General features: G+C 38.7%; 4 protein-coding genes, 1 long non-coding RNA gene, 2 other non-coding genes and 1 pseudogene across 15 annotated transcripts in view; 4 read left to right on the forward strand and 4 right to left on the reverse strand.

Annotated features, from left to right (window-relative positions):
* Window positions 1–1,697: 1,697 nt before the first annotated feature.
* Window positions 1,698–90,339, reverse strand: Fut10 (fucosyltransferase 10). Of its 7 annotated transcripts, none has more exons than XM_048792799.1 (5): window positions 90,320–90,339; window positions 78,769–79,120; window positions 76,592–76,886; window positions 23,902–24,737; window positions 1,698–3,206 (listed from the first exon to the last, which is right to left on the reverse strand). In XM_048792799.1, the coding sequence occupies exons 2-5, from the start codon at window positions 78,847–78,849 to the stop codon at window positions 2,973–2,975; spliced, it is 1,446 nt and encodes a 481-aa protein (XP_048648756.1). In that variant the 5' UTR covers window positions 78,850–79,120; window positions 90,320–90,339; the 3' UTR covers window positions 1,698–2,972. The 7 variants fall into 7 exon arrangements, with proteins under 7 accessions (XP_048648756.1, XP_015356733.1, XP_048648755.1 ...); XM_015501247.2 differs by lacking the exon at window positions 90,320–90,339 and adding an exon at window positions 87,358–87,503; XM_048792798.1 differs by lacking the exon at window positions 90,320–90,339 and adding an exon at window positions 87,050–87,332.
* LOC107155319 lies at window positions 32,897–35,730 on the forward strand (annotated as a pseudogene).
* Window positions 90,340–104,000: 13,661 nt separating the features above from the next.
* On the forward strand, window positions 104,001–111,925 carry Mak16 (MAK16 homolog). Of its 2 annotated transcripts, none has more exons than XM_048792810.1 (10): window positions 104,001–104,117; window positions 106,319–106,368; window positions 106,460–106,569; window positions 106,672–106,736; window positions 106,929–107,080; window positions 107,782–107,836; window positions 109,226–109,300; window positions 110,297–110,410; window positions 111,227–111,292; window positions 111,426–111,925. In XM_048792810.1, exons 1-10 carry the CDS (start codon window positions 104,103–104,105, stop codon window positions 111,621–111,623), a joined length of 900 nt encoding a protein of 299 aa, XP_048648767.1. In that variant the 5' UTR covers window positions 104,001–104,102; the 3' UTR covers window positions 111,624–111,925. The 2 variants fall into 2 exon arrangements, with proteins under 2 accessions (XP_048648767.1, XP_015356737.1); XM_015501251.2 differs by having other exon boundaries at window positions 104,003–104,117; window positions 110,297–110,413.
* A 113-nt stretch (window positions 111,926–112,038) lies between these two features.
* Tti2 (TELO2 interacting protein 2) lies at window positions 112,039–119,191 on the reverse strand. Of its 2 annotated transcripts, XM_015501249.2 has the most exons (8): window positions 119,067–119,191; window positions 118,076–118,787; window positions 116,307–116,493; window positions 115,624–115,716; window positions 114,036–114,223; window positions 113,816–113,959; window positions 113,465–113,627; window positions 112,039–112,238 (listed from the first exon to the last, which is right to left on the reverse strand). In XM_015501249.2, the coding sequence occupies exons 2-8, from the start codon at window positions 118,717–118,719 to the stop codon at window positions 112,134–112,136; spliced, it is 1,524 nt and encodes a 507-aa protein (XP_015356735.1). In that variant the 5' UTR covers window positions 118,720–118,787; window positions 119,067–119,191; the 3' UTR covers window positions 112,039–112,133. The 2 variants fall into 2 exon arrangements, with proteins under 2 accessions (XP_015356735.1, XP_015356736.1); XM_015501250.2 differs by having other exon boundaries at window positions 113,465–113,615; window positions 118,076–119,137.
* Window positions 119,192–119,461: 270 nt separating this feature from the next.
* Window positions 119,462–119,563, forward strand: LOC125613228. The gene has a single exon (XR_007343733.1). It is a non-coding gene; the product is annotated as a small nucleolar RNA U13 (small nucleolar RNA).
* Window positions 119,564–124,902: 5,339 nt separating this feature from the next.
* On the forward strand, window positions 124,903–125,034 carry LOC125613226. The gene has a single exon (XR_007343731.1). It is a non-coding gene; the product is annotated as a small nucleolar RNA SNORA70 (small nucleolar RNA).
* Window positions 125,035–131,593: 6,559 nt separating this feature from the next.
* On the reverse strand, window positions 131,594–133,592 carry LOC125613193. Its single transcript, XR_007343679.1, has 2 exons — window positions 133,259–133,592; window positions 131,594–133,047 (listed from the first exon to the last, which is right to left on the reverse strand). It is a non-coding gene; the product is annotated as an uncharacterized LOC125613193 (long non-coding RNA).
* A 3,493-nt stretch (window positions 133,593–137,085) lies between these two features.
* Window positions 137,086–144,179, reverse strand: part of Rnf122 (ring finger protein 122) — a 14,402-nt gene continuing 7,308 nt past the window's right edge. The window contains exons 3-6 of the mRNA XM_015501254.2: window positions 140,616–140,661; window positions 140,303–140,344; window positions 138,456–138,538; window positions 137,086–138,197 (exon numbers count right to left, since the gene is read on the reverse strand). Coding sequence (XP_015356740.1) covers window positions 138,083–138,197; window positions 138,456–138,538; window positions 140,303–140,344; window positions 140,616–140,661 — 286 coding nt within the window. The 3' untranslated portion in view covers window positions 137,086–138,082. The remainder of the gene's footprint in view (window positions 138,198–138,455; window positions 138,539–140,302; window positions 140,345–140,615; window positions 140,662–144,179) is intronic.

The following is a 144,179-nucleotide window of genomic DNA, read 5'->3' on the forward strand; positions in this document are numbered from 1 at the left end:
GTGTGACTGAAAAAATGATACTCATTTTTTTCTTGTGTCTTTTATTTCTGAAGAGTGCATAGCATACTTATGTGTTCAATCTATTACCATAATGCTAATGACCCCAACTAATATTCTAGATACTATAAATTAGTCTTTCTAGTTACTATAAACTAGTCCTTAATAGCAACAAATAAGCCAGTCACAGCCTTTGGGGTCTGAAATATCTGTACATGATTGAAGGTCAGAGTTGCCTCCATTTTCAGGTGGAGACCAGGAGGCTATTAACTAGCGTTAGGGATCACTGTCACACTAGGTTACGTCTGTATTCCCCAACATTTCTGGAAAGGTTTCTGTCCACCTTGTCATATCACTTTGAAAATTTGTCTTTGAGAACAATCCAAGTGAAATATAATGAAACACTAAACAGAATGCTGTATTGAACAAAGTTTTCAGAGCCATGAGGCATTCCTCACAACAGTGCTATAAGTCAGACCCCTTTCTTAATCATGTTTCACAAATGAAGACAGTAAGGTGAAGATAAAGGTGTGGCATGATGGAATGCACACAGACAATTGTATAAGAATTGTGTAAGATAAGAATCCTGTTACCATGGGGACCACTTTTCACTCCCTAACAGTGATTATCAGATAAGACAGTGTTGTCTCATGAATGAAAATCCTGTTGAAGCAGCACATGCTAAGCAAAAAAATAAAGTCTCAAATCTGTGGGTAGGGACTCAAAGAATCTCAAAGAACCCCTGAGTTATTTTCTTTGAAATACATCCTCTTTTCAAGCCTGTGGATTTCTCTCTTCACCATCCTCTTCCCCAACAAAATCTTTAGACTGCATTGCACAATTTCATTTCACTAAATTTGTTTGGGGATACATAATTCAGAAAACTTTAGGGAGGATTTCATCTAGGAACTCTTCATAAAGAACTAGGATACGACAAGAGTACATGGATTACTGAGGTTTCAGACATGCTAGATATAAGCACTGGATATTTGTTAAGGCATTTGTGGAGAGAACACAAGCTATCATAATATCTTACCGGAGGCATAAGTCAATTCTCAGTCTTCTCTTTCAAAAAAGAACATTACTTCACTCAGTATATAATTTAAAACCTGATCTTTTAACAAATTCTTCCTTTCCAATGTATACTACTTTGATATCATCAGATAAAAAGAGAAATAAAGCTCCCCTATTCCCAATACCACCCAAGAAGTATGCTCCTTCCTGCAAAAAAGGGCACACTTCCTTTGACAGTCACTCTGACCTACTGACTTAGTAAAAGCACTTACTAAATTAAACTTCTTAAATTTTAGTAAATTAAAGAATATTACATAAAAAAAAATTTCAAAGACTAACCCTATCACTTCTTTGTAGATGCAAAACTAAGGCCCTACTATGCTGGGGGTATAGCTCAGTGGTAAAGTGCTTACCTAGCAGATACAAGGCCATCTCCAGCATCATTAAAAAAAATTTTTAAAAAAAAAAACAGCAGTTCAGGGGTTAAGACAAAAGGATTTCAAGTTCAAGGCAACTTAATGAGACCCTAAACAACTTAGTGAGACCCTGACTCAAAACTAAAAATATAATAATAATAAAAAGTACTAGGGATAGAGTTCAGTGGTAAAGAGCCCCTGGTACTGAATGTAATCTCCAGTACCAAAAACAAACAACAACAACAAAAAAAAACACCCCGGAAGCTCACGTAAGTTAACAGATTTGTACAAGATCACATTTAATTATGGCAGACTTGGGTCTGGGAAGAAATTAGTCATAGACACCTTCTCCCACCCAGCAAAGTGACCTTCACCTGCTGGTGCCACAAGCAGAGAGAACACTGTATAAGAATGACACAGCTCACTGCTGGGCACATCAAGGGCACTGGCCACCAACTCACAGAATAAAAGTCAGTGTTGTTCTCCTTGTCTCTCATGGAACTACAGGAGACACCCCAGATAAGACAGCTGACCCTTAACAGGATAGGAAACCAGGAAATGCTCATGAACTGAACGCCTGTGGCTGCCCACCATGACAGGTTGTATATCATCCTAAAGACAAATCAGCTTCAACACAACTAGAGTGCCTGGGGCATTCAGTTCTACTCTCACGTTGATCAAAACATATAGGCTGTCCAGGCAAACCAGACAAATCTTATTATTCTGCTCAGAAGTATAAGGAACAACTGGTTAATCTCCCTGATCAAAATACACAGGAAGAAATTACTCCTTTATGAGACATTCCACTTGGGAGGGAAGACAGGAGGCAGCCTGGGGCAAGGTGAACATAAGAAAGGTCAGAGAGGCAGCTGACAGCACAGAGAATGGAGCCATATAAATAAAGGTGTGTCGTGATGGTATGCACACAGACAATTGTATAAGAATATTATATATATATATATATATATATATATATATATATATATATATATATATATAATCTTTTGACATAAAAAGCAGATAGTGCATTAGTTTGACACAGTTTTTTCTACTCCCTTGCATGCCTGGAAACAAACAGATGGAATCTTTTATTGCCAAATTCTAATGCATTTCATGTTCATGCTCAGCATAGAAATATTTGGCTTGCCAAAAGCCAGTAAGTTGCTGATCGTTTAAGATATACATGGAGGAGTGACTATCAAAAGTCCCAGCTAGATACTGTGGCCCCACTGCAGCAAGGAAAACACTCTATTTAGGTGAATTTTTACAAAAAGCAGCAAGTATGTGGGTCCAAACATGTAAACTAAAGATGATCAATGTCCATAAAAAAATATTTACTTTTTCACTATAAAAAATACAGAAGCAAACCCCTAAGGGTAATAATTCATATCTGTTACTTGATAGGGCTCATTATGAGAACTGTAGCAATTAATGTTTATCCTAAAGGATAGTCAACAGAATAGCTATTATAGTCAGACATTAAGGCAACCTAGAAAATAAACCTCATAAAGGCTTTAGTCTATGTTATTCTGATACTTTTGGAAATTACTCCTTAAACACTAGAGCCCAAAACTCTTGAGTTGAAAAATTTTGATTCCTATCCACCAGCCACCTCAGTGCCTGGGCTTCTTTCTTGGACTGCTGGAAGCTTGGTATCCACATCTCTCGCAGGGAGTTCCTACGCGGAGCCAGAGGAACTGGAGATGAGAAAGCAAACGTGGTAGGTTCCGGGCAACTCAGGTGTGTAACTTCAGCCTTCCATTTTTTGGGGGGTACACCCTGCAAGAGACAAGAGAAAAAGAACTTAAGACAGAATAAGGAAGCCCAATTTCCATGTTTCCATCTCATAATAATAGAACACAACACATACTCTCCCTAAAGCAAATATCTTCCCTAATGATGTCTCAATAGTTATACTGTTCAACAGTTGAAGGGGAAAGAAGGTATCTAATCCTTATGGAGACTACTCTGGGTACCACACACACAACTAGACAGCTGCATAGATTGTCTCATTTAATTCTTATGACAAGCAAATTAAATAAGTACCACTACCTTATTTTAGAGAGGTGGGAACTAGGGTTCCAAGAGTTGTAAAAACTGTCCCAAACAAATCTTGATATAATTAAAATGTAACCTAGTTCTCTCTAGATTCTAAAGAATTCTCCTTGCTTTTGTTATTATTTGTTACCTCAGTTATGTATTTAGTTCCCTTTACCTGAATGTCACTGCCACTATGATCCTCCCTGCTGCTATGAGCTTGGTCCGTGCCCTTTCCTGGTTTATTTCCATGGTCTCCTGACTAGTGATCCTCATTTTTCTTGATTCAGTGCTAGCCTATACTCAGCAGCTCTTTGCATTCCAAGTTTAAGACCAAGTTTTTTGATGCCCTACAAATTTAAGATTCGGTCCTCTAATAATTTTCTAAGAGAAAAGAAAGAAAGGAGAAAGAGAAAAAAAAGAAAAAAGAAGAAGGAGGAGGAGGAGGAGGAGGAAAGAGGGAGGAAGAAGGAAGAAGAAAGAAGGAAGAAGGGAGAAGGAGAAGAAGAAAGTGAAAGAGAGAGACTCCAGAATGTCAGCCTGAACGTACACACCTAATTTCATTTGCTTATTAAACACCATTAAAACAGGAGTAAAATGATTGTCTTTGGAAATTAAGAACCTGTAAGAATTGAGAGACGAGAAGATGGCAGAATTGTAGTAAAGTGTTGGGCACTAGAATAAACAGGTGGGACAGCAGTAAACAGTGCAGCAGCCGAAGTGTGAGATGCAAAGCAGCCTATTTTACACTGCAGAACCCCAAAGAATAAGAGGCAACAGATACCCCTGGAAGTGGAAGAGGGGCAACAAATTTAAAAGAATTAATAGAAAGTCTGATAAAGGTTTGAAAGACAAAGCTGGAAAATATTCAAAAACTAGAAGAAAAAGTATTTGAAGATTGGACCTCTGGGATCAGTTCAACACCAGACCACCAATCCATGAGATCCACTATGCAAATATCAAAAGTTCCAGCAAAGAGAGAGGAAAGGGAAGAAATGCCCAAGGAAATAATTCAAAGAAATTTCCCAAAAGTGGAAATCCTCACTTCCAGATATAAAAGTCCCAGTGAGGGCCCAGCATGACCATCACAAGAATCTCTTGCCAAAGTGCATTTTTATGAAATTTCCAAAGAAAAAGATTCTATTGTTGTAGGGACAGATGAAGCAAGGCACCGAAGATAGCAGGACACTGTTTTATTTGGCCGCAGCCAGGTTCAGAGGGCACAGCTTTTGCTGTAATCAATCAATCCCCTGAACCCCGAGTTCAGGTAGTTTCAGAGTTTCATACCCAACATGTAAGGGGAGGGGCTCAGAAGTTCACATTGTGCAGAAGTTCACATAAAAGCAGTTTTTTCTTTCACTGTTCTGGGCAAGTTAACCCTTCAAGGACAATACCTGAGAAGGGGAGAGCTTTTTCTCCCCCTTTCTTTCCTCCCCCTGCCAGCTGTTACCATGGAGCCCAAATGGCAACTTCTCTTCTCTTAGGAATGTAGACATCTCTGTGAAGCCCCAGCTCAAGGCCAAAGGCCTTGTTTGCACATTTCTACAAACTACTATACTGGATACATGTTTGTGAGAAACTAGTAAGGGGGTGTCCAGCACCTGGAGTGCTGATTTCTTCCTGGCCAGTGGCCAAGTAAAACAGGACAACACGAAAATAGGAAGTTTATCTACATTGGACTCTTTTGCTGACAGTCCTAAAATCAGCCATGGTGAAGATTTCCGGAGAGGCCCAGTTAAGTCTTTTCTGTGGAGAAAAGGGATGCCACTACACTACACCTCTCTGGTAGGACAAGCCTAATTCAAGGACCAGAAGTTAGGATGGTTTTGGATTTCCTGGTAGCAATACGGGAAGTTAAGAATCAATGGTGAGATTCACTGATGAATGCAAAGTTTAGTGAATAAAACTAAAACTATGGAGAAAAAGGATAGCTGCATATCTTCAAAATATTTCACCAAAAGTACTTTTAATTACTCTGGTGGTCTGGTACTTTTTACACATGCCCACTAATTATTTGTATTTCTCTCTTAAGGAGATAAAAGTTTAATTCCTCTCCCTTTGAATCTGGGCTGGACCTAGTGATTCATTAAGTGAAAAAAATGAAAGTCAGTTTTTCATAGTAGAAAAAACCAGTAGACACCAGCCTTAATAAAGTTAATACTACCAGTAATGTCATGTGGCTATCATGCAACCCCCTGAGATGAGACACAATGAGGATGTTTTCTCTTCTTTAGTATTATTTCCCAAAATCTATAACCCAAGTGTGAACTTGAGAAAGAAAACATTAGACAAACCACATGAAGGGCTATTTTATAGAATTATGACCAACACTGTTCAAAAGTCATTAAAAATAAGGAACGTAGAGATCACAGATTGAAGGAGACTAAGGACAGATGATGGCTAAATACAACCTAGAACCGGGATATGGTCCTGGAAGAGACAAAGTCTATTAGGAAAATATGATGAACAATGACTAAAGTTTATAGCTTAACCAAAATTAATTGTTGTTGAAAAATGTACTATGATTATGTAAAACATTAACATTAGAAGCCAGGTGAAGTGTACACAGAACTTGGAGCTTTCTTTTTAATCTTCTGTAAACAAATTATTTTTAAAAAAGCTTTTGAAAGGCACTGCAAAATGCCTTCAAAATTCTTAGAAAATTGATGTCTATTTTCATAGTTTACGCTCAAATTATTGCTTAAATGTTATAGTGGAATGAAGACATTTTTATATACTCTCCCAAATATCTCTTCATTGGAAGCTAGTAGAGCAGAACAGAATCGAGTAAGGAGATCCCAAGGTGATTACCAAAAACAACTTTGAGAAGACATTGTTCATCTTTATTGACTGGTAAGTACAAAGGCAGTCAGGCAGTATCCTGCTAAACTGAAGAATCAGGTGCAAGCAGCTAAGAACTATGAAAGGGGAAGCTGAGGTTCAAAATAAAGAACCATGTAACTGTCCAAGCTGGCAAATGATAAAATAAGCTGTCTTAAAAATAATGAAATCACAAGGTGTGGTGGTGCATGCCTATACTCCCAGTGGCTCCAACAGCTGAGGCAGGAGGATAGTGAGTTCAAAGCCAGCCTCAGCAAAAGGTGCTAAGCAACTCAGTGAGACAGTCTCTAAATAAAATACAAAATAGGGCTGGGGATGTGGCTCAGTGGTCAAGTGTCCCCTAGTTCAATAACCAGTATCCCCAAAATAATAATAATAATAAAATCATCAGCACTAGAAATTTTTTAGCACAAATTAGGGCACAACTTGTTCACAATATTTGAATCATCAGTTAGCAGGCAGCTGTACTCATCACATAACCTTCAATGGCCTTCTCAATATGGACCCTGTCTAACTGTTTACATGAGACCATTGGAAATGAGTCTATTTCATTTCCAGCCACTTGAGAAGACTCCACTCAACAGTGCAGGATAAGGTTCCGTCTGAAGGTGACATAACAGAGGAAAGAATCCTATAAAAAGGACTATTTCACTCCAACATTCTGCCAAAAATATTTCACAATATGACCTGAAGGAAGTGTGTTTGATGAAATCATTATGGCACTTTTAGAAATAACCAAGTTTGGGTATTCCTTTCTAGCTGAGATCTTGGGAAGAAAAACAAGCTATTTCTAAAATATGATTTTAAAAGATTTTCTTTCCAAAAAGAATATGGCTCCTTCTTCAACAATGAGGAAAGAAATCAGATAATCCTCAAATTCTGAACTTTTATTGAGTCTACTGGAGAACTGAATCCCAGAGCGAGAAACCCTTCCATGGAGAGTTGGATACATGATCTGCTTCACCTTTGGCAGAACACAGGAGAAAGCTGTGGTCACCATACAAACAGGTAATAAGAAATCAGGTAAAATTCTAACCCTTCCTTAAGTGTGAAGTATCGGCTACCCTGTCAGTTTGGCATAGCTGGGAGGGCCAGTTGCAAAAGAAAAGTTCTAACTCACTGAAGAGCTCGTTGCCATGCCTCTCATTCAATGCCAAGAAGGAAGATGAGGGTGGGGAGAAGACTGGAAAGGGCTCCCCACCTTGGCACAGTGCAGTGGCAGGAGGAAATCAACTTCTGCTTGGAAACATTCAATAAGTCTTCCCAACCTCCCCAGACCCTTCTTTGATAAAGTGAAAAAAGCCTTATGCCACTGAAGGAGTAGTAAGAAATCCTTCTGCCCCCAGATACAAGAGAAAAATCTATTATTTGCAGGGAATGGGGGGCGGGTCAAAGCAAAACTCCTCTCTCCTGGTTGGGAAAAAGTTCGAAACTATGTTGGGCCTAGGATCCTACAGTGATACCAGAGGTGACCTACACTGATGAGGGACAAAAAACTCTCTCCCACCCAATCCAACCAAAAACACAAGACACTGTTTAGCTGCCATGGGAAGGAGAGGCTGGAACACTAGAAAGCTTCACCACTGAGACCTAGGGGTTGAGGGCCTGCCTAGACCTGGGGCTACCAACAAAAACCTGCCATACTGCCAATATGAACCTACCATGAAGTAACAGGAAACGGCAGTTACACAGCAAGAGGAGCGATGCAGGAATCAATAAAAGTTGAGAGTGGAGGATAAACACTGAGAAAAAAACTCTTTACCACTCCAGACCCCACTCTAAGCATGGGTAATAGCAAGGCTTAGTTACTAGATAAATGTTATTACTGAACAAATTTGAAGCCTGTGGAGTACTAAAGGTAATAACACAAATCCCAAATCTAGCTCAACTCCCTTACCCACTAACAGCCTGACAAAAAAGAAAACCTGCCCATTTCTACACACAAATGCTATTTACCTCAGTCTCTACACTCATGTGCATGATATTGAGCAATCTGTTAAAAAAAAAAAAAAAGAAGAAGAAGAAGAAGACACATTTTTTTAAAATGGTCAAGAGCTAAAACAATCAACAGACTCAGATAATGGCACTATCAGGCAGGAACTTTAAAAATACCTAATGTTAAAAATTATAGTGGAGGGGTTGGGGTGATGGTTCAGTGGTAGAGCACTTACCTCACATATGTGAGGCACTGGGTTTGATTCTCAGCACTGTATACAAATAAATGAATAAATGAATAAAAATATAATGGAGAAGGTGAAAAAATATGCATGAACTTAAGAGTTAAATCAGTCAAGAGATGTAATACAAAGCAAGGATCAAATATTCTGAGATCAAATATTGTGAGGTCATCACATTAAAAAGATAAGAGAAAAAAATAAAAATAAGGAACTGCCGAAATTCAATCAGGAGGATACAAAATTTAAACAGATCAATTTCAAGCAATAAAAGATGCCATCAAAAACCTACCAAGAAAGAAAAGGCCAGGACCAGATTCTCAGCCAAGTTCTATCGGACCTTCAAGGAAGAACTCACACCAATCCTCCTCAAATCATTCCATGAATTAGAAAAGAAGGAAATCCTTCCAAACTCATTCTAAGAAGCTAGTATCACCCTGATACCAAAACCAGACAAAGATACATCAAGGAAAGAAAACTTCAGACCAATATCCCTGATGAATATAGATGCAAAAATTCTTAATAAAATACTAGCAAATCACATACAAAAACATGTTAAAAACATAGTGTACCATGATCAAATGGGGTTCATCCCAGTGATGCAAGGTTGGCTGAACATATGAAAATCAATAAATGTAATTCATCACATCAATAGACTTAAAGACAAGAATCACATGATTATTTCAATAGAAGCAGAAAAAACATCTGAGAAAACACAGCATCCACTCAAGTTCAAAACACTAGAAAACTAGGAATAGTAGGAACATACCTAAACATTGTAAGAGTTATACATACTAAACCCAAGGCCAACATAATTCTAAATGGAGAAAAACTGAAAGCATTCCCTCTAAAAACTGGAAAAAGACAGGGATGCCCTCTGTTACCACTTCTGTTCAACGTAGTCCTTGAAACTCTAACCAGAAAAATTAGGAAAGAGAAAGAAATTAAAGGGATACAAATAAGAAAAGAAGAGCTGAAACTATCCCCATTTGCTGATGACATTCTATGTTTAGAAGACCCAAAGAACTCCACCGGAAAACTTCTAGAACTCATAAATTAATTCAGCAAAGTAGCAGGATACAAAATTAACACCCATAAATCAATTGCATTCCTATGTAACAGTGATAAATCAACTGAAAGAGAAATTAGGAAAATTATTCCATTCACCATAGCCTCAAAAAAAAAATATTTTGAGAGTCATTATAACAAAAGAGGTAAAAGATATCTACAATGAAAACTACAGAACACTAAAGAAAGAAATTGAAGAAGACCTCAGAAAATGGCAAAATCTCCCACGTTCTTGGATAGGCAGAATTAACATTGTCAAATGGCCACACTACCAAAAGCGCTACACAGATTTAATGCAATTCCTATTAAAATTTCAATGACAACTATTCATAGAAATAGAAAACACAGTCATGAAATTCATTTGGAAAAATAAGAGACCCAGAATAGCCAAAGCAATCCTTAGCAAGAAAAGCTAAGCAGGAGACATCACAATACCAGACCTTAAATTATACTACAGAGCTACTATAAGAAAAACAGCATGGTACTGGCACCAAAACAGACATGAAGACCAATGGAACAGAAGAGAAGACACAGAAAAAACCCACACAAATGCAATTATCTCATACTAGACAAAGGTGCCGTAAACATAAAATAGAGGAAAGATAGCCTCCTCAACAAATGGTGCTAGGAAAACTGGAAATCCACATGTAGCCAAATGAAATTGAATCCCTGATCTCTTACCCTGCACAAAACTCAAAGTAGATCAAGGACCTAGGCATTAGACCAGAGATGTTGCACCTACCAAAAGAAAAAGTAGGCCCCCAACTTTCTCATCATGTCGACTTAGGAACTGACTTCCTCCACAAGACTCCTAAAGTGCAAGAAGTAAAATCAAGAATCAATAAACAGAATAATATCAAACAAAAAAGCTTCTTCACAGCAAAGGAAACAAACAAGGATATGAAGAAAGAGCATACAGAAAAGGAGAAAATCTTTGCCACCTGCACCTCAGAGCATTAATCTCCAGGATATATAAAAAAACTCAGAAAACTTAACACAAAAAAAAAAAAAAAACAAATAACCCAATCAATAAATGAACAAAGGAACTGAACAAGTACTTCACAGAAAAAGAAATAGAACGGTCAACAAATATATGAAAAGACTGTTCAACATCTCTAGCAATTAGAGATATACAAATTAAAACCACACTGAGATTCCATCTCACTCCAGTCAAAATGGTAATTATCAAGAATACAACTAATGATAACTTTTAGTGAGGATGTGGGGAAAAGGTACACTCACACATTGCTGGTAGAACTGCAAATTGGTGCTACCACTATGGAAAGCAGTATGGAGATTCCTCAGAAAACTGGGAATGGAAGCAATATTCTCCCAAAGCAAAGTTATCCCACTCCTCAGCATATACCCAAAGGACTTAAAATCAGTATACTATGGTGACACAGCCACATCAATGTTTGTAGCAGCTCAATTCACAATAGCTAAGCTACTGGAACCAACCAACCTAAGTGCCCTTCAACAGATGAATGGATAAAGAAAATGTGGTATATATATACACAATGGAATATTATTCAGCCATAAAAAAATGGCTTTGTGACTTTTGCCAGTAAATGGGTGGAGCTGCAGACTATCATGCTAAGTGAAATGAGCCAATCCTAAAAAAATCAAAGGGTGAATGTTCTGATACGTAGATGCTAACACACAATAAGGTGGGGGAGGGAAGAACAGAAGTTTATTGGGTTAGACAAACAGGAATGAAGTGAAGGGGGGTGATGAGATAGGACAGAAATCAGACATAACTTCCCTATTTCACCACCAGTGAAACTCCACATCATGTACAACCACAAGAATGGGATCCTAATTAGAGTAAGTTGTATTCCGTATTTGTAGAATGTGGCATAATGCACTCTACTGTCATGTATATCTAAGAATAACAAAAATAAAGAACTGGATTGTTAATATGTAGAAAACATGATGTAACTGACAATTTCCCACTTGGAACTGTTCCTTCACATATTTCGTCTAAAATATAAAAAGCAGTGAAAAATTACTTCAGGAAACTCCAGTTAGAAAGTAAGTTCTGTTAACCCTAAGAGAGACTTTCTGCTTTGTTCTGTTTAAATATAAATAGGAAACCTCTAAATTATCCATCTTTTAGAGTCATGTCACACTAAATCCACTTTTCCCAGAAATCCTCCCCATTTCATACCTCATTTATCCTTCTAACTTCACAAAATCATCCCATCTACTTAAAACATTAATACTTAAGAAGAAAAGTTTTGACCCAAGGAGTTTATTGGATGACTTTTAATAAATGACATCTATGATATAAGCATAAATTTTTACTCTGTGAGTAGATATTGGATAAAAGTTTGCTCAAAGAAAAGAAAATGTAAAGAAGCTCATTCTCTCCCAGCAAGTGTCCACTTAAGGTTGTTACTCCTAGTGGTGATTTAGTACTAGGGATACATGATGCTAAAAGCTTTAACATGAGAATACAACTAAATGCATCTTTTGTTTCTAGGGTTCATCATCTTTGGTCAGAAGTTAACAGAATCGCTGTTAATGCAGAGTCGGAGCACTGGGGCAATAGGACTAACAACTAACAACCGGCTGACAGTAATTAGGATGGTCCTTTGGTAGATTCTTGTAGAATCTCTACCAGAAGTGTTCACGCCTATCAGAAAACCTTTCCCTCCCATCAAAGATCATTTCTATTGCTATTTAATAATATCTGTCTAAACTGTAAGACCTATCTATGACAGGGACCATGTATTTTATTGTCTACCCAAATAATGTCAGAAAAAGAGCATATCCTCAATGAAAATGTTTCTCAATAGTCTATTCAATAAATGAGTGGAGACTTCCAGATTTAAAAAAAAAAAAAAAAGATTGACTAAACATACATTTTAATAATGAGAGTAAGGAGTTTTCTAATATGACATAATCTCACAAGGAAAGACAAAATGGTGGAGAAAGAGTAACAAAATTTTGGAAATGGCAAAATCAATGACTTAGTTGATCGGAGAAAGTTCTAAGAAGCAGAAAAGCAACTCTGAACACTACAATGGGCCCAAGAAATTCTAGAATTTAGTGACATAAGAAAACTCTGGAAGTGAGTAAAAAGCAGGGGCTAAAACCAGAAAAGGCACTTGTTTTGGCAAGAAGCAATAGAAGTCATGAATCACTCTGCACAAACAAGAAACTGATGCTCCCCTATCCCACCAAGTCAGGTATCTCTAAGAATCTTGTATGGTGGGTCGTTAGGTTTAGGGAGAGTGGGGCATAGTTGAAGGTGAGGGCACTCTACTCTAGCAGACACCTCTTAGGTGCCTGAACCATCTCAGCCAGAACAGTTTGGGCTATTCATGGCCCTGGACAATTGCACACCTCAGCTTCTTCCATGTGACTCCTTTCCTGCCCTAAGATTTAACTGCCGATGTCACTATGAACTCTTCTCAGCAACTGATCACCCAAGTGCAAGCCAAAAGTAAGTGGGATTTAAGCCCAGTTGGAAAAATTTTTACTTACAGAAGATTAGAGTCAATGGATAAATTCACCCCCCTCCCTTACCCTGATCTTGAGATGCTCTACGTGCTTCTCATTGGAAGGTTGAAATAATTAACCATTCGTCCCATTTAAAAGCACTCATCTCAGTCACATCCTTATATTTGCCCCTCCTCCTTCACTGCTTCACTCACCTCTTCCTCCCTCCATCTCTACAGGATTACACTTCATAATATAATCACAGCACATATGCCGCTGCTTCCCTTTGTCTTTTGTGGAACCCAGGTTAAAAGTGTTGGTGCTAGGAGTGGCCCTAAAAGGTATTATTCAACTGATGACAATAAAAGCCCCACTACTGGTGGTAAATAACCACTAAAACCAATAAGGATATCACCTTTCACTTTGCACATGAGTGAAAAATGCAGGGCCTGCTCTAAGGAGAAATAACTCATAAACCCAAAAAGCCCCTGGAAGCTCTGGCTAGAACACACTGCCAAGAACTGGGGAAGCATATGCAGGGTATATCTTGAGGCATTTGGATCAGAGTGAGAGAAATATGAGGATAAATAGGAAAAACTTTATGGACCTAGAGAGACACACTTATGATATGAAATACAATACTCTGGCAAGAAGTAGGACCTGAAGCTGGTCCTAATGATTTGTTGAATGTCTCCTTGAAACTGGGACATGATGAGGGTGTACTGTAAATGAGACCGAAATGGCAAAGCTTGCTCAGCATAATATCAGGAAGATGGTAAGAAAGCTCAGGAGCTGGAAAAGTTAGGATGGATTTACTACGTAAGACTGAGAACCAACCCAAAGGACACTGAGAACTCAAGAGGACACTTTACAACTTCAGTATGGGAAGAATGACTGACATGAGAGAAGAGAGAAGGACTGACACTTTTTATCAGTGTGCCTCTAGAAACAGAGTCTCTAAAAATAAAAATTATATATATATATATATATATATATATAAATATTTTTTTAAAGCAAGCTCCAAAATCAGGTATCAGCACTTGACCATCAGGGAAAGTACCATAATGATTAGGAATGCCACACTAGAGTTGCCTCACTCACAGGATTTGTAGCATTTCTGCAGGTGAGATAGATGGTGGTCAAAGTAACTAAGTTACTCAGATTGTATAACCAAAAGGGATAAATCATGAAGAGAAAATGAATGGTAGTTACCACAATGGAACTCACTGTTTCAAAAACTAAAATTAGGTCACAGAGCAGAGCCACTGGCTGAAAGGTCCATTGCTGCAGTTCATTATTCATTTGAGAAGAAAAGCAGAATATTGAGATTTTCAAAGACTGCTGGATACAGGGTCTGAAGCTGACAGTTGCCAGAGGCTCAAAACTGCACCATGACCCTCTGTTTAGAGTAGGAGCACATCGTGACCTGATGATAAATGAAGTTGTTGCCTACGCCTAGTAGCTCCAATGCTTCTACAAATACACCTTGTGTTTATTTCCTTGGTTCCTGAGTGAGTATGTGGGGAAGTTGTACTTAGCAGCTGGAGGAAACTTCATATAAATTCCTTAATCTGAGGGTCTAAGAAAAAAATCATGACAAAAACCTTCAAACTGCCCCCTTTAGTCAGGACGCTGACTGAAGCTATACCATATCCTTGGGGAAAACTTCAGAGATCAACACCTGTATCAAACTGAGGGCTTGTCCTCATGATCCCCACTCACCCCCTTTTAATTTACTTTTCTTACTCTTGACAAAAACAAGTTAAATCATGGCTGAAGATGGCATATATTATGACCTTAACCTAATAGTGAACCAACTACCACTGCCCTACTGAATGTGCTATCTATGTAAGACCAACACTACTCCAACCAATATCTGATATTAATGACCACAAATAAGTGTCCACTGACAAGAAGCTCTTAACAAGCAGGTTGATAATATGGTTTGTCTTGGATGTCACCCAGCTTCCATGCTGTTACCCATTACTGTTCTTTGGCCCACGAACCAAGAAGACATGATTGCAATGATGCAGGTTATGCATGAACCAAAAAGCTTCAGCTCCCAAACATGAAGGCAGAATTCATTACTGCCATTTTTTTAATACCTTGCCTACCAGCAACAACGATCAATGCTATGAACTTTAGATATGGCACCATTCTTTGAAGGAGACCATCTAGCCTCTTACTGACTAAAATCCTTTCACCCAGAAGGAGCAGAAATTTGTCTTTGCTGAAATTGACACCTACTTTAGATACATATTTGACTTAATTTCCACCCCCTGCCCAAATTCTGCCAACACTGACCATCCGGGGGTTACAGAATAGCTTCTTTAGCAACATGGTAACTTGTAAATACTAAGACGACCCAAGAACCCACTGTATATTGAAGGAGATATCAATGGACAACTGACAGCTAACAACATGCAGTATGACCCTGAGCACAGGATTTATTTCTTTCACGTTAGTGACCCCATCACTAAGAAGAAGTCAGAATAGTCTTTTAGTAACTCAGCATAAGTAACAGTGCAAGGATAATACTTTATGGGTTTATTAAACCAGTAGTTGATATCTGGTATTGTATTCCAAGCAGCTAGACAAAATAGTTCTAGGAAACCCCCAGTTGAAGTAGGATTGACCAACCTCACCATAATTCTTTGACCCATTTGCTTATTTTGTGTTTTTTATTCCTGCAACTTGAGTCTTTTCTGGGTTCCCAGGTAGAGTGGGAAATGGGAATCTTTTCCACTAGGAGCATAGGAAGGTTTCCACTGAACTTGAATCTACAGAACTACAACTACTCCCTGGTCACTTTGAGTCCTTAATAGCAATGGATTAGCAGGAAAAATAAAGAAATTTCTGTGGTGGTGGTAATAATGGACTAATAATTAGCTAATGTTGCAGCTATACAATGGAAGTAAACTGGGCATATCCAGGACTGGGCAGTGTCCATACACAAATGAATTTCATATCCAATGTGAAAGTGTAATTGCAGTAATCACTGCCTAAGAGGGGCAAGGCAACTACAGATTCCTATGGGAAGAAAGTCTGGTCACCAAAGGCAAGCAATCCAAACGATTCAAAGTTACTGGCCAATAGTGAAGGAAATAAAGAATGGGTTGTGAAACAGGAAAAGGATGCATATCGGTTATTGACTTTGGGTCACCTGCAGCAATGAGGTCTAAACCTTATTTCATTAACCCTCTTGTCCAAAGTCTTTCAGAGAGCTGGGCTGACCAACTGGACTTATACTTCCTTACTCAGGGAAAAAAATGATAATCTCCCCTCCTATCATTATTAAATACTATAGTATGAGACCTGGACACAGAGGAAAGATAAGGGAATCTGGGTGATATCAAGAATGGATGATATTAAATACTTTTCATTTCATCATTTCAGATCCCCTCAGCATAAATGGACTCTCATTCCATTTCTACATATGCTTGACAGATTTCACATAGACATGACCTGAAAGAACACTGGCTATTACCTGCACCAATGCCTTTCATTTCCTACCCCAAGACTTCCACGCTGATATTGCTTTGAGATCACATAGGAAGCTGACATGCATACATGTACATCCAGAGCGTAGGGAAGTTAACATACCATGGGACAAACCTATGACCAAGGGGTCATAGAACCAGTGGATCAATTCTCTCTACAGTCTTCCTACAAGCATTAAGAAAGTATTTAGATTTGGGGAAGCACATTTCTATAGATAAAGCAATCAGTCACACTTAGTAGTGGCTAGGACAATTAAGGTATCTTTGTGTTAACTCCTTCCCTGCTTTACCCTCCTTGGCCTTTACTCTGGCTTACTGGGATTATACTCATTAATAAAATAATAGTACATAAGCCTCCTGCTCAGGCTATATCTGGGTATGTATGGAGAAAATCTAAGCTATTAACATATACTCAAGATACAAGGTGTAATGCACAACTTTCAGTTCTGAATGCTGGCAGACATAGCTTTCTTTTTCCACTCAGCAAACAGAACACTTGCAACCAAGCCAGCACCTCCCTTGAAGGAGATTAAAAGAGCAAAATGATAAATAAGTCAATTCATGTAGAAGACACAAAATTACTAAATATTTATTTACCTAATAACAGAGCTTGAAGACACTTGAAGCAAATATTAACAGAACTGAAAAAAGAAATCAACTCAAAATGGATTAAAGACCTGAGAATTAAACCAGAAACTATACAACTCCTAGAAGTTTTCTTCTAGGGTCAACATTTCAACATATTTTCACAGGCAATGACTTTTCCAATAGGACTCCTAAAGCTCAGGAAATAATGCCAAGAGTTAATAAATGGGACAGCATCAAATTAAAAAGTTTCTGCACAGCAAAAGAAACATTAGGAATGTGAAGACAGAACCTACCTAATTGGAGAAAATTTTTTGCTAGCTACTCTTCTGACAGAGTATTAATATCCAGAATATATAAAGAACTCAAAATACTTAACACCTGGGGCTGGGGTTGTGGCTCAGTGGTAGAGAACTTGCCTAGTATATGTGAGGCACTGGGTTCAACCCTCAGCACCACATAAAAATAAATAAATAAAATAAAGGTAAAAAAAACACAGCAAAAAAACAAGCAACCAATTATGAATTGGGCAAATGAACTAAACAAACACATCTCAAAAACAGAAATACAAATGGCCAACGGCTATATGAAAAAAAAGTTCCACATCATTAGCAAGTAGGGAAATGCATATCAAAATTTCCCTAAGACCTCAGTCAGAATGGCAGTCAGCAAGAATACTATCAATAATAAATGCTGAGGAGAATGTGGAGAAAAAGGAACACTTTTATACTGTTGGTGGCATTGTGAATTAGTACAACCATTATGGAAATCAGTAAGGAGGTTCCTCAATGACTAGGAATGGACTCACCATATAATCCAGCCACATCACTCCTCAATATTTATCATAAAAAATTAAAGTTATCTTACTCTAGTGATACATGCACACCCATGTTTATAGCAGCACAATTCACAATAGCCATACTATGAAACTAGCCTATATGTCCATCAATGGCTAAACAGATAAAGAAAATGTGAGATAGATAGATAGATAGATAGATATATATATATATATATATATATATATACACAAAAAAATGGAGTTTTAGTCAATCAAAATTAAATAAAATTATGTCATCTGCAAGAAAAAGATGGAACTTGGGAACATTATGTTAAGTGAAATAAGTCAAATTGAAAGGTCAACGGTTATGTGTTTTCTCTCATATGTGAAAGCTAGACAGGAAAAAGGAAAAGAAAGGTGAGGGGTCAAGAATCTCATGAAAGGAAAGGGAGATCAACAGAATAGAAGAAAGGGACCAGAGGAAGGGAATAGGGGAGGGAAAGGAGAAACACTGGAGAATCTTATTGGCCAAATTATATTGTTATATTGTGTGCATGTACAAATACGTAACAAGAGATCCCGTTGTTGTGTACAAGTATAATGCACCAATAAAAATATGGAAAAAAGAGATTTGTTTGTGTTTTAACAAAAATAAACATATATACATACATGAGTTACTTAGGGTAACTCATGAGTTACAAAATATGTATACCAGACACAATAAAATACTGTCCAGAGAAATTAGAGACCTAAATACTTTGATAGATTTACATGTGTATGGATTAACTGTCTCATTGTCAATTCTCCCCAAACTGATATATAGATTCAACATAATGGCAATAAAAATGCCACCAAGATTTTTGTAGAAATTGACAAAATGTATCTAAAATTTTTGTGGAAATCAAAAGACCCAAAATTGTGAAAATAATTTTTAGAAAGAACAAAGTTGGAAGACTTTTCAAAAGGATCTTTCAAAAAGCTTTTCATAAAGACTTTTCGTCAAGCTACAGTAATTAAGATAGGTGGTCCTGGCATAAATACAGACATATTGATAAGCCCAGAAATTAACACAAAAATATATGGACAATTGATTACTGAAAAAGAAGCCAAGGCCATTCAATCAGTAAAGTATAACATTTCCAGCAAATTATTCTGCTACAAATGGATATCCAAATAAATGAATCTCAACTCTTGCCTCATTCTGCATTATAAAAATTTATTCTAAGTGGGTCATAGCATAAATGAAAAAGTTAAAACTATAAAATTTCTAGAAAAAACAGAAACAATTCTTAGTGAATCTGGGCTAAACAAAGATTTTTCTACGCAGAACACAAAATGAATGAAAAAAGAAGCATAGGTTGGGCTTCATCAAAATTTAAAACTTCACACTTCAAAAGACACTATAAGAAAAGAAAAAGATGGACTGGGGTTGTGGCTCAGTGGTGGACTGCTCGCCTAGCATGCATGAGGCACTGGGTTCGATCCTCAGCACCACGTAAATATAAAATAAAGATATTGTATCCACCTAAAACTAAAAAATAAATATTCTTTTTAAAAAAGAAAAAAATGAAAAGGCAATCTACAGGCTGGAATAAAACACAGCACTTGTAACCTTATAATTAAAAATCATTCTGTATTAGAAACATGTAAAGACTTCTTAAAATTCAATAATAACAACACACACAACCAAATGTTTTAAAAGCAAGGATAAGTCTTAGGATACCCCGTCAAAGATCTCCATAGCAAACAAGCAATTGAAAATGTTCAATAAAGCCAAGCACAGTGGTGCACCCCTGTAATCCCAGTGGCTCAGGAGGCTGAGGCAGAAAAATCACAATTTCAAAGTCAGTTTCAGCAACTTAGTGAGGCACTTAGCAACTCAGCGAGACTCTGTCTCTAATAAAATATTTTAAAAGGGCTGGGGTTGTGGCTCAGTGGTTAAGCACACCGGGTTCAAACCCCAATACCAAAAAAAAAAAAAAATCGTCAATATCATCAGTCATTAAAGACATATAAATTAACCCCAGTGAGATACCATTATGTACCCACTAAAAAGTCAGAAATTGAAAGTCTGACTGAACCAGGTGGAACTCTCAAAAAATGCTGGTGAGAATGTGGGACAAAAAGAAAGTGGAAACCAATCTGGGAGTTTCTCTAAATGTTAAATATACATCTACCATACAGCCTAGCCATTATAGTCCTAGATATTTACAGAAAAGAACTGAAAACATATGTCTTAAACATCCACGCTGTTAGAGCATATGTACGAATGTTCATAGCACCTTTATTTATACAGCTAAAAACTAGAAACAACTCAAATGTCTACCAACAGGTAAACAAATAAGTAAATGTTGGTAGGTCCTTACTTCAGAAATTGAGTATGGTCCCCCATGATCCCTGTGTCCTGGTATTAACACCTGTGTAATCTCCTATCCTTGGCTCTTACTCTATTTAGCTGCTGTAACAAAACAGGGTGGCTGGGAAGTATAAGACCAAGGCACCAGAAATTTTGTTGTCTAGGATGGGCCTTCTTCCTGGTTCACAGATGGCCATCTGTGTATCTTTGCTGTATCCTTCAAGGCAAGAGACCCACTCATGAGGGCTCCACATTCATGCTCTAATTATTTCCTGAAGGCCCCACCTACAAACGTAATCACATTTTGAGGGTCAGGGTCTCAACATATGAATTTGGGGTAGATATGATCACGCAACATACAGCATCTTAAGTGATTCCTTCTTACTTGTTTCTACTCTATAAAATATAGCAAAGGTAATGTTATTACAAATAATGATTATGTACATGAGAGTACACTGGTCTTTCTGGAGTCTCTGGCTTCCTTGCTGGCTTTGAGGAATACGCAGCCATGTTGCAGAAGCTCACATGGCAAGGAACTGTGGGTGGCCTCTAGGAGCTGAGAGCAGCCTCCAACTTTCTATCAGCAAGAAACCAAGGTCTCAAACTAAGTCTCAAGAAACTGAATCTGCTGCCAGGTGCAGTGGCGCATGCCTGTAATCCCAGTGGCTTGGGAGGCTGAGATAGGAGAATCGTGAGTTCAAAGGCAGCCTCAGCAACTGTGAAGCGCTAAGCAACTCAGTGAGACCCTGTCTCTAAATAAAATACAAAATAGGGCTGGGGATGTGGCACAGTGGTCAAGTGCCCTTGAGTTCAATCCCCAGTGCCAGAAAAAGAAATTTTTTTTAATTAAAAAAAAAAAAAACTGAATTTGCTAAAAGGCACAAGAAACAAATACCCAGATGAGAATACAGCCCTGAATGACACCTTGATTGGAGACTTGTACAGAACCCAGCTATGCCATGACCAGAATCCTGATCCACAGAAACTGAGATGACATATGTTGTTTTACACCACAAGATTTGTTATACTACAAGATTCTGTATATGGGAGGTTAAGAAGAGGAGAAGCAAAGTAAAGGAATGGGAAATGCATATGATATTGTAACAGTACTTTATACCTCTAAACATAACAATTCAAACTATTATCTACTGCAAGATAAAAATCATCAAGAAAGGAAATCAAACTGTCTTTTAGCTCTTCTTTGGCTGAAAGACAAAAAAAAAATGAAGAAACTTACACTTAAGTAGTTTGAGTCATGCCACATGTAAACTATAACAAATATTATAAAATAAAGGCAAATGAAAACAACTGGTCTAGTATCCTTTAATGTACTTTAATGGCATGTTTGTTCCACTTTTCACTAATGAGGATAATTGCTTTTTAGAAATGTAACTAATTCATTGAAATGTAAAGCAAAGGCTTCTAAGCACCTTTGCTGACCACCTCTCTGGAATAAGAGCTATCTCTTCTGTTCGTCCTCAGTAAATCCAAAGCGAAGGATATTCAATTGTGCCACCTTGGGCAATCTGAAATACCACAATCAGCTGTTTTTCCATTAGAAAGGCACGAATGTATGTAATCTCCTATAACTTTTTATTTACCAGTATCATCATATCCCCTCTCCTGGTGCCCAATAATCATTCCTAGAAGGCTTCTCTGAGGCAGGGAAACAGTCAGGATTTGCACAGTTCTTGCAGTTTTCTGTGAATGTAATCCACAAGATAGTCTAAGCAAATCTTCACCTTCCGAAATTTCATTATCTGACTTTATATTTTGAGAATTACATAATTGGTATAGCATGGGACAATTAATGTGTGACTACTCTGGTGTACTTATGTAGCTGTGTGTGTGTGTGTGTGTGTGTGTCTGTGTCTGTGTGTCTGTGTGTGTGTGTGTGTGTGTGTGTGTGGTGTATCTTATTTTTTCCTGTGCTGTAACCCTATAAATTACACATAAAGAAAATCATCAGGGGCTGGGATGTGGCTCAAGCGGTAGCGCGCTCGCCTGGCATGTGTGCGGCCCGGGTTCGATTCTCAGCACCACATACAAACAAAGATGTTGTGTCCGCTGAAAACTAAAAAATAAATATTAAAAAAAAAAGAAAAGAAAAGAAAATCATCAGAAAGCAGGATACAATACTTAATTCTTAGTGTTCCTGTTACTGACCAAGATACATAACATAAAATAAATGATTTTATGAGTTAAAATGTATTTCATAAGGCCAGACAAAAGAATGTGTTTTATCACACACACACACACACACACACACACATACAACAATACACAGATTTAGTATGTGAAATTCCCTGTATAGTATACACACAATACAGAAAAATAATCTTACACACTGTTCAGGTTTTGTCTCACCTGAAATTAATATGATGGTCAAAATAAACATTTAAATATTTAACAAAAATTGTTTGCCTTCAGAGAATTTAGATAAGACATTATGTATAGATGGGAATCAGGCAAGAGGATGATGGATGATAAGCAACTGGTATGTGTGAGCCATCTCATTTCTTCGAAGTTTCATGAGAAGTTAAATCTCATCCTTCTATTTCTTTCAACAAACTTCATTTTAACAAATACAGTTATGTATAACCATTCACATTGTAAATAAGTAAACAAATGGCAAGAAACTTAAATACATTACTAAGAACTTTACAATAATTTTTAAAAAACGAAGACTTTCAAGAATTATCTCCATCACTATTTGAATAGTCTCTCTACATATGGGTTGAGCATCCCTAACCCAAAAATCTAAAATCTGAAATACTCCAAAATCTAAAGTGTTTTTTTTTTAACACCAACACAATGTTCACAACTTTTCATATTTTGGAATATTTCAGATTTTGGATTTTTAGATTAAAGATGTTCAACTGGTAAAGTCTATGTAAACATTTCAAAACCTGAAAAACTCCAAAATCTGAAATACTTCTGGTCCCAAGCACTTCAGATAAAAGATACTCAATCTGTATTAAGATATATGTGTGCCCAAAAGAAAAAAAGCAAGAATGGGGTTCAGGAAATGAAAATGAGTTTCAGGATGGCAGACTGGGGACCGTGAATTAAAGGGTCTGGCAGAAATCACCATAATCCTTCGTCATAGTATCAATGAAAAGGTGAAAGGATCAATATGTGGCTGATATGCAGAACTTATTTTTTCATTTTTACACTGGAATTAAACCCAGGGATACTTTACCACTGAGCTAAATCCTCACCTCTTTTTTAGTATGAGAAAAGGTCTCTCTAAGTTGCTGAGGCTGGCCTCAAACTTGTAATTCTCCTGCCTCACTTCCCAAGTCACTGGGATTATAGGTGTGTGACACTGTACTTGCCATTTTTTTTTTAAGGCTTTTTCCCTCCTTCTGGAGGCCCCAGCATCTGCAATACAGGGGTCTTCCAGAAGAAAATTGAAGGACTTCAGGAAAAAAGACATGACTTGTTTGTTTTTGTTTCATTTTGTTTTGCTTCATTTGAGTTGGTTTCTAAGGACATGACTTGTAAACTTCATACCAATCCCAAAGATATTAATGAAATATTCAACCTTTTTAAAGATCTCAGCCTCCTGCTAGGAATGAAGAACAGTGATGGGCAGCAGCCACAGAAAGAAGGGCAGCACATTGAGAAATGGCAGAGATCCTAGAAATGACCAGCCTAGCACCCCTTTGCCAGATCTTGATGCACTTACCTTTTCCTGTAGCCTAATGTTATCCCACACTTTGCTGCACACCATACACTCAAATGCATCGATGTAATTGTCCTGATTGATGTCTTGCACTCCCCACTTCCTTTCCCTGAGAGTGGCCAGAAGCCGCTGATTAGAGATCTCACCCTTCAGCTTCCATTCTACATAGGCCTCATACAATCTGTCATCGTAATCCAGTTGTCTGATGTAACTCGCCAGTTCTCTGGGGTGAGAAAATTCTGATACAAGAATAGCACTTCTGTTACTTGGAAGCCAGTCTGCAATGCTGGGGGATCCGTAATAGACAGGGACAACCCCCAGTTTCAGTGGTCTCCAGAACTTCTCGGTGATGTAGTCATCACAAACTGCATTCTCAAAAGCAAGGATAAACTTATACTGTGCAATAATCCTATAAAAGCCATCGGCATCCATGGAGGCTGGATTTTTCAGCTGCTGAGGGAGATCTTTGTTTCGTAAACACTCACCATAGGAATCAACCTCAATGTAGGTCATCAGCTCACGAACATAGCTGTCCCTGTCTGATGGTGGGTCACAGTCTGACTGTACATACACCAGTGGAGCAAGTCGTTTCCTTAGGTTGTTTTTGGACTGCAAAGGAACCAAGTATCGGAGTGACTTCAGGACTTCCACACCCTCCAGGTATTGGGTAGTCAGTGGCAAGTGGGAATGCCGGCTGAAGGTGGCAGTGTAATTGAACAAGGTGATAACTGGTTTATGAAAGAGCTTATAATTGTTTTTTGGGGACTCTTCATGAAAAAGGGCCCAGTCATGATGGGCTTTCCGAGGCAGAGGTAAGCTCTCTATGTTAAAGTCAGTACCTAGGAAAAGAAAAGAAAATGTTAACTAGTATGCCCAAAAGAATCTTGGTATCTATGGTTAAGACGAGAATTCAGAGTCTGAGGCTATAAATAAGGAGTATGTTACACTGTCACTGTAAAATGCCTGGCAGTCAATCATCAAGAATTTCACCCCCAAAACTGCATAAGGACAGGATTGTCAAGTAGAAGGAATATCCCTCTCATTCTGTGAAAAAGGAAATGAGAGTAATGTCTGGTCAGATGCTAAAGGAGAATTTATTCCACTGCCTCCTGCAATTCAGTTTCCATTGGAGCGGTGCTGTCCATGGGAGGGCAGAAGAAATAAAGAGATCAAGATAGACAGTTCTTTAAACAGAAAAAGCAAGAGAAAGGAAGCCTAAAAGGAAAAAGCAACCAGGATGGCTGATTGATTAATTGGGGTGAGGGTGGGGGAGGCAGTGAAATCATGCAAAAGTAGCCAGAAGAAATATACAGGATAGATTTTTTTTAATCCAAAATGATCGATTTCAACAAAGTGCAGTTAATCAATCTTAGTCAAAATGGTAGACAGAGGCTTTTAAAGACAAAAGAGCTGATAATAGCACTATGTTACAGACTGTTGCGGGTGGACATGAATTAACAAGCACATCAAGAAATAAAGAGGCCTAACAGGATTATAATTAGGAATGATTCTAGCTTCCACAGGATTAATTGGAAAACCTTTGAAACATGATAATGTGGAGGCAGAAGTGATGGATGTGGGAAGCAATTGTTTCCTGACTGTGTGGGTGGAGATCCACTCAGGAAGAACTTATTTCTATGACTAAGGAGGAAGAATTAAGACATTATCACAATAAGTAATGTGGAATTTCTGAATGATCCTGACACATGATTTTGTGGGTTCTGATTTGAAATTTTAAAAATAAATGTAAGGAAATGGAAAAAAAAATCTGTCTTCCAGCACCTGCAGTGAAGGATAGGAGGGGAAGATCAGCAAATAAATAAATACAGCAGAAAAAAAAAAAACATTCTCTGGTAAAGCTCATAAAAGTCATTTATTTAATGCCGGTCAGTGCACACTGTCTCAAATAAATATAAACTCTTTGGTGACAAAAACACATCCAATGAGAAATCAATTATCAAGAAAAGCTTTTAAAAAATTAAAGGTTAGATAAGATTATGGCAGAGGAAGCACACTGATCTCTGGGAAATTGCTTTTAAAAATGCCTCTGTCATCAGAGTAATGAGTGACATGTAAACATGGGTATATATGTTTATTTGGCATTTGCTATATTTGACTTTCAGCATCAAAAAGAATACTCACCCACACCTCAAAAATGTAATGGCATACAGAATTGGATAGCTGGCAAAAGTTAATAATCATTAGGGCAGAGAAACAGGAAGACATGAAAGAGAATTTGAGACAAAAGGCAATTCATTGCACTGAAGTAGCTGCTGCTCAGAAAGGGTCTAGGCTGGTCAGTGGTCAATGATGGGAACCGGAACCCATAAAATTGAGTTAGAACATAAAGTTTCCACCTACAGCATAACAGAAACCAAGGTCATTTACCAGCAGAGAAAGTACAAAGTGCAATTCATAGGAATCAGAGACAGGAATAGAAGTTGTAAGATTAGAGGCTGAAGGGGATACAATTAAAACAAAGGAGATCCAGGATTAAACAGGAGAATCAGTCACAGGTGTTTTGAATGAGCGACTTTAACACCTCTGGCTGTCTGCTGCTAACTGCTAGGAGGCATATGGTGATTCTTAATTTGACTCACTGTGGGTACACCAAAACAAAGATCCAAGTTGGTGAGCAGGGAAGCAGAGAGACAAGACATACTCCAGTGCTTCAGAGTTCCATCTCTGTTCATCTACATCAGCAAAGTGCAGGAACTAAAAATGGCCATGTCAAGACTCTTTTGTGGGCACTGTGTAGGTCTACTCAGGTTGTGCAGGTGATGGGACTTGTGGGACTTGAAAGCTGCACAGTTATAATGAGGCTGTCACTCATGGTAACTGCAGGTTTATAGGTCCATTATGCCTCTAGCCAAGCAGCTATTAGAATCTTGACATTGGAAAAAAGGAGAGAAGAGAATGGGGTCCCCCCACATGCAATCTAGAGTAGCAAAACATACTGCAGAATCTAAGCAGGAAATATTTATATACACGTATTAAGAAGCAACACACCTTAAAAATTAAAGTGTGAAGTTCTCATACCCATCTGATAGTCAACTCAACTCTGAATCCTGTTGAGTTTGCAAGTTGGTGATATCTTCAATAGTGGGGGATGTCTCTTTAATAGTTAAAGGGGTCTATCTTTCCAGGAATATTTTCCAGGTTTTTATTTTTAAAGATCATTCCCTGAGATAACACACACAAAACAATCTACCCCCTGCCCATTGCACATATACTATCACATTGAAAATGGGTTTGTGTCAGATTGTTTCAAACTAAAACTTTCTGTCAGTTTGCACTGTAAATTTATCTCTTGATACCAAAATTATAACCACAACAAACCTAACCTACTGCACTAGCCTACAAAATGAGTGTCAATGTTGGGCAATTTCTAAAAGGTGTTGGATGTGGCTCATGAAACAATTAAGTCATTCAAATCTCCTTACCTCCAGAGGAATACCAACTATAACAAGAATTGGAACTCAGGTGTTTAAAGAAATGGAAAGCCACCCACCTATGTAAATCCAGAAAATATGACTAAGTTACATGTAACTGGCTCACTAGTTTAGACAGTCATCTTTGCTGCCTCTTAACATTTAAAAACTTTAGATTTAGACTTTTATTTTTCTGGGTTATTCTGTGTTTACTGAATACTGACAAATTTATTTGTTCCTTTAAACAACAGCTGACAAATAGAACTTAGGCACTAAAGTGCACTGTAAAGGGAATTACAACTTAGAATACAAATGGAATGAAATTAAGGCTAGGAAATGATGCCAGATTGCTGACTATGAAGGCTGAATTTAAAATAGCAATAAGCAGAGGAGTAACATACATTACAGGATGTGTTTATGTGCCCCTCTCCTTCTGTAGGGGCACGCTTGATTCTTTCATTATCCCCACACAGACTGGGAAAAACAGAAGGCAACACATATGATTCACCCCACTTATTAACAGAGTGTGAATCACTTATCCAGAGCTACAAATCCCAGGTGGGGCCAAAATTTCAGACTGGCCAATAACAAAGGACCCCAGGGATCAGTGGCCCTGCTATGATATTCATTCTGTGAATGAATGACTGACTCTGGCACTCTCAAGTATGCCCCCAAAATACCCACCACCAGTTTTTAGCATACTAAAAATGTGGAAATCACATTCTGTTCTAGAAGATGGCATGTCTTAACATGGAACAGAGAAGTGGTCTCATATACTGTCCTCACAAGTAATTTATTTTAGAAAAGAATCCTCATCATAAAGTTTTACAATCATACATCCTATAAAGTGTGGTCCCATCAAAAATTCCAATAAGAAAACTTTTGAGAAAAAGTAATGCAGAGAAAAGGGCTGCCTTGTGTATTATCTAGCAATTGCAGAATTCACTGCTATTTTTAAAGTCTTCAGCATGAATTTTCTTGACTTATCCACACAACTCCATCAAATTATTTATTTTCTCCAAGGTTCTAAGTATTAACTAAAAATCTAAAAGAATGATTTTGGTAAAAAGGAAAAGTTCTTATTACCAGACTTCTGCAGATTTCCTGGCTCCAGCCAACTCAAAGGATTTTGACAGGCCACTTGATTCAAAGAGCTCTCACACTAATTTCTAAGCCCATGTTCCTCCCTCTTCTCCCATTGTTTCTCTTTGAGAGTCCTCTTGCCTTCCCCTTAATCAATTCTATATCATTCAACCCTCTCTCAATTGCACTTGTTCATTAGGCAGGTATGTTCTAAATTTCTTTAGCCCCCTTATGAAGTCTGTGCTATAGGCCAGTCAATAAATTTGCAGCCCCCTTCCTAACATATGCAGAGCCTGAAGCAAGAGTATAAATAGAGTCCTATGTACAATATGCCTAAAATACTTAAAAGCCATAAATCAATCTAACAAGCTGCTAGAAATAAAATATTTGTTTTATCCTTCCACCACTGCACATACACCTTTATGGTGAAAGTATTATGTGTATATGTGAGTGCAAACGTGTGTAAAGCTGTAGCCCACAATGAATAATTGTGCATAACATATATTAAAAATTAACATCCCTCTGATCTCCTATCTCTCCTTTAGTGATCTTCCTTCCTTATTTTTTTAACTGGGGGGAGGAGGAAGGGAAAGGGAAAGTGCTGGGGATTAAAGTGGAGAAAATTATATTATATGCATTTATGAATATGTCAAAATGAACCATATATATATATATATATATATATATATATATATATATATATATATATANTCTCACCCTGTACAAAAATCAACTCTAAATGGATCAAAGATCTTAATGTAAGACCTGAAACAGCTACTGGAAAACAGGGAAAACACTTCAAAATACTGGTACAAGTAATGATTTTCTGGAGAGGACTCCAAAAGCACAGAAAATGAAAACAAAAATTGACAAAGTGGATTACATCAAATTAAAAAGCCTCTGCACAGCAAAGGAAAGAACAGAGTGTAAAAAACCCACAGAATGGGAGAAAACACTTGCCAGTTATTCATCTGACAGAGGGTTAATATTCAGATTATACAGAAAAAATCATAAAACTTAACAACAACAAAAAAAACTAAGGGCTGGGGCTGTAGCTCAGTGGCAGAGGGCTTGCCTACCATGTGTGAGGCACTGGGTTCGATCCATCTACAAAACAAAACAAAACCAAGTAATCCCATTAAAAACTGGGCAATGATCTGAATAGATACTTCTCAAAAGAAAAAAAAAGACCAATAAATATATATTTTTAAATGTTTAATATGCCATAAGGGAAATGCAAATCAAAACTACAATGAGATACCATCTCACTCCAGTTAGAATACCTATTATCAAAAACAAAAACAAAAAACAAATGCTGGTGAGAATGTATAGATAAAGGAACCTTTAAACACTGTTGGTGGGAATGTAAATTAGTACAGCCCCTAAGGAAAACCCTATGGAAGCTCCTCAGAAAACTAAAAATAGAACTATCATATGATCCAGCTATCACACTAGTAGGTGTAAACCCAAAGGAAGTCAGTATACAAAAGAGATAAACACTCATGTTTATTGCAGCCCTATTCATAATCACTAAGATATGAAATCGGCCTAGGGTTCCATCAACAGATAAATGGATACGATAATATCACATATAGAGAGGGGAAATTATTCACCCATAAAGAAGAATGAAATTAGGGGAAATACTGGGGAATAATTTTGGCCAAAATCATAGTGTTATATTGCATAAATATGTAACAACAAATCTCACCATTATGTACAACTGTGATGCACAAGATAAAAAAGAATGAAATTCTATCATTTGCAGAAAAATGGATGGAATTGGAGGACATCATGTTAAACAAACTAAGCCAGAAACAAAGACAATTATTTTTATGTTCTCTCTCAAATGTGGACACTTAAGAAAAAGAATATCTGAAAGTAGAAAAATAGAAGAGAGATTACTATGGACTTGCAGGGTGCCAGGGTGGGGTAGATGGACGTAATCAATGCACAATGTATGCATGTATGGAAATATCACAGTGAATCTGTTTAATATGTACAATTAATATGTTAGTACTCACTTTAAAAATCCAGTGGGAAAAAACCATTCACTATCTAAACCTGGAGTTTGTATAGCTCTGATAAAAATAAAGTGAACAAAATATTACATGGAAAATAAGTCTTCTTTCCCATACCTCAGCCACACAGGTGACAGTTGTATGTTCTATATTTTTTTAAAAAAATTGGATGGAAAGGTTAAAAAAGGAAGGGAGGGAGGGAGAGATCTATGATATAATGATTTCCTATACCTAGATTTTTTTTATTTGTACTTATTAAAAGACTTCTTTTAGATTTACTTACAGATTTTTTTTCCATTGATCACTTTTGTGAATACTTGGAAAAAATTAAATTTGTTAATAAATCAAAATCTTTTCAGAGTCTAACTCTTCTGAATCACTTCTTAAATCTTTGACATCTATGTTTTCCTATGTGATATTCTGCTCTGTACCTAAAACCACTGGCATCACAGCCTTCCTTCAAAGAGTGCTCGGCTAACATCTCTGAAATTTTCTTCCAAGCCACTGATACCCAGCCCCGAATTTTAATGTTGATGCTTTCTTTATGTCACCAGAAGTTGTCAAAGAAAGTTTCCACACACCAGCTGGACTCCTATACCTTCCTTAACTAGTCCTTAAGTGCTTTGCTCAGAGAAACCCCCAAAGGCTGTCCCTGTCCCATCACACTAGATGGGGGAACCCAGTTGGTGTCCATTAAGGATTGCACAACAACAGCATTGCTGTCACCCAACTGACAAAGACAGACAGGAGACTACTGGGATAGTTTTGCACCACTGTGACTAAACACCTAACAAGAACAACTTAGAGGATGGAAGGTTTGTTTTGGATCACAGTTTCAGAAGATTCAGTCCATGGATGGCCAGCTCCATTGCTCTGGGCCTGAGGTGAGGGACAGTTTTCATGGCAGAAGAGCCCAGCACATGCTCATCTCATGGCAGCCAAGAAATAGAGAAAAAGAAAGAGGGGGAGGGAAAGTGAGGAAGTGAGAAAGGGAGAAGATAAGTTTTCCAGGACATGCCCCTTGTGACCTATTAGGTCCCACCACCTAGCAGTCCATTCAGCTATCTATGAATTAATCCACATTCATCCACTCTTAAGAGCCCTCATGATCCAATCATTGCTTAAAAGCCCCACCTGTACACACATGAGCCTTTGAGGAGCATATCAGGTCAAAACCATAACAGCCATTATGCTGTTGATATGTCATACATGCATGTATGACAAGACATGCTGATTTCAAAGATGCTGAAATTTGAAAAGGAAATAAAAAACTTCCTAGAATTAAGGAAATTTTTTTCTAATAAATAAAAACATAAACTTGGCATTATCCATAAAATTACCACAGAAGTACTCCATCCAGTGCATAAGAGTACCCTGTTCTCTTTATTGATCACATGATATTACGCATGTGTACGCAGTCTCTTCAATATTCGCCCAACTTGATGGGGTTAAATCTATATAATAAAAGTTGGGTCAAGAAACAGCAAATTTTACAAGTTACGTTGTATCCTAAGACACTCAATACTGGCTGATATCTTCAATAGCAACTAATATCTCAGTGTACACTGTCAAAAGCTCTTGGCGCACAATAAGGGAGGGACTTTTTCAGAAGTCAATGATGAATACAATAGTCAGATTCCAAGCTTATTAAATCAAAGATTAATCCTCTGAAATTATTAACAAGACACCAACTGTGCTCTTAAAGCAAGCTTATCCACCAAACTGCAAATCATTTACTACACTTTTGACCTAGTTGGAAGCTATGATTTGGAGAATAAACTCCCTTACTCCCCAAACCAGCAGTTTTCCACTCCATTTAATCATCTTAGAATCTCTCTACTCAGGGGAGCAAAAGCGTAAAATAAAGCACTTTCCTCTAAAGTTAATCATGTCTAAATACAGTTATCTCATAGTAGACAAAGGTTCCATAAACATACACTGGAATGGTGCTGGGAAAAATGGAAATCCATGTGTAGAAAAATAAAATTAAACCCCTATCTCTTACCCTGCAAAAAATTCAAAAGTTGATCAAGGACCTAGGCATTAGATGAGAGACCTTGCACCTACAGAAGAAAAAGTAGACCCAACTCTCCAGCATGCCAGCTTAGGAACTGAGTTCCTCAATAAGATTTCTAAAGCACAAGAAGTAAAATCAAGAAGCAATGAATGGATGGTATCAAAATAAAAGGATTCTTCACAACAAAGGAAACCATCAAGAATATCAAGAGAGAGCCTACAGAATGGAAGAAAATCTTTACCACCTGCACCTCAGATACAGCACTAATCTCCAGGATATATAAAGAACTCAAAAAACTTAACACCAGAAAAACAAATAACTCAATAAATGGGCACAGGGACTGAACAGGCACTTCACAGAACAGGAAATATGATAAGTCAACAAATATATGAAAAAAATGTTCAACATCTTTAGCAGTTAGAGAAATGCAAATTAAAACTACATTGAGTATGGATGCCTCCCAGTGTGCGCTCGCTCTTGCTGCTGAGGGAGTGGGGGGAGGGCCCAGGAAAAGGGGGAGTTGGAGCCAGGGTCGAAATGCCCGAAATGCCCCGGGACTTGTAGGTGAGAGAACACCGAGCCAGTCGCTGGAGCCTCAGCAGCGGAGAAGCTCTTGTTCCCCCTGCTGGGAAGGAGAGTCTGGTGTCCACATCACCCACCTGCTGGTGGTACAAGGATGTCGTCCAGGAAAGATTGTGCAGATGACTAAAGCAGAAGTCCGGGGCTTATGTATCAAGTCTCGTGAAATCTTCCTCAGCCAGCCTATTCTTTTGGAATTGGAAGCACCACTGAAAATTTGTGGAGATATTCATGGACAGTATACAGATTTACTGAGATTATTTGAATATGGAGGTTTCCCACCAGAAGCCAACTATCTTTTCTTAGGAAATTATGTGGACAGAGGAAAGCAGTCTTTGGAAACCATTTGTTTGCTATTGGCTTATAAAATCAAATATCCAGAGAACTTCTTTCTCTTAAGAGGAAATCATGAATGTGCTAGCATCAATCGCATTTATGGATTCTATGATGAATGCAAATGAAGGTTTAATATTAAATTGTGGAAGACCTTCACTGATTGTTTTAACTGTCTGCCTATAGCTGCCATTGTGGATGAGAAGATCTTCTGTTGTCATGGAGGACTATCACCAGACTTGCAATCTATGGAGCAGATTCGGAGAATTATGAGACCCACTGATGTCCCTGATGCAGGTTTACTCTGTGATTTTCTGTGGTCTGACCCAGATAAGGATGTGCAAGGCTGGGGAGAAAATGATCGTGGTGTTTCCTTTACTTTTGGAGCTGATGTAGTTAGTAAATTTCTGAATCGTCATGATTTATACTTGATTTGTCGAGTTCATCAGGTGGTGGAAGATGGATATGAATTTTTTGCTAAATGACAATTGGTAACCATATTTTCAGCCCCAAATTACTGTGGCGAGTTTGACAGTGCTGGTGGAATGATGAGTGTGGATGAAACTTTGATGTGTTCATTTCAGATATTGAAACCATCTGAAAAGAAAGCTAAGTACCAATATGGTGGACTGAACTCTGGACGTCCTGTCACTCCACCTCGAACAGCTAATCCTCCGAAGAAAAGGTGAAGAAAGGAATTCTATAAAGAAACCATCAGACTTGTTATGGACATACTTCATAATATATAAGTGTGCACTGTAAAACCATCCAGCCATTTGACACCCTTTATGATGTCACACCTTTAACTTAAGGAGACGGGTAAAGGATCTTAAATTTTTTTCTAATAGAAAGATGTGCTACACTGTATTGTAATAAGTATACTCCGTTATAATATTCAACAAAAGAAGTTAAATCCAAATTCAAAATTATCCATTAAAGTTACATCTTCATGTATCACAATTTTTAAAGTTTGAAAAAGCATCCCAGTTAAACTAGATGTGATAGTTAAATCAGATGAAAGCATGATGATCCATCTGTGTAATGTGGTTTTAGTGTTGCTTGGTTGTTTAATTATTTTGGGCTTGTTTTGTTTGTTTGTTTTTGCTAGAATAATGGCAACTATTTTTAATTTTTTTCTGAAACATTTTTAAAAGTGAAAACATGAGAAGACCTTTAAAGACATTCACCAACTATTATTTTCCTTTACTTATCTATTTGCTCTTACTAAGAAAACAATGCCTCATTACAGTAAAAGGAATTTTAGAGATTGATAGTTTTAAAAATATGCAAACTATCCAATCCAATAATTTTTAATCAAACAGTTTGGGCATACATACAGCTGATAGTGAATATTTTGCTTTTTACAGAAATTGCCACTGATTTGGATTTGTGCACTCTAATTTTTAACTTATTGATGCTCTATTGTGCAGTAGCATTTCATTTAATTTTAAGATAAGGCTCATATAGTATATCACCCAACTAGTTGGTAATGTGATTATGTGGTACCTTGGCTTTAGGTTTTAATTCGCACGAAACACCTTTTGGCATGCCTACTTCCTGATAACACCCTCATCTGCATCAGTTTTGTTTTGGGGGTTTTTGTTGTTGTTTGTTTGTTTGTTTTTAGATCCACAGAACATGAGAATCCTATTTTGACAAGCCTTGGAAAGCTGGCACTATTTTCCTCCCTCTGTATGAAGGATGTATTTAAAATGGATGCTGGTCAGTGGGACATATTGTCAACTATGGGTATTGGGTGCTTCACTGTCTAATATTGCCATGTGAATGTTGTATATGATTGTAAGGCTGTGTCACTAAAGATTTTAATTCTGGTTTTTCATAATCAAAGGTCATATGATATTGTATAGATATGCTTTGTAGTGAACTATAGTAGCAATAACTTCTGTACATGATCAAGAGTTTATTGCAGCATTTCTTTTCTTGTTTTTGTTTTGTTTTGTTTTAAGAGTTAGAATTAACAAATGGCAAGGAGTAGAAAAGTCAACATAAAGATTTTAGAAGGAGAACTTATAGGACACAGGTTTGTGATTCATTGGATGTGATTCTAAAATCTTTTATTGAGCATTGTCAAATTTGTAAGTTTCACAGGGATGGACATCATATTTATAATACCCTTCTATATGTGCTACCATAGACATGAAATTCTTGACCTTAATATTGTCTTTGAAAGTGTTAAATTGAGAATTCTGTTAACTTACATTTTATGGATTGGCGCATTGTATTACTGCAAGAAATATTTGATTTTCAGCACAGTGCAAAAGTTCTTTAAAATGCATATGTCTTTTTTTCCTAATTCCATTTTGTTTTAAAGCACATTTTAAATGTAGTTTTCTCATTTAGTAAAAGTAACCATAAATGTTGGCAAGGATGTAAAGGAAAAGCACTACATACATTGCTGGTGGGACTGCAAATTGGTGCAACCACTCTGGAAAGCAGTGTGGAGATTCCTCAGAAAACTGGGAATGGAACCACCATTTGACCCAGCTAGCCCACTCCACGACCTATACCCAAAGGACTTAAAATCAGCATACTAAGTGACACAGCCACACCAATGTTTATAGCAGCTCAATTCACCATAGCCAAGCTATAGAACCAAACTAGGTGTCCTTCAACAGATGATTGGATTAAAAAAATGTGGTATACATATACAATGTAATATTACTCAGCCATAAAAAAATGGCTTTATGACTTTTATTGGTAAATGGATAGATTGGGAGACTATCATGCTAAGTGAAATAAGCCAATCCCAAAAACCGAAAGGCCGAAGTTCTCTCTGATATGCAAATGCTAGCACACAATAAGGGGGAGAATAGAAGTTCATTGGATTAGACAAAGAGGAATGAAGAGAAGGCAGGAGAATGGAAATAGGAAAGACAGTAGAATGAATTGGACATAACTTTTCTCTGTTCATATATGAATACACAAACAATGTAACTCCACTTCATGTACAACTACAAGAAAGGGATACTAATTAGAATAAATTATATTTCATGTATCTATAATATGTCAAAATACACACTACTGTCATGTATATCTAAAAAGAACAAATTAAATAAGTAAATAAATAAATATAATCATATCTAGGATGTTCCCAACTTGATTTTCTCATGTACATGCTTTATTCAGTGAAGCAACAAACATGGTCAAGGATCAGGTCTACATTAAGTATCACTAGTAATGTAGGAACTGGGTATATAATTCAGTTAGTAGAGTGCTTGCCTACCATGCATAAGGCCTGGGTTCTATCCCCAGCACTACCAAAAACAAATAAACAATCAAAAAGAATCAAAGTAATGCAAAATGCCTGAACTGTAATTCATAGGCCCAAGTCTATTAATGAATAAGGTCTGAAAACAAATAAGATCCAACTCTCTTAGGACAGTCCCCCAAAAAAAGCAAAATGATAAAAACATTAAGCAAAGGACATACACATTTCCAATATTTTTTCTTTTATTTAATATGTTTTCATCAAATTTCTAATAATAGTATAATGTTCAATACAAGACATTCTAGTGACCTCAAAAAATAAAAGGAAATGGGTAGAAGAAGAAAAGTATCACCCATTTTCACAAAGAAAAGCAACATTCAACAATGGGGGCTTTTCCCCCACATAAGTACGAATTTGTGCATGAGTACTATGTGCGTGTGTGTGCATGTGTGTGAGAGCATGTGTGTACGTGAATGTGTTATGATGTGCTAGTGTAGTGGGTGTAGAGCTAAATGAGAAAACACTGATTTCAACCTAACAATGCATTAACTATTGACATATGTCTTCAGTAAAAGAATTCATGATAAAATTAGCATATTCTATATTACTATATGTAAAGTAAGTTAAGATTTGTTCCCAAAACCATATTCTATAGAGACTAATCATATGGCTCCCCAGCTGCCAAGATACACAGCCAGCCTGTTAATTTCTGCCATGAAGCAATGATGGAGCACTAGAGGGGCAATCCGAGTAGGCTGGAGCACAGGCAGTGAATAAAGGCCTCAGCCACAGAGAGCCTACCATACCAGTGCAGTGAGCCAGAATAGAAGCAAGGCAGAGTGCACCCACTTGTCATGCAGAGGCAGCCAGCCCAAACCCAATGCAGATGCCCACTCCACACAGCACCATAGCCTGGAACCCCCAAGCATCCATGGTCCCAAACCTCAACCTCCCTCCCACTTCCTTACTAGGTTTGGGAGTAAAGAAAGGGAAGAGGGACAGACCTAAATGGGATTGCAGGGCTAACCAATAGCAGTTGGTGCTTTTCCAAACTCTCATTAGCATAAATTGGGACCAATGGCATTGACCAATTGCTATATAAACCCCTAGACTACCATACTCAAGCAGCAATCCCTACTGGGTCCCTCTTGCCCTGCAAGAGCTCTGTCTCCTTTTTCCCCTCATGAATAAGTCCTACTCCTTTGCACTCAATGTTCCTCATATGTGAATTTTATTCTTCAAATTCGTGAAGCAAAAGCCTGGAAAGAAGCTGGTAGTTAGTTTCTGGGGTCTTCTAGAGGGAATGGTATGACATGAAGAGCTTCAATAGGCCACTCAATCATAGTGGGGGGCTACACAGACTGTGTCCCTCAGAGCTGACACAAGCAGGAACACCCCACCTTGATTAGCTAACACTACAACAGGCTTTCTCTGCTGCAGAGGTCTCAAGCTTATGGAGGCTGGACTCACCAGCAGAAGCAGAGAATCCAGTTCCATCTCAAACTCTGGTTTCACTATGAGTCAAAGAAGAAACAGAATGGGCCCCAAAGTAAGAAATAAAAAATGCCATATATACTCTAACAATGACAGGGGAAACTTAACAGCCACAGCTTCTTTCTTCCCAGCTCAGTTACCCTATCTCCAAAGCTTTAGCTCATGTGGTATGTATGCAGCATGTGTGTGCAGCTGAGCATGACAGCCAGCCAGGAAGCAAGCAGCACATGGAGCAGAAGCACAGGACGGGGGGAGGAAAGGAAGGCTCTCAGAGAAGGATCTCATCACACAATGTTGAGGGATGTTGGGTTTTCTGCACAGGTGAGGTCCTTCAGCTACTATAATCACAAAATGTGTGGAAATGACCTCACCCACATGTGGAAAAATGGCAGAGTAGAGGGGTGTCTTCAATGACATGTTCAACTACTGAACAAAATAGGTCTGTCTGCCCTAGACTTCTGGCTAATTTTGTAAATTAATATCTTTATTGCTAAGCCACTTTGATTAGGTTTTTCATACTTACAGCCTATTACATTTGAATGGCAAAAACATTACACTGTGGCCTAACATATGGGAAGTCTGTGTGTGGGTGTTTAAAAACAATGTAGGACACTGGGGTTGTGGCTCAGTGGTAGAGTGCTTGCCTGGCACATGTCAGTCACTGGGTTCAATCCCCAGTACCACATTAAATAAATAAATAAACAAATAAATAAATAAAAATGTATTGTGTCCATTCACAACTAAAAAAAAAAAAAAAAAAAAAAATTTCAAAAAAAAAAAACCACCCAATGTAGGAGATGAGACCTTCCTGGCTTTTTTTCCAAGAAGTCAAATCACTATTGCCAATAGGGACTCTAGGAAACAAATGCTTTTTCAGAAAGAGGTTTCCAAGTTGGTTATCCCCTTTCAGTTATCTCATGGCTTTTGTAATGGACTATACATAGCATTTATCATTCTCAACTGCAATTATGTGTAAATCTATCTAACTCCCTACCAGTGAGGGAAGCTTTCAAAAACCAAGTATTGCTCATCTTTGCCTAAGAACCAACATACTTCCAGCAGTGTAGTAGGTTCACAAAGATATTCCAAGTATAGTCAAGCTTGATGGAATATGCCTGTAATCCCAGAGACTGGGAGACAGAGGCAGGAGGATCCCAAGTTCAAGGACAGCCTCAGCAATTTAGCAAGACCCTGTCTCAAAATTTAAAAAATGCAAAGGACTGGGGTAAAACACCCCTGGTTTGTTGAATCCCTAGTACTCCCCCCAAGCACTCCCCAAATATATATGTATATGTATGTGTGTGTGTGTGTGTGTGTGTGTGTGTTCCAAGAAATATTAAACAAAGTTAAGTCTTATTTTGTAAAAAGTCAGGCCTTATCATTTTCTGACAATAAGCTGTATAGAGTAAGCAAGAAGTAAAACTAGAAACTTTATGCTAACAGCAAGTACATGTCAAGGGACACCACTCAAATATAGATCAACTGTAATTAAATGTAAGCATTGAAATATGGTATAACCTCTATACAGGTGTCATCTGAAAGTTTAATCAGTCTCATCACAAAATTTAAAAAAAAAACAAAACAAGAATTTCATTCAAATTCCTTGTTAGATTTTGTGACTTGGATGGCCACCCAATGTGGTCAACAGGTTTCTCTGAACAAAAAAAATAACATATTAAATTAGAAACTGATGAACAAATTGATAAGAAAATGACTACCTTGATCATGAACTTTATCCTTACTGATTTACTCTGACAAGCTTAACAGTCTTATTCTAATTACTTATGATAATATTTCACGGTAGACTAGTATATGATACTAACTCATTAATAATAATAATAAAATATAAGCAAAACTTTGATATTAAGTTATTAACTCTTGGCAAAAAAATAATAAAGTCAGTGTTTTGAGAAAGAATTAATGAGTCATGAGAATGGAAATGAGACATTAAAAAAATGCTAAAGAACCAGAAGATTTAATTTGAACTTTGGAAGATCTTCTCATTGGAGGTAGTTTCTTGATTATTCCATGCTGATCACATTTCATTATTGTTTATTACATGCAAACATATTAGCAGTCAGTCAGGAGGAAACACTAAGTTTCACTCTAATTCTGAGCTCATGTGAAGTCCATGAAGTTATAAATCTGCAAGTCAATGTCTTAAGCTTGTCTGAGAAGCTTTATATGAATCAAATATATAAGTAAGCAATAAATAAAATTTCATAAAAAGCAGATCATATTTCCAATTTGTTATTTGAACTTGCAAGATTTAGTTATACACTTTCATTTTGCTTTAAAATTTTCAAGTGTTAAAAACATTCAAACTTGGAGGGGAAATTAGTATAGCCAATTTCCAATTTAGCAGTATGTGTAAAAATTTTAATTTATGCACTCACACAGCAATTCAGATATTTAGAAAAACACTAGCACATGAACATAGACATACAATGTGTTCATAGTAACTGTTACAGTTTGATTCCAAAGTATCTCCCAAAGACTCATGGGTTAAAGGCCTGGTCACCAACCTATGGCATTACGGTAGTGGAACCTTTAGAAGGTGGGGCCTAGTGGGAGGAAGTTATTCATTAGGAGTATGCTCCTGAAGGGGATATTGGAACCAAAGCTCCTTATTCCTCTTTTGCTTCCTGGCCATCATGAGATGAACAGCTCTGCTCTACCATGTGCTCCTCAACATGATGCACTGCCTTGCCACAGGCCCAAACACAATAGAGCAAATCAACCATGAATTACAACATCTAAAACCTTCCTCCTTTTAATTTGGTTAGCTCAGGTTATTTGTCACAGCAATGAAATTGATGAACACAGTAATATTACAAAAGAAAGAGAAAGAAGGGAGGGATGGACCTAAAATTCAATTATACAAGAATGGTTAATTTAGATACATCCATACTATGGAATGAACGTAGCTTTTAAATAATAAAGTTGATATAATATAACATGAAAAAAATCTTTGAAACATAAATAGAAAATCATCAAATTATGTTACATGCATGTATGAATATGCCATAATGAAACCTGCTATTCCATATAACTAATATACACCAATAAAAAATGTTAAAATGGAAAGAAAGAAAGAAAGAAAAACAAGGAGAAATCAGTATCTTTCGTGTAATTCATTAAAAGAAAATCAGGCAAAACTACAGGATAAACTCAATTATGCATAAAAATTCTAGAAGGATAGCCATTAATCTGACTGGCATGGTGTATAAGAACATAAACACTAAATTTCAGTTTTTCCTGGGAGACTATTGTTTTAATTTGGCCATAAGTAATATATTCATTCATTTCTTAAATTATTTTTGAAAACCAAAAATATTAAAGAAAAAAAAACAGAATCTTTCTGAAGAGAAAAATAAAAAAAATTCTCACCAATTTGGTAAAATATGTCAAGACTCACAGATACATTCCTAAAACTGCCACATCATCCCAGTGACATTTAAGAAATACTGCCCTTGGACTCCTGCCTGTTTTTACAAGAGTATCATAATTTGGAATTTATGTGGAAAATTATATGGCACAGTAAACTGCCAGGAATTTCACCTACCCCAAAAAGGAAAGAGGCAAATTATAGGTCACTTGAACATCAGCAGGTGAATGTGTTCTGCTAACATCCACCTAATGAATTAGAGATGAGCCTACATTCTCTCAGAGGCCCTTTCAGAACAATGCCTAATAATTCAGCTTAAAGGTTGGCTGGAATTTAAAAATTAAAACCTGACAAAAATAAGCAAATCAGAGACCATCAAACCAAGCACCTTGAAATAATAACATTTGCAAATGTATCAAGCTTAGCACTTTTAAATATGTATTTCAAAATCTTGATTATATTTAAAAACCAAATATTGGCAATGTTGAAGCTCTTAAAATAGTATTCTGGAAGGAAAAGGGTAATAAAACATAATATATCCATAGTAAAATAGGAAACTAAACTATAAAATGGGTAAAAAAAAAATTTAACAGTTGAGAAATCAGGTGTGGGATGCCTAATCCCTCAGCAAACCCTCCAGCTGGATTTAGCTTCTAGAGGGCTTCTCCCAGAGCAGGGGCCCCTTATAACTGAGGGTTTCAAGGTAAAGAAGCATAAAATACCCATTTTTCTTACCCTTTCTCCATTTGTTAGAAGGTCCTACACCACAGGTGCTTGACAGTACTTTCTAAAGGGGAATAGGATGACCAGTTAATCTCAACTGGCCGCGGACTTTTCCAGTTTTACCACTGAAAATCCCTTATCTCACATGTGCACGCTAAAAAAAGATTGATTTAATAGAAGTTGAGAGTAGAATGCAGTTAATAGAGGCTGGAAAGAATAGTGGGGAGGGAGAGATGATGAAAGGTTTGTCCATGGGTACTAAATTACATTTAAATAGGAGCAAGAAGTTCTGATGTACCATTGTGCCATAGGGTGACTACAGATAACAATAATGTACTGTATGTTTTTTAAAACTAGAAAAAGGGGGTTGGGGTTGTGGCTTAGCAGAAGAGCCTCGCCTAGCATGGGCAAGGCTCTAAGTTCAGTCCTCAGCACCACATAAAAATAAATAAATAAAACAACGGTATTGTGTCCAACTACAACTAATAAATAAATTCTTTCTTCTTTTTTTAAAAAAAAAACATTTAAAATCTTTCACCATAAAAAATTTATAAAAGAGAGAACAGATATGTTTAACTTGATTTAAACATTAACCTGCCGAGCACAGTGGCATACACCTGTAATCCCGATACCTCAGGAGGCTGAGGCAGGGGGATGGCAAGTTCAGTGCCAGCCTTGGCAATTTAGTGAGACCCTAAGCAACATGCAAAATCCTGTTTCAAAATAAAAAATAAATAGGGTTAGGGATGTAGTTCTGTGGTAAAGTGCCCCTAGGTTCAATCCCCAGTAACAAAAATAAACAAACAAACACACATTAACTTGATTTAAACAACCTGACTGTAATAGACATGAGTACACAATGAATACATGCATTGAACATCACATGGCACTTCATTAATATGCATAATTTTATGTTTTATATACCAGTTTCATATAAAGTTATTTTTAAAAGAAGCATTGATTTTAAAAAGAGGAGTGGGCTCTTCCATCATCAAAGAGATGCAAGACAGACTGGAGCAGGATCTTTCAGGGATGCCACTGGCAGGATTCCTGAGTTACATGATTTGGGCAGATCAAAGAGCCATAGTCACTTTCAACTCAACACTTACAAGATTCTAATAGGGCAAGCACCTTACTTCTCTCCCTTTTCTAAAATCAATTCAAAATTCACTCAATTCGAAATTGTCTCAGAATTCATGCAATCCTTCAAAACAGGAAATGTATAGATTCCTTCTCTGGAAATATCTAAGAAAAAGCATAGCTAACATTCCCCCATTTCATGTGGCTTTGTTGTTGTTATATCTACAAACTTACGAAAAGACTAGAGGACCAGACACACAGTCGAAGGGGAGTTGGTATAGATTTCAGCGCTTTTGAATAGACCAATAGAGCAACCCAACACAAACAGCTTCTAGTACAGAGATTGTCCCAGCTGTGGGGACTTAATCTAATAAAAATGTGTGAAGTGGCTTTGGTTCAGGAGTTGGTCCCTGTTCTGATTTTGATGTCTTATTTGCTTACTTCATGAAAATGTCTGCGAGCTGGCTAGGAACTGGAAAACAAAGATACAGAACTCAATGACTAAAGGAGAGAAAAACCTTTGGTGAGGGAACATATGTCCTTCAGTGCATCAGACAACACTTCCACAGGGAAATAGTCCTTGGACGGTTTGACTTTTAGAACATTAGCTTGCTCTGATTCACTTTTCAGTTCCTTGCCTCTTTCATGGTCCTAAGGCTGCCCAGAGGATCAGTGTGCATTATGAACAGTTGGCATGACAGGCTGGAACTGAAGGAATCCACTATGTTGCTAAGCAGCCCCAAGACAGAGTGTAGCACCCACAGGAGAGCAGAGGTGCTTGCTGGTAGTTAACCAGGAGAAAAGAAAGCAGCCCAACCTTTATAGAGCCCACAGGGAATCTTCTATGAACTTTCACTGAAAATTTCTCAAGTGAGAAAGCCAGCAGTCTCTCACTCGATACATATTTGGCAAAGGATAAGGCTCATGAGCCTATGGGTGTGTGCATGCGCCTACATTACCATGTGTCAAGAGTCTGCTGGTTCCTGTTAGCTAGCATAGAGACTCCTTGCACTGTACCAGAAGAGCCAAACATCTTCCCAGAATTATTTCCCGGTTGGGAAATGGAAAGTTATTGGATTGACTCTTCCATCTAATGGTATGTAATGAGGTTTGGTACATAATAGAAATCCTGGCCCAGTAAAACATCAGAGACAATTCTATCCTTTGCAACCCAAGAGCTGAGCTGGCATGCATGGGCCCCAATACAGCACTGTCAGCCCGGGCCAGATCCTCAGGCAGAATGCCTGTGCCTGATGACCACCTCTAACAGCCACTGCACTCAGGTTTCCTACCAAACTGTCAGGTCCCTTTTGTCTAATAATGAGCAGTGGATAGATGCTGGGTGTTATGGTCTGGGCCATTCAGATGCCAAACCTTGAAAATAAATCCTCCCCCGGTAACTTGGAGCTAGTACTCAGGAAAAATAATGGCACCACAGAGATATCATTGAGCTTGCATGAAAAGAATTAGAGGATTAGAACTGGTAAATGACGTTATGAGAAAAGTACCACATTCACTGATCCAAGGTAAGAAAATTAAGATAGAATAACACAAAATGAGGATGAAAGGGAAAGCAGAGAAATGCTGAACTTGTTTTAAGCTACACAATAGCTGGAACCAGGCCAAAATGAACCAAGGAGTCATATTTCGACATTCTATTCATCTGTTCCCGAGCAGATAGGCCAAAGAGGATGTGTTGGTTTCCATTCAACCTTACTGAATGACTCCATCTCAAAAGAGAAATTGCACAGCACCATTCATTAGAAAATTGATTCTACATCTTTCTAAAAATATTTGTTTTAGATTTTAAATAATATGACAACCTCAGAGGGAATAATCTAGAATTCTGTCCTAGAACAGCTCTAAATAAAGCACCCCTGAGTTCCAGTGGGCAGCAGCCAAGAGCTCTGAATCTCAAAGGCTGTACCTGCTCAGCCATTCACCACTCCAGGGTCAGGACAGGCATCTGACAATTCCTAAGTTTTCCTTTTCAGACTGGACATCAAGAGTCAAATCCCTCATGCACATAACTTAGGCAACACAAATATTCAACAGAGTCAACATATGAATGTCAATTCAATAACAGGGGACCACATTTAAGCCCATCCTTACTGAATACACACTTTCATGTTCTGCAGTCTAAAGAACCAAGACAGAAAAATCCTCAATATTTGTGAAACTTAGCATCTTTGAAATCAACATCACCAAATTAGTTTTTTGAATGAAGCCTCCAAATATCTCAAAATTTAAGATATTAAATAGAGACCCAAGGAAAACAAAAGTGAAGCATTGGAAATGAAGACTAAGTCCATGATGAATACTAGAAAAGACCTCAAAAACTGACACCCAGCAAAGGCTATACAAATGGATTTTGTAATTTAATCCCTTCAGTTCATTCTTCAACCACAGAGCCATGAAAGAAGGTGACAACCAGAAAATACTGGCCCTGTCACTCACTGTACTAACACAGCATCAGCCTTGCTATGATAGTACAGTGCCAATGGCTGCTTAGGTCTAAGCCATTAATGTTGCCCGGGGTCTAAGGAGAGCCACCGTATGCAGCCTGTGAAGTTACATCGTAGAAAAGACTCTTTCCTCCTCTCAAGTTACTCATGATATCTCTGCATTGCTGTCTTAGGAGATCCTGGGCATCAAGGCAATGCAGTAATGTGTCCATGCAGAAGGGAATGGAAAATCATGAAGGACAGAATATTTCACTTCCTAAGTATATATGATCATGATAGTTTATTTCTTTCATTTATTTATTCATTTATATTTCTTAAAACAAAAATAGTGGCACAATGCTATGAACTAAATGTTTGTGCCCCCAAAAAATTCTTATGTTGAAACCATAATTTAAAGGTATTGGGAGGCTGGACTTCTTTCAAGAGGTAATTAGGTTTGAATGAGGTCATCAAAGTGGCATCCCCGTGATTGGATTAGTGTCCTTAAAAGGAAAAGAGACACCAGAGCTCTTGCTCTTTCTATCATGTGAGGATACTGCAAGAAAGTGGCCATCTGCAAACCAGAAAGACAACCCTTACTAAGACATGGGATCTACAGGCACCCTGATCTTGGACTTCCCAGCTTCCACAATGATGAGAAATAAATACCTGTTGTTTAAGCCACTGGTTCTATGGTAATTTGTTATAGCAGCCCAAACTGACTAAGGCACTCTCATATCTTGGAATACTACAAAGTGTCTCTCTTCTATTCCTCCACCATCCCTGTCCTTCTCTCTTCTAGTAAATGTCTTTATTGCATCAAATAAGTCAGCAAGAGTGTAAGTGAACATGTGGCAATGATGCTATATAAAGGTATTAGTGCACTCTGCCATAATACTCTATCAAAAAAAAAATACTTACAAAGAATGTATATACATCATAAATACATCTTATTTTCAAAAATGGACTAATTAAGGGCTGGGGATATAGCTTTTTTTTAATTTTTATTGTTGGTTGTTCAAAACATTACATAGTTCTTGACATATCATATTTCACACTTTGATTCAAGTGGGTTATGAACTCCCATGTTTACCCCGTATACAGATTGCAGAGGGATATACCTTTGTCATAGAGTACTTGCCTACCATGTATAAAGCTTTGGTTCAATCCCCAGTACTGTATTGCAAGAAGAAAGAAAGAAAATTCACTAATTAGAATTTAATGTAAAGATGAACATATTTCCTATTTATTATTTATTAAGTATCTATGTAAGCTTTCCATTACTATAACAAATATCTTAGACAACCAACTTGTGAAAAGAAAAGGTTTACTTTTTATCATAGTTTTGGAGGTTTCAGTTCATGATTGTTGACCCTGTTGCTTTGGGCCTGTGACAGCACACCATGGCAAAAGCATGTAACGAAGCAAAACCTCTTGCCTCACAGCCAGGAAGTTCAAGAAAGAAAGAGAAAGGGGATGGAGTCCCTCTATCTCATTTGACAGCACATCCCCCAATAACCTAAACACCTCCCAATAAGCCCCACCTATTAAAGGCTCCACCCCACCCAATAGCATCAAACCTAGGCTCAAGCCTTTAACACATGGGCCCTTGGGGGGCTACTAAGATCCAAACCTTTGTAGTATCTTTTCTTCAAACAGCATAAAGCTCCACAGTTACCGACCCAAATATTACAATCTAGTCTCCCTTAATTATAATTCTTCCTTCTTTTATTCCCATCAACACACTGTCTTATTTCCTTCTCTATATATTTACATATGGCCCCAGAAGTAGAGTTGGACACCTAAACTCACAGGACAGGTAAGTGACAAACTGAACTCAGTGCCTGGCTCACTAGTTTAAGCATCCCTCAGCCTCCTAGTTAAACACAAGTTCATCTCTTTCCCCATTTCCAAACCCCTAAAAATGACCACAAAGAGAAAAAAATACAAACCTACAAGAACGCAGAATAAAAGAAAAGTCTGAATCATGAATCAAATGAGGGATCTGAATTTTTTGAATGGAGGAGCTGGTGAACCCAAAGAAGGAAGGTGCTGTGGGGGAGAAGGGGCCAACTGGGCCTGGGGACACTTGAACAATGCAGGAAGGTACAAAGATAGTACTGTCAAGGCAGGGATGAGGGGTGAAAAGACAGAATAATAAAAAAAGTAATTATGGAGCAAGCAAGTACCAGGCCCACTCCCTCTTCATGTAGCCTGTGACCAATACACTCCCAGCCAAGAGATAGTTATTTTCTCCATAAATTTGAAATTAAAATCTCCAGACTTGGTTGTACCAGGTATAATCAAGATCAGGTAAGATCAAAAAATGGGAGGCTTAAGAGAAATTGTGGGAATTAAAGCCCCAGGACCTAGTCCCTCAGCTCCCAGAATGTTGGCAGCCATGTCTATGTCCTATAAATATTTTCCTTTGGAAACTGAGCAGCCAGAGAATGACCCACACATTACTAATACTCAATGGTCCCCCAGGGGGAAGGAAATTTAAGTAGCCTCCCCCAAACCAACCAGAGAGAATTAAACAAATAAACAAGAAATGGAAATGCAGGGAAGAAATGAAATAATTAAAATTATTTTAATTTTAGAATAATTTTAAAAATCTAAATGAAGAGAAGTGATCCAGGAGCTTCAATGGATACCCACTTAATATAGTTTCAAAAGTAGAGATCAGAGAAGAGGATGTGATCAAGAAAATACTATGAGACGTTTTCAGAGCTGAAGCACACAGGCTCTAAAAGGTTTACTCATGCCTATTCCATAGCAGAAAAAAAACCCACACTAAGCTAATCAGTAAGAATTTTCAGAAAACTGGTTTGAAAAAGAAATGGGAAGCTGGGCACCATGACACATACCTGTAATCCCAGCAGCTCAGAAGGCTGAGACAGTAGGATCACAGGTTCAAAGCCAGCCTCAGCAAAAGCGGAGCTAGGCAACTAAGTGAGATCCTGTCTCTAAATAAAATACAAAATAGGGCTGTGGATGTGGCTCAGTGGTTGAGTGCCCCTGAGTTCAATCCCTGGTACCAAAAGCAACAACAAAAAAGAAATGGGAAGTGAAATGCCACTACATGCAAAGAGTAATAATAACCAGAAAAAAAGCTCAATCTCAAACACCAGTATTCTTTGTTCAGTAAATATGGCACCTTTTTCTTCAAAGACAGAACTGTGTATTGTTACCAACCCCAAATTGACAATCTAATGTCCCTTAATTAAACTGGCCAGTGTGAACTACTAATCACCATATTTACTTACAAAAGAAAAGGAACCAGAATGACATCAGACTTCTAGAGGACAATGGACCAAAGCCTTCAAAGTTCTGAGGAAGATGATGTTCAGTACCAAATTCCAAACTTCCCTTTCATCATTTTAAGGAAATGATTAGAAGAGTGGCTGCAGCCATTTAAAGGGAGTAAATCAAAAAAGCAGAAAATGTCAGACCTAGGAATTAGGAAATCAATCCATTATAAAGCAGCAAAAGTGAAAAAACAATTTTTTTCTCATGATAGTTCCAGGATAAGAATATTCAGGAATATTCATAAAGATTAGAGGACAACAAATTTAGTTTAAAGAAGAGAGAGCTGCAAAATGAATAAAATTGGTATATCACCTATTATATTAGACCATTTATTTAAAATTTATATATGTGTATATGTGTTTGATATATCTGAAAGAAGCCTGTTAAATTAATTAATTAATTTTGAGATACTTATTAGTTTTATGTAAATAAAATACACAAATATGGCTCTATATCTAGTAATATTCTCATTGTTAATAATAATTTTTTTTGGTTGCTCAAGACAATACAATGATCTTGACATATCATACATTTGATTCAAATGGGGTATGAATTCTCATTTTTCCACATGTACAGATTGCAGGATCACATTGGTTATACAGCCACGTTTATACATACAGCAATACTAGTGTGTTAATAATAATTTAAATGATCTTGATAAATGGTATGATGTTTAGGATTTATTTAAGGTAAGGGAGGAATACTCAAATCCAAAAAAGATGGAATCAGCAGTTGCTGAAGTTTACAAAGATTTTTAGGGCATTTCTCATTCCATCTGCTCTTGTTTGCATATAAAAAATTCCATGATAAAAATTAAGATTATAACGATTGTATTACAACCTATGATTTCTAAGATAATATAATTGGATTATATTAGATTATTGGGCTACAGAAATGTATGTGTCTAGGGTAATTCTTTACAAATAAACCAAATAACCATTTGCTTCAAGAAATAAATGTACATATTATTTAAAATAGTAACATCAATTCCAGAAGAAACTACAGGAGAGAGAAGTAGGTAAAATAGGAACTGCTTTTTTCTAATTAAAAAATTAATATTATTTGATTTTTTAAAGTATTATTTTAAAATTAACAAAATCCTTCATCCTCTAAAGATATGTTTCATTATGCATGTAACTTCAATGCCTTTTTTCCTTTATGTAATAAAATTGGAAGAATTAAGGGGGATACTTGAACATTTCTAAAAAATGTAACTGGAAATGATAAAATTCAGTAGCTTACTTCAAGGTTTCACTGTACACACTGCCCTCTAGTGTCACTTCATGGGAAAACATGGGAAAAATTTCTAGTTTACATTTTGTAAAGTAGAAATTTACTTAAATCTTTAAATGCTACATTCTCTGGTCTTAGATCCTCTGCTCTCTCCATGTGATCAGTCTCCTATTTCTACGACTTAGAATTCAGGCTTGGGTTGATTTTATAATTGTATAGCTTGGCTTCATTATGGACTCAAAAGATTTTGATGGAGGGTCCTGGAACCTAGATAATGGTTAATTAATCAGAAAATATGTTCTGAGTTCCAAACAACTATTTCCTTGGTTGGAGCAAAGAACCTTCTATTTGTCCTCAGTTCCTTGAGAACAGATGCTTCTAGAATCACATGTAGTACTGGGCAAAAGTTTGACACATGGGGATGTTCAAAGAACAGTAAGCGAACTGGGCAACAAGTGGTTTTCAGAAGCCATTTTATTATGTGTTGGTAACCTTGGTTATTTTTGAATAGGACATTGATATTGTTGTCATTAATAACTGCTTACACCAAATTATCTAGTGAAGAGGAACAAGGCAAATCAGATGATATGTCTAATTCATTCCTGGAGGTGAAATGGAGAGATTAAATGACCAAAGGTCCACCTTGATGCCTCCTAGCCACCCCTGACAAAAGAAGACGTGAAGGGGGGGAAGAAAACAGTAAGAACCACCTGCTTTTCACCACACTCCTTCCTTTGCAATGAGAAGAATGTGATTTGTTCCTAAGCATTATTTACTATTTGATAAAAATCACATATTTCTCCCTGCCAAAACTTTAACACAGGTTCAGTTCCAAGTTTTTTTCCTCTGCTGTTAGGTAACAGAGACCATGTGTCTCCCCCAACCTTACCAGTTTTAGGTTTTTCAAGTATGCTCCTCCACTCTAAGCTAAGGACCCTCATCCACACTTATTCAGAAGAAAAGGGTCCTGGGTGATCAAGGCATGGGACAGTCAACACCTACAGTAAAGGTGGTATGTGTTCTACTGAGATGCATTCTCTTGGAAGATCTCACAAAAGCTCCTAGTTCAAGGTCAGAAATTCTTCCACCCCAAAGTAGTTCAGATTTTGACTCATGATTTGTAAACATTTGTAAATTTCCTACATTGGTATCTACCTGATTAACACTTTGACCAAGAAAATTCACAATGTTTGCATCCTTCAGGATAAAATCAGGAGGACAATTCCAGACATTTTTGACCCTCGCAGGCATACCACTTAGAAATTGAACATTTCAAATCCTGAGTCTTTTTTCGGCAATTAAATATTGCCCATTCTTAGCCTAAAATGAAATATTTTATATCCTATGGTTTGCTTAACTTCCCCAAAACCAACAAGTATATAAACAGGGATAATAGTTCCAGTAAAAATTATTTTGTCAGTATTAGAGATAGAACCCAGGGCCTCAAGCATGCTGAGCAAAATCTCTACCACTAAACTATACTCCCAGCCCCTCAATTGTAAATTTTGAACCTACTAATATGACAAATAATTGCAAAGGGTATTTTTCTCTTCAATGGCAAATAAAAAACAGTCATTACAAAATCTTTAATAAATCACCAGAATATATTAGAAAGAATTTGTTATTTTCAGCCAATGGAATGAATTTAAAATTTTACTTTATCCACATGAATATGATTTTAAGTATCTCTGAGCCATAGCTCGCCCATCTTTCAAATGAAGAAAATATTGACCTTATCCTACCATGTGCCTGTAATACAGAGGGAATTTTGGAAATGTTAGTTTATAGTCCTCTCCCTCCTTTTTTTTATCCCAAGGTCCAACCTGTTAGTTCTATACCCCATGGAGGAATAGAATTGCTACCACCTGTTGTGCAAGAAGCTTCCAAAGTAAAGCTGTTGTCAGCAAGAAAAAACTGCTCTCTCCCCTTACTGTTCTGCCTCTGTCTATATAGTTACAGCTTTCATGTACATAGGGGCAAGATCCTTTTCCACCCCAGAAGGGACTAGTGAGAAGCAGAAGGCCTGACCACCAACTGCGGCTTCACTCACAGCTGAGATTCCCTCCATCCCCCTCACCAACTCCAGCTAGAAGTTCCTCACACTCACTCCATTTTTCTCCTGGATAAACTATGCTTTTGCTTCTCAAGTTTCCACTTTCACATTTCTCCCTCTCCTCCTCTGTTCCTGATTAAACAGCCTGACAAACTAGATAACTAACCTCAAAGACAGAAACCTTGATTCTGGCAGCTCTCTGCTGCCCCCTCTTGTCAATGAGTGAAACTGCTCTTGCCACAAAAATCTTGCAGGTTTTGGCAATGGGCAGCATTTATTGAGAGCCTTCTGTGTGTGCCTGGTATTGTGTTCAGTATTAAAGATGTAATAGCAAGAAAAATCAGAAAATTCTCTTGCTCTCATACACTGCATTGATCAAATAATCATATAAGTAAATGTAACACCAGAACTCAGAGGTATTATAAAATACTTTAAGAGCCTGTGATAGGGGATTTTACCCTGTCAGGAAGGTCAAAGAAGGCTTTCTGGAGATGGCATCAAAGGCTGAGATTGCAGGGTGAATGGAATAAACAGGGCTAAGGAAGAAGGAATGTTCCAGAAGTGGAAGCAGCATGTGTTACAAGGTCTGTGGTAGCAAGGAGCATACTAATTATAAGGGACCAAAAAAATGGTTAGTGTAGGCAGAGGAAAGGGGAGAGTAGAAAGAGGGACAACAGGAAAGGCTGCATGGCTGCAAGAGGGTTGAGCTGGAGGTTGCCACCGGAGTCCAAGCAAGAGGCTATGGCAATTTAGGTTTGAGATGTCATGGCACAGCTTGAAAGAAGAGATTAGGAAAAACATGTAAAAACTTATTTTCCAGTTTTAGGAAACACTGTAGAATTCAAAAAAATCTTTTGACAGATTAGATACCCATACAAGCTAAGATAAAGGAGGGTTCCGAGGATGATTCTTGGTTTTCTGACGTGCATAAACAGATGGACACCATACCCATGATCTGAGACTGGAGTGATTCTTAAAGTGGAAATTGAGTACACAATAGGATATTCACATGTGGAGCACTGAAGAGAGCCAGAATGTACATGTGTTATCTGCATGTAGGCAGCTGGGTCATGGAGGAGGCCTCTTAGGGCAGTAGTCTCCTCACTGAATAGGAACCTGTCTTAGTCCATTTTGTGCTGCTGAACCAGAATACCACACACTGGGTAATTTATAAAGAAATTTGTTTGGCTCATGTTCTAGAGGCCAGGACGTCCATGATGGAGGGGCCACCTCTGGTAACCACTTTCTTGCTAAGTTGTTACATGGCGGAGGGCATCACATGAAGAGAGACAGCATGCATTGAGGATGGAGCAAGAAAGGGCCAAACTCACTCCCAAAATAACTAACCCATCCTTGTTAGATAAGGAATTTAGTCCATTCACAAGGGCAGAGCCTTCACAATCTAAACACCTCTCATTAGGCCCCACCTCCCAAGACAGATACATGGGGGACTACATTTCCAACAATGGACTTTGAGGGAGAGAGTCAAACTACAGCAGATCCCTGGGGGCTATTTAAGGAACAAGACATCTAGGAGGCTTCTGGAAAATTTTCAGGGTGGAGGAGATAGGGCAGTTGTCTTACTGTGATTTGGGATGGCTACTGCCATTCAATCTGAGGGGACCAGGGATGCCGGTCATCTTGCAAATCACAACACAATTCAGAGAAGAAACAGCCCATGTTCCACATGTCATGAAGGTTTAAAAACCTGTTTCTAATTATCTGAGCCTGAATTCTAACTCATCTTACACATAAACACGAAGGCTTATATTTCTTGCCTAGTTTCAATTTACATTGAATTTTTCAGGAATGTGAGAACTATGTAAATTAAAGGAAAAGTGGACTCTTGTTTATTATTTAGAGCTATTCACCAGTTCAGAAAAACCACATCTGTGCTCATGGTAAATGAGTATCAGTACAACATTCCTCTGTCCTTCTACAGAGTGGACTCTATGTAAAAATGCCCACATTCACCCTTGATGATCCCTACACAGAGGTACAAACTATTTGGCTTGTTGGTGATGCTTTCTACATGCCTAAGCACATACATATTAAAATACTTATTAAATATAACTTATTTCCCTTTATATTACAAACACGATATTATGTATTTTTTAACTGCAAATTTTTATAAAGAGTTGGCATTTAGGTTGATGGGACTATGAACTACCAGCCCAGAAAATCTAAGTAAGAAACAGAGTGCTTTGGGTTCAGTCATGAAAAATTCCAACATTCAATGGCCAGCTAGAGAAATTCAGCCTTGCAAAGGCAGAAGAAAAAAAAATGAAGAGGGAAAAAAAAAAACAGAAATGTTAGGTGGGAGAAGCAAAGAAAAAGCATTTTAGGAGGGAGGACTTAGTTATCAATGTCAAATATCACTGAGAAGTCTAACAGGACATGTACTGGGAAATGCCTTCATCTTATTTAACCATGTGATGGATTTGGCAACAGAGATGTCTGATAATTTAGCAAGAGCTATTTCAGTGGAGGGATGGGGCCAGAGCCAGGCAGAGTTGAGGAGTAAAGGAGAAGATGGGAAGATAGAAATGGCTATGGTATGCTTCCTGAGGAATTTTTTTTTATAAAGGAGGAATGATAGGAGACAACAGGAAGATGAATAGGAGGCTGTTTCTTGCTGCTGGTTTTTTTTTTTTTTTTTAAGAAAAACATCTACCTACAGATCTGTTTGTTAATGTGACCTTTATATCTTCAATGCAAACTAATGACCTGGGTTCCCTCCTTTAAAAGGAGTTCAGATTGGTTGAAGTTGTTAAGAGAGGGATGGAAGTTGGGACCATGGGTAGCAAGTGGTGTTTTTTCTGCCTCTAGTTTTCTGACCTCAGTGGACATATGCTTTTGCAACTGTAGTCAGCACATAGTCACTTGTGATCTGGCAAGAGATCCTGCCAGGACCCAGAGGAAACTCCATTGATAACTCAGCCCCCTCAATGCCCATTAGGAATATATCTCTCTGGGATAACCAACCATATCACTTATGGTACACATGTGACCCTTTGAAGAGTGACTTGGAGCACCAACTGGATGCAGGTACTGTGGGTGAAAGCCCAGTTGTCGTGGGCCAGCAAGTGCACAGTCACCCTATTACTGAGTCTGCTACGCTGAGAAAGGAGAATCATAAGTTCAAATCCAGCCTCAGCAAAAGCAAGGCTCTAAGCAACTCAGTGAGACCCTGTCTCTAAATAAAATACAAAAAAGGGCTGGAGATGTGGCTTGGTAGTTAAGTGTCACTGGGTTCAATCTCTGGTCCCCTTCCCCCCCCAAAAAAAAACCTCAATGAGTTTGCTTTTTAAATATATTATAGACTCCCATTATCACTGCTTTTTAACTTTATATGGCAGTTCATCTGAACATAAGCATGATGGTAAGTCTCTGGCACAATCTATTAAGCCTCTACCATGCCTCATGTGCTATAATGAGTATTTTCTAGGAATTGTCTTTACTCGTCACAAAAACATAAAGAATTGCTTTACTATCTTTACTTTACAAATAAAGATACGTAATGAGATTAAGTAGTGGTGCAAATATTACAGATTTAACGAGTGGTGAGATGAATTCACCCCAGTGCTTCCGACTCAGACCACACATAGTTCCCTTAAACCTCTGAATTTCTCAAGCAGTTTTGGAGTATAAAGACTAGTTATGATGTGCCTCACTTACCCCTCTCCCTGCCAAAATTAGACTGGCCTTCATTCATCATGAAAGAAGCTCTTTCGGTCAGTCTGAGTGTTTAATAGCAATTTGGCTAATGTGAAACAACTATCAGCCTCTTGCTTCCCAAGAATAATGTGACATAAAATAAAGCATAATGAGGTTCACAAACAAGATGTATACTTTCTATAATTCATGACAAAAAGGCCTGAAGCAATTGAGGAGACTAAGGAGGAAATAGGGGAGGAGAAGAGAAGAAAGGGCAGACACCCGCAAAAATGCTTATCTGTATGTGGGGTAAAAGTGGGAGTTCATAACCCACTTGAATCAAAGTGTGAAATATGATATTTCAAGAAATTTGTAATGTTTTAAACAACCAACAATAAAAAATTAAACAAGACAGAGGAGATATGGGTACAAGCAATAAGGAGAAAGGTTTGATTTTAACAAAAACAAAAAAAAAGACAAAAAAAAAAGTTCAATCTGGTTCATATTTAAACCTGCCATGTAGTAAAATTTACTACCCTCTATACCATTACCACCATTACCAACCACCTGATAGTCACTGAGAAAACCAATTACTTGTATGCTCATAATGGTGTACTGGTGCCAAACATCAATGCTAGCTTTGCAGACAGAGCACTGGCCCAGAGGACCCGAGGTCTAGGATAAGCCAAGTAGGAATGACGCATGGCAATTTCCTTGTCAGCCTACCCAATGTTGCTTAGAGGAAGGAGGCATTTGGCGGCCCGTGCGGGGAACGTCTGAAACTTGGAGGTAAGTGAAATTACTCGCCCCTGAAGGAGAAGGAAAGAATGGGTGACCATTTCAAAAAACAATGTGTTCTTGTTTTGATTTATTTTGTTTTTATTTCAAGTTGCCTGTTCCTAGAACTTTCTCAGGCAAACTGGGGAAAATGGTTGACTCAAGGTTTGAAGTTGTTCGCCCCCGAGGAAGAGAAATTGTTAGAGGAAGGAGGCACCCCAGTAAGACCAAGAACAATAAGGGCATATGTTGATACAATACAAAAATGTAGCCCATGGCTTTTTAAAGAGAAGTTGTTAAATATATCAATGGGACCATCATGGTATCCTGTAAAAGGATTTTTCTTCAACAAGAAAGAGATGGCTAGTTCTGTTTACTATACTTGTCTAAGATCCTGGTTTTTACAGACATCTGATTAATTTACAAAGCTAAAGTGTTAAAATATCAACCACTAAATATAAAATCAAGTACTCTTTACTTATTAAGTTACATAAGGTAATATATTTAAACATTATGTGTGTTTTCATAAGTTGGTAAATGGAAAAAAGTTTAATATTGCTTTGTGTCTGTGTCTTTGCTAAAACAAGGTTACTAAGAGTTAAGATTCTATCATGTGTAATTTATATACAAAGAGTATAAGAAGTTTCAGTTGGGTTTCAATTATAGTATTATAGTACCATAAAAAAATGAAAGTATTTCATCTTATTAAAGTGAAGTAATTTGTCTAAATTCAGAAATTTTATAAGGGTTGTTTCAGAATGTGAATTTATAAAAAGGGTTAATGGCTACAAAAGAGATATAAAAAGATTCAAGATGTGGAAATATGTTTCTAGATGAGATAATCTCTGTGTGGTAAAGTAAAAAGTTGTAAAATGCCATTTAAAAAGACTTTGAGAAAACTAGACTTACTTTAAAAGCTTGAGAAAGGAAGAAAGAAGAAAAAGGTATTTGTACATGGCAGATTGAGACAAAGCTTCTTAATGGAGTAAAAAAAAAGCCTTTAAAGGGCAGCCATGTAAACTAACATTAAGCGATTNAGGAAATGGACATATTGATAGATTCCTCCACTTTGAACTGCTTGCAGAACTTGCCTGGACTATGTATCACTTGTATGCATTGTGAACTATCTGTTGGTGCAGCAAATTGTGGTAGTGCTGGCATATCTTTGCTGATGGTGTCACTGGTGATACAATTTTTCCTAAGGAGCCGTCAATTGGCTTGGCGTCGTGGCATTTCTGTATCCTCCCCCCTTCTGCTAGTGATGGTCTAAAATTTGGGGGCCAACAAAGGTGAGGCAAAGAACCTCACCCCCCCACTGGCACCAAGGCCAAATTTGGGGGCCAACAGAGGTGAGGCAAAGAACCTCACCCCCCCACTGGTGCATAGGCCTATCCACAAGTATGGCTGTATGCTGGACCTGTAGTCAGTGAAGGGTACGATCCAATTGCAGTGGTATCAACCTAAGACAGGAGGCTGACTTAGAGGTCAGTTCATCCGATGACGGGTAAGGACCATATGTTGAATTGGACAACCTAACAGGCACGGTCCCTAAGCCACATTGCTTGTTGTTTAATTAATCAGAAGGGGGGAGATGCTGAGAGCCATGACATGGCATTTTTGGTTAAGGTGACCCTGCTCAGGGATTAGGGTGGCTCCAGGTTTAGGGTGGATCCTGCTGGATTAGGGTGGCTCCAGGTTTAGGGTGGATCCTGCTGGGAATAGGGCGTATCCTGCTGCCTCAGGCGCCTGCTCCTGGAGTTCCCGTTGAGTTCTCCGGGGATTCAGAGGGTATTTGGTACGCAGAGCCCGGTGGAGGGTGTATTTTCCCCAGAATGTGCGTGTAGAGTGCCGGTGACAGTTCGGGAATAAAGAGCTGCTGTTTGAATCTACAAGGCTTTTGTGGTGGCTCGGTTATTTTGTGCCCAGCCAGACTGCGGCACAGGAGCAGAAGTAACTTGATTGCCATGAAAAAGAAAGATGCTCACTTCATCTTTATGCCTTCAACCCCTCTCCACATATTTTCCAAACACTTCCAAACAAGGAGTGTTTGAAAAACTGAATTTATAGGCTAAAAGTAGGCAACTTGGAAAATTAAAGTGTGATCATTTGACTTCACTTCAAACTAAGGGACAATTTAACTAGGCAGCTTGCAAACTGCTGAATGTCATATATGAAAATAAAAACTAGCATTTAGGTGCCTTGAGAATAAAAGGAATACAGATGGCTGAAGCCAATCATTTGTCAAAGACTTGAGTTTTGGAAACTGGAGCTTTATAGTGCTTGGTCATATGGGAATTTATAAAGATTGTTTTAAAGGAAACTAGTAACTTGAGCACTATAGAAGAAAGTCAAATGTCCCCTATCCCCGCAAAGCCTCAATAGTTTTGTGGTTTTATGGCAACATGCAAATTCTCATTGGAAACTGTATTCTGGGTCTGTGTTCTTCCAGGTAGAGATGGTAGAAGATTTCTACCTCATCCCTCCTGGATCCATACTTTAGATCAGACTCCAAACAGAGGCCACTGGTTCTAACACTTTCAGAAATCACCAGATTCTGTGTTATGGTTTCAATAAATGTCCCGAAAAGGACCATGTGTTGAAAGTTTAGTCTCCAGCCTGTGCAGCTATTGGGAGTGATGGAAGCACCCGGTGGAAAGAACTTTGGTCATTGGGGACCCACCCTTTAAGATAATATTGGGATCCCAGCCCCTCTCTGTCTCTCTGACACAGGGAGAGCTGTTTCCTCTACCACATACTCCTGCCAAAATGTACTGTGTCACTATAGGGCCAAAACTATAGGGCCAAGCAACCACGCACTGAAACCTCTCAAACCATGGGCCAAAATAAGCCATTCCCTCTTATAAGTTACTTACCTCAGGTACGTTGTCACAGTGATGAAAAGCTAACATGTTTTGTACATGTCCAACAATGAAGTGCTCCTCAAAGACTAAATTATTCCCATGTGGCTAGAAGAATACCCTCATTGTATAATTCCTTTGAAGGAATTATCAAAACTCACATTTCGAGAAACATTTTTCTGTTTTCAACACAAACCAATCTTGGAAATTTTGTCACAAGGCAAATGTCTTCAAGCAAATTTCATTTTTCAGAAAATATAATGCTATAATGGGATATTTTGTTATCATAGCACCAAATAAATAATAAGCATGTGAGAGCAGCAACAGGAGATAAAACCAAAGATACATCTGCAAGTTCCCATAATGAAACTTGGACATTTTATATTAAATCATAAAACATTAGCAATAGAAGCCTCCTTAGAGATCACCTAGGAACTGTCCCCAGTGCCTCACCACAGACTGGCCACAATGGCCAAGGAAGCTTGACAAAGGATACAGGTTCTTACCAGTTGCAATGAGGCAGAACCTGTAATGCCAGTGACTCAGGAGGCTGAGGCAGGCAAATCACAAGTTTGAGGCCAGCCTCAAGAATGCAGGGAGACCCTGCCTCAAAATGCAATATAAAAAGGACTGGAGAGATAGCCCAGAGGTAAAGTCATTCTTGAGTTCAATCCCCAGTACCAAAACAAAGAAAATACAGATTACTGAACCTCATTACTGAAAAGGCTGATTTGGTATGGAATGGAAAACAAAAATGATGTCATTTTCATTTTTCCAGGTAGTTCAGATATGCATTTGGATTTGGGAATTGCTAGTCTAGACTGGTCACGACTAGTGTCAAGAGTTGGACTTCAAACCTAGATGATCTGATTCTCAGATCAATGCTCTTTCCACACCACAGTTCCTGCTATCCAAAAATGCTGAATATATTGTTTTTTTCAAAAGGACAAAATACTAAAAAGCATACTATTAGAATACATTAAAAAGTACCACTTATTATAAAGTTGCCCAAATAGTAATATTTAGCTATCATAAAGGTTAAATTATTTTGGCTAATTCCATTTGTATTTTTAAAACTATAAAAGGATCTTTAGGATAATAAGTAGGATAGCCAAGATCTTTAAGTCCTTCAAAAGAAATTGACACTGCTTTAAATTTTCCTTATAGCATATTGATGCATTTAAAATCATTAACTGAACATTCTTTCCATAGTTGTCCTGCAGCAGGTCATTAAGCACTTTATTTTATTTATAGGAGTCTCCTGAATCTGATCTTATTCATCCTCTTGTATTTGCTCTTCCTAGTTAATTTTTCTCTCCACCCTGACCAATGCACCTTGGCCACACCCATCATTCCAGAACAATCTAGGATAATCACGGAAGAGGGAAAAAAGAAAAACAAAAACACATGTGGCAGCATTGGGGCAAGAGAGGATGGAAAGACCAGTGGGGAAGACCACTTCCAATTCTTCTTTAATGACCCTGCCAATTATGGCCTAGTGTTTAATTCAGCTCCATGGATACTTTAAAACCAAACCAAACCAAATAAACAAAAAGGGTATTCAGCCATGCACAGTGGTGCATGCCTATAATCCCAGCTACTCAGGAGGCTGAGGTAAAAGGATCGCAAGTTCGAGGCCAGCCTGAGCAACACCAATGTAGCTCAGTCGTAAAGTACCCCTGGGTTCAATTCCCACTACCAAAACAACAACAACAACAACAAAAAAAAACTATTTAATTACCTCTTTTTTCCTTCCCCTCATCACTCATAAACTTCTGTAGAAACTGTCAAGAGCCCTTCGGGGTAACACCAGACCTTGGTTTTCTGATGGGAGTCACTGAAGAAGCCATCTGGCATCAGCACATTATCCTAGGCCCAAGAGAGGAGGTTCTGACCCCCTTTAGAGAAAGACTCAGTGACATCCATCTCCACTTTCCATGGGGGCAATCATCCTGCAAGATCACCCAGGTCCACTGCAGAGCTGCTCCTGGCTCTCTGAGGGACTCACACATAACCTGACAGGGTCTCGCCTTCTCTGGGGGACTTCTCTGCCACTGTTGCAGGGCAGGTGCCAAGACCAGCCAGCATACTCACCCACGGGCTAGCTTGCTGGCTAGTGTGCAGGGGTGTCATTATATCTGGCTTACTCAGAGTCTACCCCAGGGACCGAATAACATGACTCAAAGTACCTTGGAGAAACTCAGACCAATGAAAGTCAGGAAGCAGACAGGGAGGAAGAGGCAAATAAGTTCTTCCTTCTTCCCAGTTCCAAGACACATGTTTCACACGGCTTCTCCAGAGACCTCTCACAGAGTTGTCTTATGGTGAAATGTACCATCTTGTACTTCCTTTTCTTGCTTCCAACCACCACCTCCCTTTTCTCTCACTCTTGCTCCCTGGAACTGTCTCCCCAATAAGTTATACCTCTAGAGAACCCGGACTAAGACAAAGAATGGGCTAAAGAATTAGTCACAGAAGCAAGAGATTCAGTTGCAAGTGAAACAAACATTATGCACTTTCAAAAGACTCCTACTTGGGGCTGGGGTTGTGGCTCAATGGTAGAGCACTTGCCTAGTATATGTGAGGCACTGGGTTCGATTCTTAGCACTGCAAGTAAATAAATAAAGTAAAGGCCCATTGACAACTAAAAAATATTTAAAAAAAAAAAAAAAAAAAAGACTCCTACAGCTGGGCACAGTGGCCCATGCCTTTAATCCCAGTGGTTAGGGAGGCTGAGGTAGGGAGAACTGCAAGTTCAAAGCCAGCCTCAGCAAAAGTGAAGTACCAAGCAATTCAGTGAGACAGACCCTGTCTCTAAATAAAATTAAAAAAATAGAGCTGTGGATGTGTCTCAGTGGTTAAGTGCCTCTGAGTTTAATTCTCAGTAACCCCCGCTCCAAAAAAAAGAAGACTCCTACTAGGGAAAAAAACATAGATTTGTACAATTAAAGTAACAATTTTTAAAACATGCATAAATGACTCTGGATGCTTTTCTCCTAGAGGTACTGGTTAAAATGCCAATCAGTAAATGAAGGAGTCTAAAGAATTTGTATTTACATTTTTAGATGCTAAAATCTTGGGGTAGTAAAATCAGCTGCACATTTAGATTTTAATCACTGGTCCTCACATACAACTAAAATATGTAGTTACCAATGATTTGGATGTAAAATTAAAGTACCCATACTCAGGAAAGTAAAATATGAAGATCTCAATAACATTAAGGATTAAATATTTATATGCCTGTGAAAGCAAAATATTTAATGATCAATAATTTACTGATTTTTTTCACCTGTCAGGAAGGAAATGAATAACTCAATTTATATTTCTTATGCATCATAGTTGCGGTAAGTTGATAAGATGAGGTCAAACAAAGTGTCTGAGAGGCCATGAGTTAAACAAAGAAGCTGAGTTAATTTTTCTCTTTGGCCCCACATATACACAGAGATACTGTTAAGCCATAAGCAAGACACCCATTCTGTCTTCGGACACATCTCAAATCTACCCATCTCTTTCTTTCTTCCCTGCCTCCCACCCTTGTCCAGGGCACCATCACTTCCACTTATTTTACACTTTTACATTCCAATCCATTCTCCAGAAAAGCCAGAGGGAGTCTTAAAAACATAAATCAGAACCAAACAAAATAATAATCAGATCATACCACCCCTGCTTAAAACCTTCTGATATTTTCCCATAGCTCTTAGCTTATATCAAACTTCTTAGCGCTGGAGGGATAGTTCAGTAGTGGAGCACTTGCTGGGCATCATAATGCCCTGGGTTCAACCCCAATACCACACACACACACACAGAAAAAAAAAAAAAAAAACCAAAACGTGTGTGTGTCACACACACACACACACACACACACACGTGTGTTAAACTTACTTCTCCATGTGATAAAGCCCTTGATGATCCATGATTACCTGAGTAACCCCTGCCTGCCATTTAAATCTCAACCCATAGGCCCTCCCTAAGTTCCTTCAATCTTCACTATACTTCTTAGCTTTCTACTCTAAGCCTCAAGGGTTAGTCCTCAGAGAGGTTTCCCTGGCAGCTCAGCCTAAAGTCAAAATGCCTGTGTCTATCTGGTCACATCCTATTTATGAATTTCATAAACTCCATAAGGCAGAGCCTGTTTAGTTTTATAACCCCAGTGCCTCCACAAGGATAGACGTACAATAAATGTCTCTTAGATACCAGGTGTGTAAAGAAATAAAGAAGAGACCTCAACATGAACCACAGATATACCCTGACATACTCTCAAATTCTCCCAAATCATGACAATTATAGCATACTGCTTCCTCAAATAAATAAAATTATGTAGACTAATTCACCGGGATCTGAACCATCAAGTTAGCTGTTTTAATGGATTAAAGATCAGAACATTGTACTATGTTCTGTCTAATAACCACTGTTAATTAAGGCATTAGATCTTTATGCTTATATCTATTATTAGCACTGCAGTTGACTTTCAACAGAGGAATGATTTTTTCACTAATAAACAGAGTTTTTAACATTTGAGGGGAGTTTCAGCAAATGCAACAAGTATATAAAGCAGGCCAGGTGAGAAACAGACACTGGCTGATCTCACCCAACAGCAGTTGACTCTCCTTAGCATCCCCATCTTACAAAGGCCAAGCAACCCAAATCTGTGCCATAGAACAGTCTAGATAAGTGAATCAACTATGAATGTAAAAAATTATGGAAACAAAGTCCTGCCATCCTTACTCTTTGGTCTAATTTGTTTTGTTCTAATTTTCAAGAGCAAAGAGAAACACATTGACTAAAGCTGCATAGCTACATTCTGTATGTCTTTGAGATATGTCATCTGGTCTGAAGAATGGAGCTGCCAGATTGTCTCGGAGGATTTCTGGGTATCAGAGAATCTGCCTGGAACTGGATCAGTGCCAGCATTTCCATTGGCCCAAATTGCTGAAACCGCAGTCCTGAAATCTGTCCACTACCTCCTGCTGCCAGATGGAAGGGAAGTGCCTGAATGAGAACTCATCACTTCTCTGCTTCCTTTCCAATGTTTAATGTCAACCTGAGAAATGCAGTCAGACCTCCAGCCACTTTTGCTCTTTCTTTCATCCTTTTATTTCCACATGCCAGAACAGAGAGGGTTTAAAAAAGAAGGGAGATGCTAAGTCAGGGAAAAGGCCAAGAGAAGCCCTACTCTTACTGAACAACCCTTAAAACTAAATATCATGAGGTTCAGTAAAGCCTTTGCCTTTACATCAAACTAAATGGAGCAAACCTCTGTTGATTTATTTTTTTAACTGGAAAGACTGGAAATCAAGTTATATTAATAGATATTATTTTCATGGAAATAAATAAGTACATTGGCTATAAGAAATAATAACTTATTTAAGTAATCAATACTTTTCCATAAAGATATCTTATAAAGCAAAAGAGCCTAGAAGTCATACAGTTTATTAACAATTTTTGATATTTTGTGCTTACCTACCTCTTTAAGACAAAATGTCTTTGTTAATTAAATTTTTATTTATGTCAAATGAAGTCACATGGATTTTTTTATTTTTATTTTTTGTAACTGGAGATGGACAGCATGACTTTATTTTATTCATTTTTATGTGGTGTTAAGGATTGAACCCAGTGCCTCACACGTGCTAGGCAAGCACTCTCCATTGAGCTTCAGCCCCAGACCCACACAGAGCTTTTTAAGTGAAAACCACACATAGTTTTATCAGGAGATCACATAAAACGTTCCACCCCCCATTTCCATAGGCCAGATGATGCTCTAATTCTTTCAGATGTTTCTTCCGTACTTATGCTTCAAAAATATCTGAATAACATGCTATTTCTTAGTCTCTCAGTTTTAGGTAACACCTATTTTCTTGCTGTTGTGGAAGATGTAGGTTTTAACTGTCCCATATCACTGTGTGCCCCACACATTTGTCCTTCACTTTATTCATTTTTTATTAAATCTGTATCCAGGGTTTTCATTATTAAAAGTATAAATACTATTTACTACTAAGTTAAACCAGCATGTTACAATTACATTTTCTTCTGGAAAATGTATTTTAACAGTGTAACTCAATGATATAGCACATGTTTAGCATGTATGAGGTCCTAGTTCCAGCTCTGGCACCAAAAGAAAAAAAGAGAGAGAGAGAAATCAATCTCTCACATGGACAAACTGACATATTTCTGACAGTATGAAACTTCAAAAGCAGAGATTCTGAAGGAGTAAGTTTGGAATGGGGCCCAGGAAATTAAGTTGCTTCTTTGTTTTTGTTTGTTACCTGGTTGTCCTGACACACGACTAAACCAGTCAGGGTCACTCCAGGAGAACTGGGCTGGCATGAAATAATCACACAAAGACAGAGAAATACCTTTTCTTTGGGTTCTGTGACGGCCCCTCTGACCCAGCTCCCACAAAGGAGGTAAAGCAGGTAAGAAAGAGAGGGAGCATACGTCGAGCTCGGTTTTATTGGGGGAGGCTGTTCGAAAGAACACTCTATCCATATAAGGCAGAGGGGTAATGTTACAAGGGGCAGCCCACTCCCCCTGGGTAATGCCCACTCCCAAAGCTGTGCTCCTCTGCTGAGCAGAAATGGGGATCCACCTGCCTCTGGGTTGGGGAAGCCTCCACATTTCCATCATTCAAAGCTAGGGGGCGCTCAGCTCCTGTGTGGCAGCTGACACCTTGGATTTAACCCAGGGGCATTTTACCACTGAGCTACATTACCAGTCCTTTTTATTATTTTAATATTGAGACAATGTCTCATTAAATTACTGAGGGTGGTCTTGAACTCACGATCCTCTTGCCTCAGCCTCCTGAATCCCTGAGATTACGGATGTGCACCACTATACCCAACTTTCTTTGTTTTAAAACTACACCTCTAGGTGAGCTAGGTTTGGGAACCACTCATTTACAGTGAAATGAGAACCCTGAGAAACTCTTGAGATTTAGAAATTGAAATGACAGAGGATTTGGGTTCAGTTCTCTACTACCATTCTAGTATCACCTACAGAAACTTTCTAGAGACAGAAATTAATTTGGCACAAGTTCAAAGAATAACTCATGCTTTATGTTACATGAACAAGCAACAAAACTCAACACAACTATTCCAAGAACCAAAGTCTGGGCCACTGTTTGCATCTCTTTACCTTCCCATCTTAATACCTGAATGAGTACTGTGTTTGCACCTGGTTCATGTTGGGCATTAAGATTATAAGCCCCAGTTCCCATGTCAGCCTTTCCCTCATGGAGTTGCTCTTGAATGCCACACTTTACCTAGTAAAAATGATGATCATATCCAACTGATAGAATATGGGCTGAAATACCAGTCCCACAGCGGCCAAGCTGAACTGCTGTGGCACAATGCCAAGTAAGTGTGTGGCATCCATGCTGTGGATCCAGATCCCAAGGCAGACAAAGTATATTTCCTTTTTCCTCTTCTAAGACTTCAGCAAGTCTATTCAGATCTTCTTGGGTCTTTATTTTGTCAGCTTAATCATGAATAAACAGGTTTGGTGCTAAAGAGGTCAGATTGACTGTTCATTAAATGATTGATAGATATTTTCATTTTGTTTTGTTCTTGCAGTACTGGGGATTGAGTCCGGGGCTTCTCAAATGCTAGGCAAATGCTCTACCACTGAGCTACATTCCCAGTCCTTTTTATTTCTTATTTTGAGACAGGGTCTCACTAAGTTGCCTAGACTGGCCTGGAACTTGCTATGCTCCTGCGTACAGAGTAGCTGGGATTACAGGCATGCATCAACCATGCTCAGTTAATGACAAAGGATTTTTGTGCTTTAAAAAAAAAAAAAAAAAGATATAAGCCCAGAGAGACAAAAGAGGGTAACTAACTACACATGACCTCTATGAAAAGCACAGTGATAAGATTTACTGTCTTGCCAGATAGGATAAATCTAAAACACACAGTGGGGAAGGTCAACAAACAACCTATTCTACCCAAACAGCCCCAACCAGCATTCAACAATCTGAAAACATTAGCTGTGTCCAAAAGTAGAGGTGACGATGAGACTCAGTGCAAAGGATTTGTAAATGCTAACTTAACAGACAACTATATTCTGTGAACGTAAGCAACACTGACTTCTCCAACCTGACCTGTAAACAGCAAAAGAAAAGGTCTTGGGCTGCAGGTTCAGGAGGAAATGCTGAGAAAAGAATTGATAGTTTACAGATGAAGTATTGAGAAGTTCAGTTGTCTTTCCTCACTCAGCTCCCAGAGGGATGGCATCTCCATATTACTCTCCATGTTTAAAATTCAAAGAATTCTCACTGGAGAATGTGACCAGACCAAGAGAATACCCCCCAAAATACTTACATAAGATAGTAATAACAATATAATGATAAGCTTCCTTACCTAGCTGAGGTGTGAATGTTGAAAGAACATTCTATTGATATAAGGCAGAGTTATAATATTATGAGTTATAATATTGTATTACAATATTATTGAGTTATAAAAATGCAATTATTGAGTTATAATAATGTAAGTGCTAAATAATCAACAAACTAAAATCCTCATCTTTCTTCTTGGGAGGCTGACAGACAATGCCTAAAACAGAAAGTCATCAGATTACCAAAAAATGACAACATAAGCTTGTTACTTAGAAAATAACTAGAACTGAAAATGATTGCTTCTAGCAACTGGAAAATGGGGGCAGATTAATCTATTTGCTGGAAATAAGCCTTATTCCCAAACATACACTCAACTTCATATGTGAATAAATGTAGCAAAATATAATTTAAATAAAGCAGGGTTTTTATCATAGGGTCTGATGAATTCCTGTGTGATGAATGCCAGGCACAACACAGATAAGTAATGGAACATCTCAAACCCAACAAAGATAAAATTTGAAATGTTCCCATTTCCTCCTCAACTGTATGTGAGGATCAGGCCAGGGTCACTTAACCACTCACTCATTGACTAATGTTGTCTGAAGCCTGCTCTATTCCAGGCATGGTTCTCAGCAATAGAGCTACTACAATGGACCCAAGGCTTTGTTCAGTCAGCAAATGAGTAAGAGAACTTCAGGAGGTGAAAGAAACAAAAAATAAAGCAAGGCAAGCATTTCTGCCATCAGAGAGTACTAAAGAAATAGAGTACTATTCTAGAAAAAAGGTGAGGAAAGTGGCTAGTGTAAAGGAGTAAGCTAGGAAGAACATCCTAGGTGCAGGAAGACAATGACAGTTTGAGAGACACAGCAGAGCAGTGGAGGGAGGGGTGAGCAAAGGAGGAAGACCTAGGAGGAAACCTGAAGAATGGGATGGGGGGAAGGGGGACAATAAGCCGAGTTTCACAGGCCACAGGGAAGACTTGGAATTTTAATGAGATGGGAAGTCACTGGAGACGTCTAAACAGAGCTTCATGAGAGCATTAGTTTATATAACATCTCAAGACCCAGTAGAGATAATCATGTTAAATAAAACAATACACAATCATTTGTATAAGTTAAAATGGAATGTCTATGGGCTGGGGTTGTAGCTTAGTGGTAGAGCACTTGCCTAGCATGTATGAGGCATTGGGTTCAATCCTCAGCACCACATAAAAATAAATAAAATAAAGTTACTGTGTCCATCTACAACAACAACAAAATTTTAATGGAACATCTGTTTAACAGAAAATGTTTGATTATAACAAATAAAGTAAATCTCTCACTCACTTATGACCTTCTTTTCCATGTTCAGCTTGGTTACTGACCAACATTCCAATTAAGCCCACTTCTTTACCATCTCCCAAATAAGACACAATAAATCTGGCATGTTATTGACAATTATCTACTATCTGCATTTAATAATGCACAGAGCCTGAGATAAAATTAATCTCTGGAGAGATAAATGAGTGTATGCAATGGATGAGATCAGCAGAAATCTCTGACCTCGAGGATGGTTCTTAGATACGTCTTTGGAGACACCCACGAGGGAAGTCAGCATAAGGAATCTACCACAGTTGGTACTGTATCAACAGTAATAGAATTATGGTACTGTATCTGCTTGTTTTCCATGCAACTCCTCCACAGGAGGGGCCTGGCAAGTGATAACTCTCAACAGAGACACAGAAAATTGGATGTCAGTATGAACCAAGACGACAAATATCAAGGTTCCAAGGCCAATATGAGACAGAAACTCCAACTTGCCTCCTCCACCCACAGAATTTATAGAAAGGATAAAGGAGAACCTATTCCATGGTTCACAGATTCCTCAATGAGGTCAAGAATGTAGAAAGGGTGGGAGAAAAGAGTCTGCAGGGAGACTAGGGAGTTTCCATGGAAAGTGCTATTGCTCTGCCCTGAATCCCTGGTTTCAAAGGGGCTACCTAGAGTACTGTGCTGGGTAGAGTGCCTACATGTCTGAGGCAGCTCAGGCATACTGCAGGCTGAGGTCCAGCTCCCTTGGCCCATCTTCTCAGGAGAGTGGAGGAGAGCTGCTGAGCCACCAAAGCTGGTGGGGGTGACAGGTAGGTGAGCACATCTCACAGGCACATGTCGGGGGTCTTGGTCCTCCTAATAAGTTCTGGGAGAGGCAAGAAGACCTCCAGAGAAGAAAAGCTGGGTGTGTTCTGCAGGATGCCAGTAGCAGGGAGGGTTTCCCATGTGACTACCCAGAGCAGAAATGCAGCTTTCTGGAAAGGAAAACTATAAAAGCTAGAAGTCCAACAAAGAAACTCCGAGTACTAGGAAAATGATCCAGAATGAGAAAAGTGCACTATTATCATCTGCCAGGCCCTCCTGTGGATATCAGCTTTAACCACCTGGTAGATTTAGAGGACATGAAGCTACCTATCCAGGTAAGAAATGCCCCATTCTCCCCACCTCTCCTCACTGCAACTCTGGCTGGCTCCACCAAGCAGCTGCTGAGGGAGAAAGAAGAGCACCAAGGAGTGAACACAGAGCAAAAAGTCCACAGCAGGCTTCCAGTATGACAGGGATCTGAGCTGGGAAATGCAAGAAGATACAATGAGGCATGCTTGAAGCTTGGATTCTACATGGGACTGAATATTACATTTACTAAATTTGAAACTGTGCTTGCAATTTAAAGTGATCATAATATTGTCATTCCTAAGAGGGAAAACAAAAGCAGGAGATCAGCTAGAGTTGAAAATTAATTCTAGAGCGATGAATTAACTTCCTTAATAAGGTTTTAAAGGGACAAAATTAAAAACACAAAGAATGTGGGTTGATCTTATTGCACGCATCATGTTTGCTAATAATACCGGCCATGAAAAAAACAAATAAAATGTCTAAAAGGGAAATGAGTAAACTAAAGAGTCAATGCTTGCATGAAACCCAGATGAGAGAGACATAAATAGCAACAGAATCCACTGTTTAACATTTACAAAGGAGAAAGATGCTGGTTGTGCTAGGTTTCTGCAGCTATGATAAAATACCTGAGATAAAGCAATCTAGAGGGAGGAAAGTTTTGGTTTGGCTTATTTATTTCAGAGGTTTCAGTCTAAGTCACTTGGGCCCACCATTTTGAACCTGTGGCAAGACAGAACATCATAGCAGGAACATGTAATGGAGTAAAACCGATCACCACTTGTTGATCAGGAGGCAAACAGGGGCTGGAGTTCCAATATCCCCCTTCTAGGATATCCCTTCAATGACCTAACTTAATTCCACTATACTCTACCTTCTAAAGGTTCCATTACCTCCCAATAATACCACTGGATAGGGACAAAGACTTCAACACATGAGCTTTTAGGGGACACGAGTTCCACAACACTGGTTGTGATACACATGCTTAGGGCCTGTGCTGTAATGGTGTGGTAAAATATGAATAGCTAGAGCAAGAGTTATAGAATCAGATGTTCAGATTTGGATACATGTTCAGGCATTTACCATCCATATGACCTTATGCAAGTCACTGACATTCTCTGTAAATCACTTAACTCTATCTAAAATGGTAATCATACCTAGGGTAACATATTGTGTTGTGGACATTTTAAATAAGAGAATACATGGAGAGTGTTTCTTTATGCTAGCAGTGATGAAGTGATGACAGTGATGAAGGTTTCCACTACTCTGAGGGACAGAGGAAGCTAAGCAGGCTTTCTCATGTTATAGATGATCTATCCCTCAAGGCTTTGTTGACTGTAATTCCAAGATCGCTAAGCAACCTAATGATTCTAATTCCATTTTCAAGCTAACTTGATCATTGGGAGTAAATACCTGGAACAATGAACATCAGGAATCCTGTGACCAATAAATCAGCTTTTTTTTTAATTGATTTTTTTCAGCTTTTCTTATAAACATGAATCTCCTATTTAAATCAACACCATTCAGGGGCTGAGGTTGTAGCTCAGTGGTAGCGTGCTCACCTAGCACGTGTGAGGCCCTGGGTTCAATCCTCAGCACCACATAAAAATAAATAAATAAAGTACAGGTATTATGTCCAACTACAACTAAAAAATAAATATTAAAAAAAAATCAACACCATTCAGTTCATTAAGGTCTGATAGATTCTTGGTGAACTAAAAAAAACTGACTAGACATAGAGGGATGAGAATTCTGCCAGAGGACTGACCCTTGAGAGGCCCTATATGAACAGCTGGGCTCTCCTCCTACCTCCCTCTCTTTAATTATGCATGATTACACCAAGACACTGAGAAATCCCAAAGAATCCTCTGAAACAAAGAAAGCTTCCTACTACATTTGCTATTTTTTGTTCTAAATGAATCTCATAACTCTCCAAAAACTAGAAATGCATACATAGTATAGATAATGACACTACCATTCAGGGGAACTTTACAACCAAAACACCTTGTTCACTTACACGCCCTTATCATCTGTCACTCTAATGCTGATCTCTGTTGACTTGCTGGTGACATTTCATGACTGAATCCACTCTCCCCTCTTATATCCACAACCTCTTTTATAAATCCTTCCTCACAACTCATGTCCTTCAAGAAGTCTTCCCCAATACTACCAGCCCTTTCTAGTTAAGGGTGTAGCTCAGTGGTAGGCAGATTACATGCTTTATATGCACAAGGTTCTGATTTCTAGATCCAATATCCCCATTCCCAGCCCCACCCCCAAAAAAACTAATTTATTCACTTGTGACCACTTAATTTTTCTTTCAAGCAATTGTCAAGCAGCTAAATCCTTGCATTTCTCAAATGTCTCAAAGAAGACCCAATACTTGATATATTTCACCAATTAAGTTCTTTATTGCCACCAGATATATATTCATATTAAGTAAATAAATCATCTTAAGGAAGAAGAGAGACAAACTAGATTACAAAGGTGACAAACAAAAGATGTTCTGGTTGACAGAAGCTTTGCGATCACATAATCCTTCGAGTTTCCTTTTCTCTTAATTAGGTCAGCTTTTAATACCATAATCATTCTTTCTGCCTTTTCCTTTTCAATCCTGCTGCACCAGAGTCCCACTGCAGTTTAAGTGACCTACTTAATAAAAAGTTTGGAGTCCTCAAACAGAAAACTGGGTTGGTTCCTCCGCTGCCAACTGCTATGCAATCTTGGCACATTCCCTAGCCTCCCAAAGCTGCAGTCTTCTTTTCTTTACAAAGAAGAGGTTAGATTTCTTTTTGGCTGTAAGTATCTATGAGTATTTTCTGAGAACCTATCCCATACAAAGCACTGTGCTTGATATGAGGGTGGGAAGAGGTATAAGTAAAAATCAATGTTGCTCCATCATCTATTTAGGGAAGAGAAGGCCCATACAGTACAAAACCAAATGCCACAGTTACTTTGTTTATCATCCCCATTCCTGATTCTCTATTCCATGATTGGAATTGTGCATGGCATATAGATGTTCAATTCAATGACATACACACCTTATGGGTGTTTAGAGAAGACAGACTTCATCTTAAGTCAAGAATGGTTCAAAGATTTCTAAAAGGTTGTTCAACTTTCACTGCTCCCCAACATTATCTTCTAATTGGAACCAAAATCATAAGCCAGTGTTCAAGTTTCTCCATGCTCTGGTTTCAATATATCCTTCAATCCTTTTCTTTTCCTTATATAGAACTATGCTGAAGCCAACCTCCTTGTTATACCTCAGATCTTACTCTTCACTCCTCCTTCCTCCATACCGCATTTATGCTGTTCTTCATAATAAAATGTCTTCCAATCCTAACATGGCCCAATTCCATTATCTCTCAGGGTAATTTCAAATTTCTCCATATCTGTATGGAGGTGTGTGTGTGTGTGTGTGTGTGAGAGAGAGAGAGAGAGAGAGAGAGAGAATAGATCATTTTTTAAATTTTGGTGCTGGAGATTAAACCCAGGCCCTCATGCATGCTAAGCACATTCTCTATCACAGAGATACACCCTCAACTCCTCTCCTAGTTTATGAAAGAGACCTTAGAAAGCGTTTCTTAATCCTTCCAATCATGTGCTCCCTCCTGCCTCTGAAACCCCAAAAGATTTGTTGACATTTCTCTTGTGGTACATATAACAACTGGCTCTGCAGTACATCTGGGCCATATCTTTGCCTCAAGAGAATGATTAACATCAAAAATTATATTATTCACCTGCTTTGCCAAACAAATAAAGGATAGTCACTAGATTAGTCTGACAGGACAAATATAAAAGGACACTTTAGGATATAAAAAGTGGATAAACAATGGTACCAAGTTAGGAACATTTGTAACTTATGACTAAAATGGTGACTACTATCCCACTCTCAATAACCTCAAAAAAATTATATATATATATATACATACATACATACACATATACACATAATTTTGTTTTGGTACCACCAAAACAAAAAAGTATAATGAGATTTCATCTCACTCCAATCAGAATGGCAATTATCAAGAATACAAATAATAACACATGCTGGTGAGGATGTGGGAGAAAAGCTATACTTATATATTGTTGGTAGGACTGAAAATTAGTACAACCACCCTAGAAACCAGTCTGGGGATTCTTCAAAAAAACTAGGGATGGAACTACCATATGACCCAGCTATCCCACTTCTTGCTATATATCATAAAGATATAAAATCAGCATCAATGTTTATAATAGCACAATTCACATTAGCCAAGTTATGAAACCAGCCTAGATGCCTGTCAACAGAAGAATGGATAAACAAAATGTGGTATATATATGCACAATGGAGTTTTACTCAGTCATAAAGAAGAACGAATAAACTGGAGAACATCGTGCTAAGTGAAATAAGCCAATCCCCCAAACCCAAAGGCTGAATGTTCTCTCTGATATGCGGATGCTAAGAAAAAATAGGGGAGGTAAGGAGGAAAAAATAGAAGTTCACTGCATTAGGCAAAGGGGAATGAAGGAAAGGGAGGGGATTGGGAATAGTAGAAACAGTAGAATGACTTGGACATAACTTTCCTATGTTCCTATATGAATAAATGACCAGTGTAACTCCACATCATGTACAACCACAAGAATGGGATCCTAATTAGAATACATTGCACTCCATGTATGTATAATATGTCAAAATACATTCTACTGTCATGTATATCTGAAAAGAACGAATTTTCAAAAAGTGAAAAAAATAAGCTAGACACAGAAAGTCAAAGGTCAATTGTTTTTCTCATATATGGAAGCTGGAAAAAGACGGGAGGTAAGAGGTTTCATGAAAATAGAAGAGAGATCAGGAGTAGATCAGTGGGATTGAGGGAGAAGGTAGAGGGATGTGAAAAAGAAAGACCAGTTAAATAAATAGAAGAAAGATCAGTAGAATCCTAGAAAGGGAGCAGGCAGAGGGAGGAAGAGAAGGAAAGGTGAAGTACTAGGGACTGACTTGGACAAATTAAATTCCATGTTTGTATAATTATGCCAGAAATAACATCAAATTATATATAACTGTAATGAACTAATAAAAAAATCAAAATAACTAAAAAGGGCGAGGAGTATAGATCAGTGGTAGAATGTCCTTGGGTTGTATACCCAGAATTGCAAAAAAAAAAAAAAAAAGTGGATAAAATTACTTCCAGGCTATGTGTCTGAGATATATCTCAAACATAAATAAATTTTGTGTTTAGATCTGGGTTTCATCTCCAAAATAATAATTATGTACATACAAATATTCCAAAATCCAAGAAAATACAAAATTTGAAACACTTCAGATAAGAGATATTTAGGCTGTACTTGGAATTTCTGTGGATTTTTAAGTATCTGGAATTTCCGTGAATGCTTACCTATAACAGAACACTGCTCTGTAGCCCTGACCAACTAGTGGGGCATACCTACCACTTAGTTTCTAATGAACTCATTTCTCATTTTCAACAGTTTTATTTAAGCTGTTGTTAGGCAGAACACTGAGAATAACAGTTCTACCTTTCCAGAGCCAGCAACAGACACACACACACATATATATATACATTCATACCCACTCTAAAACAGATTTCATTGACTTCGTAACTGAAGCAATTAGTTTCACATGCATTTAGCCAATTGGTCTCCCTGGCCCCACCTCTCATCACCAAGAAACTCTGTATTCCCATCTCTGCTGGTATCCTGCAAACTACATCTACTGGGGTTTGGTTGCCCTTCAATCCCAGCATGACAAATAATCAGCCTCAAGAACTCTTGAAAGGTGACACTGAATAATCTTTTTATTTTTATTTCTGATTAATCTGACGTTAAATAAATGAAGAACATGATTCTTGGCTTAAGTACAATTAAAAATCTGTCACTGTAATCAAAACCTGGCTTTCATCACAAGTGACATTTTGAATTCATGTCAGTGTATATGCAATACCCAATCCCCTGATAACAAATGTAATAAGCACAAAACTTAACAGTGAAAAGGTGAGAAAAAAAAAAATCTCTCTTCTCCTCCATAAATACCAACTAGTCTGGACAAACACTTCTTTGCTGATCAGATTTCCTTGATGTTTATATTTGCTAAATGCTCAGGCCTTCCACAGAGGAAACCAGGTGTGCCCAAGTGTCTTCAAGGGGAGCTCCACCCCCTCTTCCACAGGAAACATGCAGTAACTCAGTTTTGGAGTGAGGCAGCAGCAGGCAAAGGAAGAAAGACAGAAGCCCTACTTACCATAGAAGAGGAACGCTTTGGTCATGGGATGGTGCCAGTAAGTCCGGTTGATGGTGAAGAAACAGGCATCTGCTCCACACTGGCCCAGCCGTCCAGTTTCCCCAGTCAGTGGGGACCACCAGAGCATGATGGGGTAGCTGTCGATTTCCAGTTGTCTCTTCCTAATCAAGGACAGTGCGTCTTTCTGAAGGAATGGATTGAGATGTTCAGGCTCTTCCTCCAATTTTTTATGTCCATCTTGCAAATTGGAATTTTTAAACGTCTTCCTTTCAAATTTTCCTAGCTCAACCACGACCTAAGAATGAAGGCAATTATTACCAGAGTCACATTATTTAACTTTCATCAGCATATCTCACTCATCTTGATGATTTAGCCTCCTACTAGTTTTCTATTGTTGCTGTAACAAATTTCCATGAACTTAATAATTCAAAACAGCACACACTTATTATTACACAGTTCTGAAGGTCAGAAATTTGAAATGAGACTCACTGGGCTAAAATCAAGGGGCCAGTAGGCCTTTATTCTTTTTTGGAGATTGGGAGAATCAGTTTCTTGCCTTTTCTCTCTCTTGGAGGCAGCCCACAGTTCTGGACTCAAGGCCGCCTTCCTACTTCTTCAAAGCCAGCAGCACTGAAGACTGTGGCTCTTTTGATAATATTTCTCTGTCTAACGAGAGCCAGGAAAGACTGTACTCTTAATGATTCATGTGATTACACTGGGCCTCCATAGATAATTCAGGATAATCTCCTGTTTTAGTTGATATCATGCTGCCTTACCAGAACACCTGAGATTGAGTAATTTACAAAGAATTGAGATGTATTTCTTACAGTTCTGGAGGCTAGAAAGTACAAAGTCAAGGGGTCCCTGAGCAGGAAAGGAAGACACGCTTATGCTTTGATCGGGAACCTACACCAGGGACAACTAACTGACTTCCACTATAAGGCACTCATCTGCCCTCATGACCTAATCACCTCTTAAAGTTCCCACCTCTCAATCCTGTTGCATTGAGGACCAAGTTCCCAACATGTGAACTCTGAGAGATATTCACACCAAAGCATTTCCATACCTCAAGGTATATCACATTAATCCCATATGCAAAGTCTTTTTTGCCGTGTGAGTAACATATTCACAGGTTCCAGGCATATGGGACATGAAAAGAGCCTCCAAAATAAAAATTCTATTCTACACGTAGACCCATTTCTCTGCTATTTCATCAGCATACATAGCGCCTAGCACATATAGTACCTTGAAAATTACAATAGGGTTTCTACCTGTCTACGCTAACGATGACGCTCCAGGGAAAAAGAGCTGTAAACTACCAGCGGATTACCTTTATTGCAATTAAAGAAGTCATAATATGAGAGTTATATTTTTAATAATACCTACTATTGCACTGACACCATGAAGTATAACGGCAAAACTTCCTGGAATCTGCGTTATCAACACAGTAAACCATTGGGGATTGGATCTTCACTCGCTTCCACATAAAACCACATTTTTACCTACGTCAAGATAGTCTAAGTCAGAATCACTGGACAGCCAGGCCATCAGAAATAGTAATCTGGAGGTGGTGAGATTGAAACTGAGGACCAGTTGTTCTCCAAAATTTTTCACACTTTAAGATTTAATGCCAATACGGCCCTACAAAAATATTATCAAAAGGGTTTTTTTACATATGCTTTAAACATCAATGATCAGGCTACAAAAATATTATCAAAAGGGTTTTTTTACATATGCTTTAAACATCAATGATCAGGCTATCAAGCACATAAAGCAGTTAAAAGAAGGCACATTTACATTTTTCCTGCAGTCAGCCCTCTGTATATGCAAGTTCCACATCTATAGAGTCAACCAACTGTGGATCAAAAATATTCAAAGAAAATTTGCATCTGTACTGAACATGTATAGACTTTTTTTTCCTTGAATTATTCCCTAAACAATAAAGTATAACAACCATTCACATAATTTTTACACTGTGTTGGATATTATAAGCAATCTGAGGTTACTAAAAGTATACAGAAGAAAATGTATGCCTTAGACAGTAGCAATCACCTGATCCTGAAAGATTAAGCAAAAAGTAACATACTTGGAATTCTGTGAGAATAGAGCTGGGGATATAGAGGAGATGGCAAAGGCTCAGTAATGAATCCACATTACACAACTCAAATTCTTGGTACCTGGAGTGTGACGAGCAGAAAGACAGTAGCTGTCATGCACAGGCAAGATGCCAAAACCTTCCTCCTCTGAATCCGCACCATGCTGCCCTGCCCTGGGTGACTGACAGAGGGCTAGCCCAGTTAACAGGTGTTCTCGCGGCAGCCCATAGCCCGAGACAACTTCACATGGAGGAACCATCTGGGTGCCAATTTCTTGCACTGCCATTCCTGCTGGGACCTGGTCTCCATGAAGGACTGAGATCTGAGGTTTTGAGCGAGCCTGGCTTGGCATCGAGAGCAAACAGCATGCAGTCTTCTTAAGCCATCATCAGAGCAGCTGGAGATTCTTCAGACAAGAAGACATCAAACAATTCTGTAACAGACAAATGGATAATCTTTTAGCCATAGTGCACAAGATTTAATAAACGTAGTCTTACAGGTTTATCATGTACAAGCACTAATGTTTTAAACTAAAAGGAATCTTGGAGATCATGTAGTCGTAATAACTCATTCACAGACAGGGAAATGGAGACTAGAGTAGTGAAGTGGCTCACCTAAGGTCACCTAGCCCATTAGAAGAGCATGTCAAATCTACAATCAGGTACCAAATCTAAAATTCTCTTTCACTTAATTTTCTATGGCAAAAGAGGACCGAATTCCAGAAGCCATTTATATGAAGTTACTCCCTTATATTGAGGTTTCAAAGGAATAAAGAAGTAGAACAGAAAGTACCAGGACAAGAGGTTAGGAGTATAGCTCAGTGGTAGAGCACTTGACTAGCATACATGAGGCCCTGAGTTCAATCACTCTCTACCATTACAGAGTGGGGAAAAAAGGAAAGAAAGTACCAGGACTATGTACCCACTCTGGTTAAAAATTAGAAAAAAAAAATGGTCAGGCTTCAATCAAAAATGAATAATAATTGACTAGGGTATTGGTCAGTGGTAAAGTGCTTGCCTAGCATGCAAGAGGTCCTGGGTTTAATCCCCAACACTGGACAAAGAAAATTTATAATGGATGATCATCAACTGTCCCAGTATACCCCAAGAAAACCAACTTCAGTGAAAACATAAAGAAACATGATTATTAATTTATTTTGTTAATTCTTGTATGGCAAGTGTAATAAAGCAGTGTGCTGTTTGAACAACATGACTCTGGTTTCATCTATCTCAATGGATGATCTTTTTGAAAAGTTTTAAGAAGGAACTACATGGTTCCAAAAGATTGTCTCTTATTCCCAAGATTCCATGAGTTCCACGTCTTAGCAAATGGCCTTGTGCAGGGATCAGCTTCCAGAAGATGGTCAGTATTGCTTCACAGTGCTCCAAAGGCCTGACCCTAACTCAGAGCCACAGGTTTCTAGGAGAGAGTTAAAGATATAACTAGAACTGTAAAAATGATACGGAACTCTAGACCTGGGTCTAAAAAAGTGAGCTCTTCTCTTATCTTGATTTACTTTTAAGCCCAGGATACTTTTCTTCCTCAATAACACAAAGACTCACTGAAAGTGCATTTTTCTTCTTTCATCCATGGGAATTCTCAAAATAGAGTAACTATGAAAACAGACTCTAGAGTCAGCCTGCAAGGATTCAAATCTCAACTCCCCAGCTGGCATAATGCAGGTGCACCATAAATTTAAATATTATTATGATTTTTATTAGATGGAAGTGAAGCTGAATTCTCAACGTCACTGTCTCATCAACTGGAACTTCTTAAGGAGATATGAACATGAAAAGGAGACTGTTCATGTTTATTGAACAACCTATTATGGGCAAGGCCTTTCCTAAGTATGTAGCATTTATAAGCCAAAAACGACTGCATGAAGTAGCAACTACTATCCTTAGTTTTGAAGGTGAGAATATTAAATTTGAAGGCAGCAAGGTAAATTGCTCAAGACAATAACTTCATAACTTTGATAAATACTACAACCAGAAAAGAGTCTGGCTTTTGAGTTCATGTGGTTTGGGGGTTTTTTTGTTTGTTTTTTCTTTCTTTGTATTGTTTTGGTTTTGTTTTTTTGTACTGGGGATTCAACCCAGAGGCACTTTACCACAACCCTTTTTATTTTTTAATTTTGAGATAGTGTTTCACTAAGACACATGGGGCCTTCCTAAGTTGCTGAGGCTGGTCTCAAACTTGAGATCCTCCTGTCTCAGCCTCCTGACTCACTGGGATTACAGGCCTTTGCCACTGTACATGACTCTTTTCTATTTTTTTTTAACCATTAATACTATAAAATTCCTACCAGATAATGCTAACATTACAGCTATCTACCTGAACCACAGGAGGGAAAAAACAAATAAACAACAAAAAAAAAAACTACGTAGAATAGTTGTTGGCTAGTATGTTAGAGAAAACAAAACAAAATCTACCAGGAACCTGTAAAGCTCCTTACCTTCTACTCAGTAGATGATAGTAGATATTAGCTACATAAAATGTGAAGCTGGCTATTTGGGTTCTAATTCTGATTCTATCACTTATACATAATATAATTTGGACAAGTTACTAAGCCTCAGTTTTTTTAATAATAAACAATAAAAGTTAATTATCATTGTTTCTTTCCTTTGCATAACAGAAAAATTATCAAATTTTCTACTTAGGGGCTGGGGATGTGGCTCAAGCAGTAGCGCGCTCGCCTGGCATGCGTGCGGCCCGGGTTCGATCCTCAGCACCACATACAAACAAAGATGTTGTGTCTGCCGAAAACTAAAAAATAAACATTAAAATTCTCTCTCTTTCTCTCTCTCTCTCTTTAAAAAAATTTTTTTCTACTTAGGTGCAAAAGCAATTTATTATAATTAATGCACCCAGATTAGAAAGTAAAACAATATTATAAGCTTAAAAGAGAATAAAATTATATCACTCTCAAAAGTTTTAGGTCTGTCAGTCCACTCAATCTTATAACCACTTTGTAAGCTAGACAAGGAGGTATTGTATTCCCAGTTCCAACAAATAAGTAAACTGATCTTCAGCAACTTTAAGTGATTTGCCTGGATCTTAGGTTTCTTTGTTTGTTTGTTTGTTTGTTTGTTTGTTTTTAAGGCAGAAGTGGATCTAGAAATCAGGTCACTTGACTCCAAGATCAATGGAAAGGAAAGACATGGGAAAAACAATGAAAGTTTGTCATGAATACAAAACAAGTCAGGGACAAAGGAAAACAAAGGATGGAGAGAGAACTTGAGGACAGATTTGGGAATGTTTTTACAGCTACCAGATAGCTCAGGTCGGTTGTGGGGTCTTTATAAGGCTGTAGAAAGAAAATTCTGCAATGGAAGAATTTAAGGCTACAAATTCCCTTGCATCTGGAAAATCTCAACTTAGGTTATACTCCTGAAGCTAGAGTAGTGAGATCTCAGGGACCAAGCAGTGGTTAAATACCCACCAATAAAGAACAGATCCCAGTACTGTGATTTATAGTATGCAGCCATCAACCAAGTCTCAGGGTACATTTGTAGCAGTAACAATCAATCTAATATATAGTATTAATTACCCAAGGCCCATCATCAAGTCAGCAGTCTCCCAGCTTGTGTGACAGATGGGCTTTGCAGAGAGCACGATGAAGACCACCAATCTCCAACTCCATGGCACTCCAAGAGCAAAGTGCCCTTCTGCCTAGCATTGCCTGAAAAATAAATCTCAGAGTCTTCTAAGAGAATGCCCCCCAATTTTTTTTTTTCTGGTACAGAGCAATGTGTTTGTTCAATCACAGAACATCACATCTGAAATGGACTCTTACTAACCAATACTCTTGACCCTAGAAGCTGAGCTTCTGTAATGTACTGCCCCGGGGCTGGCCATCTGCTGCCCAGAGTGGGGTTTGGAGCTAAGTGCAACTGCCTCATGCCCCTGCAAGTGCTATTCCACCAAAACCAGCAGCACTGTCATCCTAAAATGGATCCATATTTCCTACTTTGTTTTGAATTAAGAGAGACAGAAGAAAGACTGAGTATCTCAAAGAAAATTAGCAGTCTGAGTGTGCCAGCTCCAAATTCTGGCTGTGCAGGGCCAGAATTGGAACAAAGAAATGATTCTACCCTGTCCTTTAGACTGAAAAATGAGAAGCCAAGCCTAGTGATGCACTTGATACACGAGATTTCCAACCCTGACAGTCTGTGTCCCTCTCTGCTCCCTCTCCTTATTGGCAGGAAAGAGATGAGGCAGAAGGCAGGGAGCTCTGGGAAGCCTTCTCTGCTCAGTTCTTTCTCATCTAGCAACTGGAAATCAATTGTTTTAATAAACAACCCTCTTAACTGAGATGAATATAATACCAGGAAGGGCTTTTAGAGGGGATACAACTAATTATCAAACTTAAATTATTCCTATTAAATTATTTCTATTAAAGTATAATTTCTCCAGTTAGCTTGACTCTCCCAGGAAGTGTTGTCACTCTATAACATAAATCTCCAGGACATCCCTTACATGGTTGCTTAGAAAGAGATGAGATGGTAGACTGATGGGAAGATGTCTAAGGACCCGTATTAGTCTGATTTCCATGCTGTGACAAAATACCTGAGAAAAACAATCTTACAAGAGGAAATATTTATTTTGGATCATGGTTTTACAGTCCATTCAATTATGAATGCATTATTGGATTACTACATTGATGAGATCAGAGCCCTTCCCAAAAACCCCAAGTCTGAAAATTGCTACACTATAGACCAATCCTTCAACACATGAGCCTTTGAGGTACGTTCCAAATATAAACCATAACGGGACTTTGGACCACTCGTCAGGCACATGCAACTACCTCCTTTCAACTATCTCTCATTAACACTCCTCACTCATTCCTACCTGGTTACTCCCAAGACCCAATAACCAGTGTTCTTCCTAGTCTGACCTTCATGCATTCTCCATTCAGATATAAAGAGATGTCCCTAGAATGTTGATTAGGTATATCACCTCTGATTGACATCCTTCAATGGCTTCCCAAAGATCTCAAGGTAAATATAAAACTCTGCTAGCTTAAAAGCTAGAGGATGTGCATCCCGCCCCACACCTCTTGCTTCTTTCCTGGTGTCCTCCTCACACATTCTGTCCCAGCTATACCTAGAATGCAGAGCTTCCTCTTCTGTGCCTTCTCTAGAGTGCCTGAACATCTTTTACTTTTCCAGCCATTCCACAAGATTCTCAAGATTACCTAAAATGGGATATACCCCTCCCAAGACCAAGTCAGCTTATAGATCCATGTCATCCTGTGCATTATTTCTATCACAACAATGGAGAAAAGGCAGGAAGCTGGAGGATTTTAGAAAACTTTCTGAAGCTGCTTCATTGGGTGCATAAAAAACAATTGTGACATGAAACAGTTGGTCTAGTGTTTAATTTGAAAACTTCTTTAATACCTGCCACTGTCCCTATAGCATCTAATGACCACAGTGTAATGATTCCAATTTTGATGTTTACCCAATTTTATCAACATTTATTTCCATGGTTCTTAATGGACTTCTGATCTTGCTAGGCAATTATTTTTATATAAAGAAGGCTGAGGGTTAAAGATTTCTACTTGGGAAGGTTATTTTATGCAACCAAGCACACATTTCAGGCAAGACTAACAGAGACTAGGAAGGGAGAAAGGAGCACTGGCAGCCTTGTGAATCAAGATGGACTATTAAAGGGGTGGGGAGGTGTCAGGGTGTGCCCTTAGATTCCAGATACACACTTCAGTGTTAATAATACAGCCTCCACTGATATAAAGCCCCAGTAAAAAAAGCACAGTTAAAAGGGGTGATTGGGGCACAAGACTGAAGCTTTTATGTCAAAATAAGAACTAAGGTGACTCCTCAAGAAGCAAGAAGGCATCATCTTTGATTTGTTTATTTGTTTGCAGTACTAGGGATTGAACCCAGAGCCATACCTCTGAGCTACACCCCCACACCTTTTTTAATTTTATCTGGGACAGGGTCTCACAAAGTGACCCAGGCTGGCCTTGAACTTGCAATCCCCCAAGGCAAGAATTCTTCATTTTTGTTTTTCCTATAAGGTCTTCTTAGTAACTATTCATTCTTCAAAAAGAACTTATAGATTTTTTTGTGTGACAATTTTTCTACTTGGCAGATATGAAGAAAAATATCTCATCTACTTTTAGCAATTTACATAATCATGAATGAGGAGCTGGTTAAATAACACAGAATATGGCTAACATTTCACATGTCTATAAACAATAGCTGTACCAGGCAATCTTCTGAAGTTTCTTGCCAAAAACAAGTTCTCTATTCCCATGAATAGTGTCCAGGTGCAAAAATTCTCCAGAGAAGAAAGTTTAAGTTAGTAAAATGATAATCATCAAGACAATTTGAATAATCACAAACTAGAATTTCAAGAAATATAAAACAAAAAATATTTGTATATAACAAGTTTAGGATTGTTAATTTCCCCCCTCCTGCACTGGGGATCAAATCCAGGACCTTAAGCATGCTTAGCAAGCACTCTACTACTGAGATGCATCTCCAGCCCCATTTTCCCTTTTAGTAATTCAACATTACCTTTTGAAAACTAAAATTGTATCCTAAAAAAAAAAAAAAAAAAAAAAAAAAAAACTCTGAAACACATTATAAATAAAGATAAACTTTTTTTTAACTGAGAGAGTTTTTTTAAGTTGCTGATGATCTCACTAAATTGCTAAGCTGGCGCTGAACTTGTAACCCTCCTGCCTCAGCCTCCTGAGTCACTAAAATTACAGGCATGCACTACCACTACACACCCAGCTTAATTTTTCTTAATTTTTCAAAAACCCTTGTACAGTAACGTGATAACATTTTTATTGTAGAATGCTGATAGTTGAGTAAGATACTGCATTTCTTGCTGAAATCAACTCTTTACATTCCAAATAAAAAGTATTTAAATACAGGTTGGAAATGTCTGCATACTGAGCAATATTTATACATACATGAATAACATCATTGTTTATGCAAACTATTTTCTTTTTCTTTATTTCCTAAATTTAACCAGGTTGAATTTCTTTTTCAAAAAATGATCTGTTGGTAAGATATAACTTGAAAACACACTACTTTTTTCCTCCTTGAAGAATAAAAGATAAGCAACACAGTAACAGTTGATGCTGGATGTTTAATTCACTGTTGCACACTGCCACCTAGCAGGAAGCTAGCAAATGAAGAGTTATTGTAGCCATTTCAAAATATGCACAAACCTTAATGATCACTTAATGCTACAACTTTGTCTCTGGCTTAGAGGCAGCAGGAGAAAGTTCTAAGACTGAGGCTAGGATGCTGTCTATATTGGTGGCTTGGAAACTTTAGTGTGCTAATACCTGTACTGTTTATTCAATGCAGATGGCCAGGCCCCACCTGAAAGACCTCTGTTGGAGACAATGGTGGACTGTGGGAAAACAAGGCCCTACTTTGCAGAGTGAAATCACCAACAAGCCCACAATTGGTCATAAGCTTCTGCAGAAGGGAGGATCTCATTTGAGAGAAGGGAGGATGTATGAAGGCACTGAGGTCCTGACGACCGATTTTCCTTATTCAAAATTGTACCCAACCAGAGTTGCATGTATTTTACAAATAAAATGAACAATCCAAGTCACCTCAAGCATAAAATATTCTCCCCAACATTTCTGGGTACTGTGGCAGTAAGTGGGAGTAACCTGTTGGCGCTTCAATGTTAAGAAATACAGTAGTTTGCCATAGCATTTCCTAAGTATTAAAGAATTATTAAAAGATCCCAAGACTGGTGTGGTGGTACATGCTTGTAATCCCAGCCATTTGGGAGGCTGAGGCAGGAGGATCTCAAGTTTGAGGATTGCTTGGGCAATTTAGCATGACTCTGTCTCAAAATAAAAAAATAAATAAATAAATAAAAATTAAAAGGGCAGGGGATGTAGCTCAGTAGTAAAGCAACCCTGGATTCAAATCCCAGTATGGGTGGTGGAAGGATCCCAAGTAAATGTCTTAAAATCACAGCAGTATTCTATGTCTTACATAAAATATAGAAAATAGCTCTAAGGGAGCTAACTGGGTACAAAAACACCTTTCGAAATGGCTTGCACGTGGAAAACCAAAGCCTGCAGTCTGGGGGCTCTCCCAAGGTATTTTCTGTAATATATACACAAGAATCTCCACAGCTGGAAAGTCAGGATTGCTGCTAGTTCCGCACGAAATTCTAGCAACAAGTGATTCTCAGTGAAGACCCAAGTGCACTGAAGCAATGCACAATACACAAGCAAAGTTAGGGGAAGCAGATGGTGGCAGGCAGGGGGAGGAACGCGAGGTCCCCGGCGCCAGAGGCGCAGCTAGCGCAGCAGCAGAACCGCGCGCTCCTCCTCTGGGCTCCCGGTTATACCCACCGCCTGTCATCAGCCTCCCACTTGTGCCATCTCAGCAGCCGGATCAGCTTAAATCTCAGGCCGTGGCTCTAGAAAGATCTGCCCAAGGTTTCTGTTCTCAAACAGACGTAGACTCTTTTAGTGCACAACTCGGTCTCCTAACACTCATACCCTTCTTGGCATAGAGATTTTCTTCAACTGTTGGCTCCAGTAGGCGCGTCCCAGTTTCCAAGGGCAACAGAAAAGTCTCTTTTCTTTTCTCTACATCAAGCCCCTGCCCCCATCAGGCCATTACCCAAACTAGAGAAGACCCACAGTTCCACACTCACCTCGCCGCAGCGTAGGAGGATAGCTAAACGGATTACAGCAGGCTGCTTTTCACTTTCAGTTTGCGCCCCCTCTTGGCCTGGGGGAAGACCGGGAAAGGTTGCCGGAATGGGCTGCGTTGAGGATGAGAGATCCTGGATCCAGGTTTTCACTAATGCCTTACGGCGGGGAGTAGCGGGGACGCGGCGGGTGGGGCTTGCTTCAGAGAACATGGATCCTCTCCTCCCTGGGGCGTCCAAGCACAATCCGCCCTAGGACTCAGTTCTTCTTGAAAGTTTTGGAAAGTTCTTCATGAAAGCCTTCTAGAAAGGAAGGCTCCTGAGGCCCTCTTAAGTCACAGGAAACTCTTCTTCTCAAACTATACAAGTACTAAAGTTCAAAGTTAGCTATTTAGGAAAATTGTGAGTCTTTTTTTTTTTTTGCTAATCCAATTCTGAGATCCTTTAATCAGTTTCCTTGGTGTTTGGTAGAGTGAACTTTAGTAGGATCATTTAGTTTGGTATTACTGGTTGGTGTAGACCAAATGTTTGTGTCCTAGTGCAGTGGTGTTGGGAGGGGAACCATCAGGGATGTGATTTGGTCAGGAGGACAGAGTCTGACAGAGATGGCAGGGGGGTCCTACCATCACCTGAGGAAATCTACCTGAGCTTCCATCTTGGACTGCCCAGTCTCCAAGTCGTCACTTCAGTTGCTTATAAGGCACCCAGTCTAAGGTATTTTGTTATAGCAGCCACATGGACTACAGTACTGCTAAAAGAAAACTGATACTGAGAATCCAATCCAGATAAACCAATTAAAAATATTTTGCCTTAGTCCAGGTGGTGATCAACCTAAGGACATTATTTAAGACTTTGGGGAGGGCTGGAGCTGTTAATGGAGCTCTAGGCTAGAAGCCTGACATGGGGGATTCCAATGAATCAACCCCCTTCCCCACCCCCGCCCCCCAAAAAAAAAGAAATAAAGAAAAGGTGATGGTGAAAAACAGGAAAATAACTTTAATCAACATGGCCATATTTGGAAGGCAAAGTAAGATCCAGCATTTCAGCCCTTTGTGTGGATAAATGAGCTTTAGATTCAAATACAGGAAGAATTGGAACAGGGGAAAGGGTACACATAATTAAGCCGACTTGATCCAACTGTGGTCTGATTGATCATTATTTCAGTTCTGATTCTGGGAGTAGCTCTGGAGAAGTCCTTATTGCTTGTGGGTGTAAGAGGCAATTTCCACTTGCAGTTCCCAATGTTCATCAACCAGACTTGTGATCATGGAAAGGGGTAATTCAGTTCCCATGAAGTTATTGCTTCTGTTTAGGAGGGCAGTCACTGCAAATCTTGGGTGCAGCTGCAGGACCCAGATATACTGTCCTAGGTCTGCCTTATCCTAGTCCTGATCCTGCAGAGCTCCCATGCCAAGCACCTCAATTAACTTCTCTGCAAAAATGGTTACCTAATAATACTGTCCACTTCTAGAAAAATCAAACACAAAAGATTGAAAATTGAGTATATTAAAAGTAATGAGTTCTAGGGGTTGGAGGTGGTAGGGCATGTGCATAGAATATGCAAGACCCTGGATTCAATCCCCAGAAACAAAATGAAAAAAGTAAGAAATTCTTTTCATGAAAGACACCATTAGAAAGTGGGAAAATGATAGATAAGAGATACTTACTTCTGTATTAGTTTTTCATCACTATTACCAAACTATCTGATATGAACAACTTAAAGGAGGAAATATTTGTTTTGGCTTAGTTTGAGAAGTTTCACCCCATGGTCAGCCAGTTCTATAGCTCTGAGCCTGAGGTGAGACAGAACATCATGGCAGAAGGGTGGTAGAAGAAAGCTGCTCAGCTCATGGCAGCCAGGAAGGGGGATGGGGGGATGGGGAAAAGACATAATCCCTAAAAGCACATCCTGGATGACCCACTTCCTCTAGTCATGCCCCACCTGCCAACAGTTTCTACCACCTCCCAGTAGTCCATTCAGCTATCACAGGATTAATCCACTGATAAGGATAGTCTCTCAGGATTCCATCACATCCTCAAAATCCTAAACCTGGATATTGCTGCATTGGGTATCAGGTCTTCAACTCATGAGCCTTTGGGAGACATTCCAGATTCATAACATTTTCAATAGATAGTATCTAACAAAGAGTTAATACTCAGAACATGTCAAGAATTCCTACAATGCAATAAGAAAGACAAGCAGTCAAGGAGGAGGAGGAGGAGCAGGGGGAGAAAGAAAGAAAGAAAGAGAAAGAAAAGCAATCAAAAAAATATAGCACTTCACCAAGAAGGAATCTAAATAGCCAGTAAGTATGTGAAAAGATGCTTAACTTCTTTATTCATCAAGGAAATGCAAGTGAACACAATAAAGTACTACTAACACCCACCAAAATGGTTACAAATTTTAAAATTGACAATACCAAGTGAAGGAAAATCTGTGGAGCACATGGAGCAAGAAACTAAGAAACTCAAGAATTATTGGTGGAGGAATAATTGTGACAGCCACTTTGGAAAACTGCCTATTGATATCTACTGGACCTAAATGTACACATGCTTTATGACCCAGAAATTCCCATAAAATATGCCTAATACATGTATATGAATCAAAAGACATGTATAAAGACACTAGACAATAAAATATACCTTAACAAATTTAAAGTAATAGATATCACATTTCAGACAACAATGGAATTAAACAAGAAATCAATAACTGGAAAAACCCCAAATATGTGGAGATTAAACAGCACACTTCTATATAATACATGGGTCAGAGAAGAAAACTCAAGCCAGCTTTGTGACAAGGTTGGCTGCAAAGTGTGACAGAAATAACAGGGTGCCAATTCCAAGCCTAAGCCTAAATGTCCTCAACTTCTGTATCTTGGTACACTACCTAGCCCCCATAAGAACATCCCCAAAATAACCAGCCGAATAATAGCTCACTATTTTGCCCCTGGCAAAAACCTACCAATTCTAAGACATATGAGGGCATTCTAGACCAAGCAGCTGCAGGCCTTTCCACCAGCTGACTGCAGATTCTTGAGCAAGTCCAAGGTCAGCAGAACCACCCACCTGACTTAAAAAAAAAAAAAAGTGAGCAATAATAAATGCTTACTGTTTTAAACCTCTGAGTTTTAGAGTGCTTAGTCTGTTTTCTTTTTCTATGACAGAATACTACAGACTGAATAATTTCTAAAAAAAAAAAAATTAGTTTATTCAGCTCACATCTGGTGACTGGGAAGGTCACGGTATGATATCTGCTGAGGGTGTTCTTGCTGCATCAAAATCAACCAATAATCCCATCATGCTTCCCCTCATGAACTCATCTAACTCTGATTACTTCTCAAAAGCTCTACCTCCAAATATCATCAACATATGAATTTAAGGGTTAAGTGTCTAACACATGAATTCTTAGGAGAGACAGTCAAATCTGATATAGTGACATATTCATACACATAGATATCAATGTATAGGAATATATGTATTCAAAGTCTAATAAAGATATGTTACACAGAAATACCTAACCAATATAGAAATTGGCATCTAGAAGTGGCTGCTGCTTTAATAGAAGTTTAAAATATATAGCACTGGCTTTGGGACCAGGTGGTGGGCAAAGACTGAAAAACAGTGAGAATGTATCTACTTGACAGGCTTTATGCAGTTACCGCCTATTGCCAAGGGTTCCACTACAGATGCAAGAAAAACATGTCCTCACATTTTCTGTTGGTCTGATTATGATAATGAAGATTGAATGGGGGAAATACAGGAGAAATATATAACAAAGGGGAAAAACATGGAGAGACAATTTTTGCCACTCAGAAATAACCTTGTAAATAGTGAAGAATCTGTTTTGTTGTTGCTGTTATTTGATTTTGGTTTTGGTAGTGCTAGGAATAGTGCAGTTTAGCTTTACCGATAAGCTGCATGTTTTAATCCAAACAAGAATCTAAACTTTTAGTATTTTTTGAGCAACAAGGAAACTACTATAGCAAACTGGAAAAATAATGGCACATATTATGCAGTGGTGAAATATTTGCTTAAACTACTACCTATACCAACTTGCAACAAATAAAACATTCCCAGTGAACTTTTACATCTTGATAAAAAAATGATTTCCAGGCAGAATGCTGAATGTGTTCGTTGGTATCTTTTAGCTGTATATTCTGAGAACTGCAGAAAGGGAAAAGGGAGACCAAAAGCTAGCAGATTTGAAAAAAATGTCTGGTTCTCATCTCCTGTCTCCAAATCAGTAAAGCATCCTCAGGTGAGGTTGGAAGGTTCTTTTATTAAGACCTCTAGAAAAGGCTAAGTGAGCCTATAGTAGATCTTTTAAGTTAAACAAAACAGGCGGTAGGAATAATAAGGATATCTTACCAAGTTTGGCGTGCCCAAGGTAGTCACAATTAAGTCTGAGGAGAGAAATTTGTCTGAAAAGAATTTTTTCATATGACTTTTATCTAATGGAGTGGACTTCAATCAGATGTTACATAGAATACTCATAAATATTTTTAAAAGTTTTACCTAGTAAAAATTTTTTTCCCAACTTGAACTAAACATGCTGGAATTGTGCAAATTCATAAAATGTTTCTAAGATCCAAGCTCCTATAGGCAGGATATGAACTGAGAAGAGTGCTCAGCTACCAACAGGAGCCGGGTCTTCATAAGTAGCCAAGGAGGATGATGGCAAAGAGAGACGCTTCCAATGGTTGAACTAAGAGCTTTGAAGGACAAAGAATCAGGGAGCAGAACTTGGCCCCAACCAAGGAGCATCTGCTGCTCCTTCCAGGACCTGGCAACACTTGCTGGGTGGGATTTCGGTAAGAAATGGACCAGAACATTTTGTGTACTTACTGCTAGGTACTCACAACTCTAATTAAATATTCAGTAAGAAAATAAAAATGAATATGTCCAAAATCAACTCCTTGGCTCCTTTAATATTTGCCTCTCCTTAACCTTTCCTATCTTGTGAAGATACTTCACTTCACCCAGTGGCTCAAGCCAAAATCCTCATAGTCATCCTTGATTGTTCTTTTTCTCATTTCTGTCATCTAACAGGTTAGGGACTATAGGCCCAACTCCAAAATATTTCGAAAATTTCACCACCTCTCACAACTTTCAACATCGTCACGATGACCTAATTTGTGTTATCTTGATAACTGTTATACCTAATGATTTGTCTTCCCGAGACAGCCAGAGTGATCCTCAGAAATCATGAAAAAAAATCATGCCACTATTCCATCCAAAAACATCTGTATAAGATCATGAACTATAAGGTCTGAAATGATGAGTTTTGGGCTATTTCTCCAATTTCATTTCCAAGCACCCTCTGTTTACTCTTTGCTCTATACCCACACTGGCCTCCTTGTTGTTTCTTCAAAGACATAAAGCATGCTCAAATTCAGGGCTTTGCTGTCATATGCTTGGCATGGTCTTTCCCCAGATATTTTTATGGCTTATGCTTCACTTCTTTTTGTGTTTTTGTTGGCACTCTATAATTATACATAATAGGGGAATTCACTGTGGTATACTTTACATTGCACATAACCTCTTCAGTTTTACTCCCCAGTACCTCCCTTATCCTTCCTTTCCTCCTTTCTCCTCACCCCCTTCCTCAACTCTACTGGTCTCTTTTTAAATTGGTGCATTATAATTATAAAATAAGTGTGGGATTCATTGTGATATATTCATACATACATGACAATTTAGTCAATTTCATTCCCTAGTACCTCCCCTTTCCCTTCCTTCCTTCCTTCCTCCCCCTCTATCTTCTCCTCTGCTCTACTGGTTTCCTTTCTAATTTCCTGAGATCCTTTTTTTCTATCTTCCACATATGAGAGAAAACTTTTCACCCTTGATTTTCTGAGTCAGGCTTATTTCACTCAGCATGATGTTCTCCAGTTCCATCCGTTTATCAGCAAAGGATACAATTTCATTCTTGTTTACAACTGAGTAGAACTCAGTTGTATATATATGCTACATTTTCTTTATGCATTCATCTGTTAATGGAACCCTGGATTGGTTCCATAACTTGGCTATTGTGAATTGCGGCTATGCACGGGGAGTTCTAGCATGCTAATTTTAGTTCTTTTGGATAAATGTCAAGGAGTTGATAGCTGAGTCATATGGTCATCATGTCCCCCCACCCCACCCCACTCCTCACCCCCTGGGAATCCAACCCAGAGCTTCATATATGTTAGGCAAGCTCTCTACCACTGAGCTAAATACCCAACCCCACTCATAGGCTTTTGAGGAATCTCCATACTGATTTCCACAGGGTTGTACTAATGTATATTCCCACCAACAATATATAAATATAATTTCCCCCCCACATCTTCACCAGTATTTATTATTATTTGTATTCTCGGTGACTGCCATTCTAACTGGAGAGAGATAAAATCTCAGCATATTTGATTTGCATTTTCATGAATGTGAAGGATATTAAACATTTTTTTCATATATTTGCTGGCCATTTTTATTTCTTCTTTTTAAAAATGGCTGGTCCGTTCATTTTCCCATTTATTGATGGGGTTATTTGATTTTTTTGGTGGCATGTTTTTTTTATCTTTTTATGTATTCTGGATACTCATCCTCTGGTGGGAGAGTAGCTGGCAAAGATTTTCTCCCATTCTGTAGGATTTCTCTTCATGCTTTTGTTTTCTTTCCTATGTAGAAGCTTTTAAATTTGATATCATCCCTATTGATTCTTGATTTTACTTCCTGAACTTTAGGAGTCTTATTAAGGAAGACAACACTTTTGCCTATGTTTTGAAGAGTTGGGCCTGTGTTATCTTCTAGCAGTTGCAAACTTTCTGGTCTAATTCCTAGGTCGATTCACTTTGCCATTCTTCACTTCTTTTGGGGCTCCATTAAATGCCACCTTGCAAGAAAGGGCTTCTTTGATTCTCCATTTGAAATACCCTCCCCTATCACTCTCTATTCCTTGTTCCTGTTTTTTTTTTTTTCATTATTGTACTCATTGAGCCTGACATTATAGTATTTACTATTTTATTTATCTGCCCATCACAATATAAGTTTCCTGAGGGCAAGAATGTTGTCTTATTCAAATTCCATGTCCCCAACATGTAGAACTGTGCCAGGCACATAATAGGTATTCAGTATAGTATTTATTGAATGTAATGAATTTTGAAAGGGGTGGAGTGGGGTCTAATCCCAGCAATTTGACATATGAGACAGGAGGATACCAAGTTAAAGGCAGGCCTCAGCAACTTAGTGAGATCCTGTCTCAAAAAGAAGAGAGAAAGAGAGAGAGAGAGAGAGAGAGAGAGAGAGAGAGAGAATGAATGCTGGGGATGTAGTTCAGAGGTTAAACTCCCCTGGCCTCATTTCCCAGTAGAAAGAAAGAAAGGAAGAAAAAAAGAAAGAAGGAAGGAAGGAAGGAAGGAAGGAAGGAAGGAAGGAAGGAAGGAAGGAAGGGAGGAAGGAAGGAAGGAAGGAAGGGAGGGAGGGAATATGTTTTCAAAACTTAAATTTAAAATGTGCAGGCTATTTTAGCTGACTCAAACTTTGTTATGTTTTAGATATGAGATTTCACCCAAAAAATTATGTGAAAGACAATGCACGAAAGTTTAGAAGCGAAATGAGTGAGTCCCAAGAGTCTTAACTTAATCAGTACATTAATCCGCTTGAATTGATTACCTGGGTGGTAACTATAAGCAGGCAGGGTATGGCTGGAGGAAGTGGGTCTCTGAGGGCGAGAGCGTGCCTTTGGAGTATATATTTTGTCTGTGGTGAAGGAAACTGTTTCCTGACACCATGCCCTGAGCTGCTTTCCTCCACCACACTCTTCCGCCATGATGTTCTGCTTCACCTCCAGCCCAGAGCAATGAAATATGCTGTTTATAGATTGAGACCTTGGAAACTGTGAGCCCCAAAATAAACTTTTCTTCCTGTAATTGTTCTTGTCAGGTCTTTTGGTCATAGTTGTAAAAAAGCTAACTAAAACAAACATTAAATAAAATGTAAATAGATAATACAGAAATACTTATAATCCGTGAGAAAAAAAATTAATTTACTGGAAAAATTATGTGATTTTACTTGGAATTTAAAAATCTGTCCCTTTGTGTACTGAGAATGCTGCCTAGCCCTGGGTACACTCCCCAGTAATGAAAAACCAAACAAACAAACAAACAACAAAAAACAAAGTCTATATCTTTTATACCTTCCTTCCAGTCTGCTCTTAAACTGATAAGCACTTGAAGAACATCTCTGAAAGACTATGATATTCTCAAAGCATCAGATTCAGAATAGGAGATCAAAGTGTCAACTGAAGAGGCCCCTCAGCTCTGCTATTTCAAAACTACTCCTCCACAGTAAGCAGAAGGTTGACAGCCAGGCTAAATATCTCTGGAAGTACTTTCAGAGAATTCAAGGCCTCTCATCTAAGGTTTCTGTATTCTAAACATAGAACTAGATGTGGGAAATACTCAGGGTCAGTTCATTTAAATACAAAGCTCTTTTTGGCATTTCTGTTGCACCTTCAAGTACTGGAATACCTCAATTTCAAAGTAAATTTCCCTCTAATCCTGTCGTTCGAATCCAGTAGACTAATCTGAAAGAAAAGATTTAATCTGCAAGGGCAAAACCTGCCAAAACAGGGGCTGGGATTATAGTTCAGTGGTAGAGCACTTGCCTAGCATGTATGAGGCACTGAGTTCAATTCTCAGCACTGCATATAAATAAATAAAAATAAAGGTTCATCAACAACTAATAAAAATTTTTAAACTGCAAAAACATAAGAAGTATCATCCTTTTTATTTCAAAGATTTATACATTTGTAAGAAGTCTTATTTAGAATATATGCCCAACAATTATCATAACAAGTAATAATATGACAGATGAGACTGGGCGAGATGGTGCATGCCTGTAATCCCAGCAACTCCAAAGGCTGAGGCAGGAGGATCACAAGTTCAAAACCAGCCTCAGCAACTCAGCAAGGCTTTAAGCAACTTTGTGAGACATTGTTTCAAAATAAAAAACAAAAAAGGTTGGGGATGTGGCTTAGTGATTAAGAGCCCCTGGGTTCAATCCCCAGTCCCCCCCCAAAAAATAATAATAATAAAGAGAGAAAAGAAAAAGAAAAAAAAAGAAAAATGAGCCCTGAGAAAAAAAATGGACAAAACAAAACTAAAAGCCTCTACGTACTCTTTCTCTACAGGGCCCTTTATCCCAGAATGTTTTTTATTTATCCTCAGAAACTAAGAATTTTCCCACCACCTCCAACCCCCACGTGACTTTTGATTGTTGTGTTGGACTCAAGATCATATAATCCCACAGGTTTTTCCTTTCCTCTTTTGCAGTTCTGGATGCCCAATTATTATTTTGGCAATCTAAACAAGCACTTTAACAGATGCTGTACCTCTGATAATTACTTGCATTTCTGCCAACTACTCACTCACTATATCAGAGGTTCACAATTCCTTAATCCTGTGTCTCTTCCTCTTGGTAAACTCTGTGGTTCTACTAAAAACCTAAAACTCATCTATCCTACCTCTACCTAAACAGTTTGTTCTTCTGTTTGTGTACAATGGAACTCATTGGCTTATAGATGAGCAATCTTTTCATGTTTCATCTCCCAACAACCTGCTGTGTTAGTCAGCTTTGTCTTACTATAACAAATACCTGAAATAATCAGTTGATAAAGAAAACGTTTATTTTGGCTTATGGTTTCAGAGATTTCAGTCCATGATAAGTTGACCCCTTGTTTTGGGCCTCCAGTGGCTGATCATGGTGGGCCCCAGTTCCCTTCTAGAGCACACCCTCAATGACCTCAAGACCTCCCGTTAGGCCCCATTTCTTAAAGGTTTCTCATATCAACATGTTGGGAACAGCTGAAATATGCTGGCATGTTGAGAAATCTCATGTGATAAGGAGCTACAGCTAGCATTCAGGACATGAGGCCAGCCTCAGGACATAGCCCACAGAAATCTGGGGTCCTCTGTCATACAACCACAAGGAAATAATTTTACCAATTCTGAATGATCTTAGAATCAGACATTTCCCCAGTCAAGCCCACAGATGAAAACACAACCCTGCCAACACATTAACACAGAGGGTCTACGAGAGATAGGCCAGAACCCTGACCCATGGAAACGCTAAGATAAAAAATGTGTGTTTTGTTCTAAGCCATGAAATCCATGGGGCAACTTGCTACACATCAATAATAAATTAATAAAGTTTCCATTTGTAATTTATTTTTCTCAATGACCATGATAATTTTAGAATTTATCCATTTTTTAATTCATTTTTACTGCTATGCAATTTTCCTAGGCACAGCCATAACACAATCGACATCCATTTTTCCGTCAATAAACATTTAAGTTGTTTATATTTTTTTGTACAGACAATGTTACTCTAAAGAATTCTCTGCATTTTTTTCTTATATACCTATATGAAAAATTCTTTTGTGTATATGTCTAGAAGCAGAATTACTGGATTTTAAAACATATTTTAAGGGATATTACTAAGTTACTTTCTAAAGTAGGTCTGACACCAGAAATCTTGCACATACTAGAAGAAAATGTAGGCTCAACATTCCACCAGTTGGCTCAGGGACTGACTTCCTTAACAAGACTCCTAAAGTGCAAGAAGTAAAATCAAGAATCAATAAATGATGTGGCATCAAACTGAAAAGCTTCTTCACTGAAAAGGAAACAATCAAGAACATAAAGAGAGAGCCTACAGAATGGGAGAAAATCTTTGCCACCTGCACCTCACATAGAGCATTAATTTCCAGGATATATAAAAAACTCAAAAAGCAGCAGAAAAAAACAAATAACCCAGTCAATAAATGGGCTAAGGAACTGAACAGACACTTCTCAGAAGAAGAAATACAAGTGGTCAATATATATATATATATATATATATATATATATATATAAATGTTCAACATCTGTAGTAATTAGAGAAATGCAAATTAAGACTACACTGAGATTCCATCTCACTCCAGTCAGAATGGCAACTATGGAGAAAATAAGTAACAATGTTGGCAAGGATGTGGGAAAAAGGGTATGCTAATACATTGCTAATGGGACTGCAAACTGTTCTGGAAAGCAGTATGGAGATTCCTCAGAAAACTAGGAATGGAACCACAATTTGATCCAACTATCTCATTCCTCAGTTTATATCCAAAGGACTTAAAATCAGCATACTACAGTGACACAGCCATATCAATGTTTAAAGTGACTTACTTCATAACAGCTAAGCTATGGAACCAACTTAAGAGCCATACAACAGATGAATGAATAAAGAAATTTGGTATATATACACAAAGGAGTATTACTCAGCCGTAAAGAAGAATGACTTTAAGACATTTGCAAATATATGAATGGACCTGGAGATCATCATGCCAAGTTAAAGATGCCAGTCCCCCAAAACAAAAGTTGAATGTTTTTGCTGATATGTGGAAGCTAACCCACAATATAAGGGGGGAGAGGGGAAGAATAGATTTTTAGTAGATTAGACAAAGGAGAATGAAGGGAAAGGAGGACCATAAGAAAAGGAAAGTGGGATGTATCTGAAATAATTTTCCTATATACTTATAGAATATACTATAGTAAATCCCACCATGTACATCCATAGAATGGCATCCAAACTAGAATAAGATATATTCCATGTTTGTATAATTATATTAAAATGAACTATTGTCATGTATAACTAAAAAGAACCAATAAATAAATAAAAAGTCAAAAGTCAAAAAATAAAAACAGGGCTGGGGTTGTGACTCAGCAGTTAGAGTGCCGGCCTAGCAAGTGCGAGGCCCTGGGTTCAATCCTCAGCACCACATATAATAAATAAAAAGAAAGGTATTGTGTCCGACTACAACTAAAAAATAAATATTAAAAAAAAAAAAAGTAGAGTGGGTCTTCCAATTTACAGGGCTGGAGATGAAGCACAATGGTAGAGTAACCCTGGGTGCAATCCCCAGCACCACAAAAGAAAACAGAAAACTGTAGTACAATATCATCACAAGGATACTGATATACATACAGTCAACATCAGAATATTTCCAATATCGTGTTGCTCATTTACAGCCACACCCTTTTCCCTCACCTGCTGCGCCCCTCCCCTGACTCAGGCAATGGCAAGGCCCTACTGAGGTGGATGGCGCAAGGCGTCCATCCTCTGGAGGAGCGCAGTATGTTTCTGGGAATGGGCTGGTTTGTTTTTGTATTCCTTTAATAAGTATAGTTGTGATTTCTCATATGACCATTAAGTATGAAGGAAAAAACATGACTTTCCCAATTAATGCAACTACTTCTAAAGAATGGATCTGTTTGCTCTAAATGCAATGATTCAGCTGTGGAGCGTAAATTGTTAATGTTTAATGAAAAACTCCCTGTATTCCTGTCAAGGAAGTTTTTGAGAAATTAAATTAAAATCTAGAGAAGAAGAATTAATGTTTAGAAGACAGATTAGTCCTTGGTACTGGGCAACTCGTTCTTGTTCCTGTGCACAATTGTTTGTGCTCTTACTCTTGTTTGATTAAAATTAATAACAAGTTAACCACTTGCCATAACCATGGCACCGGTTCCAGTCAGTAAGTCAAGAAAGAATAGTCAAGGTATAGGCCAATAGTTTGGGACATTTCTAACTATTATTAAAAGTTAACTAAGCAGAAACAGCTCAAAGCAAAATGCGAACTGAAAGTAAAAATGCTTGCTTATGCCTAAGCCAAGAGACATTCTTCTTATCTAATTGTAGCTAGGTAATATTTTGTTTATTTGAATAATGATTCCTGTTTTGTAACCACAAAGTACTGTGAGCCTGCCAAAATGAAAAGTATATATGATCAACTTCACAAGTAAAGATTGGGATTCAGCACCTTCACTTTGGTGTCTGTGTTGTTTCTTTACCCCCTTTTGCTGACTCCTCACCATCCGTTCATCTCCTGAGACCCCCTGTTGGAGCTGGACTCTGACACTCACCCCTTTCTTTTTAATTTTTTAAATTAGTTATACATGATAGTAGAATGTATTTTGACATATTATACATATATAGTATAACTTCTCATTCTTCTGGTTCTACATGATGTTGAATTACATTGGTCATGTAATCGTATATGCACATGGAATAGTAGTGTTCGATTTATTCTACTATCTTTCCTATTCCCATTTCCCCTCCCTTCCCTTCATTCCCCTTTGTCTAATTCAAAGTATTTCTATTCTTCCCTAACCACTCCCCCCATTGTGAATTAGCATCCATATATCAGAGAAAATATTTGGCCTTTGGTTTTTTGGGATTGGCTTATTTCACTTAGCATGATATTCTCCAGTTCCCTCCATTTACTGGAAAATGCCATAATTTTGTTCTTTTTTATGGCTGAGAGTAATATTCCATTGTGTATACATACCACATTTTCTTTATCCATTCACCTGTTGAAGGGCACACCTCACATCTTCTTTAAGCCCTGTTAACCACCAATCTAGTCTCCATTTCTATTATTTTGACTTTCAAGATTGTTATATAAATAAGATTATACAATATGTAACTATTTAAGATTAGCCTCCAGCACAATCATCTAAAGATTAAACTATATTATTGTATCAATAGCTTGTTTACTTTTATTACTAAGTAGTATTTTATGGTATGAATATTTGTTAACCATTCTCTCACTGAAGGACATCTAAATTACTTCCATTTTCCTTATATAATGGTTTTATTAAGATGTAATTAATAGACCTTACAATTCACCCAATTAAGCATACAATGCAATGGCTTTTATTATGTGCACAAAACTGTGCAAACATCACCACAATCACTTTAAAAATTTTTCCTTTATTCCAAAAAGAAAGCCTGTATGCATAGCAGTCACTCCAATTCTCCCTCAATGAACCCTCACTATCATGCTTTTCCTAGGCAACCACTACTCTTTTGTATCTATAGATTTGCCTATTCTGGACATTTTGTACAATATGTAGTCTTTTACAACTTTCTTCTTTCATGTAGCATAATGCTTCCAAAGATCACCCATGTCTTTGCATGTACCTGTACTTCACTTTGTTTATGCTGAATAATATTTCATTGTATGACTATAACATATTTTGGGTTTCCATTCATCAGTTGATGGATGTTGGGATGTTTTCACTCTTTGACTATTCTGAATACTGCTACCATGAAGAGTCATGAATAAGTGTTTACACAGATATGTTTTTATTGCTTTTAGGTATGTATCTAGGAATGGAACTCCTAGGTTGCATGGTAACTACGTTTTAACACTCAAACTGTGTTCCAAAGTGGCTGATGTGCCTATTTACACTTCTGCCAGCAAACTATATGAATGTTCCAATTCCTCTACATTCTCACCAGCCCTTTTATTATCTAACTTGCTCTAGCCATCCTAGTAGATGTGAAGTAGTGTACTATGGTTTTGATTTGGACTTCCCTGATGACTAATGGTGTTAAGAATCTTTTCATGTGCTTACTGGTCACTCATGTATTTTGTTTCTGAAGAAATGTTTGTTCAGATTCTTTGCCTGATTTTTCACTAGGTTGTCTTTTTGAATGTTTAAAATTTAACTATCTATTCTAAATACTAGTTTCTTATCAGATGTAGGATTTGTAAAAATGTTCTATATATTATCTCTTCCCTTAATTTAATTTCTTAATGTATTTCTATGAAATACATAATATTTTCATTATGATAATATCTAGTCTTTTTTGATATTGTTGTTTGTGCTTTACATGTCGTATCTAAGAAATCATTGCCTAATCCAAGATCATGAAGATTTAAGTTTTCTTTCTTTCTTCTTCTTCTTTTTTTTTTTTTTTGCTACTAGAGGTTGAATCCAAGGGCACTTAACCACAGAGATACATCCTCAACCCTTTTTATTTTTTATTTTGAGACAAGGTCTCACTAACTTGCTTAGGGCCTTGGTAAATTGCTGAGGCTGTCTTTGAACTTGTGATACTCCTGCTTCAGCCTTCCATGCCACTGGGATTATAGGGTTGCACCAACATGCTTCACTTCTACCTAAGTTTTCTATTAAGAGTTTTGGCTCTTATATATAGATCTTTGTTACATTTTTAATTCATTTTATTTTTTCTAGTTTCTCGATTTTATGAATAAAGCTGCTCTAAACATTTGTGTACAGATTTGTTTCCTTTCTCCTGTCTTCCTGTGGATTTCTTAAATATTCTTTTAATTTTATCTATTGTATTTTTTTACTATATCTTATATATCCTTTATTAACTACCTGACATTACATTATACAATATAGTTTATTTGCCAAGTCTCTGAATGCCCATTACTAAGTAAGCTTCTTTAGGGCACAGAGCTTTTTTTTCCCCCCTTAGTTGCTATCTCCCCAGCTCCTAGAACTATATCTAGCATATAGCAGGTTCTCCAAAATTACTTGATGAATTACTTAAAGGGTTTTGTTTAGAAAGAGTGAGGATGAAAAAAAAAATTGACAGCTCGCTTTGTAGCTATAACCTATATTCATATATTATTTGTAATTATTTTTTAAAAACATTTCTCATTTGAAGGATGGTTCTCCTTTTTGCATTTTGATTTGAAATTTTTCCTTTTTAGGGGAAAGAGCCATCTCTAAGACGTGGTAACAAGTCTAGAGTATTCACAGGCAACCTATTAATGTGTGTGTGTGGCGGGAGGAGTTGTATTAAGTCAAACTGAAAAGTGCACCACTTCCTCTCCTTAATGCAACTTGCAAAGTGTGGTGTGTACAGGTGGTGGGTTCTTCCAAGCTGTTTTAAATTTTTTACTAGCATAAAAAGGTGTGTGTGCGTATAACAGGACTTTCCTCTAGGTCTCCAAACCAGCCTTGTACAGGACAATAGTGTAGTGAAAACAATCACAATTACTTTATAAAGCAATTTAAACTATGTATTTAACATACCTCTAGTTCTTACATATCCCCATTTTTCAAATGGGGCAAGAGTTTGATAAAAATTAAGTGACTTGCCTAAAGATAATTAGTAAATGGCCATAGTTTTTATAACTTAAATTTGCCTCCAAAATTAGGGGTAAATCAATGGTTCTGAATCATGGCTTTCACCAGCACGTAGCCAAAGTACAATACTTATTACAATTACTTATTTAATGCCTTCAAACTAAGGGCCCATCCTTATTCTGAGATTGTGCCCTTCTTATTCTTTTAGCAATGACCTTTAGTAGAAACAACCTTTCTTTTGTAGAAACAGTAATTCCTCTAGCAAAATGAAAAATTAAAATGGACTGTTAACCCTCCACATTTGTTTCTGAAATATGATCTGACATATGAATTTCCGAGAGTGAGAAACACAGGGGCTTAGGTTAAAAAGGACAGAGGCTAATTTGGATTTCGAGCTCCCAGCCTACAAAGGAGCGCAAAAAGAACAATCCTGCCCCTCACGGCGCCAAGGTCCGCGGGCGCGGGCGCGGACGCGGGCGCGGCTCTCCAGAGCTCTACACTGGGCCGAACTAAGCAGAGAGGGAACTTCAGTCTGATGCTGGAGCAACAGGAGATAACCCGGCGATTCTCGACCACGCTGCCTACACGACTTCCCAGCGGCGCGGGACCCCACAGTAAACACAAGTCAGTGCGCGTGCGCGCTGATGTCCTTGCGCTTGAAGGCACACAGGAGGCACGACAGTTAGATCGCCAGGGGGCGCCGTGTGGCTTCGAGAAGTCCAGTTTCTCGCGAGACGTGAGGCTAGGCTTTCCGGAAGTGACTGCCCGGAGGAGCCGGGTTCTTCTTGGAAGCATGCGCTACTTGCTTGAACAGCCGAGACCATGCAGTCAGATGATGTGAGTTTTCTCCTGTTGCTCCCGGGATTTATGCAGTGCTTTTCGCACATTCTTAGGGATCAGAAACCGCATACTCAGCTGATTTGTTTGCCTCGTGCGGTTCCTGACGAGAGGTTTCTAGAACCCTGATTATCGAAAGTGTTTTTGCACGCGTGTCTACGCCAGATCTCCAGCTCGCTGCGCACGTTCGGTTAAGAGGCCAGGACACTACCCCTCAGACCACGGGGTCAACTTAACCATTTCCTAGTGCCTAGCGTTAAGGACTTTGTGCCATGCTATCAGCTGTATTGTTCCTGGGACTTGGGAGGGCGGGAGAAAAAGGTTTATGGCGAAGTTTAGACTCCAAATTTAGGGATCCTGCTCATCCCGGTGCAAGTTACTTTTCAGTCTGCTTTTCCTGTGTTATTTATTTATTTATTTTTTTTACATCTGCTCTGTCTGCTTATGTCAGGATTTCAGAAGCATCCTAGGTTGATTCATTTAGCTGTTGGTAAACATACGTTCAGTATTTTTTCAACAATGTGCCGGGCATGGTGGTAATTACTCGGGTTTGTTAACAGAAACCCCTGCTGTTTTGGAGCACTCTGGTGAGGGAGAAAGTAAACAGGTGAACAAATAAAACAATAGTACTGTGAAAGAAAGATGAGTAATAAATGAAGTAGAGTGTAATTAGGAGACACTACTTCAGATGGGGCTGGTCATGGAAGGTTTCTCTTGAGACCTATAATATGAAAATGAGACAACCACTGAGCATTGAAGAAAACAGTAGAGGTACAGTAAAGCGTTCCAGAAGACATAAAGGTACAACGATCTGAAGATGGGAGAGAAAGAATATAAAGGACACTCCTATAACTTGTTATAGGAATCAAGAGGATGAGAAGTAGGTATACTTGTTGAGGCAAGATGATGCAGTCTTATAGGAAGTGTTCTTAGGGCTTTTAGTGGGTGATGATATCAGCTATACCCTTGTGAAAGATTCTCCCCTTGCTGTGTTGTGTGAAGGACTTCTGAGGAGAGGGAATGAAAGCAAGGAGACTAGGGTAGTAAGTGTGGAAATGAAAAGAAATGGATGAACTTTAGGTTTGTTCTTTAGGTAAGTAACAAGACATGATGATGAATTCAGCGAACAAATGGGACAAATTAGGGGATTTTGATTTAAACAAATCGTTTATTCGTGATTTTATTTATTAAAATGGGGAAGACTAGAGAAGCAGTGCCATATTCTTTAGAGGGGTGTGGAACTCAGATCTTTATTTGAATATGTTAATAGTTATGATGTCTTTTAGACATTGAAATTGAAGTGTCAAGTGGGCAGCTGGATGCAAAGACAAAAGTAGTCCTCAGGAAAGAAGCCTTAATTGGGAGATGGCAATTTTGGAGTCATTGTTTTAGAGATGATATTGAAGTCACAAGCCTGACTTTCCTGCTTGTCCAGTTTCATTTCCTATAAAATTCTCAAAATGTGTTCTATTCTTTGACCTTTCTTCAACTACTTTAAAGCTTTTTCTCAGTTCCTTAAGGCAGCTCTCTCAAAGGTTCTTACACTATCATACACTTCTGTGTGGCTCTTAGATTGATTGCTACTTTGTGATGCTTTGTTACATATTTTCCCCCTAACTAGATAGATAAAACTCTTAGAGAACTGTGCCTTCTTTTCATTCCTTACAGAGTGTCAGGACTTGGAGCCTTAAATATATAAGAAATGCTGAGTGAATAACAGGAACATCAGCCAGTGAAGGATAGCAATAGATAATTTTCCTTGCCCTCAGTGAGATAAAGTTGTGGTATATAAATCCCGAAATAGTATTGTGCAGCCTTTTATAATGGAAAGTGAACATATATGTAAAAAAGCAAAGTTACGAAGTACATATAATATGATCTCATTTTTGCTTAAAATGTACACACAGGTACACTGTAGTTGGTGCCACGCAAATTCTGGAAAAACAGAATACTAATGAAATTTTATCTCTGGGTAGTCACATTATGATTATTGCTAATTTGTATTCATTTTTTTTTTTCTACAGGAATCTGTAAAGAATTTGTGTAAAGATAACAAGTTAGGCTTTCTTAAAAACCATTTCTTCCATTCCTTAAAGACTTCTTTCCTTAGTAAAGCATACCTTGATGTGTAGCATTGTCTTTTTTAATTAATATAGCATCTGTTGGGCCACCTGAAGGGTATTTTTACTTCTGTCTTGCAGGTTATCTGGGATACATTAGGAAACCGGCAATTTTGTTCCTTCAAAATAAGGTAAGACTGTATTTGCAACCTGGACTAAAATTCTTTTAGTTGCCCTGTTGGTAACCATTTTATAATCTATGTTTATTTCCTCCTATTCTAGAACCAAGACTCAGGGCTTTTGCAGAAATGAATACAGCCTAACTGGACTATGCAATCGATCATCCTGTCCCCTGGCAAATAGTCAATATGCTACTATCAAAGAAGAGAAAGGTAATTCCTTCTTAACTTCTATAAGAACTACTAAACATCCTTTTAAAAGGATGTTCCTCAATCTCTCTGAAGTAATATTAAAGATTTTTTTTTATCCTTCAGGACAGTGCTACTTGTATATGAAAGTTATAGAACGAGCAGCTTTTCCTAGGCGTCTCTGGGAACGGGTAAGACTCACAAAGAAACTGTAGTGACTATTAAATCAAGAGCAAAAATGCCACATGACTTTTCTCTCTTCCTTGACCATCTCTAGATTAAACTTCTGAAGCCATTCCCACTAAGATTTTTAATGGTGGTGTTGATGGTGAAATCTTAATCATTTGCCCTTGCTCCTCAAGCTTCCTTTTTCTGTTTGGTAGGTTCGGCTTCATAAAAACTATGAGAAAGCACTGGAACAAATAGATGAAAACCTAATTTACTGGCCCCGCTTCATTCGACACAAATGTAAGCAGAGATTTACCAAGATAACCCAGTACCTAATTCGAATTAGAAAACTTACACTGAAGCGACAGTAAGTATTTGTATGTTTGTTTATTTTGAAACCTTCTTTACATAGAGCATGTTATTAATCTGAGATTGTTAAACTGCTAATAATGCTTTCTATTAAATTCAGCTTTGTATAATCTTGTATGATACACTAAGAAGAAATTTTAAAGGTGTGTCTTTTGATTTGCAGGATTTTTAAAACAAGAGTATAACTTTTATTATCTCCCCACTCCTTGCCTGAAAATATACTTCAAAATTTTTTCTTTTATAATTCCCTGAGGAAATCTTAACATTAGGGATTTGAAAATTGTCTAAAACATGATAAACAGGAATGTAAGACTTTTTTACTTTCTAAAAGTGTTAGACCCTGATGTTTTTTCATTGTCATGTGCAGAGAATGTTAAAGATGATATTAATCTTCTACAGGAAATTCCTATTTATTAGTTCACTGAAACATTAATCTTTTTTTTTTTTTTTTTTTTTGAAACATTAATCTTAGTATAGCAAATGCCCTCAGAAACCTCAGGATGTCTAAAGCAAACAAAAACACCTATGTTAAAATATATTTTAAAATAGCTGGTTTATTATAGCATGGAAATTTTTAAGTAGTATATTTTGCTGTATTGAGCTGAGCCTTATAAAACCAATTCCAATCCTTTTATCTTTTAAAAGCAACACAAAGCACATGAATCTGGATTTTCTGATAAAGTGTTTTATTTCTCCTAGGAGAAAACTGGTTCCTTTGAGTAAGAAGGTAGAGCGTAGGGAGAAAAGAAGAGAGGTAACGTAACTTACTTTTCACACTCATAGCTTTTGTATTTTCATTGTGGTAGCGGTAGTAAGCAAGGTACATGAGAAAGATTCAGTTACTGTTTTTCATGTAAACTGTTCAGCCCTGGATAATGGCGCACTAATCAATAGCAATATTAGTTGCCTATGACAGCTGAGTTTTTTGTATTTTAGGATTATGTATTTTTAGGTTAAAATATGGATGCTTTAGGGATGTGTATAGTGGAAACAATGTCTTAAGAGATTAAATAGACAAAAACAATGTCTTAATACAGATTCATAACTCCTTAAACTCTTGAAGTCAGATGTTTTAAGAATTCAGAATTCTGATGTTGCTTTTCTTATATATGATGTTATCTTCAGCAGAATTTGAGCATTATCTTTAAATAGCCAGATGTCTGGTCTGGATGTATTTGATTGATAAATTGAATTTTCTGCAGTTTAAAATTGCTGGTAAAGAATTGGAAACTCTGCTTTGATCATAGATTATTTACTTCTGTGAGGTAAATTGGGCAATTTTGTTACTAAAGTGATGAATAGTAACATTATTGTATCCTGGAACATGTGCTCTAGTCAGAAATCTCCAACCTTTGTTCAGAACAGTATACCTGTCCACCTCCTAAAATTACCTTATGCTTCAAGACCTAGGAATCTACTATTCCTGACCAGTTCAAATTTTCAGTCCTTCTTGGTATTTGCTTTGCTTACCTCCCTTTTACCTATCCTTTTAAGAAATAGCTTTATTAATCTTTTGATGCTTTTGTTCCCATGAATAACATATAAAGTTCTGTATCTCAAATATATCACATCATTGGTCTCCAAACTTTTTGATGGGTCCATCAATTAAAGTTTTTTGAATGTGCTGGGCATGGTGGTGCTTGCCTATAATAATAATAATAATAATAATAATAATTTCATCCTGAAACTCATTATTGAAACGTTGCCTTTAAATTGTTTTTTATGAACTGTACTTAAGTTTTTCTGCTGGATTACTACTACTGACAGCCATTAGAGGAAGAGTTTTTTTTGGTTCTGTCACATGGAATCTAAGATGGTTTTAGAAAGTAGAATTAGGTGAAGGTCTCTATTTCCTTTTCTCAGCCTTTATAAAGTTTGACTTTAGGGATGATAATTTTATGATTCTTATGTAGACATAGTTTGATCTGTCAAAAGCTTTGTTAGAATTAAATTTATAATGCTACTTTTTAAAACCATGGGAATTTTTAAATTGAAAAGTTCCCAAGAAAGCTTGAGAGGGAATGAAGAAATCTATTTGGCTAGAGGCAAAAGCCTCAATAATAGGATGAAATGGGAAATTTCTGTTTCTGCAGGCTGAAAAAATGAGTACTAATGAAGTAAGTGGGTTTTCTCTCTTTTATAGGAAAAGGCATTAATAGCTGCTCAGCTGGACAATGCCATTGAGAAGGAATTACTGGAGAGACTGAAACAAGATACGGTGAGAAAGCTTGTAACTTTGGGGTACAAGTTTATTTATTTATCTATTTATTTAATTTTGGTACTGGGGATTGAACCCAGGAGCACTCAACCACTGAGCCATATCCCCAGCCCTATTTTTTTGTATTTTAGTTAGAGACAGTGTCTCACTGAGTAGCTTAGTTAGGACCTTGCTTTTGCTGAAGCTCGCTTTGAACTCACAATCCTCCTGCCTCAGCCTCCTGAGCTGCTGGGGTTACAGGCATGCACCACCATGCCCAGCACAAGTTTTATTTTTTAAGCAATAGTATCATGCTAGAAAATATAGGGAAATGTATTTTATTTAAAAAATACTGGAAAGCTCTCTGCTCTGATTTTTATTTAAATTCACATAGACCTGGTTTCATTCCCAAACACAACAGTTCTAGATCTCTGTGTAAAAACCTTGGGATGCTCCATTTACCTATTAATCTAGTCTAAAGATTTTTATAAATTTCTTTAAAAAAAACTGTTATTTGTGTAGACAACTTAAAATATGCTTTTGCTTTACTATTTACCTTTGTCAGCAAAATTACATTTGTTTTTAATGCTTGGGTTTTATAAATTTCTAAAGTTTAAATGTCCTGGTTCCATGCATGCTCCATAGAAGCTACCCATTTGGTGTTAACTACTGATTTCTTAAAGTCAAAAACAGGACAGGTGTGGCACACACCTATAAGCCCAGCTACTTGGGAGGCTTATGCAGTAGTACTACAAATTCAAACCCAGTTGGGCAACTCAGCAAGACCCTATGTCAAAAAAAATAAAAGGGCTGGGGATGTAGCTCAGTGGTGGAGTGCCCCTGGGTTCAATGCCCACTACTGGGGGTGGGGGGAATGTCAAAAAGAAGGCATCAGAAAAACTACTCATCAAATTAAGTATTCTCATTTAATCCCTGAGGAAGAGATATGTTTGTAGGACAGTAGAATTTCAAGTGAAATACCCAAATGTAGTTAAAGGCAATTTGTTTGTTCTTCAGTATGGCGACATCTACAACTTCCCCATTCATGCGTTCGACAAGGCTCTGGAACAACAGGAGACAGAAAGTGACTCTTCAGATGCTGAGGAAAAAGATGACGAAGAAGATGAAGAAGAAGTAAGTCTTGTTTGTTTTTGTTGTTGGTACTGGAATTGAACCCAGGGCTGCTTTACCACCAAGCTACATTCCCTAGCTTTTATTTTTTGAGGTAGTACCTAGCTAAGCTGCTGAAGCTGACCTTGAACTCAAAATCCTTCTGCCTTGGCCTCCCAAGTTTCTGGGATTACATACATGTACCACTGCAATGGCTTGTTTTTGTTTTGACAAGCACTAACATTTAGAAACAGATACATTTTTATGTAATTCTTACATCTTTTATTTATTTATTTTTGTGGTGGTGGGGAACAAATTCAGGGCCTTATACATGCTAGGCAAGCACTGTACAACTGGCTATACCCTTGGTCCCTATTTTTTGTAATTAAGAGAGAGAATATTATCTTCAGCCCCTTAACCAAAAATGATTTAGTTACCTTTTCTCTGTCACAAGATTTGCTTTGTCCTCCACCTCAGCCAACAAACTCTTTATAAATTAACAATTTTAGTTTTACTTAATGAAGATATTTCGCCTCTAATAATTTAAATATATATAAATCTATTTTAAATATATAAATTTAATATATATATTAAATAATACAACAATATATAAAATATATAAATTTAAAAATTTAAATATATAAATCTAAAAATTTAAATCAGGCGTGGGAATTATCTGATGTCTCTAAAATTTAGGAGCACTAAACATGGGAATAACTAAATTTTGATTGGCTTATACCAAAGAATCATGTTCTTATTTAGCAAAGAGTTTTTACTATATGTCTAAACTGGATCTTTGTTATGTATTCTGGACCCAAACATTATGTTTTATTTTAGGATGTGGGCAAAAGAGAATTTGTGGAAGATGAGGAAGTGGATGAGAGTGATCTAAGTGATTTTGAGGTGAGCTCTGGGGGTAAAAGATTGTCTTTTGGCCTGTGGCAAAAGAATAGTTTCTGAACATAAACAAAAGCAAATAAACACTCTGTTTGTTCTAAACTAGCATTTTTCCTTTGATCTTTTCTCTCCATATTAGGATATGGATAAGCTGGAAGTCAGTGGTGATGAAGACCAGGAAGATAAATCCTCCAGTGAAGAGGAAGAAGACAAGACTATTAATGCAAAGCACAAAGGCAAAACACCTTTGAAAGGACCTTTCAGGAGGAAACGAGCCTATGTAGAGATAGAGTATGAACAAGAGACAGAGCCCATGGCCAAGACCAAAACCACATGATTTTCCTCCATTTTTAACCAGGACTGAACATTTTGAACTTTTTTTTTAATCTTAAACATACATAAACCTCCAGTTTTTGCTCTTTTATGTACTATTTCACACAATACTTATGTTCTTAATATTTATGCCACTTCAGTGGGGCAAGAAATCTGGAGTAAGTGGAAGAAATCTGTAAGTTGTGAAGAGTATTTTTATACCATATGTGTTGGCAATCACAGCTTGAGCCCAAGAAGCTTAACAGATGAGTCCCTGAAGGTGGAATGAAATTGTGGGTGTAAATATTTATAAATTTTAGCACTAAATTCCTTAGTGTCCTTTTTTCTTTCTCCCAAACTTTATATAGAATGTCAGGTCTTCAGTGTCTTCTTTTTCTCCTTTCCCTATTCCTATGGGGTAAAAGAAAGAAAAAAGTTCCTATTTTTCAATGTTTAGTGTAATAATACCTTTTCCCACAACTCCATTCATACAATCTGGAATGGAAAGAAAATTCTTTCCTTTTAATGAGCACTCTTAAGTTCCATGGTAGGGATTGCCTTCAGGAACCTGTTGCACTTTTCTGATACAGCTCACCACCGTTCTGTCTTCACAGCTTAGGAGAATTTTGGCCAAGAGACCCTGAAACATGAAACCAAACAAACATGGACTTTTTTGAATTGTTACTTTTTCCCTTTACTTTCATTCTTCTTCTCTAGAAAATACTCAAAGAAGAAAAGAATGGATAACTCTAGAGGGCAGTTCACCAATCAGAATAGATTACTTCAAAAACCATTAACAAGCCAGGCACAGTGGTGCATGCCTATAATCCCAGCAGCTCAGGAGGATCATGAGTTTAAAGCCAGCCTCAGCAACTTAGCAAGACCCTAAGCAACTGAGTGAGACCCCATCTCTAAATACAAAGAAAGGCTGGGGATGTGGCTCAGTGATCAAGCACCCCTGGGTTCAATACCCAGTACCAAAAAACCAAACTGAAACAAAACATTAACTTGTTTATTCCAGTGTCCTGTTGGTTCAAGAGGCAGCAGTTTAATTCTAACCATGGCAAATTAATCTGGATTTAGAACTCAATACTTGAAACTGCCCAAGGTTAAGAGCTAAAATGAAATAGTTTGGTTTGTTGTTTTATTTGTTCATTCACACTCTCAAATATTTCTGAGATATGAATTTCTTTTCATGCTACCTTTAGGCTTTCAATTGAAGATTTCTAAATGGAGTAAAAAATGAGACAGTCTATTAAGTCTGTTAAATACATATAAATGCACAGATAGCTAGTATAAGCTGTGACTTTGAGTAGTTAACTTTTGTGGAATATACGACCAAAAAGAATTCCCATATGGATAAATAAAACTATGGGAAAACATCCACCTAAAATGGTTACCTACCCCAAAACAGGAACATTTCTGATAGCTAAGTTATTCAATATTAAACTCATTACTTCTTTTAATTCAAAAGACTGGAACAGAACTTAAATTTTACAAACTCTTGATCATAATGCTTTTGCCCGTACTCTCTTGTCCGTAATTCAGACCTCTGATCCTCTTGCCTTTTGCTCTAAGCAGTTCTGAATAGCTTTAAAATGAGGGTCTGGGGATATAGCTCATTAATAAGAATAATGCTTATTAGCATGTGCTTCAAAGGCTGCCTGGGGGAAAGTGTAGTACCTTGGGATTAATTCCCATCATTAGTAAAAAAGAAAAAGTACTGAACAAACTGTTGAAGACTAGAGGGCTTAGAGATGGGAATATAAAACCCTCTGGGCTTGGTGAGGCACATAAATAGTAAATTATCACAGGAATTACATATAAATAATAAGGGCCAACTAAAACCAAATTGTACACTCTTACCTTTACTTGTCCTTGAGAACAGTGATCTAAGAGAATCAGGCAGTCTGTGGCCTCCTGTAGCAAGGTGTTCTTAACAGGCTCAGGTGTAAGTGTTGGGTCCCTTGCTACATCACATATAAGTTTCAAGATAGCCTTCAGTAAGACCACAAGTCTGCAAGAAATTCTGCAGTCAGAAAGAAAAGACTGTTCACATTCTAAAAGACCATTAACATCAAAACAGAACCAATGATCAGACTTCAAATTTTTGTTATGCATGTCCCTAATACTTTGCACTGAATTACAGAAGTTAAAAAGAGAAAATTGGCCGAGTTTTGCCCCTTTTTAGCACAGCTGTCTGCTTAGAAGTTATACCTGGGCCAAGTATACTGCATGAGAAGTTTTAGGGTTTCTAATATCTTCAATCTAGCCTCCTCTTCTGGTCCGTCATAAACCTCCAGATAACTAATGATGACCCGCTCCAGCCTCTTCAAGTGCCGGACAGTTAGGATCCCCAACCTAAAAATAGAAGAGAATGTGATGCCAAAGAGTTGAATTTGGGATGTATGGCTAGACCAGCAACCCAGATACTTGCCTCTTCACAAAAGCTGGTAGGTTTCTTGCATAAGTCCTACGTAAGAGAAGGCGATGCTCAGGTTCCATATGGGTTAGGATCAGCCGCAGTACCTCATCACAGTGTGTGGTGGTGCGAGCTCCATCTCCCTTCCAGTGCATGGTTTTCTCCAGGATGGGGAATAAATCCAGGAGACACAGGAGCACAGCCTAAAAGGAATAAATGGAAAGAAACTATAGTTCATCCGTTTGCATTCACAACACTCTTGATTTTTCTAAGAACTTCATTAATCTACTGTCTTTGGGTTCCATGTCATAGCAATTCTAAGATACCAAAGTAATTAATCTATTGGATGCAAATTATTTAACACCGTCTTCACATCCTTCATCTCCATTTTTCCTAAGGATTGTTCCTTACTAGTTTGTGAAATGGGAATACTGGCAGAGCTGGGATGTTTATCCAGACTTTAGGAATTTAAGTCTATTGTCACTAAGTAAAAGTGACTTAGTGATAACTTCATATTTACATGTACTATCAATAAACCCACTTCCACACAGAATCTAAGATAGTCCAAATTAGTATCACATTTGATCACCCTATCTGAAGTTACAGTATCCAGACCCTCCCCTTTTAGTTCTCCTGGGATGCTTGGTTATTCTTAGTGTTTTGCATTTTCAAAAGTCTCTTCTTCACCATCTTAAAAGCCATAAATATACTCTTACCTGTTAGTATGTGGAGTCTCAATAACTCCAAATACTAATTTAAAAATAAAAGTAAAAAAAATAAAGAGAAAAAAAAGATGCTGGAGCAGGAGGTAGACAAGACATTTAAAAAGATCAAAGATTAGAGGTATAATTCTGGAAGAGTGCTGCCTAACATGTACAAGGATCTGGGTTCCATCCCCCCCGACACACACACAAACCTGTAATTTTATAGATTTGTTTCTTCTGTCTTCAGAATATTCTCCCTCCTATGAAACTTCTATTCATCCTCATAAGCAAATATCACTTGCTTCCCAAAGCCTTCTAAAATCATCCCTAACACCACCCCAACCTGGTTAGATGCCTGTTGCTAGACATCTGCTGCATTTTACACAAACCTAATATAGTTATCACTCATATTGCACATGTGTTCAGATATGTGAATACATAATCAATTACCTTACTATCCCTCCAAAGGATTTCTTAAAGCCTACCTAATTCATTTATCTCTGAATCTTACAATAGTTACTGGCACATAATGGGTATCAGTGACTACTGGATGAAAAAATAAATGACACTAAATATTTACATATAATGAGTTTCAAGTGCATATGTTGATATAAGGCAAGAAAGAAGGAAGAACATTAAAATTAATAAAAAAGAACTTTTTCAGACATTTAGCTGCCGATAAGTGATACATAACTGACCAACGTGAAGGCAAACCACTGGTTTTTCTTTGAAGACTCAGGTGTGGATGCCTGTCTAATGTTGAGCTATTTTTTAGGCAACAGCTTTTATTTATCATCGTTACTTTATAAGAGAGGAACAGGTCTCTCAACTACTCAGTACTTACATAGTGCAATCTTCTACTCAATTTTGGAGAACTCAAACAGTTGAATAAACCTTACCTGAATGAGGTTGTGTTCTGGCATGTACAGGTGGTTGAAAATGGCATGGTATATGACCTGGGCTCTGTTAAACTGGAGCAAATCAGCAGCTGGCTGCAATCAGACAAGTTATCCAATTAAAAGTTTTCCAAGACTGGCAAAATGTTGGTAATTCTCCAAATTAGATTATGGGTACATGGAGGCTAATTATATCAGTCTATTTCTGCATATATTTTAAAAGCTCTACAATACAAAATTTTTAAGTTTCCTTCAATACTAGCTTGCACATTTGGGTACAATCCCTTTCAGGTTCAGTTTTTTTCCCTTGTTCGAAGTCAACTGTTAATCACTCAAGGTCTAGTTATTCAGTATGATAATGATCCATCCTTCCTGTTTCTACTATAACTATCCTTTTTGCTTTTTTTTTAAAACTCAGGACCTCATGCATGCTATGAACACACTCTACCACTGAGCTATACTCCTGATTTTTTGGTTGTCCTTTTTAAATTAAACCATGAAACACATCAGGTTGGCAGAGGAGAAATTTAAGAAGAAAAATAAATAAGTGAATTTAATGACTTAATGACTTAAGCTAGTGAATGAACATAAGTGAAAATAATAGCTATATATGATGACTTAAGAATGGTCATGAATAACTAACTCAGTCTGTCCCATCAACACAGGTGACAGCAGAAATTGCTTACCACATTAAGCACAATGTGATGAAGGCAGCGTACACCCAGGATTTTGTTCTCAGTTTGATAATCATCTGAGATGAGCAATGATGGGGGAAGTATCCTTTCTAGGTGTTGGTATAGCCAGGGTCGAGTGACCTGTTGCAGAATCCATGAGAAAACATGTTTGGCAGCAGGGTTATTTTTCCAGGTTTCCCTAAATGCATACATGAAACAACATAAAGTGATGTGATGTTAATTAGCAATATAATTAACCAGTTCAAACTGAACAGAGTATTTTTTATTCTTGAAAAAATACACCTCACATAGGATAAGTCTTGGTTTTATAACACTTATTTTATGATTTGAGTTAAAATAATTTCCATAATTGGGCTGGGGATATAGCTCAGTTGGTAGAGTACTTGCCTCACATGCACAAGGCCCTGGGTTCAATCCTCAGCACCACACACAAAAAAAGTAATAATAATTTCCATAATCTACACTAAATATAACAATCATCAAGGGCTCTCTGTTTAAAACTTATCCAATGAGAAACAGTTATTTATAACCATAGCTATGTAAAGAATCTGAGGTGACAGTGGTGTTGGTGACTATTACAGTAAATATGTTCTGAAAAGGGAAAGAGGAATAATGGAAATGTCTCGGCATTATTATAAGGGAACAAATGAATCAATACATAAGCACCAATTTAGAGATTATAAAGTGAATTTGCACATGACTCAACTAATCCTCAAAATAACTGTTAGTATATATATTTATATTAAAAATAATGAAACAGCTGGGTTTCATTATTTTTAATATAAATAATATATATTATTTATATTAAATAATATATAAATAATCCCAGCGTCTCAGGAGGCTGAGGCAGGAGGATATCAAGTTCAAAGACAGCCTCAGACCGGTGAGGTACTAAGCAACTCAGTGAGACCCTAAATAAAATACAAAATTGGGCTGGGGATGTGGCTCAATGGTTGAGTGCCCCTAAGTTGAATCCCTGGTAAACACCTGCCATCAAGGAAACAGATTCAGAGAGGCTATCTAAACTGGTTCTACTCAGAACAATAAAAGGAAGCCCTTGGGCTGGGGTTGTGGCTTGGCGGTAGAGCGCTCACCTAGCATGCGCGAGGCCCTGGGTCCGATCCTCAACACCACATAAAAATAAGTAAATAAACAAAATAAATATTAAGAAAAAAGAAGCCCTTGTCCTCCATGTTCCTGGTAAAAATGACAGTTTATGGTATTTTTTTGTCATCACTTCAGTGCTACAAATACTTCCAAAGTATCAAGTGAAAAAAAGAGTCATTATTTTTTCATTCCAAATACTACTTCTCTATCTAAAACCTAGTGATGAGTTTAAAGATCCCCAAATTGAAATTCAAACTTTTGTTTTTGTGGTGCTGGGGAATCAAACCCAAGTCCTGCCTCATGTTAGGCATGTGCTCTACACTCTCAACCCCTCAAATCATAAGTTTTTAAAATCCTCTCCAAATCCCTATCTTCACCTAGGTTAAGAAACATAATTCCAGATCAGTGGGACAGGATTTCCAATTTTTCAAGGCAAATGTCTAGTGCCAGAAAGAACATTGTAAAATCAAGCCTGAAAACCTTGGTTTTAATCTCATATTTACTACTATCTAGTGCATTTTTAACAAGCCAGTTTTAAGAGATCTACTATTACAACATCTTTATTTTCCTGATGAATAAACTTGGGTTCTTTGAGCTCTAACCTTCCACTACATTAGGTTGAAGCTCATGTGGCAAAGGGCAGGAGTACTCACTTATTCAAATCGGGTTTGAGTAGCCCCATTACCACAATAAATTTCCCTTTCTCATCTTCATTTTCTCCGCGTAAGAATCCTGCCTCAGAACTGCATCCAGTAACTCGAAGTAGTAAGGAGAGCACCTCTCCAGCAACCTCCTGAGATTTTGGGCTGGTCCATGGTTTCTCCAAGCAGTGTGTGATAGCAAAAATATAGATGGGTCCTGCCAAGTGACGTAGGCCTGTCTCCCATGCAGGGCAGTCAAGAGAATTCTTGGCAGTCTCGACTTTCCCCAACAGTTTAAGAAAGAGTAACCCAACTTCTGCTGCTTTCTCAGCTACTTCAGAGTGACCATCACTTCCACCTTCCTCTTCTTTGTGTGGGGCTGCGTACTTTCCCAGAGCTTTTGCCACCTGCCCGAGTATTTCAGGTATTCCACGGTGCGGTTCGCCACTCTCCTCAAATAATCTGTTACATTCTGTGGCTTCTATTAGAGCACAGAGGTCTTTAAGAGCGACATCTCTTGAGTTGCTTTGTCGTGCCTCCTGGCCGGTAAGGCGGTGCAAAATCTTGGAGAAATTCTGTTCGAGGGCAGAGGGAGACCACTCGCCAGGCAAGGAAGAGCCTTCCCGCGGTGTTTCCTTCGCGCTCTCAAGCTCCATTCCTCCGGCTGCAGCAGTAAAGATCTGGTCTCCGTTGGGGCACGAAGCTAGAGGCTGGATAGGACCCACTAAAGAGGGGAGAGATGACTCGGAAGCTGGAATTATGCCAAAGGACAGTTAACTATATTCAAATAAAAGGGCGAGACGTCTGGGAGCAGGGTGACAAGTTTGATCGGGTTAATAAAGTGCAAGGGAAATGCGCCTTGCTGGTAAAAAGTCTCAGACTTGTAACTGGGAAGTGGAGAAACTACTCTTTCTGAAGACACCCCACTTCCCTTCCATTTTTTCTTTTTTTTAAAGAAAGAACCTGGTGAGCTGAGACACGAACACAATAAGAATGCGAATACCTGCCGGGTATCCCACACACGGTCTGTCTCTGGCAGTATCCGGCACCACCAAACCTCGTTGCCGCAAAGCACAAGGCTAACTTCCGCCGATACTGACGCAACCTTCTATTTCACGACTTACGGTCGGAAAGCCATAAAGATAGGCTAAGAAAACAGGCAGAAAAGGTGGAGCTCTAGCGAATATATTTACATATATAAGCACCCGCTCACTAATTTAGTTTCTGTTTTGTTTTGGTAAGATGGGAAAGAAAGTTGTCACAGAGTATCAGCTCTGCTTTTTGAAGTGTACAGAAATTTTTGTGTTAAAATTGGATATATGTGAAATTATCTAATCACCCTATTCGAAAAATTAGTGGCACATACTTGGGACTGCTTAACCAGCAATTACGGCTCCGATCCTTCGGTTCATAAGCGTGATGATTGGGTATTCACGCTCTTGTGTGAGATGTGCCTCCCTCTAAACCTTGTTACGACATCGGCACATTACCCGTCTGACGTGAACTTAAAGGATCGTGTAACTTTTTTCACGTTTCCAAGTTAGTGGAGGCATAATCTTTTGGGTTTTTGTTAGCTTATACTGTTGCCCCAGCTTGTAAAATATATGTGGGTTTTTTTTTGTTTTTGTTTTTCGTTTAAGTGTAGGTGGTTAGTTTTGTGTAGGTCTTATCTTTTATTCTGGAAACTGTCTTTTGTGGATACTGTCTAACATTTCACCGAACGGAGCGCGGTCACTCCCGCACCCAGCAGTAGGTGTGGCTTTCTGCACTGTCCCTCCCGTGCGGGGGCGCGTAGCTCTGGTTCTGGGCTGCTGGCGGCGAGTAGAACGAACCCCAGAGCGACCGCAAGAGAGCGGGAAGGGCGCAGGCCTTGCAGGCTGGGGCTCCTGGAGCCAGGTCCAGGACCGCCGTCTTGGTAGAGTTTTAACCAGGCGCCTAGCATCGAGTCCTTTACCTTAGTCCATTTCCCGCCGTGCAGACCTGATTTCCCCCTCTCATTGCAGTTTCCCCGGGGGCGGAATTGCGTTCGCTTAACTTTAGTAAAGCTCCTCCGGGCCTGGTCTCCGGGCACTGTGCCCTGCCCCTTTGGGAGTTTGCCAGCTTCTATTCCTCAGAGGTGTCACGGTGTCCCAGGAGTCTGAAGAAGCCAACGTCGTTTGTGCCAAGGCGTGGGCAGGAGCGGAAAAAATACGGACTTTGAGCATCAGGAGGGTCGGTAGAGACTACTGGGCCGTTTCTCGGAACGGGATCCACGGGGAGGCTCTACGCTTCTCTGCTGCCACCCAGCAGCCCTGCCTGTGGCCAGCGGCCTGTGCCACCCTGCAGCAGAGGCTTTGGGTTTTATCCCGCCTCCAGGTCCCTGAAAGTCCAGAAGAAGCCCCTTGTGGCCTCCGTATTGTGGGTGTGTGTGTTCGAGGAGTGAGCCGTGACATGTCAGTGGTTCCTTGTCCTCCTGGAGGTGGTTATGGTGCAGGGGGCTATACGACCCGCACTTGGCATGTTCTTGGTACAGGACTTGCAACTAACCAATCTACTCTGTCTTCCTGTCTGCCTTGATTTTTTTTTTCTTCCCTGTGACTTTGGGCAAAAGTTCAATATTCCAAGAACATTCTATGCATTAATTTTTTATATGTATTTTTTGTAGTTGTACACAATAACTTTTTATTTATTTTTATGTGGTGCTGAGGATCGAACCCAGGGCCTTGCACATGCGAGGCAAGCGCTCTACCGCTGAGCCATAACCCCAGCCCCTGCCTTAATTTTTTTACTGGAAAAAATGTAGTTGATGATAGTCCCTACCTGCCTCTTAGAATTGTTTTGAGAAAGCAGTTAAATACATACAAACTGCTTAGAACAATGTGTGGTCAGCTGAAAGTTCGATCATATAGATGTTAGCTCTTATTGTTATACCACAATTCCCATGTTAACTCACATTTCCTCTTTCCAAGGGAATTTTGTCGTTATGACCCTCCTTCTTGGCCTTTGTCATTTGACCTTCCCTTTCTCTGACCAACTGGTGGCACTCCTGATTTTCTCAGCAATTCCAATCACTAATAAACATTTCCTCCCAAGAGGACTTTCCTTTATAAAGGCCCAAGTGGAGCAAGATGCCAATCAATAGGCAGCTATTGTATCCTTCCTGTGTGGGAGCATTTCTTCCCTGTACCATGTATCCCTTGTGCTAAGTGGATCCAAGCTCACACTTGATGTGAGGAAAGTAATTGTATTGTAGACATTTCCCCCTCTACACAGAGTTTCCTGAAGCCAGTGACCATGTCTTTATCCCTAGTGCCTGGCACAATTTAGTCATGCAATAAACGTTTTTTGAACCCACATGTCCATCCACAGAGGACTGGCTGAATAGACTAAGGTACATCCACACAATTCAGCTCTGTGTGGCTGTACAGAGAAAAGAGGACCATCTCTGTGGACTGCTGTGGAACCCCAGAATATGTTGTTAAGTGAAAAGAGCACTGTGGAGGACATGTATGTTGCCTTCTTTTAAGAAAGATGGACAAATAGGAACAATGATGTGTGTATATCCTTACACCTGAAAGCAGCAACAGTGGAGTATAAATTGCAAACTAATAAAATACTACGTATAAGAAAAAAGTGCAGGATGAAAGGAATAGGGATGGAACCTAGACTTCTCTGTATATACAGCATTTTATAGTTTTGACTTAATATCAAAAGAATCCCATAAATGTTTTGTGTAATTATTTTTTTAATTTTTTTTTTTAGTTTTAGGTGGACACAATATCTTTATTTTATTTTTATGTGGTGCTGAGAATCGAACCCAGTGCCTCATGCATGCTAGGCAAGCACGTTACCACTTGAGCCACATCCCCAGCCCCATTGTGTAATTATTTAAAAAAGAAATTAACAGGGGCTGGGGATGTGGCTCAAGCGGTAGCGCGCTTTCCTGGCATGCGTGCGGCCTGGGTTCGATCCTCAGCACCACATACAAACAAAAATGTTGTGTCCGCCGATAACTAAAAAATAAATATTAAAAATTCTCTCTCTCTCTCTCTCTCTCTCTCCCTTTAAAAAAGAGAAATTAACAAAGCATGTTCTACAGAAAAAAATTAAAAATACATTGAGTCATCAGCATGACCACATAGAAAAGTAAGAAAATGACTTCGAAGCTTATTAATATGGCTATATTCCCTTAATGTGATATTTTCTAAGGACAAAAAAAATGGCAAAGAAATCAACTGCATTTAGAAATAGTATTATTAGAATAATGTATTGTTATTTACTATTGTATTATAAATGATTTATATATATTACCAAATAGTTAAATATGTTAATATTGTTAGAACCCAAAGTTTCCAGCTACAGACAAAAAAAGATAAAATTATCAAATAAATAAAATTTGGTGTAAACTCTATAATCTGAAATTCTAATGGGCAATGTCAGTATGAATTTATGAATTAATTGTCTTCATTCTACAAAATGCACATGTCCTAGTTGTGTCCACTGAAAAGGCCAAAAAGCAATAATAGTCCAATGACCGTTGTCCAAATTCAAAGTCTAAATGCTTTTTTTCACTACCAGGAACAAGGAATGGTTTCAGAAATGACTGAACTGGGGCAAGAGCTGTGCTGTACAAGATGAGCCTGTAGCATTTTGCTATGCCAGAAAGCAAGGTAGCTGCCAAATATTACTAAGGTTACATCGAAAGAATCCTGGAGCCAAGATAAAGGTGCACCCTTTGGCCAAAGATGGAGCAATTTAGTCATGAAAAGAATAATAATGGTCATGATTGAAACATATTAAATATATACAAATCAATGAATTGGTAATGATGTTAACAAGAACATTCCTCGTCATTCACCTTTTGAGAGCCTAAGAAACCAACTTTATTTATTTATTTGTTTGTTTTTAGTATCAGGGATTTGGTTTGGTTTGGATATGAGGAGTTCCCCGCAAAGTTCCTGTGTTAATGCAGAAATGTTAGGAGGAGAAATGACTAGATTACAAGAGCTGTAACCTAATCAGTCCATCCTAGTTTGAATGGAAAAACTGGGTGGAAACTATAGGCAGGCGGGACATAACTGGAGGAGGTGGGTCACTAGGGGCATGCCCTGGAAGGGTTCATTTTCCCTGTGCCCACCCTGTCCTTCTGCTGCCAGACCCCACTGTGAGCTGAGTAGCTCCAAGCAGCCTTTGATGCTGTCTTACCTTAGGCCCAAAGAACAATCCTGGCTCTGAAACCATGAGTCAGAATAAACTTTTCCTCCTCTAGGTTGTTCTTGTTAGTTATGTTATGCCTAACATGCCCTGGAGTCCTTCCCCAATACCATAATAAATGAAAGGAAGGAAGGAAAAGAAATTATATATCTGGAATGTACTTTAAAATACTCCATGGGAAGGGTCGTGATGAAGGCACGGCCAAGAGACAGATGCAAGAGTATAAGTGTGTTGACGGTTGTTGAAGCCAAGTGGTGTTCATGGGTGCCATTTATATTAGTGTTTGTACTTTAGCATAATTCTGAAATTATTCATAATAAAAATTGATGTGAGGGCTGGGGATGTGGCTCAAGCGGTAGAGCGCTTGCTTGGCATGCGTGCAGCCCGGGTTCGATCCTCAGCACCACATACAAACAAAGATGTTGTGTCCACCGAAAACTAAAAAATAAATATTAAAACATTTTCTCTCTCTCCCTCTCTCTCTCTCCTCTCTCTCTCTCTCTTTTAAAAAAAATTATGTGATTGCATTTACATTTTTTGTTTTGTTTGTGCAGTCCTGGGTTGTTGTTGTTTTTTTGTACTAGGGATTGAATCCAGAGGTGCTTTTACCAGAGTCACTGAGCCACATCTCCAACCCTTTTTGTTTTTATTTTGAGACAAGTTCTCATTAACTTGCTTAGGGCTTTCTAAATTGCTGAGACTGACTTTGAACTTAGCGATCTTCTTGCCTCAGCCTCCCAAGTCACTGGGATTATAGGTGTCAGCCATCATGCTGTGCTTATTGGGTCTGTTCAACTCCCAAACCTGTGCTTTTCACCGCTCTACCAATTCTTTTTACAATCCTGAAACCTCACTATCATTGAACATCACATGAATGGTACTGTACAAAGGCCAAGGCAGTGACCTAGGGGAGCCCACAGTCTTTAGGAGAATTAAAAGCAATTTCATCTGGATTAGTCTTTACGCTGCATGTTTCCCCCCATTCAATCCTCACAATTTAAATCTACAGAGTACCATTATTATCCACATTTGACTTATTCTCCTTGACTATTTTCCTTCATTTTTTTGGAAAGCAACCCAGCAGCATCTCCTAAAAGAATAAATGAATTCAGTAGCAACTCTACTCCTGTAACTATCATGTGCAAATAACCATTTGTAAAGATATAGGTTTACGATCACAAAGATAAATAAGTAGTTTTATTACATCACCACTTGTATTGCAAGGTGGAGTTCAGCAACAGTATGTCCCCACTGGGGAATTCTCCATTTTTTAAAAGAATGATGTGGAGCTCAATTGATAACGTTGTTAAGTGGTGCCTGTATGATGAAGAGATACTGTGAGCCCTGCTTATAAGATAATGCTTAAAAAATAATGTTCTGTACATATGGATTCATACATATGTGGAGTTCCCCTGGGTACCTGAACACTTGAGTAAGGAGAAAATGTAGGTGGATACACCCTTGGTCCTCCACATAGATGGATGACCTTGAGAGGCAGGCTGGATGGTGTGGATGTGGGGGAAGGGAGGCTGAGAAGAAGATGGAGAGGATAAGAAAAAAAAGTGTGGGGGGGAAATGACCACATGTTTTACAAATCAGCCTATGATTATATTTGTATATTTTATAAAATATGTATAAATGTAATTGTGTAAAAAAAGATTAACACTTAAAATATTTTGTTAAGAAGGAACAATGTGCATTGGTTGCAAACAGCAGTCTCTTTGGTAGTGTGCAGCCTGTTGCTCATATGGTTGCCCAAAGAGACTTTGGAGACAGCACTTTCCGGTGCATTTTCATATCTGTGATCTCATGCTGTCTACAATCTAGGTTCCAGAGAGGTGTGCAGGGTATCTTTGGGAGACCCCAGGGCATGGTAATCAGGGTTTACATTGGCCAAGTAAGTCATCATATCCATCCTCACCAAGCTGCAAAACAAGGAACGTGCGATTGAGACCTTACCCAAGGCCAAATTCAGGTTCCCTGGCTTCCAGAACATTCACATCTCAAAAGAAGTGGGCTTTTACCAAGTTTAACACTGAAGTGGTGGCTGAGAAATGGCTCATTCCTGATGGTTATGAGGTCAAATATATCCCCAGACATGATCCCCTGAACAAGTGGAGAACACTGCACTCATGATGGCTTCCACTGTGTTGTCCCCTCCTTAATCACACTCACCAATAAATCTTGTATCCAAAACAGAAAGAAGAAGGAAAAAAAAAAAAAAAGGAAGAGGAGGAAGAGAAACAGAAAATTACAGTAAATTCCAAGGAATTTGCAGCTAAACGTTGCGCAATACTTCTCGGCTTTCCAAAGACTACATGATTAACAATTTGGGGTAAAAACCTCTTCATAAGAAAAAAGAAACAGAAGTATCTTCTGCCTTCTATGAGTAATGACTAATGTAATGAAAGCATGACAATATACCACTTTGGTCTTTCCAGGTTCCTATAGTGTAAACATGGTTAAAATGGGATTTTGAAATACACAGTAAGATAATGATTGCTTTCAGCAGAGTTACTTTTCTGACTACAAGCCAAATGGAAAAATGATAGTACAGTTTTTGCAGTCTTTGAATGCCTCTTAAGAGTTGCAACTGAGAGCCTTAGGGCTAGGTGTAATAGTGCAGGCCTGTAATCCCAGTTACTCAGCAGGCTGAGGCAGGAGGATCACAAGTTCAAGGCCAGTCTGACAGTCTAATCAACTTAAAGGGACCCTATCTCAAAAAGAAAAGAAAAAAGAAAAAGAAAACCTGAATAAAGTTCTCTACCTTCATGGTTTTTATTTTTCCTCATTTACTTTTATCACCAATTTTAGAGGTCATAGAGATAAGCAAAATACTCCCATTAGTTTTTCCATAGGTAACACCTCTGACATTTGGGTCACCATGCTGGTAATGGTTGCCCAAATTGTTTTTCAGGAATTGGTAAATGGCTTCAAAAAGTTGAAACCCCCAGCCCTTTAAATTGAGCTGACACAAGTGTTCTATAGGTCACCTTTTGACACCAGAGAGCCAAAATTCTCCTCTTAGTGCAGACTAACAAATTATTTTCTGAACAAAGAAGATCCTTGATTATGCGTGCAGAGACTTTTGATTGTGATCACTTAACAAAATCCTGTTTGTTAAATTGGTAGAACGAGCCGCTAAACAAAATCCTTTGAAAAAATTGCAAAGAGCTATCAACACAGGAATCTCAACATTATATATTCATCAAAAATAATAGGCATATCCATGTTCAGAATTCAACTAAATCTGGCTGCTTTCACTGTGATAGAAATTTATTACATCTCCATTGCACTTTTCTCCCTCCTAAAACTCCAGGATTGTTTAGCTTCCTTTTCGCCTTGTGCTTTCAGTGTGGTATTTCTACAATATCTTTTATTAAAATTAGTTGGTCCTTGATTTAAGACCAAAGCCTATAACTTCGTAGGGGTGGATCCTGTTTTTCATTGAGGCTCCACTTCAGTAGTATATTCCCTTTCTATCTTCTCTTACTCAGTCATTCCCTTTATTGTGCCTAAATGCTCAATTTCATCATAAAAATGATCTCACTGATGCCACCTTCCTCTCCAGCAACCAACCAATCACCCCATATCTCTGTCCAGCAAAATGTCTTCAAACATAAGGTAAAACAAACCAATTCTCCCACTATCATTACTTGATTTTTTTTAAGGAAATTTGCAATTGGTTATATGTATGTCTCTTACTGATTTAAAATTTTATAATAGTTATATTTTTTTTACTACTTTCTTTTCAGTATTGGGGATTAAATCCAGGGCATTGACCCATGCTAAGCAAGCACTTTACCACTGAGCTATACCCCCAGCCATATAATAGTATTTAAAAATACACTCTAAAAAAAATGCCATTGAGGGATGTAACTTAGTGACAGAGCACATACTTATTATGTGCAAAGTCCTGAGTTCAATCCCTAGGACCCAAAACCAAAAAGTGCCATTTTCATGTTGAAGGAATCAGGCCATAATTTCTGAAACTCCATTTGGGAGATTCTTTCTTTTTCTTCTTTTGGCTGGGGATTAAACCCATCAACTCACATACGCTAGACACACATTCAACCACTGAGCTATATCTCTAGCCTAATTTCTCCCCCTTGATGTTATTTAATTTGTTCTTCTATCTTCTCGTTTCCTATAAAGAGACAGTTAAGGGGCTCTGGGGTTGTGGCTCAGTGGTAGTGCACTTGCTTAGCACATGTGAGGCATTGGGTTCGATCCTCTCTCTATATCTATCTATCTATCTATCTATCTATCTATCTATCTATCTATCTATAGTGTCCATCTAAAACTAAAAAAGAAAAAATTTTAAAGAAGCAGGTAGGGATTAGTCTTGAGGGGTTAGGAACTTTTATTGATTGATCTGTTGTAAATTTTTTCATCATTCTTTCCCCTGGTGGCTTTAGCAGCCCAATTGATAATAATTGCTTAATTTGATTAGAGTCACCAAATGGAAATTTTCTAATTCTATTATTACCTTTTGCACTTTTTTACCTGGAGTTATACTTTAAATGGGAACTTTTCCTCAACCACTGGCTATTTGACCACATTGAAATGCAATTCGTACAGGGAAACCAAGATGAGTGCTTATTCTTTCCTTTTATTTACCAATTTTTACAAAGAGTTTAGTGTCCTAGAGACCTTTGATACCTGATATTTTGTCATTGTTGCTCTTGTCATATCATATGATCTCAAGGAAATTAATAGATATGAGTTTAATGCCATTGTCATACTCAAGTGTCTCATCTTTTGCCAACAGGAGTCTTTTCCCTTTGGCTTCTGTGTCTTTTTTGGCTACTATGTCCCATAGTGTTGGATTGCTTCCTCGATTGAGTGAAGCCTCCAAAGAGCCTTCCAAGGGCAAAAGCTATTTAAAGGCTACCATTTGAACAGTGAAATGCCATTGCTCCTGATTTTTATTGATTTTAGATTTCTAAGCCTCACTAGTCTTGCCAGTGGCCACATCTAGGAAATATATGTTATTTAGAAAAAAAAAAAAGAAATAATCAGTTCATATTGAAATTTCCAATGCAAATTTAAGATTTCAGGCTTCCACTTTAATGTGAGTCTTTTCTCTCTTCTCTTGCACTGAAAATCTTTGTTCTTAATAACATTAACATAATTACTTGTTTTCTCTATCCTAAAGCATACACAAAAAATGTATTAAAATAGCAACAGTGTTATTACTGAACATAAGATTTTTGAACATAGTTTAGACTTTTTTTTCTTATCCTCTCCATCTTCTTCTCAGCCTCCCTTCCCCCACATCCACACCATCCAGCCTGCCTCTCAAGGTCATCCATCTATGTGGAGGACCAAGGGTGTATCCACCTACATTTTCTCCTTACTCAAGTGTTCAGGTACCCAGGGGAACTCCACATATGTATGAATCCATATGTACAGAACATTATTTTTTAAGCATTATCTTATAAGCAGGGCTCACAGTATCTCTTCATCATACAGGCACCACTTAACAACGTTATCAATTGAGCTCCACATCATTCTTTTAAAAAATGGAGAATTCCCCAGTGGGGACATACTGTTGCTGAACTCCACCTTGCAATACAAGTGGTGATGTAATAAAACTACTTATTTATCTTTGTGATCGTAAACCTATATCTTTACAAATGGTTATTTGCACATGATAGTTACAGGAGTAGAGTTGCTACTGAATTCATTTATTCTTTTAGGAGATGCTGCTGGGTTGCTTTCCAAAAAAATGAAGGAAAATAGTCAAGGAGAATAAGTCAAATGTGGATAATAATGGTACTCTGTAGATTTAAATTGTGAGGATTGAATGGGGGGAAACATGCAGCGTAAAGACTAATCCAGATGAAATTGCTTTTAATTCTCCTAAAGACTGTGGGCTCCCCTAGGTCACTGCCTTGGCCTTTGTACAGTACCATTCATGTGATGTTCAATGATAGTGAGGTTTCAGGATTGTAAAAAGAATTGGTAGAGCGGTGAAAAGCACAGGTTTGGGAGTTGAACAGACCCAATAAGCACAGCATGATGGCTGACACCTATAATCCCAGTGACTTGGGAGGCTGAGGCAAGAAGATCGCTAAGTTCAAAGTCAGTCTCAGCAATTTAGAAAGCCCTAAGCAAGTTAATGAGAACTTGTCTCAAAATAAAAACAAAAAGGGTTGGAGATGTGGCTCAGTGACTCTGGTAAAAGCACCTCTGGATTCAATCCCTAGTACAAAAAAACAACAACAACCCAGGACTGCACAAACAAAACAAAAAATGTAAATGCAATCACATAATTTTTTTTAAAAGAGAGAGAGAGAGAGGAGAGAGAGAGAGGGAGAGAGAGAAAATGTTTTAATATTTATTTTTTAGTTTTCGGTGGACACAACATCTTTGTTTGTATGTGGTGCTAAAGATGGAACAGGGCCTCACACATGCTAGGTGAGCGCTCTACCACTGAACTACACTTCCAGGCCCCATAATTTATGATTCTTTTGCTGTTCCTTTTTTTTTTTTCTTTAGAATACATTTAATAAGTAATTATAATCAAATTCAATGTTTCAAGTTCTTGGACATAGACTTTTTTCTAGGCAGCTGTGATGGTTAATTGTATATATCAACTTGGCCAGATAGAGGCATATCCAGATAGTTAGTAAAGCGTTTTTGGTTGTGTCTGTGAGGGTGTTTCTGGAAGAGATGGGTGTTTGAGTCAGTGGACTGAGGTGAGGAAGATTCACCTTTACCTGATATGGATGGGCAACACCTAACCTCTTAAGGGCCTAGATGGAGCAAAAAGGCTAAAGGTAAATTCCTTTCTTCTAGAGCGGGAAAACCCATCTTCTACCGTTGGAAATAAAAACTCCAGGTTCGTGGACCTTCAAGATTCTGGGACTGTTGGGCACAGAGGCACATGCCTGTAATTTCAGCAACTCAGGAGGCTGAAGTGGGAGAATTGCAAGTTCGAGGCTAGCTTCAGCAACTTTTCGAGACCCTGTCTCAAAATAAAAAATAAAAAGGCTGGAACTTACACTAGAATAGACTTGTAATTGTTCCCTTTCATTCTTCTTCACAATTCCATTTCCATCAAAAACTCAGATAACATCACTGCTCTGCTTAAGTCACAGTATCATAAATTACAATTCCTTACTATGGCCACTAGGCCCTAAGTCGCTGTGACCCTTGGACCTCATCTTGTACCTTCCTTCCCTCTCTCTCCTTAATCTTCAGGGCATGGGATTTGTTCCCCCAAATCCAAGCTCTATTCTGCCTCTGAGTTCTTAGGTATGCTCTTCTGTCTGGAACTCTTCTGATCTTAACTGACTTGCCTCTTGCTCAGAAAAACCTTCCATGGTCATCTCTCACTCCAGTTTAATTTATGTCGGCCCTTTATACTTATCATTGTGGTGCACGTGTGTGTATGTTTATTATCTATCACTCCCATTCAACCCCAAATATCTGGGGAGGGGGAACTATTTTGGTCTTATTCATTGACACACAGTTGGCATGTACTAAACAATTAATATGTGTTGGTAGTTACTATTATCTCCATCTTACAGAGGCGAAAAATAAGGTTTAGAGAGATTGAAGAATGAGACTATGATCTCCTGGCTAATTAGAGGCTGAGCTGGGCTGACAACTCATTCTTTGGATTCTGATGCTAGCTTTGTTACTCCATTGTATAAATTAATCTCACAGTGAGGAGTAGAAGGGAAAGTATCCATATTTTCCTAAAACACAGCCACATGTTATCACTGAAGCTTGGCAGCAAAACTTTTGTTTCTCAAATATTGAGCTTTCTCCTTTGTTTCTTTTCTCCCCCCATCTGTTTTTTTTTTTTTTTTGTATTGTCACTTTTTAAATGATCTGTAAACGGGGAAAAGCTGTAGTTTCTATTTAATAGTCTTTTGATCAAGAGGAGACTACACAACATAGGATAGGCCACTTTCCAGTGGACCCCTCTCCATAAGGAGTATTGGGAAGAGGTAGAAATTGGCCACAGTGAGGATTTCAGCTATCTACTGCCAGAAATGGACCTGTAATGGGGGAGGAAAGCAACTGAGATGGCAGTGCCCCTATCCATGGCAGGGTTTACTGGGCTTAAGGTGCAAGCTCAAAGAGTCAGCCTGGCTGGGAAGCATGGGAGAGAGGGGCAGCTCTGAGAAGGTTTTGCTACAGGGCTGAAAGCCCTTCCCCTTTTAAAAATTAATAATTGAGCAAAGAGCATTCATTCAGAACTTCTCTTTCTCCATCTGTGATAGCTTCAAACATTTCTTTTCGTAAACACGACTTTAGAGAAATTACTTGTTACTGATTTATTCTATAGGCATGTCTTACTTTAAAAAAAAACACCCCTCATTGTTTATAGGCAGAATTTAATGTTTCAAAGTGTATACATTTTTAAAAGTGGAGAAATCCTTAAATTCTACTTTAAAAGACTGTTTGAGGCTTGTGGGTAGGTATAGGTCAGTGTTAGAGCCTAGCATGCATGAGGACTTGATTTGGGTTCAGTTCCCAGCACGACCCCCACCAAAAAAAAAAAAAAAAAAGAATGCTTTAGCTATAAAAAGACTCAACATAGAATTTCTTTAAATAATGAAATCTCCCCTGGTACATTAAAGCCAATTATTCAATTCAATGTGCATGGCTCCCTGAACACACAAAGAGGGGATGCCTATAATTCATTGCCTGGCAGCAGTCTGTGTTTCTCATGTTTCTCGGTCTTATGTAGAAGTTTTCACTCTTGCACACTTGTAATGAATTTTCTGGATTACTGTCCTTGCTGTAACATCAGCATGTAATAAGACTTCTCTGCTGAATGACTGTGTTAGAGATATTGCATTCCAACCACGAGGAAATATAGATTTCCCCCTTGTTGGCATTCTTCCTTTCAAAAAGGTTGCTTAAAGTGGTGCTTAAAAGATAATTCTAGCTTTCTAAATTTAGGATGTGGAAAAAGTCCAAAATCAGAATATTCCATGGATAAATGAGCAAGAAATGTTAATATGTGCATCAAGGGGAGGATATCTTACACTCCGATGTTTTTTCTCTTTCTCTCCCTCTGTCTCTTTTTCTACCTTAATACACAACATATAATTTAGCAAGATTAAAAGTTAACTAAGAAACTGAAGACCTCTTTATCACCATTACTGCATTTTAAATATAAAATGAGGGGCTGGGAATATGGCTCAGTGGTAGAGTACATGCTTAGCATATGCAAGGCGCTGGATTCAATCCCAGCACCACCCTACACACAATTCTTATAAATAATAAAGTGATTTCATTATCTCAGTTATTCCTAAAACCACCTTGAAGTCGGAGCTACTCTTCAAAATTAATCAGCAAGTTATGTGCTTATCTTTATAGTCAAGGCAGATTTCTGGTCATCCTTAGTTCAATTACTTAAAGAGAAGCTACCTATAAAAAATAATGTAAGAAGTGTATAATCATTTGAAGCTTATTTTGTGTGTGTTTGTTGCACTGTAGACTGAACCTAGGAGCTACACTAACTACATCTTCATCCTTTTTTATTTTTTAATTTTGAGACATGGTCTTGCTAAGTTGTTGAAGTTGGCCTTGAATGTGGCATCCTCCTACCTCAGCCTCTGGAATTGCTGAGATTACAGGCGTGCTTCAAAAGCAATTTTAAGGGAAGAAAACAATTTCTAGGACGTTTGAGTTTACAATAGACTCAAGCTTACAACATAGTGCTGAAAACCACTTTCTTTTTTTGTGTGTTTTTTATGCCTTCAGATTTTAAATATTCTAATATCTTCCTCATGGTGTGTGTGTGCAGGAGATCAAACCATGACCTCTCGGGGCTGGGGATGTGGCTCAAGCGGTAGCCCGCTTGCCTGGCATGCGTGTGGCCCGGGTTCGATCTTCAGCACCACGTGCGGACAAAGATGTTGTGTCCGCCGATAAGTAAAAAATAAATATTGGAATTCTCTCTCTCTCTCTCTCTCTATCTATCTATCTCTCTCCCTCTCTCACTCTCTCTTTAAAAAAAAAAAAAACCATGACCTCTCATGTTAAATAAGTACACCAACACTGAGTACACCCCAGCCCTTCATGGGAATTTTTATATCTCTCTGTTCTTCTGCAGACATAAAATCTGAATCAAATAACCCAACAGAGAGTTAAATATTGAAGGTTGCAGAGAGAATGAGTCCCTGGCACACTGTAATCATGCTATTACATTTTGGATTTATTTTTATTTTTTTTCTGACTTATGCCCAACCCAACATCCACTAAAGACATTAGTTTTTCCCTCATATGCGCTTGGATGTAATGGCCTTCCTCACACTGTATTATTTATTTATTTGGTACAGGAGATTGAACTCAGGGACACTTTACCACTAAGCTACAGGGTCTTGCTAAGTTGCTAAGCCTGGCCTGCACTTGGAATCCTCCTCCCTCAGCTTACAGTCAAGTTGCTGGAATTATAGGTGTGTGCCGCTGCTGCCGGCTTGCATCATTTCTTTTTTCTTTTACACAATATCTTTATTCATTTATTTTTATGTGGTGCTAAAGATGGAACAGGGCCTCACACATGCTAGGTGAGCGCTCTACCACTGAGCCCCAGCCCCAGCCCCAGCCCCATTGCATCATTTCTTTAATGCATCAAAGTCACCACAAATTCTATTCGTGTCTTTTAAGGATATCAGCTACTCTCTTGAGACACAAAGGACATATAAAATAATAAACATTTAGAAACAGAGCTGGTCCATGTTGGGGCTTATACCATCATTTGGGTGTAAACACTTAGTCATTTGTAATTTTTTTGAACCACTCATGACAATAGTAGCCCATCAGGAGGATTTTGCAATGGTGTGGTGCCCTCCGCAATACCAGAGAATAGGTTGGGATGCAGGAAAAAAAAAATAAAGAAAGGAAGAGGGAGCTTAAAAGAACTGGAAAGAAGGGAGACAGATAAGAAAAATGTGTTGCTGAATATTGCCAATGGAGAGGTCAAGGCTGGGAAGAATTCTTGGCAGCTATCAAGGGCATCTTCTAGTGCAGTTCTTTGTTGCCTCTTCCTCTACAGAGCATAGGTCCTGGTTTCTTGTTGAGATCATCACATCAGAAAAGAACCACAAACCATACCACAGCACAAAAGTGACATCAGTTGTTTTCCTAGTCTACATAGCTGCTTATCAGAAAGGAATTAAGCAAGCATGCTTCTTTTTTTCTTTTGTTTTTAATGGGATCAATAGGAATCCAATGCTATTGTCTGGGGCACAGTAAACAGTTTAATTTTTTTTCATGAATTTGTACAAGCTTACATAACTTGACCAGTTTGTCCTTGTCTCCAATGTGAGCACATCTCTTCCTCAGAATCTGCTTATATGGCTTCAATAGAAGATTAACCTGTCAGTGAGATGGTCAGAGACCGTTAAGATGATATCCGATGCCCAAAGACAAAAGAGGGTGGTGGAATGGAAGTCAGAGGTCGGGTCTTATTGTGGGGAAAACATGACAAACTGGGGAGTTAGTAAAAATGGGAAAAGCCCTAGTAGATGTGGGGGTCAGGAGTAACAATTCATGGGAGATGGGTGAATGGGAGGGCTCAATGCTTCAAGGTACCCATTGTCTCATTGTATCACAGTCAGAGATTTTCAAATTTTGCCTAATTGGAGCTCTCAATTTCTCAACCCTACTCCAATTACCTATTCTATAAATAGTAGTCCCATATAAAGAAGTCATTCACAGTGAAGTTAAGAAAACAAACAAAACCAAATACCACCCATGGCTCTACATAATGGCAGACTGCACAGATTATTTGAGAAGTACCTGGTGTTTGTATCTTCCCTGACTTCATTAGCCCAGGAAGTTACTAGTACCTGGTATTTTTTTTGAGTTTCTCCATGGAGAGCCCATCTGCTTCCAAAGCTCTGTGGAGCAGTGAAGTTGATATTGAATTTAGATACGCCCTACCCGGGTTCACATTTGGCCTTGACTCTTATTATTCGTGGAATTACAGATGAACCATTTGGCTTTCTCAGCATTCTTTCCCTCATCCAGAATCAGAGGAGTTTACCCAGAAAGGACAGCAGAGTCCTTCATGGGGGAAGAAACTTGGCAGGTTTGCCTAGAATCTTTTGACTGATCACATGGTGTTTGCCACAGGTAAAACCAGTGAAGTTGGAATCCTGGTATATGTACAATTATTGCTTAATTTCCTTCAATGGTTTACCCTTTTAAACATGTTCAGGGTGCTAATTCTTCATTAATTTGAATAGTACCAAGTATGTTGTAGTTACCTATGAAGTTGCCTTAGTGCACAGAGGAGAAAATAATAGGCTTAGCTCCTAAATGGTACTAGATATAAATCTTAGGAAGCTCACCATATCATGTCCCAGGTTCCTGGCCCCACACAGGACTTAGCTGACTGCATCCTTCCCTGCCTTAACTTCATACAAAATTGTTTGCATTCCCTGGTCCAAAATAGGCTGGTTAATTCTTGCATGACTTTGGCCATACTACTGCTTTTAGGAGACTCAGCCATCATATTCCAGCAGGCAACCTCCTGCTGTTGCTTTCACAGCAGTTGAGCTAAGGGTTTCTGTGCCATACAAGCATGTTCACCCCAAACACAGTACTCACGCTGCTTCCCCAAGGCAAGGACTGTTCTGTCTCCCAGTGCCCGGGATAGCATGTGTTCTGAAAACACTGAACTGAGTGACAAGACCACACTGATGACTATGAATTTGGGAGTTATGATTTAACCTGTGCTCAGCTGCTGCCAATTCATAGCCAATCAGCTAACAATATCCACTTTTCCTTTCTGTGTGGACATACTGCTCTGACTGAACAGAAGCAACACAGGCATTTTTCCCCTGTCCTGTTGACCTCAGGATATTAGAAAATCTCTGAAACATACATTTTAGTGCTAACATTTTCATCTTGAGTTATGCTAATACTGATTAATTCAACACTGATGAATTGCCTTGAAGAGGAAGGGGAGATGATGAGGTAGGAAAGTTGAAGCCAACCTTCTGACCACCAGTTCTCCCTCCTGATCCCAGCAGTATATCCACCAGGAGGCCGTGGCAAGAGCTGAGGGAAGGCTCTTGTTTTGCTTCAGTAATGCATTTTATTCCCTACACTAAAGCAAGCTGAAAGTGCTAAAGGAGTCCATGTCCCCATGAGGAAAGATCAGTCCCCACAAGTTTAGTGGCAGCAAATAGCAGGTGAAAGTTTTGAGGAAGAGTAGGGTCATCCCCGAGCACAAGGAGGAAGAGGGGACAAGAATAAGTACACCCTTTGCAAGGGCAGAGGACCCCACTAACAGAGGTGGTAAGGACTCCACTAGGACTGCCAGTCCCCTCTGGACTGTCCAATGTAAATGCAAAGTGTGCCCATACCCTATATCACACAAGCACAGGGGTGCCCTTGGGGCCTGTCACTTTCTGTATGGGCCTCTCTTGTACAGATGACTCACCAGCACAACATATTTTGCTCAACAAATACTTAGCCTGTGCTCAGCACCCTGGGCTTTCTCCCTGGATGGCCATGGACATCGCCCTTTTTCACTGAGCAGAGGGCAGCCAGGGCCCACATGCTTCATGTTTAAGATTGCATGGAAAATTGTTCCTGACATTCTCAGTCCACCTAACACACCCTGTTATTCAGAACCCTCTTGGGACATGGTGCAAGATCTGAGTGCACACAGTACCATAAAACATTACCATGCCATTCTTCTAGATGTCATATAAGAGGCTAGGTGGTTCCAGTAAGTGGGTGTGTGTCTGATTTTGGTAGGAGGAAGTAGGATGAGGCAGTGGAGAGCTTTGTTCCCTCTATCAGCAGAGAGCCCCACAGGTTCGGGCTATAACCACAGGCAAAGGTTGGTTAGAGAAACTTGTTATTAAATTTAATTTTCTTTAAATACATAACTTTTTCCCTCCCGAGCCCACTCTAGGGAGGCACAGAAGCCTTTCCCACCCCTGAATTCCGGGGATCCCATATGTAAAGCCTGAGATGGTGAGGATGAAGTATAAAAATACTATTTACAAAGGGGAAGCAGGTATCTTGCTGCTGTAACCTCCAGATGCCCCTGTCCCCAGACCCCTTTTGTTCCTTTAGAAAAAACCTCTGAGAATCAGGCTGTGTATAGGACAAACCCTTCCTCTAGAGAGGCTTTCACACCACAACAAGAAATAGGAAGCTCTGAGATTAACTGAGGAAGAGGGAGAGAACAGATAGATAGCACCTCAGATCCTAGCAGGGGAAGGGATCAGTGCCCCTGTCCTCTGTAGTCAGCTAGCCAGCCAGCCAGCCTTTATTTCAATAGGTTCCATGTAAACATTGACTTATTCCTTTTATAGGTCCCTGCTCTCCCCTGTTTCATGCAGAGCCTCCCTCACCTCCAGTGAAAGTACTTGGTTCTTTGATCTTTCCTTCCTTCCCTTCTAACCTCCTATGAGGAGCGGGGATGAGACACTGGAGGTGTGACAAGAGTCAGCTCATTGCTCCTAAGTCAGGGAAGCTTGCCTTCCATGGAGAACCTTCAAATAGGGTGCTCCATGTTCACAGCCAGATAAAGATGGATTTCTTCCCAGAGCATGGACAAGGTAAGTAGATAGTCCAGTGCCAGGATATAGAGGTCTGGCTGGTTGAGGCCATCAGTACTGAGTAATACGGAAGGAGGCTTCAGGAGGCAGAGAGGTGAAGCAAGGCTGGCACTGGTCTCGCCCTGCTGGGGGAAGACCAGCCCCGTGCCGTTCTCCCTTTTAGGTAAGCGTGACCATCATCATCCAAGACTTGTTCATTGCAGCTGTGCAAGAGAGACCAGGTGCCCACATGGTAAGAAGTCTTCTCCAGGTCTTGGTGTAGAGGCAGCCCTCACACCAGCTCATCCAGTAGGATCCCGATGCTCTGAGTGGCCTCTGCAGGCCCAGCGATGGGCTTGTTGCACATGGGGCAGACACAGCGCACTTCCAGCCATTTCACTAGGCACCTGTGAACAACAGAATTGTTATTTCTAAGAAGATCCTTCAGACTGCTCCAGCTGCTTCTCAGTCCCACTGCTTCTTGAAGAACATCCCTGTGCCTGCCACAACCTAACACTTCTGGCTTTTCTGGTGTTCAGACAAGACCAAATCTAGGGTATCATTGGTAAGGGGAAGATGGGAGGTGGCAAGGAGTGAAAGGTTCTAGAAAATGCTCCCTGATTATTTCTTCTCCACAGGGCAATCCTGGCCATAACCCCACATACTTGCGGTGAAAGGCATGTTGGCATGGGAGCACGCCCAACTCGTCCTTCCCCTTGAAGTCTTCCAGACAGACTGCACAGGTCTGCTGCAGGGAGAAAGGGGGCGTGTGAGAGGAGATTGCAGAAGCACTTTACTCACCCATCCCGGAGGTCTTCGTCTCATCCACAGCCAAATAAACTCCATTCTAGCCCTCTGTCAACCCGAGAACAAATTTGTTCTCACCGAGAAACGAGCTCTATTTTATAAAACTCTATTGACAGAATTGGTAGCCATTAACCCCATGTGGCAGCTTAAATTGAAACTAATCAAGATAAGATAAAAATTACAATTTAGTTTATCAGTTGCAGTAGCCACACTTTTTCTTTTTTGATTATTACAAAAGTTTATTTAATCCAGAGTTTAATATGAATAATGTGGGTTGAAGGCATATATCAGTGGTAGAGTATTTGTTTGGCATGTGCAAGGCCCTAAGTTTGATCCCAGAAACACGAAACAAACAAAAAAAGAAAAAAAATATATAAGATCCAATTTTCCCAAGTTTTATGTCGTAAGTTAAAACAGGTCTTTTGGAGAAGGGACAGAGATTTCTCTGCTGGACAGACATTATTTATACTCATAGCAAGATTTCTAAGTATGATACTATTTCCTCATGTTAGCATGATTCCAGTATTGTTCCACAGCCTCTAGTTGCCCTCTCTACACAGTTATCTATCACATGATTTATAGAGACCAAATCCTTGCAGCATTCCTTGAACATGTCTGCCACCATGTATAGATTTTTTCAACTCAGGAAAGTGTGGTCTACTTGGCTGACTCAAAGCTGCTTTGAAACAGAATTCGCACCCTCCCTCGTGCTCCACTAGTAGACAGCGCCATTTCAAATGCTTAGTAGCTACATGTGGCTAATGATTCCCATACTGGACAGGACAGATATAAAACATTTCTGTTATCATGTAAGTTTCCACTGGACAGTGATGTACTGGGAGAATAGTTTTAAATCCTCTCTAGCATATACATGGAACAAGGAGGATAATAGTAAAAGTAAATAAAGGGATGGGGTGGATGTAGTCAGTTACATTCTTTTGAGACTTAAGTCCTTAGGTATCAGCCTCCATGATCTCAGTTGAATTATTCTTTTAAGAAGGCTTAGAAACCACTTGAACTTTCCTGGGTGTCACAGCAGACATCAAAAATAAAAATGCAATGAGGCCATGTCTGGGCAGTCTCATGTTTGATGATGCTGGCATCCTCCCCACTCCCAAACAACCACAGACTCTCTCTGATTAGGAGTGTCTGTGGTTACCGAGGAAAGCCTTGGAAAATGGATTAAGTGACCTCAAAGGCATAGGTGGGAAAGGATCAGGAAATGGCCAATTAAGGGTCAGATTTGAGGGGAGCCAAAGAATTGGTATGTGTGCGGGGATCCGGGAAATAGAGGAGAAACAGGGAGGAGCCACTGGGATGGATTCACAGATCAGAGGTTAGGACAGGGTCTATACACTGGTAAACGTGGGAAAGTTAGCTGAAATTTTCCTATGGTGTGAAGCACTGTGATCAGCCTTCCCTTGAAGATTATGCATGGCAGGATTCCTGGGGCCATGGTGTCACTACTAACCCAAATCCTTGTGTGAATCCCCCCTGCTCTTTGTTCCCCCTGCATAAGCTGTTCTAGCCATAATAAATTCCATATATTGATTACCTGCTGGCATGAGTCCCTTTTATTTGGCCAAAGCAAATACAAAAACAGAGACTAAAAACATTCTCAAAAAGATCCTGGCAGCGAGCTGGAGAAAGGTGCTGTCTGCCTTACCTGCTGGGGCCCTCCTGCATACCGTCCCAGGACACTTACCCCATAGAGCTGCAACTTCTTGGCATCACCTTTAAGCACCACCTGGAAGAAGATGGGGAAAGATGTCTGAAGGAACCAGCACAGGGCCTGCAGGATGGGCCAGTGAAGGGAGTCCCCTGTCTTTCATGGGGTGTCTCCCTGATTCCCATGGAGGAGGAGGGCTCTGGACAGTCTGGGGCAAGCCTGACTTGAGGACAGTGAAAGGAGCTAGTCTCAGGGAGGCCCAGAGCTGAGGCCAAGGAGGTACAAATGAGGGGAACTTGGGTTCCTGCCTTCTCGAGGAGGAAATGGCAGGCAAAGAGGTGGCATTTACCTCCTTATAGCCATATCGTTCGCTCTGTGCCTGGTTCCGGAGTTTGCTGGGGGAAAAAGAAAAAGAGAGATGATTACTATGTTTTTGCATAAACAGAGCAATCACAGCAGGCCAGGCTGGCTGGCTACTTGGGCATTCTTCTGGGAGTGAGGAGAGATGGTTGTCCTCTAGATGCCAGGGAATATGGTTCTGACCCATCCAGGCCACCCAGAATTGACCAAAGACTAAGCCTCTCATTGATTCTCAGCAGATCCCATACATAGCTTGGGAGACTCTCAGGCAGAACACCCCATTGTAGCTCAATGACTCTCCCGGCCCTTTCCCAGCAGGTAAATTCTTCAGATATCCAAACAATAGAGATCAACAATGTGCTTTCCAACTGTAGAGAAGGAGTTAGATATTCTTAGAAGGGATCCTTCCATCAAGCCAGGGTAGCGGGATAATAAGTCTCTTTTGACCTAGGGGAATTTTCCACTTGGAGAACACAAGTATCCCAGAACCAAAGCACACTCTTCCCTTCAAGTGCCAAACAAACAGTCCAGGCGATGCCTTCTTTGTTTTTGCCTCTTCATTGTAAGCTGGTGGCCCGCAAACAGCCTACCTCGCCGTAGCCAAAACACGGCATGTTGTTACTAATAGCAATGGCATAATAGTTAATGGGGTATGTGCTACATGTTGCTCGGACACTGACCTAGTCAAATTTGTTCTCACCGAGTCCAAGTAACTCTAAAAGGGGAGAAACTTTCCTTTTTATACATGAGGAAAATGAAACCCTAAGAAGCTAAGAAATTTGCCCAAACTTCACAGAGCTACTTGGCAGCTGTGTCCGGTTGAATCAAACTCCAAGTGATTATAGAGCTCATTCTCTTTACTACAGAATATGACCTGTCCCCCCAATCAGGATGTATACATCATAGTCCTGAGAATGTGATATGATCTTGGGACACACCTTTACATCTCATGAAGTCTAAGACTCTCTGAATGGCTTACTATGCAAATGGCTAGGACCATAATTATGCACAAATTTGTGCTGCTTTACTTTTCGTGGGGAAAACTTACTCTGACAGCAGGTACCTTTAGATGGCCTCCTATGCCTGGGCTATAACAGAACCTGACGGGGTGTTCGCGAGTGCTTTTTCTCTCTCTCATTATTATTTTTTTTCTTTTTTGGTGCTGGAGATTGAGCCTTGCCACATGCTAAGCACATGTGCTTTACCACTTGGCTAAGCTCCCAGCCCTCACTGATTATTTCTAACCCTGGCCTGGGTTACTGGAAGCAAACATCAGAAACTCACCAAATTATAGTAGGGACGATCTAAGGGGCAAATTTACCTCATTCCCATTCTTTTACAGAACCCAGAAGTTAAGAATAGGCTTTATAGTTCAATGCATGAAAATAGAAGTAAAAGGAGCTGAGGGTGTAGCTCAGTGGTAGAGTGCTTGCCTAGCATGCGCAAGACCCTACACTTAATGCCAGTTCCAGAAAAAAAAGAATATAGAAGAAGAATATCTCATAAAAACAAACTAGTAACAAAAAAATAATTTTATCTCTTGACATAAAAGATACATGAAATTCAGGGTTGGGGATGTGGCTCAGTGGTAGAGCACTTGCCTAGTGCGTGTGAGGCCCTGGATTCCATCCCTAGTGCCTCATAAAAACATATACATGAAATTCAAATTTCAGTGTCCAATTAAATGGTACCAGCACACTGACATGCTCAGTTCATTTATCGGCTGCTTTGGCATGTAAACAGAGGAGCCGGGTGGTTATGATAGAAACCCCATGAACCACAAAGCCTAAAATATCTACTATCTGATTTTATATAGAAAAAAAGATTGCTGACCCAAGTTAGAAACAGAGAACCATGAATCATGGAGAGGTTCAGTCACAGCAGGTGTGAAGTTGACCCACAGGCTTTAGAGAGCCTGCTGTCAGGGTGGTGCAGAAGGTGCTATAGTGGAGAGAAGGTGCAGGCGGAGCTATAGCTTAGACACAGTGTAGGTCAGATAAGAAGGGGCTGCCAGCCTCTTCCATCCTTCCTGACAGGAAATCACATGATCCAGCAAGGTCATATGTTCCTGGAGCCTCTGGAGATGTCAAGTTCAAGTGGACTTCTGCCAAAGGCTTGGGGCTGGGGCAGCCTTCTTCCCCTTCTTTCCACTATGGTCCAGAAAATATATTCATACATAATGCACATGTCTCTCTTCTCAACTTCCACATCAGAGGGGCAGAGAAGATGCATCCAAAGCTTAAGTGAGCTAATCTGTTATCTGACAGTGAGTTAAGTGGAGGAAAGGTGAATGTGTTCTCATCATCAGGGAGCTCATAGCCAGTCTGAGGGAAGACGCTGTTGTTCCATTACCAGCTATGTGCAGAGCACATAAGGAAGTGGTGAAGAGCCTGTGTGATGGTTTTGTTTTGCTTTGTAGTGCTAAGGATCAAACCAGGAGCCTCAAATGTGCTGGACAAGCACTCTACTGAGAAACTACAAAACTAGCCCCAAGCCTGTGTTTTTAACTTTCTGGGGGAAAGAGGGATGCCATGCCTCTTTTGAGACTCAGATACCTCCCCTGCCATCCGGTTGAACCTTGGTGCCTAAGGTATCCTCCCTTTCCCTCACCTGTCTCATCTAGCTAGTTCTCTGTGATGATCGTACTCAGAGATCTTCCAGAACCCTCAGGATGGAGAAGGGCTTCACAGTTACACCTTTATCTTGTATAAAGATTTCAGCTCAGGAAGGATTAGATTGTGATGAAACTGAGGCTCCAAAAGGTTGCAAGGAAAACAGAGCAAAAAGAAAAGAGCTCGGGCCATCCCAGCTGGGGATGGACAGGTGGCCTTCTCAGCTGTTGGCTGAGCAAAGCAACTAAAAATACCCGGGATTCAATAAGACCATCCCTAGCTACTGCCAGCAGGCTCTCCTTTCCTCTCTTCCCTTTTAGAAGAAACAATGAAGCCAGGTCCTGAAAATAATTGTTCCTTTCCTGCCCATTTGTACTTCACTGGCCCCTCCATCCTGTGCAGGGCAGAGGTCAGCACTGAGGGGGAAAAGGAGCACTGGGCAGCAGGGGAGCAGAGGCTGGCTTTGGCTGATGAGCTCACCAGGTCAGGAGCAGTGGTCATGGTCCTATTTTGGCCTAGGAGGAAACTAAGAAGCAGAGAGAGGAAGTGGCTTCTATGCTTGGGTGTCTTTCTATATATAGGTACACATAGCACATACCAGTGGGCCTCTGAAGCCATGAAATTCCAGGGTCAACTGGCTTTGGGCGGGCTGCAGGACAGGGTGATAAAGGAGCAGATTACTGCAGAAGGGACAGGTGGCCCAGAGCTGCCCCACAGTGGGACAGCTTTTAGTATCATATGGTTACTGCTCTGTTCTTTTACGGCAGCCAAAGAGAAACAAATCAGTGACACATGGTTCCCTCGCCTGTGCTTCTTTCTCTAGGACTCCAATGCCCAGCTGGAAGTGGGTACAAATAATGGCACAGAAGTTCCTCCACTTCCCATGAAAGGAATTAGACTCCTGGAGAGCACAGCTATAGAAGGAATCTAACAGATCAACC

Source organism: Marmota marmota, unplaced genomic scaffold (assembly GCF_001458135.2).
Source record: "Marmota marmota marmota unplaced genomic scaffold, marMar, whole genome shotgun sequence".
NCBI classification, from domain to species: domain Eukaryota; kingdom Metazoa; phylum Chordata; class Mammalia; order Rodentia; family Sciuridae; genus Marmota; species Marmota marmota.

What these genes read in the sequence shown, in the direction of transcription:
- Fut10 (XM_048792799.1), bottom strand. Translation starts at nt 78,849, where the DNA reads ATGGTGCGGATTCAGAGGAGGAAGGTTTTGGCATCTTGCCTGTGCATG. An exon ending in TTCTGCTCGTCACACTCCAG is followed by an intron (nt 76,887 to 78,768) that starts GTACCAAGAATT and finishes CTTCATTCTTAG; the next exon opens with GTCGTGGTTGAGCTAGGAAA. An exon ending in CAAAGCGTTCCTCTTCTATG is followed by an intron (nt 24,738 to 76,591) that starts GTAAGTAGGGCT and finishes TTCTTTTCCTAG; the next exon opens with GTACTGACTTTAACATAGAG.
- Tti2 (XM_015501249.2), bottom strand. Translation starts at nt 118,719, where the DNA reads ATGGAGCTTGAGAGCGCGAAGGAAACACCGCGGGAAGGCTCTTCCTTG. An exon ending in CTACCAGCTTTTGTGAAGAG is followed by an intron (nt 113,960 to 114,035) that starts GCAAGTATCTGG and finishes TTCTATTTTTAG; the next exon opens with GTTGGGGATCCTAACTGTCC. An exon ending in GTTCTCAAGGACAAGTAAAG is followed by an intron (nt 112,239 to 113,464) that starts GTAAGAGTGTAC and finishes TTCATGTTTCAG; the next exon opens with GGTCTCTTGGCCAAAATTCT.
- Mak16 (XM_015501251.2), top strand. An exon ending in GTAGGGAGAAAAGAAGAGAG is followed by an intron (nt 107,837 to 109,225) that starts GTAACGTAACTT and finishes TCTCTTTTATAG; the next exon opens with GAAAAGGCATTAATAGCTGC. An exon ending in ACGAAGAAGATGAAGAAGAA is followed by an intron (nt 110,414 to 111,226) that starts GTAAGTCTTGTT and finishes GTTTTATTTTAG; the next exon opens with GATGTGGGCAAAAGAGAATT.